This window comes from Pelophylax lessonae (assembly GCF_965119305.1).
Source record: "Pelophylax lessonae genome assembly, chromosome: 2".
Lineage (NCBI taxonomy): Eukaryota > Metazoa > Chordata > Amphibia > Anura > Ranidae > Pelophylax > Pelophylax lessonae.
This window is the reverse complement of record NC_138769.1, coordinates 358,998,085-359,142,263: the sequence shown is the minus strand read 5'-3', so window position 1 is coordinate 359,142,263 and position 144,179 is coordinate 358,998,085. Positions and strand designations below refer to the sequence as shown.

Sequence of the window (144,179 nt, the reverse complement as noted above, 5' to 3'; positions counted from 1 at the left end):
AAGCCTGCAACATCAGTCTCTTCTCTTGGGAAGGGGGTGGACGGGCAGTGAGAACAAGCAGGAGAAACTCAGCGCCGTTAGTGGCTTGTCACACCCTAGGCCACCACAAGAGGGGGCCAGTTCTGATAGACACGTCTCAATCAAGAAGGCCACAAAGCCGCAGCCTCAATAACTTGTCACACAGGGGACAAGACGCATCTTGCAGTGCAGCCCAGTCGCTAATTCTAGTTGCCAATGCGACCTGGCGCCTGTGGTTTGTCAAGCCCTGCTTTAGAAGTACTAAGGAGCAGAGACTAGATGGGTGCATGCAATGTTAACAGCAGCCACCAATATCCTGGATTATAAACAGGAATGCCCTTGTGTTCTGTATCTGAGTTTGCCACTTACAACAACCCCCCATATAAAATAAATACAGTACTGTCGAATAAGCTGTAGTGACAGTCACTTTAAAGCAGAACTAAACCCAAGTTGTAGAAAATTGCAAGCAGCCAGCCATTTTAGCAGGCCACAGGTTATGTCTTCTGCAGAAATTATGCACACCAAGCTGCACATACACAGCTCAGTATGCATTCCTGGCAATCTCAGTTGTGCCTGAATGGGATGGTTTCACCCCCCACCAGCCAATTATAAGGCTGACTACATCCAGCATGGATGCAACCCACCACATAGCCTGAAAGTTATGGTGAGGTTTGTTCCGATTTACTATATTCAGGACAAAAAACAGGTTTAAAAATAAAATATCATGACTCACCAAGAGCTCAGTACAACGCATTTTCAGTGGATTTAGGCAGGAACAAAAACCTACAAAGAAAAAAAAAAGTAAAGTAAAAACCAAAATCAGAAAACCCACACGCACTTCACAGCAAATAATAAAAATCACAGCACAAAAAAGTCAGAATGCTTAGGAAACCCTGCATCTTGCCCATTATGTAGGCACCAAGTGCAAACTTGTGTTGTCTGACTCCTCTTCATACAGTAGTGAGCACCCCCATCCCCACATACAAGTGGCTTTCTCCCCCATACCGCTGGTACCAGGCATGTAACTTATAAACACCACAATTTTACAAATTGAATGGGCTGCTCAATGCTGTAACACAGGAAAACACTACCAAAACTGCAACAGCTCTGCTTAGTAGCCAATCAGCTTCAGTCCCCCCCCCCCCCCCTCACACCAGAGCAAGCTTTTCATGCAATTTGACAGTTCCAAATAGCACAAATCACACCCCACTACACTCACTGCCAGCAATGGAACCATTTGTGTCAAAGCAATGAAACAGTTCCTGCACACTTTTTACCAGTTGCATGGTTACTTGCATAGATTTAAATGAAGCCAGCCATGCAACTCACTGATCTGTGGCTTTGAAGTCACGCTGTAGTGCTGCAATTGAAAAGCTGCACCAGAGCATCCAAACAAGCTTCAGCATTAAAGCTATAAGCCAACTAGTAGCCATGCACAGCTTTTCCAATCTTAGTTTTTTTTTATTCATTCTTCCAGGGAGAGAGTTATACCCCGTAAGGATACATTTAACCCTTTAATCACCCCTGGTGGTGTTAACCCTATTCCCTGCCAGTGTCATTACAGTAACAGAGCATATTTTATCACTGTAGTAAAGTTACAAGGGCCCCCAAAAGTATCAGGTGTCCAATCTGTCTGCCACAATCCCAAAAAAAAAAAAAAAAACTGATCGCTTCCATTAGTAGTAAAAAAAAAAAAAAAAATTTAGAGAAATCTTTCCCCTAGTTTGTAGACGCGATAACTTTTGCACAAACCAAACAATACACTTATTGGGATTTTTTTAGCCCCGGTTCACACTTGTGCGTGTGTGGGGTTCGCATGTAATGTCAGAGCGCACTGCTCCAACATTACATGCGATCGGCTGTGCGGTGCAAGTTTAGCCATACACTTTGTATGGCTAAATTCGCACCGCAGCATAGACGCACAGGACCCTTTTTGGCAGCCGCATCAGGATCGGATCGCACAGCGGTTCACACTTGTGCGATCCGATCCTGTACAAACTGCACGATCGCACTGGGGGTGTCGTTAACATTACATTGACACCCCCAGCGTATCGCATATGGCAGTGTGAACTGCCGGGGGTGCGTGTGCAATGCAGGAAGGCTGCGAATTCGCAGCCTTCCTGCATCACATAAATGTGAACCGAGGCTTAACCAAAAATATGCAAAATACAAATTGGCCTAAAATGTTGAAAGAAAAAAATTTTTTTTTATTTTATTGGGAATGTTAAATGGAAAGTGAAAAAAAAAAAAAAGTAGGTCATCAAATATCACCAAAATAAAGCTCTATTTGTGGTGGGGAAAAAAAAAAAAAACAATCAGGGTACAGCATAGCACGACCACGCAATTGTCAGTTAAAGTAAGGCAGTGCCATATCGCAAAAAATAGCCTGGTCATGGGTGGGTGGGAAAAAATCTTTTGGCATAGAGATGGTTAACCTAGCAGCAGGTCTGGAGTGAGGAAACCCACCCAGGCACAGCCCTGGGCACATCATGCATAGCCCCAGGCACATAGTGCTGTGGTTGGCATACAGACAAGCCTAGTGCTGCCCACTACTCTGTGCAGACATGCAATCTTAGCCCACATGTTACACAGTAGGTAGAATGTCGGTGGCTGGTTAGGCAGGTCCCTGTATTAGAACTCCCAGTCAGCCATTGCAGATGGACTATTATAAAACGTGTCTCTCCCCTTAATGTTGCTGATTCACCCGCACAGCACAGCAGGAGCAGCGACCGTCAGTAGAGAAGTATACTCTAGGCCTCTGTATGACCGCGCTAGTTACACAGCCACTAACTCGGCTTCGATCAGGGCCTCTTCTACAACACTCCACCACACACTTCCAATACATACCTGCTTAGGTCTATCGGGGGGCCGGGAAGGAATACAGAGCATAACCGGGCACACAGGGGCGCCCAGCCACGAGGATGGCTCCGGATTCGCTGTGCCCTCCATACTGACCATCATTGCAGCTCAGCCAGGAAGAGAACTAACATCAGCACGCTGCTGTGTTTATACTGGTAAACGCCCTCTTTTTTTCTTATCTGATTGGCTGACACTCAGTGGGCTGGACAACGCAATGCAGGGTGGGAGAACTGGGAGGTTACATGTGCCATGCTTTATATTAGAATGAATGAAATCAAGACTTCACGAATCTGTATGGGCTGACTGCACGGTACGGGGTGAGGGGAGGAGTCTACAGCGGGACATTCCTCACACGCGTGCTTGGATAAGGCTTCTTACACATGAGTGTGAGGCTGTAAAAGGGAGGGGCTGCCTTCCTTCTCCTATGCCTGCTGCTTCTCTCAGAAGCTCTCATTGGTGTGTCTGCTACCATGTGACAGGATAAAGGGATTCACTAGAGGTCAAACTGACACGTGCTTACATTGGAGCTGGTGGCGGCCATTTTAATGAGGAACCCAAACCACTCAAATCCGAAGGGAAAAGGCGGGTAGCTCCATATTTGTGCCGAAAATACCTTCCAGATTGAAATTTACTGACACAACACCCAACATATTCAGTTACAAAAGCTCTCCCAATCAACATTGAATATTTTTAATCCTCATGCTGCTAGCATTAGTCAATGGATAGGAAAACATATAATAAAGGAGTTGTAAAGTCAGAAGGTTTTCTTTATCTTAATGCATTAAGATAAAAAACCTTCTGTGTGCATCAGCCCCCCTAATACTTACCTGAGGTCTCTCTCAATGACCACGAGCCTTTCAGCCATCTGAGATTCTCCTTCCTGATTGGCTAAGACACAGCAGCAGCGCCATTTGGCTGCTATCAAAGTACTCATTTGCCCCTCATTTTGGTCTGATCTATATAGTTTTATATAAAATGCATGTTTTCTTTTTTTTAAAAAGAGTTTTCCAGTGCTAAACCTTTAATTAAATTTCCTAATTGCTGCATTTGTACTAGGGATCGACCGATTATCGGCAAAGCCGATATATCGGGGTTCGATCTGCACTTTCCCCAATATATTGGAATCGGCCACCAAGGTGACTGATATTGCTGATATTTCGGGAAAGTGCTTGTAGCGGAGTGATGCCTGCAGCTAGAGGCATCACCCCGGTACCGGCGTCCATTGACTGTCTTGTAATGACAACTGATGCGGCTGAGAAGCCGCTCGGCTGTCATTACAAGGAGCTGGAGGGGACTTCCCCCTCCCTCCTGCCGCCTTCCGCGGCTCGCCCAGGTCTCCCGTCCCACCGGGAGACCCGGGCAACCAGCTTGCACGGCCGCCGAAGGCCCAATCAAAGCCGCATTCGGCTCTAATCCGATCTCCATGTAAAAACCCGGAAGTGATGTCATGACATCACTTCTGAGTAATCTGCGCCAGATTAAAAAAAAATGACAGCATTTGAAACAGCCAAACTTGGCATTTTGAATGCTTTTAAGTGCAGAGGAGGGGTTTGGGGTATTTTAGAACCCCAGATCCCTCAACAAGAGTATCTATCAAGTGATAAAAAAAAAAAATTTAAATGTACAAAAATATCGGCCGATACTGATATTCAATGGGCAAAATATCGGTATTGGTATCGGCAACAAAAAAACGTTATCGGTTGATCACTAATTTGTACATTTCAAAACAGGGTATAAAGGAATAGTAGTGGTTAAAGAAAAGCACCTGTGGGTTTCGCTAATCTTTTTTTTTTTTGTATAATTTCCCTTTAAGAGGACGTGGCAGGGGGTGTGTCCTATGCCTACATACTTTTGGTAGTAGGTGTCCCTCATTCCCATCTCAAAAAGTTGGAAGATATGGAGAGGTGACTCGGCTTGGTTGCCCCCACATCAAGCTGCTTGCTGTGGGGGCACCCAACAGGAGGGAGAGGCCAGGCGAGCCGAAGAGGGACCCAAGAAGAGGAGGATCTGGGCTGCCCTGTGCAAAATCACTTCACAGAGGAGGTAAGTATAATATGTTGGTTATTTATATAGAAAAAAAATCTGAGACTTTACAATCACTTTAACTTGTTTTAGGTTTTTCTTTTTTTTTTTTTACATTTCTTCAGTTACTTCCTGGTTTCTTTCTTTGGCAAATTATGCCATACATCCCAGGAGTCTTCAGGAGGGGAGGAGAGAAAAAAGAGGAGAGGTTTTCTCAGCTAAGCACACTCCCCTACATGCATGCTTGAGCTAAGAGCAGATGGATTCCAGGAAGTAAATGCTACATGAATCATTTGCCCTTACTCAAGATAGCCATGGCTAGAAAAGCTAGGGTTGTTTTTTTTTTTTTTAATTCTTGGCTAGACCCTACTATCTAAAGGTCATCAGTATGCACCTTTGCAGTGTAAAAGCGGCACTGCTTAGTCAGATACACGCATATTTCAGTACTATCTTCGGCTTGCACATTGCCACCCACCTCACGGGAGTTACATAGTAGTTGAAGTTGAATAAAGACATCAGTCCATCCAGTTCAACCTGTACAGGTGTGTGTGTGTGTCAGTGTCCTGCTCATTTCTCATAACCCTGAATGTTGTGATCTGTGAGATGAATGTCCAAGAGTCTTTTAAAAGTAGCCATACTCCCCACAGCTACCACCAATTGTGGAAGAGAGTTTCCCATTATCACCATCCTTACAGTGAAGAACCCCTTCCGCAATTCAAGGTTAAACCGCCTCTCCTCTAATCTCGTGTGGCCACGTGTCTTCTTGCACTCCTTGGGGCTAAATAGTTTTCTACCTATGCTAGGATAGCCATTGAGTTATTTGTAAATCGCTATCATGTCCCCTCTCAGGAGAATAAATTAAGCACTTGTAATCGCTCCTCATAATTAAGGTCCTCCAATCCCCTTATTAGTTTAGTTGTTTTTCTTTGGACTCTTTCCAGTTCCAGCACATCCTTTCTGAGTATTAGTGACCAGAACTGGACAGAATACTCCAGGTGTGGCCGGACCAGGGTTTTATAAGGTGGCAGGATTATACAATCAGGTCCATAAATATTGGGACATCGACACAATTCTAATCTTTTTGACTCTATACACCCACCACAATGGATTTGAAATGAAACAAACAAGATGTACTTTAACAACAGACTTTCAGCTTTAATTTGAGGGTATTTACATCCAAATCAGGTGAAAGATGTAGGAATTACAACAGTTTGTATATGTGCCTCACACTTTTTAAGGGACCAAAAGTAATAGGACAGATTAACAGTCATAAATCAAACTTTCACTTTTTAATACTTGGTTGCAAATCCTTTGCAGTCAATTACAGCCTGAAGTCTGGAATGCATAGACATCACCAGACGCTGGGTTTCATCCCTGGTGATGCTCTGCCAGGCCTCTACTGCAACTGTCTTCAGTTCCTGCTTGTTCTTGGGGCATTTTCCCTTCAGTTTTGTCTTCAGCAAGTGAAATGCATGCTCAATCGGATTCAGGTCAGGTGATTGACTTGGCCATTGCATAACATTCCACTTCTTTCCCTTAAAAAACTCTTTGATTGCTTTCGCAGTATGAGGAGCGATTACAAGTGCTTAATTTATTCTCCTGAGAGGGGACATGATAGCGATTTACAAATAACTCAATGGCTATACTAGCATAGGTAGAAAACGATTTAGCCCCAAGGAGTGCATGAAGACACGTGGCCACACAATGAGATTAGAGGAGAGGCGGTTTAACCTTGAATTAGAATTGTGTCAATGTCCCAATATTTATGGACGTGACTGTAGATTTATCTCTGGAGTATATCCCCTTCCTTATGCATGCCAATATTCTGCCAGCTTTGACAGCTGCAGCTTGACATTGCATGCTATTACTTAGTCTATCTTCCACTAGAACCCCCAAATCCTTCTCCATTCTGGATTCCCCCAGAGCATAATTTGCGTTTATGTTTTTTGCCCTCAAGTGTAATACCTTACACTTCTCTACATTAAGTTTCATTTGCCACATAGTTGCCCACTCTGTTATTTTGTTCAGGTCATTCTGTAAGATTTCTATTTCTAGATGAGAAGTTATTTCCCTACATATCTTATCCGAGAAAACTGAGATTGAGCTGCTGATTCCATCCCCAAAATCATTCCATAATTCTATACACCAATTTCCCCTAATTTGTGGGACACATGGAAATTTATGACGGTGGATCCACACTTGCGGTGAACCAGCTTTGCTTTTAACTACCCTACAGGCTTACCAGATATGACAAGATAAACCATGTAAGTGTCGTTGTTTCTCAACTCAAACAGACAAATATGTAACAATATATGGATGTATATAATGTTATGCCTATATGCACTATATATGATGAATGCTCTTACTATATATAATAGGCATAATTATATTGTTGTTTCTGTTGTCAGAACATTTTCCAGTTTGAACCGTCCCTGAAGAAGGAAATCGTATTTTCCGAAATATATTGGGCATTGGTTCGTATCATCTCACGGTTATGGTTATACTCTTGTTAGACATGTATTGCCTGTAATCTTTTTATCGTTTACATTTTTATGTTTGTCACTTTAATAAATGATATCATTTTTTGCATAGATCCTTGAATCAGTCTATATGTGTGCCTAAAAAATCCCATACCTAGGGGAATTTTCTCTTGTAGGAGAGAAAAAAGAGGAGAGGTTTTCTCAGCTAAGCATACTCCCCTACATGCATGCTTGAGCTAAGAGCAGATGGATTCCAGGAAGTAAATGCTACATGAATCATTTGCCCTTACTCAAGATAGCCATGGCTAGAAAAGCTAGGGTTGTTTTTTTTTTTTTTTATAATTCTTGGCTAGACCCTACTATCTAAAGGTCATCAGTATGCACTTTGCAGTGTAAAAGCGGCACTGCTTCCACTGACAAATCAAACCCAGTCTACAGCTCTCAGCTTAGGGTCATATATGTAAGAGGGAAAAAAAAAAACAGTGCAGATCGCCCATACAATATATTTATTAAGAGTAAAAATACTACTCAACTCAGAAGTCAGATACACGCATATTTCAGTACTATCTTCGGCTTGCACATTGCCACCCACCTCACGGGAGTTACATAGTAGTTGAGGTTGAATAAAGACATCAGTCCATCCAGTTCAACCTGTACAGGTGTGTGTGTGTGTCAGTGTCCTGCTCATTTCCCATAACCCTGAATGTTGTGATCTGTGAGATGCATGTCCAAGAGTCTTTTAAAAGTAGCCATACTCCCCGCAGCTACCACCAATTGTGGAAGAGAGTTTCCCATTATCACCACCCTTACAGTGAAGAACCCCTTACGCAGTTCAAGGTTAAACCGCCTCTCCTCTAATCTCGTGTGGCCACGTGTCTTCTTGCACTCCTTGGGGCTAAATAGTTTTCTACCTATGCTAGGATAGCCATTGAGTTATTTGTAAATCGCTATCATGTCCCCTCTCAGGAGAATAAATTAAGCGCTTGTAATCGCTCCTCATAATTAAGGTCCTCCAATCCCCTTATTAGTTTAGTTGCCTTTCTTTGGACTCTTTCCAGTTCCAGCACATCCTTTCTGAGTATTAGCGACCAGAACTGGACAGAATACTCCAGGTGTGGCCAGACCAGGGTTTTATAAGGTGGCAGGATTATACAATCAGGTCCATAAATATTGGGACATCGACACAATTCTAATCTTTTTGACTCTATACACCCACCACAATGGATTTGAAATGAAACAAACAAGATGTACTTTAACAACAGACTTTCAGCTTTAATTTGAGGGTATTTACATCCAAATCAGGTGAAAGATGTAGGAATTACAACAGTTTGTATATGTGCCTCACACCTTTTAAGGGACCAAAAGTAATAGGACAGATTAACAGTCATAAATCAAACTTTCACTTTTTAATACTTGGTTGCAAATCCTTTGCAGTCAATTACAGCCTGAAGTCTGGAATGCATAGACATCACCAGACGCTGGGTTTCATCCCTGGTGATGCTCTGCCAGGCCTCTACTGCAACTGTCTTCAGTTCCTGCTTGTTCTTGGGGCATTTTCCCTTCAGTTTTGTCTTCAGCAAGTGAAATGCATGCTCAATCGGATTCAGGTCAGGTGATTGACTTGGCCATTGCATAACATTCCACTTCTTTCCCTTAAAAAACTCTTTGATTGCTTTCACAGTATGAGGAGCGATTACAAGTGCTTAATTTATTCTCCTGAGAGGGGACATGATAGCGATTTACAAATAACTCAATGGCTATACTAGCATAGGTAGAAAACGATTTAGCCCCAAGGAGTGCATGAAGACACGTGGCCACACAATGAGATTAGAGGAGAGGCGGTTTAACCTTGAATTAGAATTGTGTCAATGTCCCAATATTTATGGACGTGACTGTAGATTTATCTCTGGAGTATATCCCCTTCCTTATGCATGCCAATATTCTGCCAGCTTTGACAGCTGCAGCTTGACATTGCATGCTATTACTTAGTCTATCTTCCACTAGAACCCCCAAATCCTTCTCCATTCTGGATTCCCCAAGAGTATAATTTGCGTTTATGTTTTTTGCCCTCAAGTGTAATACCTTACACTTCTCTACATTAAGTTTCATTTGCCACATAGTTGCCCACTCTGTTATTTTGTTCAGGTCATTCTGTAAGATTTCTATTTCTAGATGAGAAGTTATTTCCCTACATATCTTATCCGAGAAAACTGAGATTGAGCTGCTGATTCCATCCCCTACGTTATTGATGAATAAATTTATCAAAATTGGTCCCAGGACTGAGCCCTGGGGGACCCCACTTACCACTTCAGACCAGTCTGAGTATGCGTAATTTATCACCATCCTTTGGACACGCCCATGTAACCAGTTTTCTATCCAAGAACAAACCTTGAGGTCGATGCCTGCAGACCTTAGCTTGTAGATTAAGTGTTTGTGGGGAACAATGGCGAATACCTTAGCGAAATCCAGATACACCACATCCACAGGTCTCCCCTATCTAGCTCACAGCTCACCTCCTCGTTAAATGTTAGCAGATTGGTTTGGTAAGAACCTCCTTTTGTGAACCCGTGCTGATTACTGCTGATGATTCTGTTGTCCTTAGCAAATTCTTGGATGTAGTCCCTTATCAACGCTTCCAATAATTTACATACAATTGATGTCAGGCTGACCGGTCTATAGTTTCCCGGAATATCCCTCCTCCCTTTTTTGAATATTGGTATCACATTAGCTTTCCTCCAGTTACCCGGTATAGTTCCTGTCAATATACTGTCTGTGATATACAGCTTGTAGAACAGTGTAAATCTGTCTTCTCAAAATAACATAACACAGCCATCAATGTCGAAGCTGCTGGTAACATAAGTGAGTACAACCCTAAGTCCAAATGTCCAAATTGGGCCCAACTAGCCATTTCCCCTCCCATGTGACTCGTTAGTGTTACAAGGTGTCAGATGTGAACGGGGAGCAAGTGTGTTAAATTTGGTGTTATCACTCTCTCATACTGGTCACTGATAGTTCAACATGGCACATCATGGCAAAGAACTCTCTGAGGATCTTAAAAAAAAAAAAAAAGAACTGTTGCTCTACATAAAGATGGCCTAGGCTATATGAAGATTGCCAAGACCCTGAAACTGAGCTGCAGCACAGTGGCCAAGACCATACAGCGGCTTAACAGGACAGGTTCCATTTAGAACAGGCCCCACCCTGGTCGACCAAAGAAGTGGAGTCCACGTGCTTAGCATCATATCCAGAGGTTGTCTTTGGGAAATAGACGTAAGAGTGCTGCCAGCATTGCTGCAGGGATTAAAGGGGGAGGTCAGCCTGTCAGCTCTCAGACCATACACCGCACACTGCATCAAATTGGTCTGCATGGCTGTCGTCCCAGCAGGAAGCCTCTTCTTAAGATGATGCACGAGAAAGCCCGCAAACAGTTTGCTGAAGACAAGCAGACTAAGGACATGGATTACTGAAACCATGTTCTGTGGTCTGATGAGACCAAGATAAACTTATTTGGTTCAGATGGTGTCAAGTGTGTGTGGCGGCAACGAGGTGAGGAGGAGTACAAAGACAAGTGTGTCTTGCCTACAGTCAAGCATGGTGGTGGGAGTGCCATGGTCTGGGGCTGCATGAGTGCTGACGGCAATGGGAAGCTACAGTTCATTGGGGGAACCATGAATGCCAACATGTACTGTGACATACTGAAGCAGAGCACGATCCCCTACCTTCAGAGACTGGGCAGCAGGGCAGTATTCCAACATGATAACAACCACTGCCTTGCTAAAGAAGCTGAGGGTAAAGGTGATGGACTGGCCAAGCATGTCTCCAGACCCTATTGATGCATGGGGCATCCTCAAATGGAAGGTGGAGGAGCGCAAGGTCTCTAACATCCACCAGCTCTGTGATGTCGTCATGGAGGAGTGGAAGAGGTAAACTGTGAAGCTATTGTGAACTCCATGCCCAAGAGGGTTAAGGCAGTGCTGGAAAATAATGCTGGACACACAAAATATTGACACTTTGGGCCCAATTTCAACTTTTTCACTTAGGGGTGTACTCACTTTTGTTGCCAGCGGTTTAGACATTAATGGGTGTGTGTGGAGTTATTTTTAGGGGACAGCAAATATACACTGTTATACAAGCTGTACACTCACTACTTTACATTGTAGCAAAGTGTAATTTCTCTTACGTCCTCCGACAGTCGCCGCCTCTTCATATTCGTCACAATGGGGTATTAGACTTTGCTCCGAAGGAGTAGCTAGGCAACAGAATATGTTAACATTAAAGCTTTTAACATATCCCACCCTCAAGGGGTGGTCCCCTCAGTCAATACCCTCCTACTTCCTGCAACCATATCTCAGTTTCAATGTCTAGCTTGTCAGGAGTAGCTGGTTCTCTCTGTGCTGGGGCTTTGTGCCCCAGCCTCTTTCTTCTTTTTTGATTTTTTGTTTGAGTTTTTTCTCTCTCTTTACTTAGCTGTTCTTTTTGTCAGCATTAGTTAGTTCTTCTGACGAAGAGGATCATGCGGGCTGGGTCTCGGGCTGATCCCCCTGGTCGCAGGTCGTGGATCGGTGGCTTCCCAGCCTGCCATCGAGCGTTCAGCCAGGTAACGCTCCTGGCACAGTGAACGACCCATCCCTGTTCGGTGCAGGGATGATTGGTGAGGTGGCTACCTCACTGGACGCTGTGCGGTTTTCTTAACCCCAATTTTGTGCGTCTTGTATGCGACTCTCCCTGCCTCATGTGCAGCAGCTTGTTCGCCTGTGCGGGTCCCCCACACCATTGAGAGGTAAGTGTATCTATGTGGGGACCTGTCTGTCGGGGGGGGTGTCAGTCTGGGACTGTGCAACCTGCCTCTGTTCTCACTGTTTGTCTCCCTATCACTCTGCTGCATGCTGCGGGCTGCAAGGGGGGGGGGGGGAGCTGTGTGACACTGTCTGTGTCAGCCTTGTTCAGTGTGAGAAGCTGTGTGCTGTGGGGCATGTTTTTGTGGCATGTTGGGGCACGATACAGCGATCGCTGCGGCGATCCGCCATGTTTTTTTATATGGATGGTGTTATATGCATAACTGTACTGTAGGAGCGGCGGTTTCGGCGCCAAACGGCGCCATTTTGCCTGCACTCGCTCCGGCCGCATGTTCTCCATGCAGGCGGCCATTTTCTTGTAGCCTCCCATAGGCTTTAATAGAGCGCCCTGGTTTCATCACTTCCTCTTCTCCTGGGTACACCGATCGAGGCAGCAGCAGCGGCAAGGGTCTCCTCAGGTTTTATCCTTCTGTTCTTGCTATATCCATTGCCTGTGTTCAGTTTATTGTTCCCTGTGGGGGTCTCATTGTGCTTGTGTGTGGTGCGGTGGGCTGCGCTCGCCGCGCTTGTTAAAGGGGCAGTTAACCCTTTATTCTCCGGCATATCATATTGGGGCAATGGATTCTCAGGAGGGCAAATTTCCTGCCACCTTGGTGGATAGCCAGGGGACCGCTGTTTCCCCCCCAGGGGGGGATTTGGCCACTATTGTGGCTGGCCTTGCTGCTCAGGTGCAGATGCTGGTGGCTGCTCAAGCTACTAAAAGACCCAGAGTTTCTATTTCCTCTGATTCTGAGGGTGAAGTAGATGGGGATGTTAGGGCGGGGGTCTCCTTATCAGGGTCTCGCTCCTCCCTGGATCTCGTGGGGTCCGAGGTGGAGGCTGAGGTTGAGGGGGTTGATAATTCTCCCCCTGGCTCGCCTGAAGAGCTTGCAATCATGGATGAATTGATTGCTTCCATAAAACAAACGCTGCGTTTGCAGGATGAAGTGTGTCCCCCCGCTGCCCTGGCGGCTTATGGGACGCAGAGAAAACACAGGACGCCGCAGGTTTTTCCCTGCAATGATGATTTTCAGCGCGCTGTTAAGGAACAATGGCGCAATTTACGCAAACCTTTTGCTGTGCCAAGTAGGTTCAAGCTGCGTTATCCTTTTTCGCCTTCCACTGATGAACGGTGGTGTGTGCCACCCCCGGTGGATCACGCAATTGCGGTTTTGAACAAATCCACTGCGGTTCCTGCAGAGGATTCCCCGGTGTTCCGTGATGCCACGGATAGAAGACTGGAGTCTCTTGCCCGTCATACTTATTCTGTTACGGGTTCGATGCTTAAAGCTCTGTTTGCCTCTCTTATGGCGGCCCAGGCTGTCGCAAGTTGGACGCAGATGCTTAGGCGCGTCCTAGTGGCCGATTTGGCCTCGCCGGCGACCCTGGATATGGTGGATCAAATCCACCAGGGTGTCATGTATCTGTGTGATGCGGACTTGGACTTAGTCCCGTTGGCTGCACGTGTACACAGCGTGGCGGTGTTGTCTCGCCGCCTGGTTTGGTTGAAGTGTTGGTCGGTGGACCAATCTTCGCGTAAGACCTTAGCCAATCTGCCTTATGATGGGTCTCGCCTTTTTGGGGAGTCCTTGGATGCGTTGATTAAGGGGATCACCGGAGGTAAGAGCACTCTCTTGCCCCATTTCCCCAAGGCTAAGGGGGCTTCTGGGAAGAAACATGCTAATTTTCGGGCCTCCTCAGGGGTCCTTTCGTGCCTTTCGGTCGCACTACAAGGGCAAACCGTTCAAGGGACAGGGCTCTCAAAAGAAGCCCTGGTCTGGTAAACAGAAGTCCGGTCAGTCCGGACCCGCTGCCCATAACAGTGCGGCCTGAAGGGGCGCCCTCAGCCAGTTTTGGGGTGGGGGGACGCTTGCTCGGTTTTCTTCAACCCTGGTTGGCCCGCGTGCGGGACCGGTGGGTTCAGGAGATCGTTCGATCTGGTTACAAGATTGAGTTTCTCTCTCGGCCGGAGAGCAGATTTTTTCCCTCAAATCTTCAACTGTCTCCAGAGCGTTTACGGGACCTGCACCTGGCGGTGCGAGACCTGAGGGCTCAGGGAGTGGTGGTTCTGGTGCCTCATCGGGACAGATTTCGGGGGTTTTATTCCAATCTGTTCACCGTGCCCAGGAAGGAGGGCAAGGTTCGTCCAATTCTGGACTTGAAGTCTCTAAACCTCTCTGTGCGGGTTCGCAAGTTCCGCATGGAATCCCTGCGGTCGGTGGTGGCTGCCCTGGTTCCGGGGAAATTCATGGCCTCCATCGATTTGAAGGATGCGTATCTTCACATCCCGATTTTCGAGGGTCACCAGAGGTACCTTCGATTCGCCATTGCGGAGGATCATTACCAGTTCGTGGTGTTACCTTTTGGTCTCGCCTCGGCTCCACGGGTTTTCACCAAGGTGATTGCACCGGTTCTGGCATTGCTGAGGGCCCAGGGCATCTCTGTCCTGGGGTATCTGGACGACATCCTGGTTCGGTCTGCGACCAGCCAGGGTCTGGAAAAGGACCTGTCTGTCACGATGCAAACTCTGCAGGAGTTTGGTTGGACGATAAATTTTCCAAAGTCGACGCCGAGTCCGTCGGTTCGTCTTCCCTACCTGGGAATGATCCTGGACTCGGTTCAGGCAAAGGTCTTCCTGCCGGAAGACAAACTCAGGACTCTTCAGGAGGAAGTCAGGTCCCTCAGGGACGTTCCGCACTCGTCTCTGCGGACGTGCATGAGATGTCTGGGATTGATGGTCTCGGCCTTCGAGGCGATTCCCTTCGCCCAGTTTCACACGCGGGGTCTCCAATCTGAGATCCTGTCCAGGTGGGACGGGCGACCTCAATCTCTGGATCTTCAAATCTCGTTGGGCCATCGCACCAGAAGGGACCTTCTGTGGTGGCTCCAGTCCCCGATGGTGTCGGGGGGCAAGTCTTTTCGTCCTATCTCGTGGATGGTGATCACCACGGATGCCAGCCTGTCGGGCTGGGGTGGTGTTCTGGGCGTTCTGTCCGCCCAGGGAACTTGGTCGGAGGGGGAGTCCTCCCTTCCGAACAACATTCTGGAATTGCGTGCGATAAATCTCTTCCTTCATCATTGGACGGACCGGCTCTGGGGCTGTCCGGTTTGGGTGCAGACGGACAATGCCACGGCGGTGGCCTACATCAACCACCAAGGGGGCACCAGGAGTGCCCGAGCGGCTCGAGAAGTGGCCGACATTCTGTCTTGGGCCGAGACTCATGTCCCGGCGATAACGGCGGTTCACATTCCAGGGGTGGAGAACTGGCAGGCGGACTATCTGAGTCGCCAGACCCTGGATCAGGGGGAATGGTCTCTCCACCGGCTGTCTTCCAGACGTTGTGCGCGAAGTGGGGTCTTCCAGATGTGGACCTGTTCGCGTCTCGTCTCAACAACAAGGTGAGAAGGTTCGTGGCAAGGACGCGCGACCCTCGGGCAGACGCGTTAGTGGCCCCGTGGCATCAGTACAAGCTGATGTATGCATTTCCACCGATTCAGTTGCTGTCCAGGTTCCTTCGCAGGTTACACTCGGAACGCAGCACGGTGATTCTTGTGGCGCCGGATTGGTCTCGCCGGTCCTGGTACGCAGACCTCGTGAATCTGGCGGTCGACGCCCCGTGGCGTCTGCCTCTTCGAGACGATCTCCTGTCTCAAGGGCCTATATACCATCCTGCTTTACAGTCGCTGGCTTTGACGGCCTGGCTGTTGAGACCGAGGTCCTGAAGGAGAGGGGTCTCTCCCCTGAGGTCGTTCATACCTTGATCAACGCGAGGAAGTCTTCCTCGGGGAAGGTTTACTACCGTACTTGGAAGGCCTATTTTGCCTTGTGTGAGTCCAGGGGGTTTTCACCCCGCACGTACTCGGTTTCTCGAGTATTGTCCTTCCTTCAATCAGGTGTCGATCAGCGTTTGGCGCTGGCTACGATAAAGGGTCAGGTGTCTGCGCTGGCCGTTCTTTTTCAACGTCCCGTGGCTTCCAACTCCTTGGTTGGCACTTTTGTTCAGGGTGTGCGGCATCTGGTTCCTCCTAGGAGGGAACCTCTGCCTCCTTGGGACTTGAATCTCGTTTTATCTGTGTTACAACGTGCTCCTTTTGAACAGATCAGGGAGATCTCGTTGTCTATGTTGTCCAAAAAGGTCGCCTTTTTGGTTGCGATCACTTCGGCTCGCAGAGTGTCGGAGCTGGCGGCTTTGTCCTGCAAGTCTCCGTATCTGGTTATTCACTTGGATAAGGTGGTCTTGCGACCTAATCCTTATTTGGATATTGTCTTGCCTTCGCTGTGCGCAAAGCCTAAACATCCGAAAGAGGTGAGACTGCATTCTTTGGATGTTGTTCGGGCGATTAAGGTTTACCTTAAATCGACTGAGTCTTTTCGAAAGACGGATTCTTTGTTTGTTCTTCCAGAGGGTCCTCGGAAGGGCATGGCGGCGTCGGCTTCTACCATCGCCAAATGGATCAGGCAGACCGTTGAACAGGCATATGTCTTGCAGGGGAAAGTTCCCCCTATGCCTGTGAAGGCGCACTCTACTAGATCTCTGAGTACGTCTTGGGCCTGTCGTCATGGGGCTTCTGTAGCCCAGGTGTGTAAGGCGGCGACCTGGTCGACCGTACACATTCACAAAATTCTACAAGGTGGATGTTCAGGCATCGGCGGATGCTTCCTTTGGCCACAAGGTTCTTAGTGCGGCTGTTCCCTAGGGTCACCTGTTGGGATCCCTGGCTGTTGGGATAAGTTTTTCTTTTATCCCCTGGTTATTTGTTTTTCCTGGGTTGTTGCTCCTGTTGAGCAAGTTTTTTTCCTATTGCCCAGCTGGTTTCCTTCCTTTGGTAAGGTTCCTTTCTTTGATGCGGAGACTGCGTTGCCTTGCGGCGCGGATGCGTTTCCCACCCCTCCTGTTTGCACTGCTTTGGAACGTCCCCATTGTGACGAATATGAAGAGGCGGCGACTGTCGGACGTAAGAGAAAACGGAATTTTTGTAAAATCTTACCTGTAAAATTCCTTTCTCTGAGTCCTCCGACAGTCGCCGCCCCCGCCCCTCTTTTGGGGTTTTGGTTATATACTCTACTGCTATTCCACTGAAACTGAGATATGGTTGCAGGAAGTAGGAGGGTATTGACTGAGGGGACCACCCCTTGAGGGTGGGATATGTTAAAAGCTTTAATGTTAACATATTCTTTTGCCTAGCTACTCCTTCGGAGCAAAGTCTAATACCCCATTGTGACGAATATGAAGAGGCGGCGACTGTCGGAGGACTCAGAGAAAGGAATTTTACAGGTAAGATTTTACAAAAATTCAGTTTTCTTCAGTGTTATCACATGAAAAGATATAATAAAATATTTACAAAAATGTGAGGGGTGTACTCACTTTTGTAAAATACTGCATGTAATGTGGGTCTTAAGGTGAGGGCAGTGGAAGTGTCCCTAAACATTATAGACCTATGTTATGTGGGTCTTGTTAAGGACACTTTCAATGCCCTCACCTTCTTAACAAGATCCACATTACATAAGTCTATAACATATTATAAACTTCCAATGTACTCCCAAGGCAATTCCAGTCCCTCTTCCCCTTATGGTTTCTCCACAGATCCAAGTGTATACCACTTTAAGGGGTGGGAGGGCTGCTGCATATACTCTATACCTCAGGCAAGAAAGGTACAACTCCATAGTGTAGTATTAAATATATTCAATAAGATTTATTTAAAAACATACTCACAAAAGACAAAAAAAAAAAAAAAACACAAGCTCATCTCTGTGACCGTGGATCAGGCTAAGGCAAAATGGTGGCACTCAACTTCCGGTCGCAGTGCATGATGACATTGCCCAGCTACGCGTTAGGTCACACTCACATGACGTCTTCAGGGGATGGGCAGGGAGATTATTGCTGGGTTTATCTATCACGCAGCTACATGTCCAATGCCATAGCAACTAATTGTGATCACGCCGATCACCACCGAAATACTGCCAGCCATGTTGTTGAAAGCCAGTCATACTCTATAGCAACTATTTTTGAAAAGTCCACCATAATGGAAAGTAATACATAGCTCAAAAAGCCATAATCTTGAGGCTTGTTTGTAGGACACAAGTCACCTCCACCACAAACTGCTAAAACCACATCAATACAAATAAATATTAATGAAAAACCACCGCAGAATAAACATGTTCACAATGTAGACAATAAATATTAAAACATTTATTCCATAAAAGCAAAGAACCTCAAATGGTAATGTGGCACTAGATCAGTTTTAGGAGTGTCAGGCTGAGCCTGTATACTTGCCCCGCAGCTCCCAGATCTCACAGAGCTGTGTGAGGCCGTGGAAGAAGAAACAGCACCTCAGCTGTAGTGATGGCCAAGCCGGCATGCTGGAACATTACAATGGCATGCATCAGCGTTGGGCTGGATGGAGTCGGTGGAGACGCAGGGGATGTCGTCAATCACCTGCGCACAAGGAACAGACTTGGGCAGACAACCCCTTCAGTGGACAGCGCGCCAAGAGAAGAAAGATCCCGTCACCATGACGACATGTTTCGCGCTCTGCGCTTTGTAAAAACTTTGACCTAGTGCTACATTACCATTTGATGTTCTTTGCTTTTATGGATTAAGCTGTTTAATTGACTTTTCCTATGCATATTGCTATTTTATACTCTGCATTTTTATTCAAACCATCCTTGCATGATAGCCTCTACTGAAGCACTTCTCCCTTTCCCCAGTTGCTACAGTGCTTTTACTCTGATCCCGGGAGTCTTCTAAGGAGCAGCTCTGAGGTACTAACACAAGCATCAGTATATATTGGACTACACTGGGCACCTTGCTACACCTTTTCTTGCTGTCTTCATAGAACATATTCCCTCCCCTTTTAAAATAACCACATTTTGTTGCTTTGTTTTAACCAGTTGTATTTACTCAGTGCAACTTATAACATCCATATGAAAAATAACACCAACATCACTGAGTTGGAAAAAAGGACCACCGCCTCCTAAAAATGATTTGTAAACTCAATCAGGTGTAGCCAATTACCTTCTTAATTGCACACAAAGCCATTTGACTTTCAACTGTTAGCAGCTGTGTTAATTTTGATTAGCTTAGCTTTAAAATTGCTTCCGGTACACTACCAGGGACTGAAATGCTCCAGGAAACTTAATCTACTATGGATGGCAAAGCACTGTCAAAAGATCTCTAGGATAAAGTTGAGGACAGGCACAAGTCAGGGGATACAAAAAAAAATTCAAAAGCTTTATCAATGCCTAGAAGCCCAGTAAAGTCTATTATTAGGAAGTGGAAGTTATTTGGTAAAACACAGACCCTCCCTGGATCAGGATGTTTCTCCAAACTGGAGGAAAGAGCCAGGAGGAAACTGGTCAGAGAAGGCTACCAAGAGGCCTACAGCAACTCTGAAGCGGTTGCCGGAATTTTTGAAAAAGAGTGGCAATTGTGTGCATGTGACAACAATATCACAAATTCTCTATAAATGTGGCATGTATGGCAGGGTTGCAAGAAAAAAAGCCACTCCTCAAAAAAGGCCACATGGAAAAGGGTGTTCTAGTCAGATGAGACTACAATTGAATTATTAGGCCTCAACACCAAACAACGTCTGGCAGAAACCCAATGCAGCTCACCATCCAAATAACACCATTCCTACAGTAAAGCATGGAGGTGGTAATATCTGGTTATGGGGGTATTTCTCTGCAGCAGGGGCTGGAGCACTTGTCAGGATAGAAGGGAAAAAATGGATGGGGCAAATTCTTGAGGAAAATCTGCTGGCCTTTGCCAGAAAGTTGTCAATGGGAAGGTGGTTTACCTTCCAACATTAAAAATGACTAAAAGCACACAGCAAAAATGACCACACAGTGGTTGCAGGAGAAAAAGGGAAATGTTCTTGCATGGCCTAGTCAGATCCCAGACTTAAACCACATTGAAAATCTGTGGAACGACTTGAAGACTGCAGCCCACCAACGGTCACTATAAAATTAAACTGAACTTGAGCAGTTCTGCAAAGAAGAGTGGGCATATATTGCAAAGTCTAGATGTGCAGTAAGTAGAGACATATCCCAACAAAGCTGTAATTAAAGCAAAAGGCGATACAACAAAAAACTGACAAGGGGGTGATCCTTTTTACCACTCAGTGATTCAGTTTTTGATATTTTTTTTTTTTCCTGAAGGGGTGATGTTATATTACACATGGATGTTATAAGTTGCACTAAGTAAATACAGATGTGTCTTTCTTCATTTCAGGCTGCAAGGCAACAAAAAGTGATTTTTGACTTACCGTAAAATCCATTTCATTGACTGACAACTCCCAATTCTTCTTAACTATTGGGTTATGCTGCCCCCTACAGGAGTAAGACACTTGGCAGGGGAAAAAAATAAGACTACGCCTATGGGGCAGTCCCAGGGGTACACTCCCACATCCTGCTATAGGTACCCAGTTTTGTTACAAGCAGTGTCAGAAGAAAAAAACCTAACTCCATATAAGGGTGGGTGCTGTGTCCGTCAATGAACATCAGAGAAAAGGATTTTACGGTAGGTCAAAAATCCAATTTTCTTGTTTATTGATGGACACAGCTCCTGATTCTTCTTCAGACATCGCAAAGTAGTGTTAAAACATGAGGGGTGGGAAACAGCAGAAAAAAAATTCCAAGGCTAACCATAGCCAACCAGGTAACATGGAGCTCAACCATAAACAATTGAGCTCACCTGAAAAAAACAATACACCTTCAAAGAGGGCCAGGTCTTCAAACAGCAGCCAGTAAAAACCTTGCGGCCAAAAGAAGCATCAACAGATGCCAACACCACCACTTTACAAAAACGTTGTAAAAGCATGCACTGATGACCAGGTGACTGACTTGCAAACCTGCGTCACTGATGCTTGATGATGGAGAGCCCAGGAGACACTAAGCGCCCTAGTAGAGTGCTCATAAACAGGGAAAGGAGGAATCTGACCCTTGATGCAATAGATCTGAACCACCATTTGATCCAACTGGAAATGGTCGTAGAAGAAGCAGACAACCCTTTGTGAGGTCCGTTCGTAAGCACAAATAGAGTCTGACTTCCTAAAAGACTCCGTAGCGGCCAGGTACACCCTAATTGCCCAGACCACATCCAAGCCATGCAAGGCAATTTCATTCGGATGTTTAGACCTGGGACACAGGGAAGGCAACACAATGTCTTCATTCAAAAGACAGTCCAAGTCCACCTTAGGAACAAATGACGGACAAAGGCAAAGCACCACCTTATCTTTGTGAATCACCATAAGGTGAACGACAGGATAACGTCATCAGATCCGACACCCTGCATGCAGAGGTGATAGCCACCAAGGAGGTCACCTTCTGGGGCAGCGTAAGCAGGGAAACCTCCCGAATATTTTTAAAGAGAAGCTTCAGTAGAGCTGAAAGCAACACATTAAGATTCCAGCGTGGCAACAGAGCCCCCACTGCAGGAACCAAATGTCGTACACCCTGAAGAAAAAAGGTACGCACCAGGGATTTCTGTTCAACCGCCTGTTGAAGGAAGGTTAAGATCCAATCCACCAAGGAGCAAGGATGAACCCCAGGAGACTCACACCACGCAATGTACGTCTTCCACGTATGATGGTAGAGGCAGATTTCCTAGCTTTTAACAGCTTAGGAATCACTGATTCAAACAAACCTCCATCCTTCAGCACCAGGCGTTCGACAGCCAAGCTGTTAAAGCCAGCGACTGTAAAGCAGGATGGAAGATTGGTCCTTTGGACAGCAGATCCTCCCAGAGTGGAAGTCCCCAAGGAGCATCAGCGACCAGCCGTACCAAATCGGCATACCAAGACCGGCGAGGCCAGTCTGGAGCCACTAGAATGACCAGAATCCCTTCTGCCTGAATCCTGCGCAGGAGTCATGGCAGAAGTTTGAGGGCTGGAACAAAATCAGTCAGCCCACCTTAGAATGCCGGCTACTTACCGATCCCCCAGGAAACGTATTGTGCCCCCTTGGTGATTGACAGACCACAGCCGTGGCATTGTCCAAATTAATTTGTACCGGACACCCCTGAAGACGCTTGTTCAATGAGCCAGACAAAGTCTGAGCGCTCAGAGTTCCAGTACACTAATCGGCAGTCTGGGCATTGCCAGAGTCCAAACCCCCTGAGCAAGTCTGTGCTGAGGACACCTCCCCTCCCAGACAGGCTGGTTTCCATGGAGACAACCATCCAGTACAGGGGAAGAAGGATTTTCCCTGTCGAAGAGCCAGGGAGCGAAGCTACCTCTAGAAAATGTGGATCCTGGATCCATTTCACCAGGAACTCTTCAGCAGAGATCTCGTGTGGAACTGTGCAAACAGACCGCCTCGAGGGTGGACACCATCAGGCCCAGCACGCGCATGCAAGCCCAGAGGGATGACCGCCTGCTGAACAGCTGAATTGCCTCCTGCAATGTCTGGAGTTTTTCCAAGGGAGAAACACTCTGGCTGAGGCCAAGTCCAGAGTCAGACCCAGATAGTCCAATTTTTATGGACAGAACCAAAGCAGACTCCTGAATATTCAGGATCCAACCAAACTCCCTCAGAGTTCACAGAGCAATCTCCAGTAATCCATCAGAGCAGTCGGAGACTCCGCTCGCAGAAGAGGATCGTCCAGATACCCCAGTACCGCAATCCCCCACTGACTCAAACAATGCCAGCACCAGGGCCAACACTCATGTGAAGACCCAAGGTGCGGAGGTGAGACCAAAGGTAAGAGCCACAAACTGATAATGCTCCTCGACCATGACAACATGGAGGAAGCGTTGGCGACCAGCACATATTAGAATGTGCAGGTAGTCGTCATTGATCGGATAAGGCCTTCTTAGAAGTCTAGTCCACAGACCAGCATTTCAGCCAGACAATACGCCGAGGGACCACTGATTACAGACAGCCTAGAAATCAAAGGAGTTGCATCCAAAGAAGCATCACAGATGAACTGAGCTGAGCTCTGCAAAGACAGGGGAAAGCTATTCTCCCTCCAGGTCCCGGCATAAAAGCTTAGCCCACTGGGTCAGAGTTTGCTACACCAGGGCAATAGTAATTACCAGCCTAATTGCCGAACCAGCCACAGTGCACATATGGAGGGCCAAAGCATCAGCCCACTTATTAGCTGGACCTGTAAAGGTCCGGAACTCCTCAACCGGGATGAAGGTAACTCAATTTCTCCTGGAAACTGGCGAGTCAACTACAGATGGGATCGTCCACCTTTAAAAACGCAATAAATCCTCATAAAGGACAAGGTAAGCAGAAAGAGGAACACCCTCACCGCTTTGGAGGACCTGTGGGTGCCAAAAGGAACCGGTGCCTCAGCCGCAACCTCCATTTTCAAAGTTTCACGCACTGACACAACCAGTGCATCCACCAGATCCAATTTAAGCGCGGCTAGAGGAGCAGAGGAATCATCCGCACTAGCTGAGCACTCAGGGTGTGTGGACGCAGACCCAGAAGGGTAGCTATATACTTAGCTCACCCCAAAAACGTAACAGGGGAGGCTGCCGACTGCGATCCTGCAAAGGGAACGCCGGGCCAAGGGTCCACAAATAGACCCTGCAAAAAACAAGGGGGTCACCCCCCAAAGCACCAATAGAGGACATAACCCCCTTCAAACAGGGCCGCCAACCGTGACGCGGACGCGCAGGTAGGGTACCCTCAGTAAAACAAGGCAGGTGCCCCACATGAGGGCAAGACTGTCATTAAAAATGAAGTACCCCCACAGCACCTCCTGGTTCAAGGGAGGTGCCAAGCTGACCATATGGCCCAGCAGGCCACAAGCCGCGGCCTAAATTGTTGTGCAATTGCAGGGATCCTCAGCCTGGCAGATGCCCAAAGGATGGGGGCTTCAGCTACACGCACTGGGGCCGCCCCCCAATGGAAGCCCGTCCACCAGCCCCAGCGAGCACCACCCAGGATCAGCGGCTGCCCTAACTGGAGGCAGTGGCTTCAGCCATGCTCACAGGGGCTGCTTCACGTAGATTCTGAGTAGTAGGTTGCAAAGCCGCAGCCTGAATTTCCGCGGGAGGCCTGCAAGAGCTTAACTATCTGCTCCCCCAGTCCAATAACTGCCACACGGAGCCCAGAGGACATCCCTGCAATAGTCACCAACCCCTAGGATGGCAGGGAACCCTGTTCAACCCCCCGCTGCACACCAGGGAAACTCGGTCAGCAGCAAATCCAACCTCACTCGGGGAGGGGGGCCGAAAGACCCAAAGTGACGCAAGTTTTAGAGGTACTGGGGGGGAAGGGAGGGGAACTCGGGGATCGGACCATCCCAGGGAGGGGCCCATGGCCACCCTAAAACCCTCCAGGGGTAGTGGCACAACTACTAGCCACACCAGGAACAGGGTGGTCACCGCTTCGGACAGGGCACCACTCCTTGGTACTGTGGGCCAGGAAGAACCCTGAAACTCAGGCCGAAGCCATTTCGTATGCGTCCTCACGAGAGGTTTAACTCGCAGGCCAGCCCCGTCCAGTGGGGCTATGTCACGACCAACCTAGTGCGGAGCTGCGGCCTGCACGTGCTCGCTGGCCGGACTGGGGGGACCCTAAGGATCTATTATCCAGTTGGTCGGCACTTGATTGTAATTCTCACAGGCACCAAAATAATAATAAGAGGAAAGAAAAAAAAATCCATTTCAAATGAAAAAAAAAAAATCCATTTCAAATGAAAAAAAAAAAAAAAAAATGCCAGGACCAGAGATCCCAGCAAGTAACTAGGTCCTTACTCCTGACTAGGCAGAAAAAAACCTTACCTATAGCAGGAAGTGGTGCCAAACTGAACTGAAAGGTGCCAAATGTGTCACCGGAGAAGGGGGAAGGAGACAGACAATAGGGAAGTTCAACTTTTGAGTGGAACTCCGCTTTAAGTTTTTTTCCTGCCTAGTGTCCTAATTTCTGTATGGGGCAGCATAACCCAATGGTTAAGAATCAGGAGCGGTGTCCATCAATGAAGGAAAGAGAAAAGGGGGTGATTATTTTCTATACCCATTGTAAATACTTCATATAATGGTGGCTAATCAAAAATGTGAAAACTCTCACACAAATATTAATGTATAACAATATAAAATTCTACATAGACCAGACCAGGAAAAAACTGAACCCATGTTCATCTAAAATAGCTCAGAGGAAGACCTCTACAAAAATAAAGGAGAAGATCCAGTTAAAAATAACCAATGAAACAATTAAGGTCAAATTCTACATTAAGGGCTCAAACATTCTTTTTACACAATGCAGAGGATTAACCCCTTAGGTTCCACAGTGCATATAACCAGCATGTTTTACTGCACATACTGACCCATTTTACTGTTGTGGGTTAAGTAACTTTCTCTATCAATGTTTCTTAAGTGAAAATCCATTTAGACTCCTGCTGACTCAAGACCCTAACTTTGTTACTCCCCCTCCAGTTGTTTTTATATGCCTCTACCCCCGCAAAAAAGTAATGAGTAGTTGTATAACTTGGTGCACGGGAGGAGTATTTTTTGTGTCATTATATGAAAGTTGCACTCCCTCGTCTCTATACTTGTTCCAGGTCAGTCACTGAAAAGATCTTAGCCAAAATCACCAGCATAACACATCAGGCAACTATTTTTAGAGGTCAAGAATGATAGCCCCTCTTTTATGATTTCCTTTACACAGTCTTCTGTTGCTTGACTTTTTTTTTTACATGGGTTTTGCAAGATTTAACAAAAAATAAACAATATCAGCATTTGTCAATTCAGTTACAGTCTTATGCAAGGGTTTAGAGACTCTGCCTTGAGGGGAAAAAATGCATGTATGAAGCATAGGTAACTTGAGATCTCTCAAACCCTCCTGTTGTAACTAAATGCCAGGCTTTCTAAAAGGCAAGACTCCTACACTTCCAGAGAGTTTCAGAGCTTACTGCTATGCCCTGTCACCACAAATTCCTAATGACCCATCACTAAAATCGGCTGTCTTACTGATCAATAGGAATGTGAAGAAGGTAGGTAAGGGTCAGGACGAACAGTGTTGGGGCTTTGGCAGGAGAATTTGAGATGCTGCTGCAGGTATAAGCAAGCATCTCCAGGTGACTTTTGGTTGTCATCATGGGAGAAATCTCTTAACAGGACACAGCACACAGACAGCCACCTACTCATGTTTTGTTAGACCACTACAGAGCACAAACAAGGGACTACTTTATGCATACCCAAAAACTCCATGCCATTGTCCAATCTACTGTAAGGACAACTAGTGAACACTTGCAGTACCTGTAATTCCATAATGTGCCAGTCCTCTACTTATAAACACTGCACAAACTAATGCAATATAAACCCTGTACAGTCATTTCATAGAGTTCTGATATTGTTTGTGACAAATTATAAACCCACTGAAATAGGATTGTTTCTGCATTTTTATTCCTTTTATTTATTTTATTTTTTATAAAGAGCTTTAATATAAAAATACTTAGACAGTTACTACACACATTTACTACAAAAAAAAAACAGACCCAAGACAAAGAAAAACAGTAATAATCAATGCCAGAATGTTTGTTTAAACATTAAGGGGCATAATTCTGGTTGCAAATGTAGCTACTAATGCCAGAAAATAGCAATCATGATCTGACAAAATTAACATCAGAATTTGATGTTAGTGTACAAAACAGTTTGAAGTAACAAATCCATTAATACTTTGATGATCAGCTTGGTTTGAAATACTTCAGCAGCCATAAATAGGTGTGTTCAAATGGAGAAATCCAGTCCAAAATCAAATCAATCCAATGTCCTTCTATAGTACTCTACATGGTTGGTGCAGGAACCACAGCGGTGGGTTGACGAGGTATATTGTACATGACACCAAGGAACTGATCAGCAATACGTCCTGCCTCTCTCAAACCACTTAGAAGAGCCCCATGAACAGTAGCTGGATAATTCCTTATGGTGTGCTCACCAGCAAAGAACAAGCGAGGGATAGGCTAGAAGGAAAACAAAATCACAATGTTATCAGGTATATGGTTGTAAAATTCATTATATATATATATATATATAGTGTGTGTGTGTGTGGGTTTCACCCGGCAAGACAATATAATGTGCTAGCATACACTGCATGCTAGCACATTATGAAAGACTTACCTTAAAACAAAGCCCTCCAGCCGCACACATTGCTGCAGAAGCTATTTTTTCACTCGGTCTTCCTTCTGGGTTTGCGGACTCAGCCGTGGCACACCGCTCTGAAGGAAAGGCACGGGTACCTTGTTCCTTCAAAGCACAAGCACCAATGACCTCACTGGCTGCTGCTTGCTAGAACATCTCCTAAACTCTGCACACTTTAGGAGATATTTTTTTCCCTACAAATAAGCTTAATTATAAAGCTTTCCTGTAGGTAAACATAAAAACACAGTTTACTACCACCATGGTTGGCAACATATAACGTTTAGGTCAGTACTCTTCCATATCTCTGTTCATCATACACCTAAGGCCCCTTTCGCACCTATGCGACCCGATTTTACCGCAATTTTGCCGCAACTTTGACGCGATTTTGAGCAATGGCTCAGGGCTATATACCTCAAAACGCATTAAAATCGTGCCAAAGTAGTGCAGAAACTACTTTGAAGTCGGTGCGACTTCAAAATGCACTGATATGAATGGGGCTCATTGAAAATAATGGAAAACGACTTGTCATGCGATTTTGCGGTCCAAAATCGCGGGACAAGTCGCACTAGTGTGAAAGGGGCCTTATAGTAAAGCCATTTCCTCTAATCCTCCCCCGTTTGATCATGCTAAAATTAAGTTGAGGTTAATAGATTAATATTAACCTAAATTGTTGTGACAAGAAATGCGGTACACGGCTTGGTTAAAATCTAGCCGTTCCCAATCTTTTAGACCAGCTTTTAGAAATGATCGATAATAAAGTATACTTCTAAAAATGTATCAACTGGCAGCAAACTATTGACACTGATGAAAAAGGACTTCTATTAACACTTTTTACTCCAATAATAATAAATAAAAAAAAATCACACTCCAGAACACTTGAAGCATCTAGCATCTGTCAACATGCTACAAGACAGATTAGTGACCAGAAGGGGTATGACACATACATCCATGAGCCTAATCACCCAGGTTTGCACTTTCAGGAGTTTTTCTATAAAGACGAATTTGAGAAGTGGCATATTAATTGTAAGACTTTTCTAGACACCATCACGGATAAAAAATGTAATGAATCACACATGCAATAAAAAGTATGGAATGTGCATGATTAAAACAAAACCAAGTAAAACAAAGTGCAGCTTTCATTGTGATATCCAACTCACCTGAGGTGCTCCAGGAATGGCAGGGCCTGGAGTAATTGGTTGAGCCATTAAATCATAATCATTGCCTGAAGAACCAGCTGCTACATAAGAGTAAGAACCACGGGCCCATGGATCAGCACGCCACCGGCTCACAACAGTTTCCTTTGGCTAGATGTAATTATATCAAATGGGTAAATTTTAATGTTCCATGTAAACATGACCAGTCTTTAATTTATAGCTCCCAGTTATTATTTATAAAAGAGTTGTGTTGTGCTGCATTAAGGGTCACATACATTTTTTCATTCATTGAGATGCGTTGGCAGCCCATTCATAATGAATGTGTGCCCTGCTGCACATACAATAACGCGCCACAACAGAATGCTTATGTGTGGACGGGCCTTAAGATTCCATAGCAGTTTTAACACCCCAAAGTCTCTCATGCTACACACAGTGGTTCTATCCTCTGAACCCTACGTTACTAAAAAGGACTCAGGTCAGAGGATGGAGCCACAGCATGTAGCAAGGGGACAAAGCCATTCAACACTTCTAGAAGCTTTTAATGCCAAACCACTTTATAAAGGCTGCAGCACTGCAACAGAGGGGAAATAGAAGACATAGGCTGTCAGAGACACGAGTAGATTACCTCTTCTATTAGAACAGGCTGACCGTGGCAATTTTTTGCCAACAGCAAAAAGCGATGTTTTAAATAATTTTAATTTAAAGCCTATTTTTATGTTTACTTTAATTTTGAATAGTAAAAACGACTTCCTTTACTAATACATGCACCCAGTCAGCGCTGTATACACATGTATTTAACATCAGCTACAAACAGCATGTAACAATGTGTCCCAGCAGTGGCATGGGGTGTTTCCATCTGCTGCAGGAACAGAGTCAGGCCTAAGCAGTGCTCAGCCATTCACAATTTGCATTTTTATCAATGAATACATTGCTTCCTCCAATTGGCTGTAGTGAATAATTGTGATGTCATCAGCCCATCTCTCAACCTCAGCCAATCAGCGGAAGGTGTGTATTCATTGATACAAGTACAAGGATTCCTGCAAATGGCTGAGCAGCACTGAGTCGTATGTGATTTTCTTCTGGCGGCAGACGGGAAGTCCCTGTATCCCTGCTGAAACAGCGTTGTATACTGATAGCCGATTCTACCTAAAATTTATAAAGCACTGACAATTACTGCTTCAATTAGTAAAGAAATAGGCTGTTTAGGCCAGCTTAGTCCAGACTATTTAAAATGAAAGAAAACAGCGACTTTGGCTTTAAACATAAAATACATTTCAGCCAATAATGATATTGCAATACTGTAACTGTACTGTTTTCATATTTGCAGGGCAACAGGTTTTTTTTCAAATATAAGTTTATTAAGAGTATTGATGGTCTTACAACAAAAAAAAAAAAACCTCCATAATAGTAGGTTACAATCGAATCAGGCTGTGCCTTCTGTTTTATATTGGAAAAGGAATGCGCAAAAGAAGAAAATGTATTGTGCATTCCCTTTACTAGCAGTGAAGCATGATAAATGTTAATTGGCTTACATATACAGAAAAAAAAAAAAAAACAGCAAGGAACTAATCTCCTGGGTTCACAGATGCTAAGGTGAAAGGGCTAGATATCCATTCTATGACATAATTTCTCAAAAAGATGGGGTAATTTTTGGAGTTCACAGGCAAGCTCTTGTACAGGAGTAAACTAGCACTGATTAATTGAAGCCAAGTGGTCAGGGTGGGTCATGAGGTTCCTTTCCAGGAAAGGAGGATAGTCTTTTTGGCAAAAAAGTACAGTATACGTAGCAGTCTTAATGAATGCAGGTACATATAGTTCACCAAAAATACCCAGCAGACATTTTTTAGGATGCAGTATATTAGGTAAGTCCAATACAGTAGATAAGAAGGAGTAAACTTCAGACCAAAAGGAGGAAACAATTGGGCATGACCAAAAGCAGTGCATGAAATCAACTGTGTTCTCATAGCCATAGCCCAATTTTACACATAGGAGAAGGGGTAAGGGGACTATGGTGAAATATGCAGGGCAACAGTTAAGATCAAAAGCTGCATTTTTGTTTTCATGGTTCCTACATAGCTTACATTTGGGAGCTTGGTAGTCAAGGTATGGCTTACACGATAGCCTGTATTAAATTTAAACTAAAAGTGAAACAATATTTTTCATTATGGATAGATTAAGGAAGAGTTATAACCGTTTTGGTTTGTTTTATTTGCCATTTGTATCCCATTGGGGAGATGTCTCTTCACTTCAGTTTATCGGGAAAAGAAAAAACAAACAAAAAAAAAAAAATAGGAAGGGAGGGGGAAATCCCTCCAAAAGTAAAAAGGAATCCCTGGTTGTCACCAGGGTCAAGAGAACTAGTGTTCCCATCGGAAGACTTCTCCTCTATTCTTGTTCTGGTAGAAACCCAATATTTGTGATTTCCTTTCATGCTTTAATAATGGCAAGCAAGACAAATCAAGACGGTGAATCCCCTAAGGGGGAGCACAGATAGCAATAAAATCTGACAGGAGTACTAATCCATCTCCACTCCATCCAAAGCTATTAAAAAAAAAAAAAAAAAAAAAAAAAAAAAAACAACACCAATAACATGCTTTGCTCTAGTTATATTTTAACATTTTCCATAAACACACACAAATCTACATATATTTTGCTGTGGAAGATGTACCTGTGGAACTGCACTACTTCCAAATATTCCTTTGAGAATGGCTAAACAACGTCCGACTATAACATCATCACTGATATTTTCCATGATCCCAGCTGCTTCTCCTGCTACTAAGGCTAGAAGTATTGGTGCTGTCAAACAAAACAATTTTATTAAGGATAAAGAAAAAAAAAGCTGCTTTTTCTTTGGATAGATTAATGAACACTTTTAAAAGCATGAGAAAAAGCAACATGACTTTATACTTCACCACAAAAATCATTTTCTTGTCCACTAAGGGACACAAAGAGTCTTGTGTTATTTCAGCTTCTACTGGAGGATTGGACACCAGCAAACAAAACAACTGTAGGACAATCAAGAATAACCCCTCATGGTACCAGGATGCCTCAGTTTTTAGCAAACCAGTATAGAGCATGATCAAAAACATAGATTGGTATCCATTAAAAGAGAAAAGTTTAGTTTTTTTTTTGTTTTGTTTTTTATTTGGGATATCATACCTAGGTGGATGCAGCATCTGTCTCCCGCTGGCTCTTAAGACTGAGAATTGAGTGATGAAACACTGCTGATCGCTCAGTTCTTAGTGTTCCGTGAGCAGAGAGCTGGTGACTGTTAGTCACCGGCTCTCTGCTCTGTCCCTCCAGTATTCATTGGGACACTGGGCTGTGGAAGGGGCGGAAGCGGCTGGCTTATTCTCACAGAGGCTCACTGAGAGGCTGGGCCAGGTGCCGATGCTTCAACCCGCTGTGGGCTGAAACCAGGTCACAGGATTGCAGAACAAACTGCACTCCTGTGATGCACAGGAGAAGTAAAGCCAAAATGAGCTTTGGCTGTACTTCTCCTTTAAGAAACCAGGTGCAGCCTTGCAAATCAGACAAACCATTGCTTGATGCCAAAAGGCCCTCACAGATCTAGTACAGTAACTCACCATGACAGGAAAGGGGAAAACCCAATCCTTTACAACACAACCTTGGGTGATGGCCTGCCTTATCTAAAGATGGTGAAATGAGAAGCTGATGCACATCTAGCTTTACAAAAAGCTAAATCAGACTGAACATATACAGGGGCAAGGGTAACACAAGTGGTTAGCACTTCCACCCAGCAGCAGGGTCATTGGTTTGAATCCTAAGCGTGGCACTATCTGCCTGGCGTTTGCATGGGTTTCCTCTGGGTACTTTGGTTTCCTCCCACAATCCAAAGAAAAAAAGAAAATAAGTAGGGGCCTAGACATAGAATCCCCTGCCTGAACCAAATCCATAACCTGCACTAGACAACAGAAGGTAATTTAATTTTGGTGAACTTGTGCCAGAAAAAAAAGGAAAGGGTAAAGAATTGTCCTGGATGAGATAAAAGGTAGAAAAGAACTTGGGCAAAAAGAAAGCCCTGAGCCTCAGTACCCTATTCTTTGCTGATGACACAAAATTGGGCAGAATGAAGCAGATATCCTACAGAATGACCTGGACAAAATAACGGAGTGGGCAACGACATGGCAAATGAGGTTTAATGTGGAGAAGTGAAAGGTTTTGCACTTGGGGACTAAAAACATAAAAGCACAATACACTTTAGGGGGGGAACCTTTGGGGGAATCAAAAATGGAGAAAGATCTGGGAGTCTTGGTAGATGATAGATTAGGCAATAGCATGCAATGTCAAGCGGCAGCTGCCAAAGCCAGCAGAATATTAGCATGCATAAAGAAAGGAATGTATTCCAGAGATAAAACTATAATCCTTCCACTTTATAAAACTCTGGTCCGACCGCATCTGGAGTATTCTGTCCAGTTCTGGTTGCCGGTCCTCAGGAGGGATGTGTTGGAGCTGGAGAGAGTCCAGAGAAGGGCAACTAAACTAATTAGGGGATTGGAGGACCTTAATTATGAAGAGCGTCTGCATTTATTCTCCCTGGAGAAGAGACGCCCGAGAGGGGACATGATAGCAATTTATAAATATCTCAATGGTGATCTCGGCATAGTAAAAAAGCTATTCAGTCGAAGGGATTGCATGAGGACTCAAGGGCATACAATGCGATTAGAGGAGAAGCGTTTTAACCTTAGGCAACGTGGGGGGTTCTTTACCGTTAGGGCTACAGGATTGTGGAATTCTCTACCACAAGAGGTGGTTTCTGCGGGAAGTATCGTGGCTTTCAAAAGATTCTTTAGGCCCGTACACACGTAGCGATTGTCGGCCGTAAATATTCGGCCACCGTCCGATCGGCCGATTGTCGGCTTGTTAGTATGAGCTTCAGACAACAGACTCCGACTTTTCGGCCGAACAGAATCTGGCATGCAGACTTTAAAACTTTTGTTGGCCGTCACCAGAATGGCCGATTGTTCGCCAGTCAGTACAGAATTCGGCCGACAATCAGCAGATTTGCAAGACTGGGCATGCTCAGAAAAGAAAAAAAAGACACAGAAAGTTAACCATCACATGACATCACTTCTGCAGTCGGCTGTTGTTGGCCGACAAAATTTGTGTGCAGTCTTTAGCACTTTTCATCCGACAGGACAGCACCGGACAAAAGACGGCCGATCGTTCGGCCGACAATCAGTATGTGTGTACGGGGCTTTAGACGTAAATCTCAAGGATCAGAGCATTCAGGGGTATGTGAGATGATTACAGCTACACACACCTACACAGGTTGAACTGGATTGACTATTGTCTTTATTCAACCTCACCTACTATGTAACTAAAACCAGACAAAGACTGTTAGTTCAGACACCTCTAAGAGAGGTAAAGACTTCCAGGGTGAAACCAGAGACAGAAATGTCTTTAATAGGTTCAAACGGTGGTTTCTTAAGCTCAGAGAGTGCAAGATCCAGATTCCACTGAATTACAAGAATAGGACAGTAGGAGCTAAATGGGCATCCCCCTGTACAAAAGTTTACCAAAGAGTGAAAAGCCAATGATCTCTGAAACAGTAGAAAGGGCAGAAGCCTGACGGTTGATAGAACCAAAGACCCATACATTGGTGCACACTCATCTGAGGGAGAGAGAGAATTCATCCCACGGAAAAACTGCTGGGGTGAAAGCCCCAAGACTCACACCAAGTGAAATACGTGTTTCACATCAGAGGATAAACCTGGTAAGAAGTAGACTTTCTTCAATTCCCATTCTGTTAAAGCCAGTGACTAAAGCATGATGGCAAGGAGAAGGCAGGGGTGTACTGATCCAATAGAATCACTGAAACATCCACAGATTTTGTTGGGAGGCCAGGAGATCCGACACAGGTCTGGGAACCCCTTAAGGTGTAAGGACCACTCCCCTGGGTGCAGGTGCTGTCAGCTGAGGAAGTCTGCCTGTCAATTGTCCATATCTGGAATGTACATGACTGACAAGGCTGGAAAAAAAAGCCTGCCTAGGACAGGCTCCAAATTTAGCTCACTTGCTGAGGGATCAACCGCAGCAGCAGTTAGATGTCTTAAGGGATTTTTAACAATTCAGACATGTTTGACAAAGTAAGTTTACAGCTAGAATGAGATGAAGAGCAGGACCAGCTAGTGAGAACAGAGTTCTAGAATGGGCTTACAATGGCTTATCAGCTGGGTCCTTAAAAAAGAGAGTAGCACATTCTACCTGAAAAGCGAGGGCCTTCTTAAAAGCTGAATTAACCACTTAAGCCCCGGAGGATTTGCCTGCTCAAAGACCAGGGCCTATTTTGCGATTCGGCACTGCGTGAATTTAACGGACAATTGCGCGGTCGTGCGACGCTGTACCCAAATAAAATTGATGTCCTTTTTTTCCCCACAAACACACACACCTGTGCAATTTTTACTTTTTGCGCTATAAACAAAAAAAGAGCGACAATTTTGAAAAAAATAACAATATTTTTCATTGTTTTTATATGAAATTCCCCAAAAAAAAAAAAAAAAATGTAAAAATCAAAATCTAACATTTTAGGGCAATTGGTTTTCTGCTATATATTTTTGATAAAAAAAAAAAAAATCGCAGTAAGCGTATTTTGATTGGTTTGCGCAAAAGTTATTGCATTTACTAACTACGGGAAAGATTTGTCATTTTTATTGTTTTTTTTTTTAACTAGTAATGGCGGCGATCTGCGATTTTTTTTGTGGGACTGTGACATTGCAGACAGATCGGACCCTTGACTGACATTTTTGACAATTTTGGGGGTACCAGTGACATTACTACAGTAATCAGTGCATAAATATGCACTGTTACTGTAAAAATGACACTGGCAGGGAAGGGGTTAACTTTATTGGCGATCAGTGGGTTAAATGTATCCCTAGGGGCGTGATTCTAACTGTGGGGGGGCATTGCTAGGGATGTAACCACAGAGACATACGATCCTACATAGCAGGATCGTATATTCTCTGCAGTTACATCACGGAGAATGACAGACAGCTGTGTTTACATCAGCCGTCTGCCTTTCTCCCTCTCCAGCGGGAGATTGCGAGTGGCCGGCAGACATCTGCCGTGGGCGGGTGTCTGCGGGTGTCGTGGGCGAGTGACGTACAGATACGTCACTTTGCCCAGGAGAGGCTGACCGCCGCAGTATATAGTCGTGCGGCGGTCGGCAAGGGGTTAAACCCACCAATGTAACTGTTGCACGAAAGTTATATTCAAGGCATACCTGGAGCCACCGTCCACATGTTGGCGTCCTGGATCAGCTAGATTCTGCCCACGATCCTGAATCACGGCAAACCGCAGGACGTCCGCACAATTCCCATCACTTCCAATGGCACCCCAAACGCGGTGCGGTTTTGCCACAATTGTCACTCGGCAAATCGCGATAAAATTGCACAAACACACCCGTCGCCTTCTTTTGGGCAATAAGCGCCCCCATGATTCTGTTTGTGTGATTTGTCGAGCGTCAAGTGCAGCAAAATCACGCTGCGTTTGGGGTGCCATTGGAAGTGGCGGGTATCACGCGATTTGCAGTGATTTGGGATGGCGGGCCGAATTGCGGCGAGCACAAAATGGGTTAAAATTGTGCTGCACCGAATCGCATGTGAATTGAACATGAATGCGGTGTGGTTCCTGTACGATTGCAGTTCAACAGTGTAAACTGAGCCTTATAGCTTGTATAAAATTAATCAGTTTTATCTTATCAGTTGTTCATCAAGAATAATAATTACACGTTCAGTATACAAGTATAGAACTAGAGGTAGAACTTACTAAGCTGTATATGAAATCCAATTTAGGAAAAATTTAACAGCAAGCATGTAAAACAATTGCATCAAGAATTACTTTCAGGCAAATATAACAAACACTGACTTCATGTAATGTGCTAGGTTCAGAAATAAATAAAAAATTATAAAAAAAAAAAATGTATGAGAAAGACCCTTAGCCTAAAATATCATATAAAAAAAAATGTATTACCTTTATAAAGATTCCAGAAAAGAAAAAGCTCCCCTCTGCTGGCAGTTGTACTGCCTACATGACCAAATAAATTCACAGTGGGGTCCCAAAATACTCTGTCAAAACAGAGTACCACCTGAAAAAAGAAAAAAAAAAAAATGATAACTTGCATTTTAGGACTGAACTTGTTCTACTTGATATGGTAGCTTTATTAGAACCAAGTGCTTATTGAATGCCTACCTTATTCAGATTTCCAAAACCCATTCTTTGAACAGCAGAGGTCTTCCATTCTGGAAGTGGAGGAACAAACTGAACGGCGGGAGGTTGTTGTTTCAATACACCAAGAGGCAGAGTGCAGAGGACAGCATCACACTTATAAATAAATGTTTGGCTAGTAGAGCGTGTGTTTACTGCTATTACTTCACATCCTAGAGTGAGCAAAGCAAGAAAAAATTATTACTGGCCATATAACCTGAAAACAAGTCTCAGTGCATAATGCATGAATTCAACCTCATGATTCAGAAACACTCTGCGGGAATGTAACTGTAACACAAAACACAAAGCAGAAGGTCTTCCTGATAAGATTGCCACCAGGATTTCTCCTAATGTGGACACCCATTACAACAGTCAAAAACTTGTTAGCACATTGATAAGATGAATTTACATACCATATATACATGCGCACACACAAACAGTCATGTGAAAAATTAAAGTGGTATTAAACCCAAAAGCAAACATTATATTGCAGCTTACCAGTTCTCAGATTTGATGGTTGTATTAGTTTTATTTAGGCTGTCTTTTTTTTTTTCACCTGGTTTTCCGGCCATTAAGTTTGCCGTTTTAAAAAAGAGCAAGTTCTCTAGCAGATGTATCAGAGGGATTAGACAAACCATTTACCACTGACTGGGGCTTTTACAAAGATCAGTGTTTATATAAATAAAACATTTAACCCAAAAGGAAAGAAAACGTTTTTGGAACTGCCTATAAAGTGTAAGCTGGAGTTTGGCTTCAGTTTCTTCAGTGAATCTAAATCTGCTAGTACATCAAACACTCCAAGATTAACAATGCAGCTGTTCAAAAGGTGTGCTCCTTCGTCCAGAGTGGGGGCACTTAATATAGGTGGTGTTACTGACCAGATCACCAGGAGAAAAACGAGACAAAAAAAAAAAAAAGATAAATTCAGCCACCACATCTAATGATTGGTAAGCTGCAATATATTCCATTTTTTTTTGTTTTGGGTTTACCACCACTTTACGTGCACCCTCTGGCTTTTGTTACCTTTTTCAACATTTTTAAACAGGCAAATATTAGATCTTTATTCAAATGGTGACTACAGATAAAGAGGCTATACCCAGATAGGAACAATTTACCTTTTCAATAAATTATTAACCAAAAATATAAATACAGTAGATGTAATGGTGTACCATGGAAAGAAAAAAAGTAGTACACCGCTGGCATCAAAAGCTGGTATTGCCCCCATTGATTTCCTGTAAGCATTTTGTACAACTGCTCACCAGTCTGACATCGACACTGAAATATTTAACCACTACTCCATGCAAAATTCCTTCAGATGCAAGGGGCTTGTGGGTTTCCTTGCATTAACTGTCAGTTTGAAAATCGCATATACAATTTCAGAGGGAATCAAATCAAGGCTTTGACTGGAGCATTCCATCTTTAAGACACTTCCCGTTCAACTTCAACTTTCGGACAAATGGCCTCACATTCTCATCAAGCACACACCGATATGTATAGCTGAACAGCTGTATTTATACTGAGATTAAATTATACACAGGTGGACTCAATTTACCAATTAGGTGACTTCTGAAGGCAATTGGTTCCACTAGATTTTATTTAGGGGTATCACAGTAAAGGGGGCTGAATACAAATGCATGCCACACTTTTCAGAGATTTGTAAAAAAAAAAGAAAAAAAAAAAATGAAAACCATTTATCATTTTCCTTCCACGTCACAATTATGTGACACTGTGTTGGTCCATCACATAAAATCCCAATAAAATACATTTATATTTTTGGTTGTAACATGACAAAAATGTGGAAAATTTCAAGGGGTATACATACTTTTTCAAGGCACTGTAAACCTCCTGTGACCAATGTACTGCCTCCTACAAGATGCAGGTCACAGCTGAATAACCAGTGACAGGCAAAGAGGTATAGCAGTTTTTTTTTAGTGCCAAACTTCCTAGCAGACTTTTACTGCATTGTTGTCCAGTGTGCCAAATGAACAACCCAACAAAAAGCAAAAGTCTCTTTAGGACACTGGTGATCAGTTCGAGAACTCACATAAGCTAAAGTCCAGACAATATAGAGAGTTTGTCTTTTTTTATTTTCATAAACCCCAAATTCTGAAATTAAAGTGATATTAACCAGATCTGGACCCAAAGGAAGGATTTGCCCCCTTAATGACCAGGCAATTTTTTGCGATTCGGCACGGCTTTACTTTAAACGGAAATTTGTGCGGTCGTGTGACACTGTACTGAAATAAAATTGATGTCCTTTTTATTTCACAGAAGTAAAGCTTTATTTTAGTGGTAGTTGATCAACACTGCAATATTTATTTTTTGTGCTATAAACAAAAAAAAAAAAAGAATCATTTTTTTTATCCTTTTAGGCCAATTTGTATTCTGATAATGATAGCCTTAATAGTAAGGCCAGCTACAGCGCTTGCTGAATATACCCCTAACGTGTAAACAATAGTGTAAACAATAGTGGTTCAAGTATATATCAAATTCTTAAAAATAACCAATATATAGATGCAGGGTTAGGGTGAGGGGGTTAGGGTTACCTATTGCCGGTACACACACAGGGGATGGTTTTGACACAGGAAATGGGTAATGGACCCACCCCAAAAGGTCAGGAGGTGTGGGCTCAGAGGTCAAAGGTCATAGCTCCACCTACTGCTGGACACAGGGAGCGGCGTGGGCTGGCGCTCCGCCCTAGTGTTGGACACCAGAAGCGGCTTAGGCTGGCGCTTTGCGCAGTCGGCCCTAGTGTCGGACACCGGAGGTGGCGTCTGAAGACCTCACAGGAAGTGACGAAACGCTTAGGATTGGAACGCATAGCGTAACGTCACTTCAGGTGGAACGCAATCCGGAACCTCCGCTCGCCACTCTGCAGAGAGGACAAGCTGACCGCCAGCCAGTCGTTTTTACCATTTGTTTTATACCACTTGCTTTTAACCCATTTGGGGGTAATAAAAAACTAACTACTACACCATCTGGAGCCTTTCCTTTTCCCACATATATTTCACTTACACCCTGGCGTGAGGCGGAGCCCTACACCAATCCATAGGAGATTTAAAGGGGAACCCATCCCGGCCCGGGGGGCCAACTAAGTGTGAGTGGTCCTAATGCCATATGGCAGATAGGACCCATTGAATCTGGTAAGTCATTTAATTTACCCACACGGTGAAAAAAAACGATGTCACAAGAATTTGTGGATATCCACTTTTGAGCACCTGCACCTTGAATCTACTGGATAAGCACATTTGCACAAGGACTTTTATTATTTGAACTGTTTTGCCACAACAGTCACATATTTGGACTCGATTGTTTTACATTGTATACTTATCACGTGCGCTTCCATTATTTTATCAATATTTACTGATTATTTTGTACTGCAATTTAATTTTTTAAATCAATTAGGGCACTTACTGCATCTATATATTGGTTATTTATAAGAATTTGATATATACTTGAACCACTATTGTTTACACGTTAGGGGTATATTCAGCAAGCGCTGTAGCTGGCCTTACTATTAAGGCTATCATTATCACCTACTTTTACATTCTATAGCTGCTGCTGCACCAATCACTTTCATATATTATCTATTTTTTTACATCCATTGTTAACACAAACTCCCTGGCCAGGGAATATACCTTGGTATATTTTCTCACATCACAATTTGTATTCTGCTACATATTTCTGGTAACAAAAAAAAAAAAAAAAAAAAAAAAAAAAAAAAAAATCGCAAAAAGAGTATTTTGATCGGTTTGCGCAAACGTTATCGCGTCTACAAACTAGGGGAAAGATTTGTTATTTATTTATTTTTTAACAGTAATGGTGGCAATCTGCGATTTTTAGCGGGACTGCGACATTGCGGCGGACAGATCGGACCCCTAACTGACCTTTTTGACACTTTTGGGGGGGAGAAGTGACATAAATACAGTAATCAGTGCTAAAAATATGCACTGTTATTGTAATAATGACGCTGGCAGGAAAGGGGTTAACCTAGTCGGTGATCAAAGGGTTAAGTGTAAGCCTAGGGGATTGTTTACTAACTGTGGGGGGAGGGGCTTGTGAAATGACCATAGAGACCTGTGATCCCTTATAGAAGGATTACAGACGCTCTGTCTTCATTTCAGAGAGAAGAATTGTCGGCTGTGTTTACAAAAGCTGACCGTCCTCCTCTCTACGCAGGGAGCGATCGCAGGTGCCCAGCAGCAATCGCGGCCGCCGACCCCGTGCATCGGCATCCCCGCTACATAGTGGGGGTGGGAGCGCACCGCCAGCAGCTCCTGCGCGACCGACGTAATACTACGTTGTTGCAAGCAGCCAAGCCAGCCAGCCGCAGTAAAACTGCGGCGGGCGGTCGGCAAGTGGTTAAAGGCTTGTTTTACCCCAAAAAAAAAAAAAAAAAAAAAGCCTCAATCCTCCCCTTCTCAGGTCCCCCACCAGTGTTCAGGGCTCTTCCCCCTTGCCAAGTGTCGCCACAGCAAGCCCTTATTATAGGGGCACCCGTGCATGCTTGCTCCCAAGCCATAAGGCTGGATACACACTATACAACTTTTGTTGTTAGATTTCCTTTAGATTTACCTTTACCATGTAGTACAAGGGTCTGCCTGATTGCATACAAATTTAAAGTGTTTAGGTTTGAGCTCATATTATATGGTTTTGGTAAATCTAAAGGAAAAAATCTAAAAGACAATTGTATAGTGTTTATCCAGCTTAAGGCACACAGAATGGGGCAGGGCCCCACCCTTGCTCCACCCTCACTGGCTGTAGTGGACTGCAGCAGGAGGCAATCGCTCCCACTGGTGTGTCTCAGCCAAAGAGCAGGAAGAGACCCCAGAGAGCAGCCGTTCTTGTGCACGTCACTGGATCGGGCTTAGGTAAGTATTAGAGGGGCTGCAGGGGGAGCTGCATACTTCAGGCTTTACAATCATTTTAAATATTAACAAGTAGGGGATATACCTCGCATTAAAAAAAAAGAAAAAAATTTACTGCAGAGTCCATAAAGGCTTCCAAACGGTACATACCAGAAGCCGTATATCGCACTTGTCGGACAGCCGTATTCAACTTAATATCCAGTCCTTCTGCCAATGCCACTGGAACACAGGAATAGCCGTTCCTTACAGTTAAATGACTGCCAGTAAATTCAAAGTCGTCATCCTAGTTTAAAAAACAAAAAAACACCCACACAACTGGTTGGGGTAGAGCTAAACGAAAGCAAGTGGTACAAAAATACAGACATCTTCAGGATGAGTTACCTGGTCCCAATGTTTTAGGGAAAGTGTAGACAAAGGGGTTGCATTAGCAAACTCTAAATTTGCAAAGTGCCAGTCAAGTATTTGTCTGTCCCTGGAGGACAAGTAAACATCGCTGGAAGAAAAAAAAAAAAAAACAAACACAATGAAAGTATTTACATGAAGCTGCTTACTAGGCTCTGCTTTATTCTAGAAAATGTATACACCAGGAAATACCTTGGAGGATTGGCTTCAAGTTCTTGCAGTTTCTCTTCAAGTTTTGCTTGTGCTTCTGCTAACTGGTCATAATCCTAGTTTCAAAAGAGAAAAAAAAAAAAAAAAAATTACATTGGACAATTCACTCCAAGGAAATAATGCAATAGACCTTTGAAAACATATAATAATACCTTGCAGAGGGCTGTCAGATCTCGGTGCTTGCTTTTCACTAAGAACTCGGCAGTGATGTCTCTGGGAGGCTTTACTTCGGAAGCCTCCTTATATTGCTGATGAAGCTCCTTTATTTTCTCCTTTAAATTCACCATCTGTTAAAATACAAAGTATAGTGTGTCATCCGTTTTCTATCTGGAATAATAAAAAACACTGAACCAACTACAATCTGAAAAGTGATACAGGTCCCATAATTACGTAGGTTTCTCTGAAGCTTTAATATTAGTTCTATTTTCTTTTTTTTTTTTTTTTTATTACACGAGGCAGAGGAAAGCCATTACTGGCACAGTTTCTCTTGAGAAGCTACAGGGATAGGGTCAGGAGAATGTTGGGTTACGAGAGACATGTCAAACAATTTGTGCACTTTCTTCCCATCTATCAAGGGAGCACCATATAAACTCCAGCCAACTGTTGCTCAACCTAACCTGCTAACATTGCCATAGAATAGAAACTCAGAAAAACTGGATTTTTGTCTTACTGTAAAATCCTTTTCTCTGATATTCATGGACAGACACAGCTCCTTATTGTCTTTGACCCTTGGGTTATGCTACTTTCCTTAGGAGTAGGGCACTAGGCGGAAAAGAGTTAAAAGTTTGACTACGCCCATAGCGCAGTCCCAGGGGGTATACTCCCACTTCCTGCTCTAGCGCTTCAGTTTTGTAACAAGCCGTGTCAAAAAACCATAAACCCCAACTCATTAGAGGGGCGGGTGCTGTGTTCCATCAATGAACATCAGAGAAAAGGATTTTACAGTAAGACAAAAATCCAGTTCTCTTTCGTTCATTGACGGACACAGCTCCATACCTTCTTTGACCCTTGGGATGTTCTAAAGCAGTGTCAATATGAGGGGGTGGGAACAAAGCAATAAACCTACTTCCCAAAGGATAAATGAAGCCAACCAGGTAAAACAGGAGCTCAACAAGGAAACCACTTGAGCTCACCTGGCAAAAATTTACACCCTCAAAGAGGACTTATCCTCTCCAACAGCCGCCTGTAAAACCTTCTGGCCAAAGGCGGCATCAACAGATGCCAACAAATCTACCCTATAAAATTTTGTCAAAGTGTGCATGGATGACCAGGTGGCCGCCTGCAAACCTGCACCACTGATGCCAGATGACGGAAGGACCAAGAGGCACTAAGCGCCCTCGTAGAATGCCTGCACCACAGTCTGCCTGATTCATCGGAAATGGTCACAGCAGATGTGGCCAGCCCCTTAAGGGAACCATCCGTAAGGACAAACATGGAATCCAATTTTTTGGGAATGACCGTCGCCGCCAGGTACACCCCGATTGCCCGAACCATACCACATCCAAAGAATGTAAGGCAATCTCTTTAGGATGCTTATGCCTCGTACTCACGCGTCGTTAGTTGGACGTGAATTTTCGGCCAACGTCCGATCGGCCGATTTTTGGCTTGTTAGTATGATGCTTCCGACAACCGACTCCGACTTTTCGGCCAAAAAAAATCTGGTGTGCAGACTATAAAATTTTTGTTGGCCATCACCACAACGACCGATTTTCCGTCAGTCAGTACAGATTTCGGCAGACAAAAATCTGATGAGCAAGACTGGGCATGCTCAGAGATGAAAAAACACACGGAAAGTAAACCATCACATGACATCACTTCTGAAGTAGATTGTTGGCCGAGAAAATTTGTGTACAGTCTAGAGCACATTTCAACCAACACAACAACACTGGACAAAAGGTCGGCCGATCGGTCGGCCAATAATCGTTGCGTGTGTACGAGGCTTTAGGCTTAGAACACAAGGAAAGCAACACAATGCTTTTATTATAAATGGAAACCAGAGACAACCTTAGGAAGGAAACTGGCTGAGCCGAAGCACTACTATCTCGGTGAACCACCAAGTAAGGTGAACAACAAGACAGCTGCCAGTTCCGACACCCTCGAAGAAAAAGCTTCTGGGACATTTTTTTCCCCAATGGCGGTGACCGAAACCAGACAGCACCAAGTTGAGATCCCACGAGGGCAACGGAGACCATATTGAGGGAGCCAAGTGGCGAACCCCCTGAATAAAAAGGTGCGAACCACAGAAAGCGTGGCCAAAGGATGAAGAAAGCAAACTGTCAAATGGAAGAAACTGTCCCTCAAAACCATGTTGGAGGAAACCAACTCCGAATCACCGAAAAGGAGCGGGAGTGAGCCCTAGGGGGATTCACATCCGCAAAGTATGCTCATCAAAGGCGAAGGTAAAACTACCTAATAGTAGATTTACTAGCTTGCAGCCGCGTGGGAATCCGATTCAGACAACCCTCTAGCCTTCAGCACCTGGTTTCGACAGCCAAGCCGTTAAAGCCAGCAACTATAAAGCAAGATGGAAGATTGGCCCTTGAGCCAACAGATCTCTAAGAGGAAGTTACCAAGGAACACTGACGACTAACCGCAACCGATCGGCGTACCAAGACAGGCAAAGCCAGTCTGGAGCCACTAGTATGGCTGTAATCCCTTCTACCTCAAGCCTACGCAGGAGTCTTGGCAGAAGTTCCAGAAGAGGAAAGCTGTATTTCAGATGACACCCGCCCCAAAAGAAGCCACCAGTGTGTCTGTGGCGACAGCCAGAGGATCCCAAGACTGTGCCACAAACCCAAACACCTTCGTGTGGAGACGAGAGGCCAACAGGACCAACTTGGGAGTTCCCCACCAGAGACACCAATAATGAAACACCTCTGAGGAGATGTCCAGTATATCGATCGGTAGTCTGGATTCTTCCAGAGGCCAGGCCCCCTGAACACAATCCGTGTCAATAAACACTAACCCACCCGAGCAGGCTGGTATCTATGGTGACCACCATCCAGTACAGGGGAAGGAAGGTTAACCCTGTCGAAGTGGCGGAGAGCGAAGCTACCGAAGCAGGATCACAAAATCTAGAGACTGTGGATTCTGGATTCTCGCTTCACATAAACAAGAAACTTTCTGCAGAGGTCTCATGTGAACAAATTTTGGAACTTGTCCCATGGGAGAAACACCTTGGCTGAGGCCAAGTCCAGAACAGACCCAGATAGTCCAAAATAGGTGGATGGAACAAAGGCCAATAAACAGAAATTAAAAACTTCCAACCAAACTCCTACAGAGTCCGCACAGTAATCTCCGGGTTGTCCATCAGAACAGTCGGAGACTCTGCTCGTCGAAGATCATCTAGGTACTCCAGTACCACAATCCCCAAATGACGCAACAATGTCAACACCGGGGCCAACACTTGTGAAAGCCCGAGGGGCTGAGGTGATACCTCTTGACAATGCTCCTTGCCCACGGCAAGCGGAGGAAGCGCGGATGACTGACATAACGGAATATGGCGGTAAGCCTTTTTAATATCGATAAAGCCAGAAGATCCCCCTGAAGTAGGGATGCCACTACCGCACGAATTGACTCCATTCGAAATATCTGTACCCGCACAAACCGGTTCAGAACTTGAGGTCAAAGATTGGACGTACCACACTTTTCTTCCTAGGACCTGCAAACATGTTTGAAATAAAAGCTATGAAACAAAGTTTCCGATTCTGAGAACAGAACAATCACCCCTTGTAGTAGCAAGTTTTGCACCGCCCCGCAGGCGGTCTGGGGAAAAACACGTTGGAAGGAGAGAAATGCACTACAGTAGAAGATCGAAAACTCAAGCTTGTAGTCAACTCATGGACCCACCTGTCTGATCAGGGAGGTCCGCCGGTCTGGAGGAAGCAAAGACGTCCTCCCCCACCCCAAACATTGGTGATGGCGACCCTTGAGGCAGGAGAGACCTTGTCTGCAGGTCTCGAAGGACCTGCTCTCGGCATACCAGACCGGGTCCACAAGGAGGTCCTTCCAGGGAGACTCCAAACAGACAATTCCCCCAAAGGGAAGATCACACAGGTCTTCTAGACAGCCTGGTCCGCAGACCAGTATATTAGCCATATCATGCGCCAAAGGTTTATTGCTGTCACAAACAGCCCAGAGACTAAAGGGAGCCGCATCCAGAGAGGCATTACAAATGAACTGCAACCCCTGGAGCAAAAAGCCCGCCAGCTCCACAAGGGCCGGTGTAGGCTGTTCCCCCTTCCAGATCCCAGCGCAAAAGCTGTGCACATTTGGGAAAGTCGGGGACACCAATGCTATGGTGAACACCGGCCCAAGGACCTAACTAGGCATAGGAAAAACGTGGCGGACCAAAGTCTCGGCTCTCCTGATAAAAGGATCTTTTTAAAAACCGGAGACTCCTCCACCGGAATTATGGTGGACTTATTCAGCCTGGAAACCTGAGAGTCCCCCACAGGTGGGACTGCCCACGTACTCAACAGAGACTCCTCAAGGGATACCGTTTATCGAAATACTCAGGCACTGCCATATTGCGTTTAGAACAAGTCCACTGATTCGCAACAATTTTGTCACAGTAGGTGGGAAAAGGGGAATACCTTCACCGCTTTTGAGGAACTGCAGGTTCCAAGGGGACTGGCGCCTCTGATGCAGCAGCGGCTGCATCCCAATGTTTAAATTACCTGCACCGATACAATCAGTGTATCCACCAGCGCCTTTGCATGCGCATTTGCAGGTCCAAAACATCAACCGTGACTATTTAGAGGAGCTGGGGGAATGAAAGGGAACCATCCCAGGGAGGGGCCCACGTCCACCCTGAGGAACCAAAAGGGAGAGGGGGGGATACTAAGCACCACACCTTGGAACTGGGCCGATCACCTCCCCATCTTAGAATGGGGGTGCTGCGGGCCAGAGGTACGCTGAGACTCAGTCCGCAACCAGGTTGTGTGCGTCCTCATGAGGTGTTACTCGTCGGGCAGCCCCCGTTCAGTGGGGCTATGTCACGGCCAACCTACCGCCAAGCTGCGTTCTGCACACACTCGCTGGCCAGACTAGGGAGACCGTAAAGATCTAGGCTATCCAGTGCGTCACCCAGTCTGGCAGTTGATTGTAGAAAGAAAACAAAAAGGAAAAGTTCAGTTTAAAAAGGAAAAAATGCTAGGACCAAAGATTCCAGCAGGGAGCTAGGTCCAAACTGAAGAGCTAGAGCAGGAAGCCTACCCCCTGGGAATGCCCTATGGGCATAGTCAAACTATTTTCCGCCTAGTGTTCTACTCCCAAGAAGAACAGCATAACCCAAGGGTCAAATTACTCAGAGCCCCCAGGCATTATAATATATATATATATACACACACACACACACATATATATATATACACACACATACATACGTGTGTGTGTGTATATATATATATATATATATATATATATATATATATATATATATATATATATATATATATATATATATATATATATATATACACACACACACACACACACACTGTACATTTTTAGCAGAGACTCTAGAGAATAAAAAGGCAGCCGTTGCAACTTTTTAATGTCACACGGCATTTGCGCAGCAATTTTTTAATTGCAGTTTTTTTTGGAAAAAACACTTTAATAAATTTTAATGCAAAAAAATAAATAAAAATAAAAACACAATATATAACCCAATTTTTTGGTGAAATATAAAAGATGTTAACCAAGTAACTAGATATCTAGCATGTCATGCTTTAAAAACTGCACACACATAGAAAGGCGCCAAAGTACGGTACTTAAAAACCTCCATCGACGGGTTACCAGTTTAGAGTTACAGAGGTCTAGCGCTAGAATTATTGCTCTCACCATAACGTTCGCGGTAAAACCTCACCATTTACATATGCGGGCACACCCTAAGGGTGCATTCCCTTCTGCGTGCGAGTGGGGCACATTACGGTTTATTTTTTTTACTAATTTTTTCTTAAACTGTCGCTTTAAATTCTTTTGATCACCAATTCCTATCACAAAGGATGGAAACTTCCCTTGTGACAGAAAAAAGGCATGACAAGTCCTCTTTATGGAGACATACTACTCTGGAAAAGCATTCGATTTAAAAAAAAAAAAAAAAAAACACAGGGAAAAGAAATGGCAGGGCCAGAAACGGTTTCCATCATGATGTCGCTTCCAGCCTCCCAGGATCAGAGAGATGGCCATGAACCATCTGGTCCATGGCCAGCTCTGTGGTAACCCAATGCCACCCTTGGTTTAGATCCGTTGCTCTCAGATCATACAAGACGTCCCCTCTTGCTGCCTGTAAAAACAATCCAGCGCCTAATCAGCCACTAGGATAGCTTTTACATTGTAGGGAATCATAGGCTAAAAAGAAATATATCTGGATGATGCCTGTAGCTGCAGGCATCATCATGATAGCTCTACTTCAAGTCCAGGACGTCAAACAGACAGGAAGTGGTTAAACTTGGATGGAGAAGAGCAGTGCCGTTTTTTTTTTAATTAGAAACAAACTTTTATTGAGTATAGTGCAAAGAAAGACATTGGTAATACAGAGAGACAAATCAGTAAAATAGTTCTGATTACAGGTATACAATGAATACAGGAAGAACAGGCGATAAGCAGATTAAGATCAAGTAAACATTAACAACATGTGTAACTGAAGATTGGTTAGGAGAGTTCAAAGGGCCAGAAACAAACAATCCCGGTAGCCACACACCATAACTAAAATGTGCATGTCACGGAGGACTGGAGCCATCTGTCCCATATTTTATTGTACCTTTTCAGACAACCCATGTTAAGATAGATTCTTTTTTTGTAAGGTAAGGTGCTGTTTATATCTGCAATCCAGGCTGCGACGGTGGGAGGGGACGACTGAATCCAAGTGCAAGCTACGAGTTTCCTGGCACTAAATAAAGTTTCATGTAAAAACCTGGCTGTGTGTTTGTCTATGTCCACATCTGGGAAAAATACAAGGCAGATCTTGGGATCCACTGACACCGGAGATCCCATCTGGTCATGAAGAAACTGGATCACTTGCGCCCAGAAACCACGAATACAGGGACAGTGCCAGATAAGATGTCCAAAGGTGCCAGCGGATAGTAGACATCTGGGACAAGTAGGATCTCAAGAGGGGGGCCAAACCTAGCCATTCTAACAGGAGAGAGGTATGCTCTGTAAGTGATATACACTTGTGTGAGTCTGTCTGATAGTTTTGGTGATACCAATTTACAAGTTTCCAATGCATCACTCCACTCATCATCGTCCAACTCTCCAGTTTCCTCCATCCATGAGGAGCAGGGCTGTCTTTAATATGGATTGGACCCTGAAAAAAAACATTTTCTTGGGGCCCCCTTCCCTGCAATCACAGTACCCCTTATCACATCAAAGCGCCCTGTTACATTAGTCATTTTCACATCATAGTGCCCTTTACAAATCACAGTGCCCCTTTTGACATCATGGTGCCCTTCAAAACAGTGCCCAATTACACATCAAACTGCTCCTTTAGGCCCCATTGGCATCTAGGCGCCCCGGGTGGAATCGCCACGATTCTGCCCGCAATACTGAAATCTTTGCAAATCGTGGGAGGCCCTTGCGATCCCCATCACTTCCAATGGCACCCCGATTGCAGCGCTTGTCGCCCGACAAATAACGGTACAATCACACAAACAGAATTGCAGTATGCCTGTCGCCCAAAAGAACTTATGTTGGGCGAAAGGCATACCACGATTGTTAGCATTATTTTACTGTGATGCGTCCGGCGACAATCATGATGCAATCATGGTGCCATTAACCACTTAAGCCCCGGAGGATTTTCCTGCTCAAAGACCAGGGCCTATTTTGCGATTCGGCACTGCGTGAATTTAACGGACAATTGCGCAGTCGTGCGACGTTGTACCCAAATGAAATTGATGTTATTTTTTCCCCACAAACAGAGCTTTCTTTTGGTGGTATTTGATCACCTGTGCGATTTTTATTTTTTGCGCTATAAACAAAAAAAAGAGCGTAAATTTTGAAAAAAAATAATATTTTTCACATTTTTTTTATATGAAATCCCCCCCCCCAAAAAATGTAAAAATCAAAATTTAACATTTTAGGCCAATTTGTTTTCTGCTACAGTATATATACTGTGGGCGGTCGGCAAGTGGTTAAAAGTGACGGGGATCACAAGGGCGATTTACGACCATTTGGGAATGCAGGTAGAATGGCGGCGATTTGGGATGCCTAGATATGGACGGAGCCTTACACATTACAGTACCCCTTATCAAAATGCCCCATTGCTCATTACAGTGCCCCTTGCAGTCATTCTCCCCCCCCCACATCACTGTCCTCCTTGGTCTTACCCAGGGCCCTTATCAGCCTGGCTGTGCAGGGGAGTGGACAACTGCTAAGTGGCACAACCACGGTTCAGACAGGATTGTCACTCAGTCCGTCATTTAGTGATCCCCGATATATACCATATAGTTTGTGGACTCTTAACTTTCCTATAGACTAAATATACATGTGGGTTATTTTTTCAAAAGAAATGTAGGAGAATACATTTTGGCATATATTTATGAAGAAAGATTATTTGAAAAATTTTATAACAAATAAAAGGCTTTTTCTTTTTCAAAGTTTTCAGTCTTTTTGGTTTATTTAGCATGACATAAAAAAAAAAAATAAAAAAAATAGGCAGTGATTTAATATCACTGAAAGAAAGCTCTATTTATGTGACCAAAATGATAAAAATTGTTATTTAAAAAAAGTGTGACAGCGCTGAAAATTGGCCTGGGCAGGAAGAGGGTAAAAGTGTCTGGTACTGAAGTGGTTATAATAGTAGAGACCCTAGTGGTCTCTTCTGTTATAAATGGCCCCCCTGCCTGCCAGCGATAATGTGATTTGAGTCACGCATGCGCAGCTCACAAAGCATTTAGAGAATTATTCTGTGTGCTGTGGCTATGTCACCCCTGTGCACATGCGCAGGAGTGATGTTACTGCAGTCTTTCCACTCAAGCAGTCAAAAGGTTGAGAACCCAGAAATAAGGAATGTGCCAAGGACCAACAGGTGCTGTAAAGGGCTCAATTTGCAGGCAAGTCTGTCATAATGTGCTAGCATGCACTGCATACCAGGCCAGTGCTTATAAAATAAGCCTATCAAGCAGTGAAGCAGCACTGTCTGTGTGGAAGATATCTGCTCTCTAATACAGCCACAGCCAGGTCAGGGTTTTGAAACTCGCTACATAATATGGGGAGCCAAGGAAGGAGAAAGACCTACCTGGTCCTAGCCAGTTGAGCTCTGATCACCATCCGCGGGCTCCTGGGCTCACACCTATGCTGTTGGCTGCCATTAGCACTCTGACACTACACGGTCCTACCCGAGGCCTGATGTACAGTCAGGCAGCATGCATGGTAAGGGGCGGGGTCAGAGTTTCAGTGGAGCTCATGGCCCCGCCTGCGGCTCCTTGCTCGATAATTTTGCATAACTGTAGCGTGCCAATGCCGGCTGTTCCTGAGTGCACTGTCACTAGACCAGTGGATTTGCAGCGCCGATAGGGCTCCCGATTTGCAGGTAGCATGGGCTTATGGGGCAGCTGCTTTGGGCCCCAAAACAATGACAGGGCCCTGGGCAGCTGCCCCTTTTGCCCTGCATTAACGATGGCAGTGGAGAAGAGGGGAGTTAGAACCTGCCAAAATTACTAAGAAAAAAAGGGGGTACACACGCATGATCAAATAAAGAACAACAAGGTACATGAGAGATGCCGCAAACACCAGATTTGACAAATTCCCAAGTCAGACAATGTAAAAGAGAAGAAAGGTGCTGCGCTATTCTAACATAGACACATAAATAAATAATTGTGCTGAAGCTATGTGCAAAGTATAAATAAAAATAAAATTAAGTCATGTGACAGTGACGACACGTGTAGGGCAGTTGATGGCAACGGAATCGTTGCCAGAGGACAAGCCGGCTTGTTTATGCTCTGTATGCCACTCTCGGCTTCCCGAATTGTGAGTTGTTAGCACAATTTTTTTACTAAATAAAGTCAAACAGTATCACCCTATTTGGAGCCTTCTTTCTCCCACATTTATTTGTGAGTCCATCCACCCTGATGATCCACCTACGCCAGGACCGGAAAAAGGACGGACCAGCTCCAGAGACTGTCCCTACGCTTTTAGAGGTACAAGCAAGCAAGAAGAGCCCACATGCAGATCCATAGCAAGTTTGTATTATAGGCTGTTAGCTTACAGCTGTGAGGTAAGAAGATAGTACAGCCATACCAACTTGGGATTTTGTTTCCTTCCCCGCAGTCATTCATTACTGCCGATACGAGTGGTGCCTTATTTGAAACATGAAATATAAATAAATAAATACATAAATAATATCTATCGGACAGTGGATAGCTAGTGATAAATACCAAAAAATCTATATACGTGAAAACAAAAATAAGGACATGTAAAATTGCATATAAATATAAAAGTGCAAAGTGATATAATGTGCGAAATGCAAAAAGGTCCAATAATAATAATAGTCCCCGTGAATCTTGGTGATAAAACAATCCAATAAAAGTGATCAGGCCACCTTAAAGTGGCTAGTGCTTCCCAATGGTGAGTGACCAGAGTGTCACAGCTAAATGGCAACCGTGCACCCCCTTGTGAGTGGGTGCTCACCTTAACATATATACGATAAGGCGTAGAGGAGTGGAGTGTTTGCAGCAATCTAGTAATTTACTGTAGGAAGGTTGCTCGTGGGATCCTTTTTTGTTTTTTCTTATTTGAAACATACTGCGGAGGAGCACTTTGCCTTTATTTGCTTGCACTTTCCCCTATGGACAGTGTGTTTACTAGGTTCTGGATAATTTGACTTTCTATTTTAACGTGAGGAGCCCGTGGCTTACACTGTTCATTTGTATTTCATTTCTGACATTTATGGGTTCCTATATTGCACTGTCACCCATTATTGCCTTTATATGATTTTTATGACCACCCTGAATTAGCTATCTGCTATATTCCTGACCAATTTATTGATATCAGAAGATTTGCATTTCTTTGGTGTTCTGGTATCTGAAATTTTTGTTTTTTTTATTTATCTTTCTCTGAGACCCAACATATTTATATTCACACATATATTTGCGCACCCTTGGCATTTTTTATATTGGCTTATTTTATTAATTCATTGTCTAGTATTCGGGATCATTTTTTTATTTTTTATTTATACTTAGCACATAGCTTCAGCACAATTATATGTGTCTATGTTAGAATAGCGCAGCACTTTATCTTCTGCCAAAATTACTGCTCAATGCTGGGGAGATCCCCGGGGAGATAAACCCCCCCCCATGCCTGTGATCTAATCGGTGTCAATTGGACAGAAGTAGAAAATATCCAAAGGAAGGAAACATACTTTTTAGAAGGGTAGGGGAAGCTAGTACTCCAGCTTAGTATTGAGGTCTGTATCTCTATTTATCACTAAACAGAAAAATAAATAATAAAAAAAAAAAAAAAAAAAAAACACCAATCTCCCAAACAAGGCCTTAGAACAGGGGTGGCGAACACGCGGCTCTCGAGCCGCATGCGGCTCCCGGCCAAACTGAATGCGGCTCTTTGGTTATCATTATTATTTGGTATACTGTGGCTCTAGTAGTCTTTGCCAAGTTTGGATGCTGCGGGACCCGTGTGTCTCCCTCCCGCCTCAGCTGCCTGTCACGTGTCTGAGTGACTGACGAGAGCTCAGCTCAGTCGAGACAGCCGCCCGCTGACATCTTCCCCTGCGCATATCAACAGCAGCAGGTGAGGAGGGGGGGTCTCTGATGGGGGACATTTATGTGTGTGGGGGTCTCTGATGGGGGACATTTATGTGTGTGGGGGTCTCTGATAAGGACATTATTGTGCAGGGGTCTCTGATGGGGGACATTTATGTGTGTGGGGGTCTCTGATGGGGGACATTTATGTGTGTGGGGGTCTCTGATGGGGGACATTTATGTGTGTGGGGGTCTCTGATGGGGGACATGTGTGTGGGGGTCTCTGATAAGGACATTATTGTGCAGGGGTCTCTGATGGGGGACATTTATGTGTGTGGGGGTCTCTGTTGGGGGACATTTATGTGTGTGGGGGTCTCTGATGGGGGACATTTATGTGTGTTTGTCTGTTTTGGCAGGTCACTGCGTGGTGTGGCTCTCTGACTCTCACAGTTTAAAATTTTGGCTCCTTTTGTCGAACTTGTTCGCCACCCCTGCCTTAGAACATCAATTAACCCTGAAAGCCCAAAATCAACCAAAATTAAGTTTGGGTTGGAGGTACACTTTTAACAATTACAAACCTTATTTAACAATTCTTTTAATTCTTCCTGAGTTTTTACAATTTTTTTCCAATGCTCGATCTGTTCATCTTTCACATGTTTTTCTTGAAGTCTAAAATAGGAAAAATTTACTATGAAACAAAGAAAGAAAGCTGGTAAACAACATCCCACGTTTACAATATACCCCCTCATCACATATGAAATCTGGTCCATAATTTGTACTTAAAAAGGCAGCTCCATAACACTTGTCTAAAGAACATCTTTACGCCCCGACTTACTGTATGACCACCTCCAATGCCTGACCTAGCGAGACAGGTTTGTTATTAAGAACATTGAAGTCTAGCTGATGGCTGAGGTAGGAAGTTGCCTCCAACAAACGGTTAAACTCTTGCTCCACCATCTCATCTTTTTCTTTTGGTACCTGAAAACAAAGATGACCACAAATTAAATGGGTTGTAAAAGGCAGGAGGTTTTTTTTTTTTTTTTTTTTTTATCATAATGCATTCTATGTATGAAGATAGAAAAAAAACTTCCGTATGCAGCAGCCCCCCTAATACCTACCTGAGCCTGTCTTGATCCAGCGATGTTGCAGGAGAGTGTTGGCTGCCCGGGACTCTCCCCCCTGATTTGCTGAGACAGCAGTGTTGTGCCATTGGCTGCTGTTAAAGTCAGTGAGCCAATGAGGAGAGAAAGAGGGGGCTGGGCTGAACCACGGCTCTGTGTCTGAATGGAAACAGAGCAGCGGCTCGGCTTGGGTGACCCCATAGCAAGCTGCTTGCTGTGGGGCCAGTCAACAGCAGGGAGGGGCCAGGACCGCCAGCGAGGGACCCAAGAAGAAGAGGAGAGATCTGGGCTTCTCCAAGTATAACATGATTGTCATTTTTAAAGAAGAAGAAAAAAAAAAACACAACAGACTTTAGAATCACTTTAATACACAAATATTGCTGAAGAAGTATACCTCAATACTCAATGTTGGCCTTATGCTGGCTTTACACTATACGAAAAATCTGCCAAAATTTGGTCATTTGGACAGTTCTTTCGCTTTTCGGCCAGTTAATGGGCACGAATCGGTAATTGGTTGTGACGTTTTTGAGACGAAAAAACGAAGGACAGGTTTAGAAAAAATTTCCTGTCGAACGAACGATAGATTGAAAGGTTTTTGTCGTCCAAACTGTTTGCGCTAGGTATATGTGAAAAAACGAACAAAAAAGAGATGTCCATTGAACGATTTATTGGTCATTACCTGATGGCACGATTGTTTGCTCTCATGACAGAGTGTTTGTTTTTAGAAATTATTTTTCGTACAGTGTATGGCCAGCATAAGAGCCTAGAAGACATGGTGGATAGGTGATTTACTGCGAAGTATGATATGCTTTAAATATCTACCCGAGTGTCCAGAAATCAGAAAACACAGAACCTTCTCCTGTACATGACTAGATGTTCAAAAGACAACTTCATCTCATGTAACCAGCCCAGAAATATGAATCAGAGTAAAACAATGATCACATATGCTTTAAACCGAGCCCTTTATAGCAATAGAACTTACAGCTTGCCCATTCGCTTCATAAAGGGGACACTTTTGCTTTATTTTTGCCAGCTCCATGTTTACTTGCTTACTGATCACAGCCATTGGATTACCTCCTAAACCAAAATGCACAGGAGACAAAAAGGTAAGAAAGTATCACTTTGGAAGACATGGTGGATACAAAACATCTCTCTGTGAAATGGAACAATTAGAAAAAGCCACTTGTCACAGCAGCCTATAATTTTAACTGCTTCCGCTGCACAATGAATTCAGCAATAACTTAAGCTGGATACACACTATACAACTTTTGTTGGTAGATTTCCCTTCAATTATGTAGTACAAGGGTCTGCCTGATTGCATACAAATTGAAAGTGTTTAGGTCGGACCTCCTATTATATGGTTTTGGTAAGTCTAAAGGAAAAAATCTAAAGACAATTGTATAGTGTGTATCCAGCTTTTGTGACTACTTAAAATAAAAGTAGGAGGCTCAGAGCTGCTCTGTGCAATACCATTGCACAGAGTGGATAAGTATAAACCCGTTTTTACTAGAATGCTTTAATTCAGTGGATTATCGCTTATGAACAGTGCAGCTGGCTGAGCCAACAATGCATTCAGTTTATGAGATCTGCTGAGCAAAGTAGAAATTTCCATTTGTACCCATGATATGAATCCCTGTACCATCACACATAAGCATAACGTATCTCACAAAAGTGAGTACACCCCTCACATTTTGTAAATATTTTATTATATCTTTTCATGTGACAACACTGAAGAAATGAGACTTTACTATAATGTAAAGTAGTGAGTGTACAGCTTGTATAACAGTGTAAATTTGCTATCCCCTCAAAATAAATCAGCACAGCCATTAATGTCTAAACTGTTGGCAACAAAAGTGAGTACACCCCTAAGTGACAATGTCCAAATTGTGCCCAAAGTGTCAATATTTTGTGTGGCCACCATTATTTTCCAGTACTGCCTTAACCCTCCTGGGCATGGAGTTCACCAGAGCTTCACAGGTTGCCACTGGAGTCCTCTTCCACTCCTCCATGATGACATCACAGGGCTAGTGGATGTTAGAGACCTTGCAATCCTCCACCTTCCATTTGAGGATGCCCCACAGATGCTCAATAGGGTTTGGGTCTGGAGACATGTTTGGCCAGTCCATCACTTTTACCCTCAGCTGCTTTAGCAAGGCAGTGGTTGTCTTGGAGATGTGCTTGGGGTCGTTATGATGCAAATCATGCTCTGCTTCAGTATGTCACATTACATGTTGGCATTCATGGTTCCCTTTATGAACTGTAAACTCCCCAGTGCCGGCAGCACTCATGCAGCCCCAGACCATGACACTCCCACCACCATGCTTGACTGTAGGCAAGACACACTTGTCTTTGTACTCCTCACCTGGTTGCTGCCACACACGCTTGACACCATCTGAACCAACTAAGTATATCTTGGTCTCATCAGACAAAAGGACCTAGTTCCAGTAATCCATGTCCTAAGTCTGCTTGTCTTCAGTAAACTGTTTGCGGGCTTTCTCGTGCATCATCTTTAGAAGAGGCTTCCTTCTGAGACGACAGACATTCAGATCAATTTGATGCAGTGTGTGGCGTATGGACCGAGCACTGACAGCCTGACCTCCCACACCTTCAACCTCTGCAGCAATACTGGCAGCACTCATACATCTATTTCCCAAAGACAACCTCTGGATAGGATGCTGAGCACATGCACTCAACTGCTTTGGACGACCATGGCGAGGCCTGTTCTGAGTGAATCCCTTTCCTGTTAAACCGCTGTATGGTCTTGGCCACCATGCTGCTGCTCAGTTTCAGGGTCTTGACAATCTTCTTATAACCTAGGGCCATCTTTATGTAGAGCAACAATTATTTTTTTCAGATCCTCAGAGTTCTTTGCCATGATGTGCCATGTTGAACTTCCAGTGACCAGTATGAGTGAGAGCGATAACACCAAATTTAACACAACAGCTCCCTATTCACACCTGAGACCTTGTAACATTAACGAGTCACATGACACCGGCTGTGTGTTGAGTTATTTTAGAGGGGACAGTAAATTTATATTGTTACAATGTACACTCACTACTTTACATTGTAGCAAAGTGTAATTTCTTCAGTGTTGTCACATGAAAAGATATAATAACATATTTACAAAAATGTGAGGGGTGTACTCACTTTGTGAGATACTGTATCTGCTCAAAGGACCTGATGGATTTCATTTTTTTTATACACAGGAATAAAAAAGTAATCTTAGTAGTAGTACCAGAGTATGAAGTTGTATAACGTGTTTTAGATAAACTAAATTGTTTCATGCAATTTGTTTAAACCCAAGTCATTGAACACAGTTTGCATATGGGTAGGTTTACAATTAAACCCTTATGGCATTATGTAAAACTGCCATGTGACACCACAGCAGAATTGTGATGAGTTCTGTAGGAGTGTAGTGACTCAAGGTGTCATTACAACTTCAATAAAGAGCTACAACCATTCTAATAGAATTTGACTGTTAACTTACATCACATTGAATTATTATTTAAAAAAAGTTTTTTACAATACAGGAAAACCTTGGATTGCGAGTATATTTTGTTCCAGAAACATGCTTGAAATCCAAAGCACTCGTATATTAAAGCAAATTTCTCCATAAAAAAATAATGGAAACTCAGATGATTCGTTCCACAACCATTTTTTTCAGAAATCCCTCAGTTTATAGTCCAACTAAAAAGATTATAGCAATGTGATAGGTTGTGTAACCATAAAATGTCCATCCACAAATGGCAGCCACCACAAGGGGATTAGAAGCAAAATCCAGCAGGAGCTACAGAGTATACAAGAGAAGAGAGGCGCATCTAAGTGTAGTAATATGGGTACATTTAATGAAGGTACAACATTTAGCAACTCACATGGTTGATGAATTAAAGAGGCACATCCAAGTATGCAGGCACCTGGGGTAAAGCTGTCCACATAGATCATCCTCCGCACCGCCAGCTCTCACCGCTGTCAGTCTGCAATCGTGACTGGGAAGACTACTCTGCAGTAGAGCGATCTGAAAGTGAGGCTTGAAGCACTCGTAGAGCGCAGTGTGGAAGGGACGACGTCGATGGCGGTGCGGAGGTTGATCTATGTGGACAGCTTCACCCCGGATGCCTGCATACTTAGATGTGCATTGTTTTATTCATCAACCATGTGAGTTGCTAAATGTTGTACCTACATAAATGTAACCATATTGCTACACTTAGAGGCACCTCTCTTCTCTTTTATACTCTGTTGTGATGTGATGCTATTTGTATATCAAGACATCGCTAGTTTATCAAGTCATAATTTATAAAAAATACATTTTGCTGGTCTTGAAAAGACAAACACTCTCAGAGCCGGTTCACACTGGGGCGACCTGTCAGGCGACCTGATCGCCTGACAGGTCGCCTGCCATAGAGAAGCTGTGGACCCGTTCTAATAGGTGCGACACAAGTCGCTCCGACTAAGAAAAAGGGTCTGGAGCTTCTTTGGGGCGAGACGGAGCGACCTGCATTGACTTCAATGATATGAAGTCTGTGTCGGCCGCTCCGAGGTCGCGGTGCGAGCAGCGCACCGCGACTTGTGAGGTCGCCCCGGCAAGTCGGATCGCTCTAATGTGAACCGGCTCTCAATCCAAGGTTTCACTGTACTTAGCTACTTTTACAATGGCACTTAAAAACATGCAATATTTAAAATTGCCTAATAGTTTATCAGAGAAAAACCTTCGGTAGAATGTCAGAAATTGTTATAAGAAAAAAAAAAAAAAAAGGCCATCCTGATTAACCACTTGAAGACCAGGCATTTTCTGGCACTTTTTGTTCACATGTAACAATCAGTATTTTTTACTAGACAATTCCTTAGAACCCATGGTTGCAGGAAACATTTTTTTGCAGTCTATGACTTGTATCTATGTTGTATGGCAAAGATGTGTAACATCTTTGCCATACAGCATAACTATATCTGGCCAGGAAGAAGATCAGATTTTTCTCTGCTGCAGTTCAACAGCACTTACAGGTCTTGTGCTTTCCTCTCCCTGTGACTGGACAGCAAAAAGATAAGCAGCAGGCTGATGAGCTTTGTCTGTGACTCAGGCCTTTCCTCCCATCAGAATGCTCCTTGCACTGAAGCACAACTGACTGGCTTTGTGCTGCTGCTTACTCCTTCAGTCTGGAGTCTGCTACACAGTACCGTAAAGGGCTGATATCAATTGGAAATTAAGTACTTAAAACTGCTTTCATTTAAAAAAAATTGATTTTAAGGATGCATTCATGAAAACAGAGTAGTTAGTTTATGCTTTTTTTCCAATTCTTTATTTACAAAAAGAATATCATTGCAGTACAAACCAAGAGAATACCTGATGCTCAGCTATCAGTTTATGCTTTTTATATCTGAAGTTCATCCTAAAAAAGTTGTTTATTACTATACTCTTACCTTTAAAAAATAAATAAATAGGGATGTCCTAGCCAGATTAGGCTATGCTTTTACTGTTCATATGAAACTCCCAACTGCTGAGATTCTGTCAGTGGGCTAAGTTGTATACAGTATGCATAAATGACAGGTAAAAACTTACCAAGTCCTGTGACCACCATTGCACCTAAATCCGCAACGTAATTCCCCTTACGGAATGTAGCAACTCTCCCTCCAACACGGTCCTATGTAACAGAAAGTTACAATGTGATCACTTGCAAAAAATTATGTGTAGCACTGACCTGCCAAAGGTCACACCAACCCTTATCACAACTCTAACCTAAACCTTAGAACTCCTCCTGTCAACTTGGCTGAGTTGTCAATGTAGGGTGACCACACAAATAGTCTAGGAAGAATGTGTGTCAACCTACATCATGATATTGCAAGTCTATGATAGAACCCCCCCCACACTCTGCCAGGACCCACCCCGATAGCTTTAAAAGTCTGCGTCCACACCGATCTTATTTTAAACATGCATGTGATTATTTTGCTTTGTGCGTTTTTTTTTTTTTTTTTTGCACGATGCGCATAGGGCACCACATTGATTTCATGGGCCGCCTTACACATTGGCAAAGTAGCTCATTGAGTTTTTTTGCCATGCTCCAGTATTCACTTTGTCTTTTTACTGCGTTTTTGCGTATAGCAAAACGAGTGTGCTTGCCGCATTTAGGGTGTCATTAACAATGAATGGCACTGTAAACCTAATATGTGGTTTTAGCGCATTTAAAAACGCACAAATTTGCGCATATTTACAAAATGTGCAGGTGTGAATGGATATGTAATCACCGCCAATCCTGTCTCTTTAGGCTTGGTTCACATGTCCGCCGTAGTTTCAGTGTGATTTTTAAAAAGGAGTCCGGTGCGGTTTCTTTCACCTGTTTAGGTGTGATTCAGGTGCAAATTTTTACTTGAAATCACACCTGAACTGGACTGAAAAATGTACAGAACTCTTTTTAAAAAATAGACTGCGGTCGGCCCAGACATATGTGAATTGGTTCCATAGAACAGTGGTTCTCAAATCCGGTCCTCGGGACCCACTAACAGGCCAGATTTTAAGTATTACCTTGGGGGATGCAGACTAGAGTACTGCAATCACTGAGAAGCAAATGAGATCACCTGTGATGTAATTTAGTTATCTTGCAAACCTGGCCTGTTGGTGGGTCCCGAGGACCGGATTTGAGAACCACTGCCATAGAAAGCCAGTACAGTTCACATGTCATACGAATCGGATGTGGTTCAAAGACGCATCCAGTTCACATATATGTAAACTGTGCCTTAAGGTTCCGGAACGAATCTAAAAGTCCACTAATGTATGAACTTCAGATTAAAAAAAAAAAAAAAGTGATACAATAACCGGATTAAAATTCACTGCATTTAGATTTGTAACATGTACATTTCCTACAGAGCTGAACATAGCTGTATGTTAACCACTTTAGCCCCGCTCACATGGAGGCTACTGCGGCAAAGTGCCGCCATCCCGTCCAGCGACGTACACCTACGTCGCTGGACTCCTCCCCCTGTAGGCGCGCTCCCGCTGTTTTCATTCACAGCGGGAGTCGGGCCAGGGGAGGAGCAGCGGCGATCGCCGCTGCTCTTACCCGATCGTCGGGGATCTCCATAGTGACAGGGAGTGACAGATCGGAGTGTTCAGCATAGCTGGACATCCGATCTGTCCCTGTCTCACAAAGTCACCTCCCCCCCCACACGTCAGTAAGCACCAGGCATACATTAACCCCTCCCTCTCCAATAAAATTAACCCCTTCCCTGCCAGTGTCATTTTTACAGTAACAGTGCATATATATAGCACTGATTACTGCAGTAATGTCACTGGTACCCCCAAAAGTGTCAAAAATGTCAGTCAAGGGTCCGATCTGTCCGCCGCAATGTCGCAGTCCCGCAAAAAAAAAAAAAAAAAAAAAAAAATCAAAGATCGCCGCCATTACACGTTAAAAAAAAAAAACACCAAAAATGACAGAAATCTTTCCCTTAGTTAGTAAACGCATTAACTTTTGCGCAAACCAATCAAAATACGCTTATCGTGATTTTTTTTACCAAACATAGGTAGCAGAAAACAAATTGGCCAAAAATGTAAAAAAAAATTTTATTTTTACATTTTTTTGGGGGGGAATTTCATATAAAAAAAATGTGAAAAATATTGTTATTTTTTCAAAATAAACGCTCTTTTTTTGTTTATAGCGCAAAAAGTAAAAATCGCACAGGTGATCAAATACCACCAAAAGAAAGCTCTGTTTGTGGGAAAAAAAGGACGTAAATTTCGTTTGGGTACGGCGTCGCACGACCGCGCAATTGTCAGTTAAATTCGCACAGCGCCGAATCGCAAAAAGTGGCCTGGACGGAAGACAGCAAAATCCTCCGGTGGTAAAGTGGTTAAACAATGGGCCTATGCCCACAGCTTCGTAACCTGGAGCGGTGTTCAGCTGTGTTAAAAAAATTCATGTCCACAGTCTGCATATTGACCCTATGTAATATACGATTGTAAACATTTGTGCCAACATTTACGTGCGCACAGCAATTATGGACTGCCTGCTTCCTGACAACAGAGCACCCGATGCAGCAGGTGCCTCATGCGTCTTGGCAATAGCGGACACAAGACGACAGGAGCTGCTATTTCTGTACAGTTGTGTAGGGATAAGATTCTATATAATCATATGGCTGTCTGCAAGAGCCCTAAAGCTGTACAGTGCTTTGCAAAAAGTATTGACACCCCCCCCCCCCCCCCCTTAGCACAACCTGGAAATAACATGGATTGTTTGAGGATTTGCATCATTTAATTTAGAGAACATGCCCACAACTTTAAAGATGTTTTTTTTCCCCTCTCATTGTGAAGCAAACAAATAGGACAAAATAACAGAAAATGTCAATGTGCATAACTATTCACCCCCCCTAAAGTCAGTACTTTGTAGAGCCACCTTTTGCGGCAATTACAGCTCCAAGTAGCTTTGGATAAGTCTTTATGAGCTTGCCACATCTTACCATTCCTCCTTGCAAAACTGCTCCAGCTCCTTCAAGTTGGATGGTTTGTGCTTGTGAACAGCAATCTTTCAGTCTGACCACAGATTTTCTATTGGATTGAGGTCTGGGCTTTGACTAGGCCATTCCAACACATTTACATGTTTCCCCTTAAACCACTCAAGTGTTGCTTTAGCAGTGTGTTTGGGGTCATTGTCCTGCTGGAAGGTGAACCGCCGCCCTAGCCTAAAATCACACACAAAGTGGTACAGGTTTTGCTCAAGAATATCCCTGTATTTAGCACCATCCATCTTTCCCTCAACTCTGACCAGTTTCCTAGTCCTGGCTGCTGAAAAACATCCCCAAAGCACGATGCTGCCACCACCATGTTTCACTGTGGGGATGGTGTTCTTTGGGTGATGTGATGTGTTGGGTTTTCGACAGACATAGCGCTTTCTCTGATGGCCGAAAAGTTAAATTTTAGTCTTTAGTCTCATCAGACCAGAACACCTTCCTCCATACATTTTGGGAGTCTCCAACATGCCTTTTCGTAAACTCAAAAACGTGACATTTTGTTTTTTGCTGAAAGTAATGGCTTTCTTCTGGCCACTCTGCCATAAAGCCCAACTCTATGGAGTGAACAAATTATTGTCCTCCTATGTACAGATACTCCAGTCTCTGCTGTGGAACTCTGCAGCTCCTCCAGGGTTACCTTAGGTCTCTGTGCTGTCTCTCTAAATAATGCCCTCCTTGCCCAATCCGTGAGTTTTGGTGGGCGGCCGTCTCTTGGCATGGCAGGTGCCATGTTCTTTCCATTTAGTTATGATAGATTTGATGGTGCTCCTGGGGATCATCGAAGATTTGGATTCTTTTTTTTTTTTTTTTTTTTTTTTTATAGCCTAACCCCGACTTGTACTTCTCAACAACATTGTCCCTAACTTGTTTGGAGAGTTCCTTGGACTTTCTGGCAGTGTTTGGTTAGTAGTGCTTAGGTGTTGCAGCCTCTGGGGCCTGTCAAAAAAAAGGTGTGTGTATATGGAATGACAGATCATGTGACACTTAGATTGCACACAGGTGCACATGATTTCACTAATTATGTAACTTGAAGGCAATTGGTTGCACCAGAGCTTTTTATGGGCTTAATAACAAAGGGGGTGAATACATACGCACATGCCAATTTTCTGTTTTCGATTTCCAAAAAATAGTTATATATATATATATATATATATATATATTTCTCATTTCACTTCAACTTAGACTATTGTGTTCTGATCACATAAAATTCAGATTAACTAAACATTGAACTTAAGGCTGTAATGTAACAAAATAGGTAAAATGTTAGGGGGGGGGGGGGAATACTTTTGCAAGGCACTGTAAATTCACCATGCTGGACCAAATACAATTATTTGAATACAACAGTGCAACACTATACATGACCAAACATCTGTCAGCCCACAAAGAAAGGGGAACAGGAGTCCCGCTGTAGCTTCTGGGGGCCACGCTTTACGCTTGCCTAGTAAAACAGAAATCCCTATTAAAAGATCCAAGGCAGAGGTGAACTTCTATTGTATAAAGCATAAACAAGATTAAAAATATGTTTCAGACCTTATGTCCATTGTAAAGAATTATACTTCACATGCAAAAAATATTTACTACTTACCCTTGCTTCTAAAACAGTAACATCCATGCCAAAACTTTGCAACTGTCGAGCCGCAGCCAATCCAGACACTCCGGAGCCAATGATTATTACTTTCCCTGTTTTCTTGGCTAATGGTTATAAGAAAACAGCAATCAAACATAGGTGACATTATAGGAAGCAATGCCTCATTATCAAGAACTTTTAAGAAGAACTTGGCTCTGAGACTGGATTCACACTGTTCCATGTGCAGTGCAGCGGGTGTGCAAACACACAGATAGGTGTAAATGGGCCTGTATAGTTGCCCTGTCACAATAAACTGCTGCACATACTGTAGATGTCAACCAGACCCTTGGGAAAGAATGGGATTTCTACTCTCTACATGCATTTTAATACAGCAAAATGCAAGGGTTTTCTAGTAATAAAACAGACCAGTGTGAAATGAGTTTGACAAGGAGCAACTGAGAGCTCAAATGCTTATTAACACTTGGCTACTTGCACCGGCATTGAGAAATTGGGTATTAAAACCCTGAAAAAAAGTACCTGTACCCATCAGTTTTAAAACATCACATTGGCAACATGGCGTAAACAGACTAATTTCTTCTTGCACCAAGGCAAACCTGTGCTGAGAAACCCGGAGGCTGCTATCCTGGCAAACCATACTTGAGGCATGAATGCATGTTCCAGTGCGAGAATACAAAATTAAAGGTTTCCACCCAATATTGGTCAAGCTTTGAATGCATTCGTGGGTTGATTTTACATCAATTTAGTAACTTTGTCATCAGGGATCTATACAAAGCTAGAAACATTTTCGATGGGGTTCGAATTTAAAGTCAGCACAGAAAAGCAGCTTCATCGATTGAATGGTTTCTGCAAATAACTTGTAGAAAATATTGCCTTACATAGTAATTAGGCAGTTTTACAGCCACCTGAATCACTTCTATTACATAGCTAGCAGCGCGGAGTAAATTTGTGTACATGCCAACACTGCCACAATAGTAAAGTCGTAGACCTATTATTTGAAAAGTAAAAAAAATAAATAAATGGATTTGATTAAAGTGATTGTAAAGTCTTTTTTTTTTTTAATAACATTATACTTCCCACCTCTGTACAGTTAGTTTTGCACAGACCAGCCCAGATGCGCCTTTTTTCTGGTCCCTTTTCGGCTCTCCTGGCCCCTCCTGTGAGTGGAGAGCCCCCACAACAAGCAGCTTGCTATAGGGGCTCCTGAGCCAAATTACAGCTCCTTGTGTCCATTCAGACATGAGCCGCAAACTGCCCCCCCTCTAGATTGGCTGAATGGTTTTGATTTAATCTGCCCCCTCTCCCCCTGCCTGCTTCTGCTACGTGCCTGTCAGTATCGGCTTGTTCTCCATGCTTAGCCTAAGTTTCCATCCACTTTACCCTTGATGTGCACCAGTTAAACTTTTTCCACAGCAATTACCACTATATGCAATTCAAGCGCTTGTGTGTGTGGACTGAATATATTTGGTGTTAGGCCTCCCGGCTGATTGCGGACTTGGTTTCACTCATCCATCAATCTAGTTACATTACCTTCATTCTGAAAGTTGATACATCATTTTGCTTTTTTTCCCCTCTGTGTGAATGGATGGATGCCTGTGAGCCCGGGCTGCTTTTAACCCTTATTTCCTGACAATGTTGTCACAAATATTTTTTTTTATGGTTTGGTGAAGGTTTTGTATTGTATTTGATTTGCTAATAACATATTGTATCTTCCATAATCCACTGCGTTTTCTATACAGAGCCTCTGCTTTGACACTAGGTGTGCCTAAGTTGCAACTGGGTCATTTTTTTTCTGCATTACATGCTTGGATCTGGAAACCCCACTTACATTTATGGTAAGTCGGCTAGAATTTATAATTATTGTTTAAGTGATGTAATTCCCTTTTTATTTTTATAACTATACAGTACTTAGGCAAGTATTTGGGGGGGGGGGGGGGGAGAGAGTGTAATTGGTCTTTACTACTACTACACTGTAGCATAAATTAGATTTTAAGCATACCATGGTGATTGCTGTGTTCTCAAAAAAAAAAAAAAAAAAAAAAAGAAGAAGAAGAGCTCATTAACATTTTTCTATTGCCAATAAAGAGAGACATAAGAGATGGAGAGACAGGATGAGAGGAAGTCTTACAACTGATCATTTTTACTACTTACTGGGCAAAGGTTTCAGTCTTTTGTAAATACCAAAGTTGATTAATCCATGCCTTTCCAGATAGCAGTGTATTCTGTGAACCAGCACAGAGTCACCTAAACAACACAACCCTGTTAGTCTATTGCAAACATGTGCACTATTTTCAAAATGGGTAAACTGCAACTTACTATTATAAGGAGCTTCCAGCTGCTGAAGGGTCGCCTCAAACGTCAGCTGAACTTTTGGATTGTCTAACCACAATTGCAACTTTAAAGAAAGAGAAGACAAATGGAATGGAAGTGAGAAATACATTCACTTGTGCATCTAATACAATAAAAAAATAAATAAAACACGCCAAGGAAGGCATGTACAGATGAGAACTTTTGTTCCACTTACTGTGCGATTCCGGATATAAAGGAAGACCTTCTGGGTTGGTTGTGGGCCGCTGATGATATCTGGGAAGCATGCTGCCTCTTGAGATGTCATTCTGTCATGTGGAAGTCTGCTCTGAAAAGCTGCGCCCTCTACACCTGAATATACTAAAAGGAGTATAACATGGAGAAAATCAAGCAACAACCCAGGGAAAGCATGTTTACAAGTACACACACACATTTAGCCCCAGTTCACATTGGAGCAACAGGTCAAATCACATGAAAAGCAGCAGCCCATTGCCAGCAATCACTCTGTTCAAATTGGTGCGATGTTGACTTTGCAGGACCGCACCGATTTGAAAAAGTATTTCCTGCACTACTTTTGGCGATTTCAGGTGTGACTTGCATAGATATCTGTGCATGAAGCCGCACAGATGTCTTCTAAGTCAAACTCGAAGTCGCACTGACATGCAGCTTTGAAATCGTGCAATTTCAGATGAAGACACACGATTTCAAAGCAGCAGTCAATGTGAACGGGGGCTCAGGCCTGGTTTACACCTATGCAGTTTGCTTCTGATCCATTTCTGCAGTGCGTTGTGTGTTTTTCACTTTTTTTTTTTTAATGCATTTTGCTTTTTCAGCTTTTTCTGGCCAATTTGTTTTTGGGCAGATTAAAAAAAAAAAAGGCAAAAAAACGCAAATCACTACAAGATTGCAGCAAAAATGCAATACATGCTTTTCTACAACTTCTCCATTAAAAATCTACTAAACCAAAAGCCCACTGTTTTGTGATTAAAAAGTCCCTGACCCTTTCCAAAAATGCAGCGGTTGAAAAAAAGCACAGATGTAAACGTATCCCATAGGAAACCATGTTAAATGGCCAGTAGTGTATTTCTGCAAAAAGTATTAAAAAAAAAAAAAAATAAAATGTATAGATGTGAACCAGGCCTCAGTTGTTATTCAGTATTATATAAAGATGGAGTAAAAAGTCCCTTTTGTTAAATCAGCCAATAGAAGGAAAACTGGAAATGTATTTCACTTTGAATACCCAATCACGTGTGGATGAAATAAACAGGAAGCGTTTTTTTTAAATACTGGATAATTGATGTGAATATTTTCCCAATTTATTCAGTGAAGATTCGCAACTCCTTTAGAACTCTTTCACACTGGCGGCTGTGCTGGTTTTTACGCCAACCAACCTCCCATCTGCCCACACAAATGCAAACATTACATTCCGACAGGACTCTACGTATGCCAGGGGCCACGATGCTTTGCCTTGTAGTGGAGCTATAAACCGGAGCACTGCCTGTCAAACAAGCATTTCCCAGTTCAATGGAAGCACACCCCAATCATATTCCCGAAATCCTCCTTTGAATTTAAAAAACAAAAATGAATTATATATATAGTTGGCAGTCATTCAAGAGGCAAACCTGTCATCTCCTGAATGATATATATTATATATATATATATAAATAAAAAACATTCAGGAGATGACAGGTTTGCCTCTTGAATGCCTGCCAACTGCTGCTATACCGCCCTCCGAAAAAATTTGATAATCGCTTTTTAGGAGGGCAGTAAGCATTGCCGCCCGTCTGGAAGAAGCCTTAGTAAATCCAGGAGACTACATTCACTTTAACCTCTTCGTGCCAACTGCCTCCTGGCCCTTAAAGGGTTCTAAAAGCTGGGAGGCGGAGGCGGGAATTCAGACCATGTGACTGCTGTGATTGGCTGTCACAGCCGCCATATGATCAGAAAGCTCCCGATCGCACCGCCTACCATGCTGGGAGTGTGCAGGGAGCACAGTAAAGCCCCGTACACACGTACTGATCGTCGGCCGAACGATCGGCCGTCTTTTGTCCAGGGCTGTCTTGTCTGTTGAAAACTGCAAAAGACTGCACACGAATTTTGTCGGCCAACAACAGCCGACTGCAGAAGTGATGTCATGTGATGGTTAACTTTCCTTGTCTTTTTTCTGAGCATGCCCAGTCTTGCTAATCGGCTGTTAGTCGGCCGAAATCTGTACTGACTGGCGAACAATCGGCCGTTCTGGTGTTGGCCAACAAAATTTTAATGCCTGCACGACAGATTCTGTTCGGCCGAAAATGCGCTGTCGGCTGTCGGAAGCATCATACTAAAAAGCCTACAATCGGCCGATCGGTCGTCGGCCGAATATTTACGGCCGACAATCGGTACCTGTGTACGGGGCTTTAGTTGTTTTAACAGGGCCGCATGTAAGCGGCCACTCAGGGTTAAGACCCACCCCTGCGGAGCTGCCACATATATGCGTGCAGCCGGCGTCAAGGGGTTAAACAACGTCCTGTCAGAAATCTTACATTTCTTCCAACTTTAAAAGAATGGACTGTGAAGGTTACGAATTTTCTAATTTGGCCTAGATGGGAAAAGAGAGATGCTGATTCCATTAAGGAAAATGTAGTTAGGTCTTCAGGAAGATAAACCACTTGACCTCTGGAAAATTTACCCTTCATGACTAGGCCATTTTTTGCAATATGGCACTGCGTTATTTTAACTGACAATTGCTCTGTCGTGCGACGCTGTACCCAAATAAAATTGATGGCCTTTTTTTCCCCCCACAAATAAAGCTTTCTTTTGGTGGAATTTGATTACCTGTGCAGTTTTATTTTTTGCGCTTTAAACAAAAAGACAGACAATTTAATTCCTTTTTTTTTTTTTTTTAAACTTTCTGCTATAAAACATATAAAAAAAAAAAACATAACTGAATTTCTTCATCAGTTTAGGCCAATATGCACTCCTGTACGTTTTTGGTAAAAAAAATTCCCATTAGGTGTATATTGATTGGTTTGCGCAAAAGTTATAGCGTCTACAAACTATCGGATATATACTGGAATTTTATTTTATTACTAATAATGGCGGCGACTTATAGCGGGACTACGATATGGAGGTGGACATTCTGACACTGACAGACACTTTTTGGGGACCAGTAACACCAATACAGAGATTAGTGCTAAAAAAAAAAAAAAATATGCACTGTCACTGTACTGACACTGGCATGGAAGGGGGTTAAACATCTAGGGCAAGCAAAGGGTTAACTGTGTGCCCAGTCAGTGTTTTGATGTACCGTATTAGGTGCTTTTTACTAGGGAAAGTACTACATTTTATTCCCTGATTTGCGGTGAAAGAAAATATATATTACTTCCCCGCTGACAAGACAGGGCTCTGCCTTTTTTACATTAGAGGTCAATGCAAGTGGCAGATTAAATCGCCAAAAATAGTGCAGGAACCTTTTTCAAATTGGTGCAAGTCGGAGACGCACCGGTTTGAATGGTTCCATAGGTACAAATAGGGTGCAACTTGTCATGCGATTTGGAACGGTCAAATTGCATGATAAGTCACACCGGAGTTAGCCTGGGCTTATTTTTATGTTTTACATAGCTATACCTGCAAAAGGGGCTAGCCTAAAGGGATCTAAAGAACTTAATTTTCTGACCAAAGTTCCATTTTATCCGCTTGCTGACCGCCCTATAGCAGTTTTACTATACTGCGATTCTACACAGCGAGAGCTGATCAGCAGGTCCCATGGACTCTATGTCCGCCGGCACTCGCTCATCGTTCTATACACAGGCAGAACATCCATCTGCCTATGTAAACAAGGCAGATTGCCGTTCTGTCAGTACAGAAGGCATCGATCCGGTTTTCCTGTAAAGCAGAAACACAGATCCAGGTCTTCCACTAGTAAAAGCACCTCCCCCACAACACTGAATCACCAGCAAGGCACACGGTTAACCCTTTGATCGCTGAGGAAGGAGGCGTGACTAGCCTTTGAAACGCATTCCGACTGGTCAGTTCCACTCAGAGTTTTGACAGCTGTCATCCGGCTACCTGCAGCTTGAGGCTTTAGCGTCCTCTAACCTGTCTCTACAGGGCTGCTGCTGTGGCAAGGCCCACCCCACGATCCTGTTCAGGATCCCTCACACAGCCCACCCTGGCACTGACAGTCTTCCATGTTAACTCTGAGTTGAACACGTTATTTTGTTCTTTAGGTTTACTCATTAAACGGTTTTACACTATTGGTCGCATTGTGCCTTTCTCTCCTTACCCTTTGATCGTACCTGATGTTAACCCCTTCCCTGCCAGTGTCATTAATACAGTGACAGGTTATATTTTCTAGCACTGATCACTGTATTAGTGTCACTGGTTTCCAAAACAAGTGTCAAAAAAGTGTCCGTGTCCAATTTGTCTGCTGCAATATTGCAATCCCGCTACAAGTCGCTAATCGCTGCCATTACTAGTGAAAAAATAAAATAAAAATTCCATAAAAATATCCCATAGTTTGTAGATGCTGGAACTTTTGCGCAAACCAATCAATATACGCTTATTGGGATTTTTTTTTTCCACCAAGAATATTTAGAACACATATTGGCCTAAATTGATGAATAAATTTGATTTTTGACTTTACTGATAGTGTTTTACAGCAAAAAGTAAAAAATATTTTTCAAAATTGTCGGTGTTTTTTTTTTTTTTTAACGCTACTGCATTACTTTTATTGCAGTGGCGTATCGCAAAAAATGGCCTGGTCAGGATGAGGGGAAAAAAATCTTTCGAAGCTGAAGTGGTAAAAGTCAACATTTTCCCCCAAATCATCTTAACACACAGGCAATTTGAATTTTCTCTTGAGTTCCTTATGGAATTGTCCCCTACCCATTCTGCTATATTCTCTCTGTGCCCCCAGCAGAGCTCTGTACTACGGCTCACCATTAGCCACTCAGAGTGCCACACACACAGCCAACACAAGAGGGACGCAGAGCCACTGCCAATCGCTGCTGTAGAGGAGTAGAAGAGGCTTTTGTTCTATGTCCCTCTTGTGCTGACTGTGTGTGCGGCACTGGGAAAATCCGCACATAGAGTTGCAGTGCAAAGCAGGAGTGCACACATTGCTGGGCCTCTCACACACAACTCCAACGGTCTCAGAAGCACCGAAAGAGCAGAACATAGCAGCAGAATCAGAGGACGATTGAAAAACGAAAACACAGATGGGAAAAATAAAAAAAAAATAAAAAATTCACGTGTTATTTTTTTCTGATTTAGGAAATAAAGATTACTTTTATACCACTTTCAGGTGTCAAACTGGCGGCCGGCCAGCTGTTATGAAACAAGTCCCATAAGGGATTGCAAGGCTGACAGCTACAAGCCTGACTCCCTCAGGCAGAGGCATGATGGGACTTGTAGTTCCACAACAGCTGGAGGGCCGCCACTCCCGTTATATACTTAAACTTTCTGATGAACAGTAAGCAATAAAATGCAGTTAAAGATTACCTGAGGGCTCTTCAGGTTCACTTTCAATCTCTTCCTCTGGAGGAGCTTGGGGAGGAGGTGGGGGGACCTTTTTCTCCCTCTCAGCCTTTGCATTCCTCTCCTCTTCTGAATAATACTCATCTTCTGAAAGATTGGCAAGACTCTCGTCCATCTCTCTGTACTCGACCTGCAAAAATGATGCATTAAACTGTAATACTGCCGTTTAATGAAATGCCATTCCTTTTTCTCTGTGACTAGTTCCAGTTATCAGCAGCCAGACGCCAGGACTGGGAGCTAAATGGATCCAAGCTCTCAAAATGTACCATGAGGGAAATATCAGAAAACCACTATAAAAACAAAAGGAAAAACACATACCAATGGAACCTTTGTAAAACTGCCATACAAACCATTTTGACGTTTAATGTGGATATAAAACCACCCTTCTGTCCAATCTGCAATTGCAAAATTGTCAAATGTCATTTCTGGTGGCATTCTTCACACCAACATCCCCATAAATCTAAACTACTGCGTTTGTGTTTGGCTCATGGCTTTTTCACAAAAGTCAAGTTTTAGGTACAACCTACATTAAGGTTCACATACAGTACATCGAAGGCCCCTTTCACACATGCGGACCATTCCTTTCATCAGTTCAGTCACGTTTTTTCAATGAAAAAAAAAACAAAAAAAAGTTTACATCAGTTGTCATCAATTTTTTAAATCCTCCAGCTAAAGTCCTTAACCACTCCACTCCATTTTTTTCAATGCAAAAAACGGGCCGTTTGTCCATTTACATCCATTAACAAAAAGAGAAATAGGGCTTTGATCCGTTTAAAAAAGAAACCGATGTTGACAGAAGCAGATGTAAATGAATGGTCATCCATTTACATCCGTTTTTCCATAGAAATGCACTGATGTCCGTTCTTCATCCACCATTGGATGGATGCAAAACGGACAAATAGTATGCATGGGTGAAAGGGGCCAAGGACTTCATGTTAGAGCTGCACGATTCTGGATAAAATGAGAATCACAATTTTTTTGCTTAAAATAAAGATCACGATTCTCGGTGTAACATCTTTTACATTATACAAAAAAAATTGGGCTAACTTTACTGTTTAGTTAAATTCATTAAAGTGTATTTTTTCCCAAAAAACTGCATTTGAAAGAATCCTGCGCAAATACAATGTGGCATAAAAGATTGCAACGATCGGCATTTTATTCTCTAGGGTCTCTGCTTAAAAAAAAAAATACTGATTTTTAACTAAGCAACAAGTGTCAGAAAAAGGCTTAGTTTCTTTAAGAGGTTAAATTGCCCTCACTTAGGGCCGGTTCACACTATTGCAAGTGCGGTGATCGCATGTAATTCGGAGCGCACTGCTCCTTCATTACATGCAATCATCTCCTGTGCGGATGCAAATTCAGCCATACAGTTTGTATGGCTGAAATTCGCACTGCACCCGCACAAAAGACGCACAGGACCCTTTTTTTTTTATCAGATCGGATCGCACAGTGGTTCACACTTGTGCGATCCAATCCTGTGCGAACTGTCAGATCGCACTGCGATATGCGATCAAACTGGGGTGTCGTTAACATTTAATTGACACCCCCAGCGTATCGCATATGGAAGTGAACTGCCAGAGGTGCGTTTGCGATGCGGGAACAGGCTGCGAATTCGCAGCCTTCCCGCATCGCACAAGTGTGAACCGGTGTTCCGTGAAAAAACCATATCCGTGAGAAAACCATACCCTCGTCACTTCCGGTGCACCTACGGAGGGAATGGATTTCTCACGGTACTTAAACTTGCGGCGGTTACATTAAAACAGCTCCTCTGCTTCATGGCTCATGTCTGCTCCTTCCCCTCTCACTTCCCTGATCTCGGGTAATAAATATAAAAGCGGATCACGGAGCCGCGATCGCCGTCATTTACATCTCATACACCCGCCACCGCTTTTATATTTATTAGGCGAGATCAGGGAAGTGACAGGGACAGGAGAGGAGATGATTGATGTTGCAGCCGAAGTGTTTTTATATTTAACCACCGCAAGCATAAAATTACACACAGTGCCGTGAGAAATTCATTCCCTCCGAGCATGCGCACTTCTCAAATTCTTTGCTCTTAAATGATGTTTCCAGGGCTCTGAGCATGCGTACTGATGCGCTGCTCAGCTGTTTCAGACAGGAAGTGACGACGGTATGGAATTCTAACGTTACATCGGGATTTACAGAAGGAAGTTCATTCCTTTGACCTAAAAGGAAAAGATACAATGTAAAACATTGTGTTTATAGTTATCTAGCAGCCTTAACAATATTGATAAACATTTGTCAGTGCTTTTTTTTTTTTTTACAGCAGTGAGTGAGCAGAGAAAAGCTCTGCAAGAATCGAGGACATGCGGTTTTAGGATCGTGAGGGGGGGGAAAATCGAGATTTTTTTAACGATTAATCGTGCAGCTCTACTTCATGTACACTTGCAGCTCCTAAACTTGCGTTTAGGAGCTTTTGGTGATTTTTTTGCCAAAGCTCCTAAACTCAACTCCATAAAGTTAGAGTTTAGGAGCTGCTGCTATTAGATGGAGCTCAACCTCCCTTTCCTGAACGCAGAGAAAATCTCATTCAGGAGCGAAACAATTTTGCAGCTTCCCGTGTCCAAGTGTACATGAAGCCTAAAGGGATGCCGATATTGCAGCGTTTTACATTACAACACTCGCTGTGCTAAGGTGGTTATCTTTTATTATACTATGTATTATGATTATGCATTTCTCTTTAGGACTCTCCCATTCAGAATCCATGGGAGAAAGGACACATTGTTTCAAAATGTTGGATGTGCAGAAGGTTTTCATACTCCAAGCAATGGATACTTAAAGCATGACAGGTCCTCTTTATGGAGAGATAATCTCTCATCTCAGTTCACATTTCTGCGATGCGGGAACGCTGCGAATATACTGCGTGTTCCCGCATCGCATCCACACCCCTGGCAGTTCACACTGCCATATGCGATACGCTGGGGGATCAATTAGAAGTTGACACCCCCAGATCAGATCGCATATCACAGTGCGATCTGAAAGTTCGCACAGATTCGGATCGCACTAGTGTGAACCACCATGCTATCCGATTCTGCTGCAGGCCAAAAAAAAGGGTCCTGTGCGTGTTAGGTGTGATTGCGGTGCGAATTCAGCCATGCAAACTGTATGGCTGAATTTGCACCGCACAGAGATCACATGTAATTTTAGAAGCAGTGCGCTCCGAATTACATGCAATCTTTGTGATCGCACAAATGTGAACCGGCACTTAAAGCAAAAGGCCAATAAGAAAAAAAAAAAGAAAAAAAAAACTAATTTTTATGGCTCAAGAACCAGGAGTGACGTTAATGTCACTCCAGTCCTCCAAGGGCATAGAGATGAGCGGTGGCCATCTAGCCATCACTCATCTCTATACTAAAACACAGCAGACGCCAGATGGTTCCCGGGTTTGCAGATTAGTAACGTTCGCCCAGGAACCACCGGGAGAGGTCACCTCTCCCACTGCTTATAAAAGCGATCCCGTGGCAAATCAGCCGCTTGGATCACTTTTATCAGAAAGCCGACCGCCTGAGGAAAAATAAATAAAATAAATAAATAGCGGGGTTATGGCATGTAGCTGCAGCCATAACCCTGGTATTTAACGCTAAAAGTAATGATGAACATTTACAGTTAGGTGGTCGGGAAGTGGTTAAGGCAGTTGACCTGAGACTATTTGAAATATTCCCCTGACTTTGATTTGGCTCATGAATGAACTTGGTCCATGAAGTAGAAAAAAAAGTTAAGATATACACTGCTATGAACTATTATTCTCAGGACACCAGCAATAGCAGCCCATATTTCTCCAATAAGTCTTTTGCCTTCATTTTATTGGTGGTCACATGACTAGTATATATAGCTCCAAGGGGAAATTGTTGAGATTCATAATAAAAATTTGCTATCACAATTCCCTGCCCAGGAGTCCCCAGGAGTCACTGCCAATCAGTCTCCCCCTACCCGTGATCTCACAGGCCAAATACAGGCACTGCCTGCATCAGTACCACATAATGTAGACCCAACGGGACACAAACTGACCCCACTAAGACAAATCTGCCAGTCAGTGTGATTGGAAACAATGCATGGAGGGTGAGACTGGTCAGAGCACCGGGTACTTAGTGTGGGTTTTCAGATTATGCATAAATAAAAGGCTATGCCATATCAGCTGCGGGGTGCAGAGGCTAAGGTTTTTACATTTTAGCTTTACCCATTTAAAAAAAATAAAAGTACCGTAAAAACTCCCTGATGCCTCATTTGCACTCTGTCGGTGACCAATGGCTGACTTCTTCCCCACTAGAGGTCGATTTAGGATTTCCCTTTAAATTTTGTAAGTACTCATGTTCTAACATTAGCACAAGAAAGGCTACATACTACAGTATGACTGGAAAAGGAAATCCTTAGCACAGGATATTTCAAACAGTAAACAAGGTAGCATAGAAAGAAGTTATAGTTACATCCTTTAAAGTTTCTTGTGGAACTAAACCCAGCGACTTAATGGTTTCAAATAACAGTTACAGTCCTGGCATGTTGGGAATGCCAAGTGTCACGCTTGCTTCTGCTCTCAATCCAACTGTCAAGCTATGAAATGCCTGGTGTCATAACTGATCACATGCAGAGCCATGGCAGTTGCAAATCAAACCGAGGCCAAGATGAGAGCTTCCTTGGCTGAAAAGGATAGGAGGTTATAGTTCTACTTTAGATTGGAACTAAACCCTATCCTTTTCAGCCAAGGAAGCTCTCATCTTGGCCTCTGTTTGATTTGCAACTGCCATGGCTCTGCATGTGATCAGTTATGACACCAGGCATTTCATAGCTTGACAATCGATTTGACAGAACAAACAAACTAGAACAAATATTCAAGGCATGCCTTGAGCAGAATTGTTTTGGGAAACCATTAAATCACTGGGCTGAGTTCTGCTTAACAGTATCTTTTTTCACTTTAACCACTGGCCCTCCACCCACAGCAGTTTTAGTGTGGACAGGTGGCACAGCCAAGCTGGGCAATGTACAAGCTGTCATGATTGAAAGTCATTCATGACATCTAAAACTACTATTGCTTACAACACTGATCATCACTGTTAGAAAAAAAAAAAAAAAAAGACACAAGGGGTGGTGTCTCTGGGTGGCCACACCCCAAGGCTATATGAGAAGCTGCAAAGTGGCATAATCACAAAATAAAACATTGTTGGAGGAGGACCAGGTTGGCAGCAGAGAAGACCGGAGGATTATTTTTAATAAAGGACTTCTCAAAACCATCTCGTCTTTATTTACACCACACTGCCTCTTTTTGGGGTGAATGGTTAGTGGTACCCCATAGTCATTCACATGGGGGGGGGAGGGCGAGATTTGGGGGGCCTCCAGATTCCGATAAGCCCCCTGCTGGTATGGTCCAGGAGGGGGTGGGGCCACTTGCTCGCTCCCTCCCCTTTTCTGAGCTGCATGCTTGGACAAGAGTCTGGTATGGATTATGAGGGGATTTCTAGATTTCTTTCCTACAGATTTAAGATGGGTATGTATGGTTTGCTCGCTTTTTTTCAGCTGGTAAACTGAATGAAAAAAAAATGAATTGATTACTCCATCCACACAAGTGAGGTAGCTGGAGGAATCCTCCCCACTGTGACATTGCATTCTGACAGTTGAACGCCTCCTGTCGGAATTCACTCATCAGCAGCTGAAGCCATTGGGCAATGAAAGTTTTCAAATGTGGCCGTTCTACAGAACGTGGCTATTTGACTTCTGTTAAACAGGGAAGCCACACAGATCAAAATTTGGCTGCTCCCCATTGAACCAGGCTAATTTCAAACTGTGCCCACCCATAAAAAAGTTGTAAAGTCAGAAGGTTTTTTATCCTAATGCATTCTATGCATTAAGATAAAGAAAAAAAACCTTTTGGGTGTAGCAGCCTCCCCAGCACCCCCTAAAACCTACCCGAGCCCCCTCTCTGTCCAGCGATGTCCACGAGTTCCTTGGCCATCTGGGACTCTCTCTCCTGATTGGCTGAGACACAGCAGCAGCACCATTGGCTCCCGCGATTGTCAAAGTCAGTTAGCCAATAAGGAGAGGGGGCGGGGCCAAACTGCAACTCTGTGTCTGAATGGCCACATCGAGCTGCAGCTTGGGTGCCCCCATAGAAAGCTGCTTTCTGTTGAGGCACTGGACAGGAGGGAGGGGCCAGGAGCAGCAATAAGGGACCTGAGAAGAAGAGGATCCGGGCTGCTTTATGCAAAACCAACTGCACAGAGGAGGTAAGTATAACATGTTTGTTATTTAGAAAAAGAAAAAAAGACTTTACAAATGACTTTAACACAGCCATACATGGTTTAAAATGTGGCCAGTTCAGCAGGGACCGGCTGAATTCTGATCCACCTATAGTAGCTGTGGTTGAACAGAAGTCGATCTAGTGATTGATGTTTGTTCAACTGTACTGCTTCAGAGCTGGTCTCCATACTGCAACCCTTTGGGTATTATTCCTCCTGCCATCAGCAACAATGGGACACTGACAATGGGGTCCTATTCCTCCCACTGACACCAATGAAGAGGCACTATTACCCCCCCCTCCACTAATGCCAAGGAAAGGGCGCCATTCCCCCCACCGACGCCAAAAGGTGGGGTGCCATTCCTCCCACCGACGCCAAAAGGTGGGGGCGCCATTCCTCCCACTGACGCCAAAAGGTGGGGGCGCCATTCCTCCCACCGACGCCAAAGGTTGGGCGCCATTCCCCCCACCGACGCCAAAGGTTGGGCGCCATTACCCCCACCGACGCCAAAAGGTGGGGGCGCCATTCCTCCCACTGACGCCAAAAGGTGGGGGCGCCATTCCTCCCACTGACGCCAAAAGGTGGGGGCGCCATTCCTCCCACTGACGCCAAAAGGTGGGGGCGCCATTCCTCCCACTGACGCCAAAAGGTGGGGGCGCCATTTCTCCCACTGACGCCAAAAGGTGGGGGCGCCATTCCTCCCACTGATGACAAAGGTGGGGCGCCATTCTTCCCACTGACAGCAGGACATTTTCCTTCTCCCACTGGCCACCCCAAAGTTTGAAGGACAATAAATTGGCCCTTTGTATATAAAGTTTAGAGACCCCTGCTATAGCCTGCAGTGCTGATCAGTGTATTCTGATGGTGGGGAAGTCTCCCTGCTATCACAATACAAAGACACAGCCAGGTGGATTCTCCCATCCACCTCGAATGTGTGGATGGGGGAATTGGGTTTGGTTTTTTTCATTCAACCCAATGGATGAACAGAAAAACGGATTTATCTATGGCCAGCTGTAGTGATCTATATTCTACGATTGGAAGGCTCCACAGCTGGTTTCCTTATTGTCACACCCAGCACAGCATCATAGTCCTCTGCCACAATGACCAGTGGGGGGCGCTCAAGCAGCATTAGACGTGAGCACAGAATTTGGTGGGGGGTGTAATGACCAATCCAGTCCTGGTGCCTGCTGCCATGGAAAATCCTCCAGTCACTATAGGATGTGTAGGGCCCCCTCAGTGGGAATAATGGGCTCCCTTAGAGAAGAGACATGCTATAGATTGGAAGAAAAGATGTCAGCTGTATGCAGGCCTGGGCCTTTGTTAGAGCGCCTCTCCTTCTAATGGGCCCATTGTTCCCTGCAGCAGATGGTGTACAAAACCAGGAAGTGAGCAGCACCACGGCTACTGCAGTGCTATCACATCGCCCATCTGCAGTACAATACAAGGACACATGACTGGCCACTGCTCCAATTACAAGGCGGTTACCCATAGCAACCACACCCCCACCTCCTATGGACTCACCAGGGAACACATACTAACCTCTTCCCTGGAAGCTGCCCATACACCATACAATCCCAGACACACAACCATTTTATATATGTCAGTTTACTGTCCAATACTAAAATACGATTGTTAGATCAAAATCATCATATCCACCGATCCATCCTACCAGCAGATTTTACATCTAGGACAAGATCATAACCAATCCATTGTATGGTGTGTGCTGGTCAGTAATTCTAATGCTGGCCATACACTATATGAAAAATTGTTCAAACTTGTTCTCGAAAAACGAACACTTGGCTGTGAGAGCAGACGATCGTACCATCATGTAATGACTGAATTATGATCGATAAATCGTTCCATGGACATAAATGAATCCGTTTTCCTTCAGTTTGTCACATATGCCTAGTGCAAAGAACACATTAACCATTCAATTTATCCTTCATTCCGCAGAATTTTACAAACTGTTCCTTTGATTTTTCAGCTCTGAAAAGTTAAAACCGATTTTCTACTTGTGCCCATTAACTGGATGAAAAACGGCCCGAATGACAGATTTTCAAACGATTTTTCGGCTAGTGTATAGCCAGAATTAGACTCCAAAAGAATCGTTCAATCAGATCAATACATGTATGACCCATAGGGGACATCACAACTTCACAAAGACAAAGATTATCCAATCAGACAGGCCCTTGTACTACATTGATGATGGCAGATCTAAAAGAGATTGTATAGTGTATGGCCACACATGCTTCAATTTCATTATCTGACCAATCCATCACAACAATCAAATCTGCAGACAAATAGCCATCCCAATGAATTTACATTGACTCAATTGGCCAAGTAGGAACATTAACGCTCATTTTCTATCGATCGGTAGACCCAAGATACTTTGCTCATGAATACGATTGTATTGCAGATTGGGAGAGGACATGCTGGAAACCGACACCATCGATAACTTATTGTGAGAAATTACAATGGGATCAAATTTCACTTCCCTGTGTGTGATATCCATCCAATGGGGGGGCAGCTAGAGATCCATTATTACTATCACACCAGATCCACCAGGAGAGGAATCCATCATTTATCAATTTCTGTGAGACCATCAGAGGATTGTACAGTGTGTGATCAGCATACAACTCCTATACAATTACATTGTATCCTCTATGACTATCAGAGGATTGTACAGTGTAGGATCAGCATAATATTCCTATACAATCACATTGTATCATGTATGACCATCATACAGGGATTGTACAATGTATGATCAGCATACAACTCCTATACAATCACATTGTATCCTGTATGACTATCAGAGGATTGTACAGTGTAGGATCAGCATAATATTCCTATACAATCACATTGTATCCTGTATGACCATCATACAGGGATTGTACAGTGTAGGATCAGCATACAACTAGTATACAATCACATTGTACAATCCTCTGTATGATTGTCATACACTATACAATGTGATTGTATACTATGACTATCATACAGAGGATTGTACAGTGTGTGATCAGCACATAAAACTCCTATACAATCACATTGTATCGTGTATGACCATCAGAAAAGAGGCTGTGAAATCTGATCCTACTCTGTACGATTGTCATACACGATACAATGTGTGATCAGCAATAAACTAGTACACAATCACATTGTATCGTGTATGACAATCATACAGAGGATTGTACAATGTGTGATCAGCATAAAACTAGTACACAATCACATTGTATCGTGTATGACAATCATACAGAGGATTGTACAATGTGTGATCAGCATAAAACTAGTATACAATCACATTGTATCGTGTATGACCATCAGAAAAGAGGCTGTGCAATCCTTTGTATGATTGTCATACACGATACAATGTGATTGTATACTAGTTTTATGCTGATCACACACTGTACAATCGGACTCCAAACACATGCTGGTAGGTTATTTGTCCCTACTATGTATGTATGAATGTGAGTTAGGGACCTTAGATTGTAAGCTCCTTGAGGGCAGGGACTGATGTGAATGTACAATGTATATGTAAAACGCTGCGTAAATTGACAGCACTATACAAAGTACCTGAAATAAATAATAAATTGTACCATCTCCTTTACACCAGCCACACACTATACAATCTGATTGGACAGAGTGCGATCAGCATAAAAATATTACACAATCCAATAGTAGCGTTTGTGGCCATTATAAAGGAGATGGTACAATCAGATTGTATAGTGTATGACTATTGGGAAAAAGGCCGTGCAATCCGATCATAGAATCCTTTTAGTCCGATCATACTCCATACAATCAATTGGACAAACACCTTTTTAATGGCCACACACTGTAAAATCTTATTGGACAATCTCCTTTATATTGGCCACACACTGTACAATCTGATTGGACAGAGTATGATCAGCCTAAACATATTATACAATCCAATAGTAGTGTGTGTGGCCATTGCAAAGGAGACGGTACAATCAGATTGTTTAGTGTATGATCAGCATAAAAAAAAAGCCATGATCAGCCTGCACAGCCTGTTTTATGGTAGCCACACACTATACTATCGGATTGTATAATATTTTTATACTGATCATACTCTGTACAATCTGATTATATATTGGACACATGCTGTACAGTGTGTGGCCAATACAAAGGGGAATTGTCCAGTGTATGATGAATATAAAAGGGGTCATCCAATCAGATTGTACAGCGTGTGGCCACTAAAAGGGTGTCTGTCCAATCGATTGTATTGTGTATGATCCAAAAAAAAAGGATTCTATGATCAGGTTGAACAGCCTCTTATGATGGCCACAGACTATACAACCTGATTGTACCATCTTTTTTTTTTTATCTAAGTGTATGTTTTTATGCTCCTCATACTCTGTCCAATTTGATTGTATAATATATGTTGAATACAAAGGGGATTGTCCACTTTGAGGACAACATGAAGAGGATCGCCCAATCGGATTGTGCGGTGATTACAAAGGGGATCGTCCAATCAGATTGTGCGGTGATTACAAAGGGGATCGCCCAATCAGATTGTATGGTTATTACAAAGGGGATCGCCCAATCAGATTGTATGGTGAATAGAAAGGTGATCGCCCAATCAGATTGTATGGTGAATAGAAAGGTGATCGCCCAATCAGATTGTATGGTGAATAGAAAGGTGATCGTCCAATCAGATTGTATGGTTAATAAAAAGGTTATCGTCCAATCAGATTGTATGGTTAATAAAAAGGTTATCGTCCAATCAGATTGTATGGTGAATAGAAAGGGGATCGCCCAATCAGATTGTGTGGTGAATAGAAAGGTGATCGCCCAATCAGATTGTGTGGTGAATAGAAAGGTGATAGCCCAATCAGATTGTGTGGTGAATAGAAAGGTGATCGCCCAATCAGATTGTATGGTGAATAAAAAGGTGATCGTCCAATCAGATTGTATGGTTAATAAAAAGGTGATCGTCCAATCAGATTGTATGGTTAATAAAAAGGGGATCATCCAATCAGATTCTATGGTGAATAGAAAGGTGATCGTCCAATCAGATTGTATGGTGAATAGAAAGGGGATCATCCAATCAGATTCTATGGTGAATAGAAAGGGGATCGTCCAATCAGATTGTATGGTAAATAGAAAGGGGATCGTCCAATCAGATTGTATGGTAAATAGAAAGGGGATCGTCCAATCAGATTGTATGGTGAATAGAAAGGGGATCGTCCAATCAGATTGTATGGTGAATAGAAAGGGGATCGTCCAATCAGATTGTATGGTGAATAGAAAGGGGATCGTCCAATCTGATCATGTAGTGAATAGAAAGGGGATCGTCCAATTAGATTGTACGGAGTGTGGTGAATAGAAAGGGGATCATCCAATCAGATTGTGTAGCCAATACAAAGGGGATCGTCCTGTGTGATGAAGATAAAGACGATCATCTAATTCGATTGTACGATGCGTGGTGAAGAGAAATGGGATTGTCCAATCAGATGGTGTGGTGAATAGAAAGCTGATCGTCCAATCAGATTGTGGACTGTGTGGCCAATACAAAGGGGATCGTCCCATCAGATCGTCCAGTGTGTGTGGTGAATATAAAGGGATCGTCCAATGTGTGTGGTGTATATAAAGGGATCGTCCAATCAGATCGTCCAGTGTGTGTGGTGATCTCACCTTGGCCCTCTTCCTCCGGCTGGTCCTTCGTCCCTCAGGGGTCTCCGGTTGCCCCCCATCTCCTCCTCCTCCTCTTTCACCACCCCCTCCCCCTCCCGCCATGATCCCGGGTACGGTGGGCGGCCCATGCTCGGCCCCGGGGGAGGCTCTCTCTTTCTTCCTAGGGGTCCTCTCTAGTGAGGGCCCGGTGTCCGGGGAGGCCATAATCCCGGAGGAGGAGGAAGACGAGGATGAAGATGATGAGGAGGAGGAGACGGATATAGGGACACTCGGCTGACACTCAGCGCCGTTCTCTCCTCCGCCTCCCCCGCTGGTCTCTGGCTTCTTTGCAGCTAACATTGGGAATAGATGGCGGCTCCGGAGTAGGAGGGGAGGGCCCGGGGGGAGCAGGGGGTGGGCTCTGGGTGCGGATAATGGGTGGAGTAGTACACACTACGCTCTATACACCGGCGGACGGAGCTTTGTGTGTGCGGGGACGACGGGCAGCACGGCTGACTGGAGCGGGAGCGCGCCGCCTGCTCTGCTCTCACACCCCGCCCACCGCACGCTCCGCCCATTCGCGCTCCCTGCGCCTGTTCCTCACCTGCAGTCTCCGCCGCGGTCGCCCCTCCCCTCGGGGGTATCAGTGGCTCTATACCACGTGACTATGTGTAAAAGCTGCAGTACTCTCAGTCACCTGTAGGCGGCCAGGGTGCTGTGTGATCCGGGATGTAGAGTGGCGGATTGGGCTCCTTGTGGGACTCACTATAGTCCTATGTATGCCACAGCAGACAGGCATAGGGGAAGGAGTGCTTAACCCCCTGGCAGGTGTTTATTCGGGGAGATTTGTAATTACTTCCTGTCCTGGAAACACAAGAAGTCACAGGGAAATCCCTCCTTAGATGTCTTAGGAAGCTGGGCTCCCCATTGGATGATTTCCTGTGCCCATCACCACCTTCACCAGGACAATCCTTCCCTGCTCTATGAGTGTAGCTTTACATGGTAACCAATCACCTTTTGACTTCAGCATGTTCAATTAGGCTTTGCCAATAAAACCTGCAAGCTGATTGGCTACCATGTACAGCTGCACCACATTTTTAGCAAATCAGCCCCACTGAGAGGTAGTTGTTTGAGCTTTGGACAGAGCTGTAGGGTTGGGAAGGGTTAAAAGCACCTCTATTCCTGTCCCGGTGACAACGGTACAAGGTGGAATTTCCTGCCACTTCCTGGAGAACAGACATCAGGACAGTGAGGGAGGTGCAGGCATACTTCTGTCCTGTAGGTGGCACTGTGCCGATGCTACAGGGGAAGGGGAGTCTGTTAAAGGGTAACTCCACTTTCATGGGAAAAAAAAGAAGCAATTTATAATCTAGCATATACAATTGCAACACGAGTAAGGGCCAGTTCACATCATAGACACCATTCGGATGCGTTTCAGATGCTTTTCTGTGCATTTTTTTTATCTTCTTTATTCTTCACCTTGAGGGCCAGTTCACACCATACAAATGCAGTCCGGATGCTTTTCTGCATGTGCGTTTTTAGTGTGTTTTTGATGCGGTCCAGTGCATTTTTTCTCCCTCTTTTTTCTTAACCTTAGGGGCCAGTTCACACCAAAGAAACGCAGTTCGCATACATTCCGAAAGCTTTTCTGCATGTGCGTTTTTTAATGCTTTCCAGTGCATTTTCACTGAGTTTTGGAAGCAGTCCAGTGCATTTTTTTCCCTCTTTTTTCATACCTTTAAATAAGGACACCTGTGTTCCAGTGCTTTTCAATGTGGTTTTGGTGCGTTTTGGATGCAGTCTAGTGCATTTTTCCCCCTGTTTTTTCTTACCTTTAAATAAGGACACCTGTGTTCCAGTGCGTTTTCAATGTGGTTTTGCTGCGTTTTGGATGCAGTCCAGTGCATTTTCCCCCTCTTTTTTTCTTACCTTTAAATAAGGACACCTGTGTTCCAGTGCGTTTTCAATGCGGTTTTGGTGCGTTTTGGATGCAGTCCAGTGCATTTTTCCCCTCTTTTTTCTTACCTTTAAATAAGGACACCTGTGTTCCAGTGCGTTTTCAATGCGGTTTTGGTGCTTTTTGGATGCAGTCCAGTGCATTTTTCCCCCTCTTTTTTCATACCTTTAAATAAGGACACCTGTGTTCCAGTGCGTTTTCAATGCGGTTTTGGTGCTTTTTGGATGCAGTCCAGTGCATTTTTCCCCCTCTTTTTTCATACCTTTAAATAAGGACACCTGTGTTCCAGTGCGTTTTCAATGTGGTTTTGGTGCGTTTTGGATGCAGTCCAGTGCATTTTCCCCCTATTTTTTTCTTACCTTTAAATAAGGACACCTGTGTTCCAGTGCGTTTTCAATGCGGTTTTGGTGCGTTTTGGATGCAGTCCAGTGCATTTTTCCCCTCTTTTTTCTTACCTTTAAATAAGGACACCTGTGTTCCAGTGTGTTTTCAATGCGGTTTTGGTGCTTTTTGGATGCAGTCCAGTGCATTTTTCCCCCTCTTTTTTCATACCTTTAAATAAGGACACCTGTGTTCCAGTGCTTTTCAATGCGGTTTTGGTGCGTTTTGGATGCAGTCCAGTGCATTTTTCCCCCTGTTTTTTCTTACCTTTAAATAAGGACACCTGTGTTCCAGTGCGTTTTCAATGCAGTTTTGGATGCAGTCCAGTGCATTTTCCCCCTCATTTTTCTTACCTTTAAAAAAGGACACCTGTGTTCCAGTGTGTTTTCAATGCGGTTTTGGTGCGTTTTGGATGCAGTCCAGTGCATTTTCCCCCTCTTTCTTCCTACCTTTAAATAAGGACACCTGTGTTCCAGTGCGTTTTCAATGCGGTTTTGGATGCAGTCCAATGCATTTTCCCCCTCTTTCTTCCTACCTTTAAATAAGGACACCCATGTTCCAGTGCGTTTTTAGTGTCTTCCAGTGCATTTTTGATGCATTTTACGGCATACAGTCCCATGCAGAAAAAAATGTAGCGCATTTTCCCCCCTGTTTTTTTCTCACCCTTGAATGACACGTGGGTTCCAGTGCGTTTTTGATGAGGGCCAGTGCTATTTTTCTCCCTCTTTCCTCTTAACCTTAAGGGCCGGTTCACACCATAGAAACCCTTGAATAAAGACACCTGTGTTCCAGTGCATTTTACCACATACAGTCCAGTGCAGAAAAAATGCAGCATGTTCTACTTTTTTTTTTTTCTGGAACCAGAACCCACTGCTGTGAACTATGCCATTGAAAACCATATAACCTACCATCCATGCGTTTTTGATGCAGAAAAAAAATGCATTGGAATGCATGTGGTGTGAACTGGTCCTAAATAAGGATGTGCGTTTCAGGGTCAGTTCACACCCTAGAAACGCAGTCTGGATGCGTTCCAGGTGCTTTCCTGCATTTGCGTTTTGATGCTCTCCAGTGAATTGTTCCCCTTCTTTTTTATTAACCTTAAAAAGGACATGTGTGCTCCAGTGCGTTTTTGGTGCTTTCCGCCGCCTACTGGAAAACACTGGAACTGACCACGCTGGTGTGAACTTTGCCATTGAAAAGCATATAACCTACTATCCATGCGTTTTTGATGTAGAAAATAAAATGCACTGGACTGCATGTGTTGTGAACCTGCCCTGAATAGGGACATGTCTGTTCCAGTGCATTGTTAGTGCGTTTAGGTTGGTTCTGATGCATTTTTAGTGCGTTTAGGTGGGTTCTGATGCATTTTTAGTGCGTTTAGGTGGGTTCTGATGCATTTTTCATGCATTGTACCAAATTCCAGTACAGTCCAGTGCTGGAAAAATGCAGCATGTTCTACTTATTTTTCTGGAACCGGAATAAACTGGAACTGACCACACTGGTGTGAACTATGCCATTGGAAAACATATAACCTACTATCCATGCATTTGTGATGAAAAAATGCACTGGTCTGCATGTGGTGTGAACCAGCCCTGAATGTTATTAAAAATTCCCTTTCCTTTTCAATCTGCAGCTGTTGTCATTTTCTGTACATGCAATGCAATATGGCTGCCTGGAGCTGTTCTGTACACAGAATGTATACTGCTCACACCCCAATAACATCATTTCCTGCTTGTGTGATTGGCTCACTGATTTTCCCACCAGTCTAAACTAAGGCTGGCCATACACTATACAATTTTCTTACTTAATTTCCTTTAGATTTACATTTTCTATGTAGTGCAAGGGCCTGCCTGATTGCATACAAATTGAAAGTGTTTAGGTCTGACCTCATATTATATGGTTTTGGTAAATCTAAAGGAAAATTGTACAAGACAATTGTATAATGCATGGCCAGCCTAAGATACAAGTCAGGTTTTTGGCATCCCCTGCAACAAAAATATTATTTTTGATGAGATACTCCCAATAGGAAATCATGTCTAAAGGGATGGAGACCCTGCAACTTTTTTATTAGAGCCCTGCAGTTGCCAAAGCTGATTGATAATTATAAAACCACTCCCATTAGACTCACTTATGCACATGGCCACAGACAAACACAGGGATTTCTTCAGAATAACAAAAGATAGGAATCTGCAACAAAGTTTTTTTATAATCCTTGTAATGCACAGAGATCACCCAAAGGGGAATGCTTTTTTCACAACAAAAGTTGAGTTAGACCCCTTTCACATGGGATTTCCAATCAGGTCCCTGTCAGTTTTTCAGGCGGATGTGATCGGAAGCTCCATGCATCCCTATGGAGCAGTGGATGACAGCGGAGACATCTCCTCGGACACCCGCTGCTATCCGATCCGATCCTGTCCATAAAATCCGGACAGATGTAAACCCTATTTTCCATCCATCTGGTGGATCGGATCAAATTGAAACAGACTGTCTATTTTCATCCGATCTCCCATGGAGGAGAGCGGGGATCTGACAGCTCCGTCTCTACAAAGTAAGCGGAGAAGGATCTGTCATCCACCTGCTAGGTGGGGATCAGCGGATCAATCCCTGCTGAGCAAAATGAACTCCGTCGGGCAGAAAGCCCATGTGAAAGAACTCTTAAACCTCTGACCAGAGTTAAAACAAACTCTAAGCCTAGGTTAACACCAATGCATCTTGCACTGCACTTGCAGACACGCAGTACAGTCCATTTAACATGATTTCCTATGGGTCACGTTCACATCTGTGTGTTTTTTGGATCAGGCCAGGGACTTTTTTTTGCCCGCAGCAGGTTGCATTTTTGGTTCCTTAGACCTCAATAAAAAAAAAAAAAAAAATGCATGTACATGCAATTTTGGTGAGTTTTTCAGCATAACAACAGACACTTTTAATGAAAGCGACATTAACACATCACAAAAAGCGCAAAACACATTAAAAACGCATTAAAAGCATGTGAGAAAAGAACGCACCAGAAAAACTCAATCGCAGCTTGCATAGGTGCAAATTCTAGCCTAACTCCCAAGCCTGATTTTGCAACCTTGACACGTGCTAGTGTAACTGTACATAGGTCCGAGGAAGGGAGCGTGCCACCCGAAACATGTCAGAGGTCCTACTACAGGGACATGTCCTTTTCCACATTATGGTGGACTCATTCTATGCGATTTTTGCTCTTCATGTTTGAGTATGTTTTTGGCATTTTAACCACTTAAGCCCCGGAGGATTTGGCTGCTAAAAGACCAGGGGGTATTTTGCGATTCGGCACTGCGTGACTTTAACGGACAATTGCGCGGTCGTGCGACGCTGTACCTAAACTAATTTGACGTCCTTTTTTTCCCACAAACAGAGCTTTCTTTTGGTGGTATTTGATCACCTGTGCGATTTTTTGATCACGCGCTATAAACAAAAAAAGAGCGTCAATTTTGCAAAAATAACAATATTTTTCACATTTTTTTATATGAAATTCCCCAAAAAAAAAAGTAAATATCAAAATTTTTTAACATTTTCGGCCAATTTGTTTTATGCTACATATGTTTGGTAAAAAAAATCGCAAAAAGCGTATTTTGATTGGTTTGCGCAAAAGTTATCGCGTTTACTAACAAAGGGAAAGATTTTTGTCACTTTTGTTGTTTTTTTTTAACGCGTAATGGTGGCGATCTGCGATTTTTTTTGCGGTACTGCGACATTGGGGCGGACAGATCGGACCCTTGACTGACATTTTTGACGCTTTTGGGGTTACCAGTGACATTTCTACAGTAATCAGTGCTATATATATGCACTGTTACTGTAAAATTACACTGGCAGTGAAGGGGTTAACTTTATTTGAGAGGGAGGGGCTGTGTGTGTCCCTAGGGGCGTGATTCTAACTGTGATTGGCTGTGGCTTGAGGTGTAGGAACAATGATCAACGGTCCTACATAGTAGAACCGTATGATCATTGTTTCTACACAGGGGAGAATGACAGGCAGCTTGTTTACATCAGCTACCTGCCTTTCTCCCTCTCCACCGACGATCGCAGAGTGAGCGGCGGACATCGGGTCCGCCGGCCACACGCGCGGGGGAGTCCGTGAGCCTCAGAGCCGATACGTCACTCTGCCTGTGAGGGGCTGACTGCCGCAGTATATCTACTTGCGGCGGTCGGCAAGCGGTTAATAAACATTTTAAAGGTGTCCGAGGGTAATGCATTAGGTGCTTGTGCCTCCTTTCTTTTCTATATTTATAGTAACTGTACATATCATCACACTGCTTTGTGCATCCAGGTGAATTATACCTTGTTTTTTTCAGGACAGATTGGACTTTCATTTGGTGAGAAATGTTAATGGATGTTTTCTAAAATATTTTATTAGCAAAAGAAAACTGGCCCAAGATAGTAAAAAAAAAAAAAAAAATATTATTTTAAACATTGGCCTTATATTTTTTATGCCATTGCCATGACCCACCACCAAACTGCAAAATAAATTCTCCTTCTCCTGACAATGCCACATACTGCATGTGTGCGTAAATTGTTCTTTATATATAGTAAGGCTGAGAAAATATAGTACATATTTTTTGTTTTTTTGTCTTACCTAAACACACTGATACTAAATATAAAACACACATTGGCACTGACACTAACTGCCACTAGCAGTAACTGCCACAACTGGGCTCCATTCACTAAAGCAGATCGCACTCTGCTCTCTCATCATTGGCTCACTGGCTGGGAATGACAGCAGTGGGAGCCAATGTCTCACCCAATAAAGAGAGAGAGACCCTGGACAGCCGAGGCTCCCGTCCACATCACTGGATCGAGAGGGGGTTACGGTGAGTATTAAGAGGGGCGTAGCACACGAAAGGTTGCATGAAGGTAAAGAACCTTAAGCCTTTACCACTTTCGAGTATAATTAAAGGCAAAAGTTTTTTGTTTTAGATGGAGCGGAGATGGATTAGAGTGGAGATGAATTAGAATCCCTATAAAATATTTATTTCTATCTGTGGCCCTGTTAGGGAGATTCATCCTCTCTGTTTGTCCTGTTTACCATTGTCATGGAAAGTGAAAGTAAAACCCAAATTTTGTGTTGTCCCCAGAAACGTAATAGAGGGGAAATCATCCAATGGGGACGCTAGTTCTGGTGACCTGGGGGTCCTAAGGTATTCCTTTCATTTGTAGGGATTTCCTCTAACGTCCTGTCTTGGCTATGCAACAGGATATAAAGAGAAATCTCCCCATTGGGACACAGATGGCAAAAAAAAAAAAACTGACAGGAGTTATAACCCTCCCTTAAAAAAATTGTGCCTATAGTTCTACTTTAAGTGCCGGTTCACATTATTGTGGCTTGCGAGATCGCATGTAATTCGGAGCGCACTGCTCCTTCATTAAATGCGATCTCATGTGCGGATGCGAATTCAGCCATACACTTTGTATGGCTGAATTCGCACTGCCTCCGCACCAAAGACGCACATGAGGCATTTTTTGAGCCGCCTCAGAATCGGATCGCACAGTGGTTCACACTTGTGCGATCCGATCCTGTGGGAACTGTCCGATCGCACTGCGATATGCGATCAAACTAGGGGTGTCGTTAACATTTAATTGACACCCCCCAGCGTATCGCATATGGCAGTGTGAACTGCCAGAGGTGCGGATGCGATGCGGGAACAGGCTGCATATTCGCAGCGTTCCTGCATCGCACAAGTGTGAACCGGCACTAAGGCACATAGGCTGTGCAAATTACAAGTTGCTCCAGAGTTTAGTAGATTAGGTAAAGCTTCACTTTACATATGATACCCAACAACACAATCAAAATAAAGAAAAAAAACAGCATTTTTGCTTGCACATGTTTGAATAACAGAACTCAGCTGTAGAGATCGACCGATTATCGGCAAAGCCGATATATCGAGGGCCGATCTGCACTTTCCCCGATATATCGGAATCGGCCACCAAGGTTACAGATATTGCCAATATTTTGGGAAAGTGCTTGTACCGGAGTGATGCCTGCAGCCAGAGGCATCACCCCGGTACCGGCATCCATAGCCGACGGTCGGCTGTCTTGTAATGACAACCGATGCGGCTGAGAAGCCGCTCAGCTGTCATTACAAGGAGCGGGAGGGGACGTCCCCCCCCCTCCCGCTGCCTTCCGTGGCTCGCCCGGGTCTCCCGTCCCACCGGGAGCCCCGGACAACCAGCCTGCATGGCCACCGAAAACCCAATCAAAGCCGCATTTGGCTCTGATCGGGTCTCCATGTAAAAACTCAGAAGTGATGTCATGACATCATGTCCGGGTACTATCTGGCGCCAGATTGAGAAAAAAAAGGACAGCATTCAAAACAGCCAAACTTGGCTACCTGTCAAATAAAAAAAATAAAAAATTTTTTTGTGCAAAAATATCGGCCGATAACGATATGCATTGACCAAAATGTTGATATCGGCAACGAAAAACCGATATCGGTCGATCACTACTCAGCAGACCTTTCCCTCATTTACTAAGCTCTAAAGCAACTGCACTCGTAAAGTGCTCAGTCTATGTGCCTTTAGTAAATCTACCTCATTATATGTAGTGATATTTATTATACGGTCATTTAGCCAAATTTTTAGAGACTTTTTATATGTATATACAAGCATATCCATCATTTGCTGCAAACCTCCCAATAACTCCAAACATATCACAATGGTCCCTTGTTAGAACATATGTCATATGTAGTGCCGGGGATACTTTAATTTTTTTTATTATTATTATTGTTATTATTATTATTAAATTATACTTTTTAAAATATTTTTTAGAGAGATATCTTTGGCTCAATGAAAAATACTTAGTTCCACTTTAAACTACAAATTGTGGTATCTATCCCAAAGTCAAACATATAGAAATCAACCCCAATCGAGATTGGCAAACGGGGAAAGGGAAATTGCGATACCAGGGAGGTGTGATGAAAAATGTAGATGCAAAAGGTGTATAAAACAATTATCTTTTATTTCAATTCAAGTAAAAAGACTCAGTATGCTATACAGTGCATTGCGAAAGTATTCGGCCCCCTTGAACTTTTCGAACCTTTTGCCACATTTCAGGCTTCAAACATAAAGATATAAAACTGTAATTTTTTGTGAAGAATCAACAACAAGTGGGACACAATCATGAAGTGGAACGAAATTATTGGATATTTCAAACTTTTTTAACAAATAAAAAACTGAAAAATTTGGCGTGCAAAATTATTCAGCCCCCTTAAGTTAATACTTTGTAGCGCCACCTTTTGCTGCGATTACAGCTGTAAGTCGCTTGGGGTATGTCTCTATCAGTTTTGCACATCGAGAGACTGAAATTTTTGCCCATTCCTCCTCGCAAAACAGCTCGAGCTCAGTAAGGTTGGATGGAAAGCATTTGTGAACAGCAGTTTTCAGTTCTTTCCACAGATTCTCGATTGGATTCAGGTCTGGACTTTGACTTGGCCATTCTAACACCTGGATATGTTTATTTGTGAACCATTCCATTGTAGATTTTGCTTTATGTTTTGGATCATTGTCTTGTTGGAAGACAAATCTCCGTCCCAGTCTCAGGTCTTTTGCAGACTCCATCAGGTTTTCTTCCAGAATGGTCCTGTACTTGGCTCCATCCATCTTCCCATCAATTTGAACCATCTTCCCTGTCCCTGCTGAAGAAAAGCAGGCCCAAACCATGATGCTGCCGCCACCATGTTTGACAGTGGGGATGGTGTGTTCAGGGTGATGAGCTGTGTTGCTTTTACACCAAACATAACGTTTTGCATTGTTGCCAAAAAGTTTGATTTTGATTTCATCTGACCAGATCACCTTCTTCCACATGTTTGGTGTGTCTCCCAGGTGGTTTGTGGCAAACTTTAAATGACACTTTTTATGGATATCTTTAACCACTTAAGCCCCGGAGGATTTGGCTGCTAAACGACCAGAGGGCATTTTGCGATTCGGCACTGCGTGACTTTAACGGACAATTGCGCGGTCGTGCGACGCTGTACTGAAACGAATTTGGCGTCCTTTTTTTCCCACAAACAGAGCTTTCTTTTGGTGGTATTTGATCACCTGTGCGATTTTTTGATCACGCGCTATAAACAAAAAAAGAGCGTAAATTTTGCAAAAATAGCAATATTTTTCCCTTTTTTTTATATGAAATTCCCCCAAAAAAAATGTAAAAATCAAAATTTTTTAATATTTTCGGCCAATTTGTTTTATGCTACCTATGTTTGGTAAAAAAAAATCGCAAAAAGCGTATTTTGATTGGTTTGCGCAAAAGTTATTGCGTTTACTAACAAAGGGAAAGATTTTTGTCATTTTTGTTGTTTTTTTTTTTAACGCGTAATGGCGGCGATCTGCGATTTTTTTTGCGGTACTGCGACATTGCGGCGGACAGATCGGACCCTTGACTGACATTTTTGACACTTTTGGGGTTACCAGTGACATTTCTACAGTAATCAGTGCTATACATATGCACTGTTACTGTAAAAATGCACTGGTAGTGAAGGGGTTAACTTTATTTGAGAGGGAGGGGCTGTGTGTGTCCCTAGGGGCGTGATTCTAACTGTGATTGGCTGTGGCTTCAACTGTATGCAGAGTGATCAATGGATCTACATAGTAGATCCATGTGATCAGCTCTCATACAGAGAGGAGAATGACAGGCAGCTTGTTTACACAAGCTGCCTGACTATCTCCCTCTCCCCCGCCGATCGCAGAGTGGCCGGCGGCGATCGGGTCCGCCGGTCACGCGCGCGGGGGGGTCCGTGACCACGCGGGAGCGGGAGCGCGCCTCCGGCGGCGCGCGCTCGCTCCCTAAACCCTCACAGGCGAGCGACGTAGACCTACGTCACTTTGCCTGTGAGGGGCTGACCGCCCACGTAGATAGTCGTGCGGCGGTCGGCAAGTGGTTAAGAAATGGCTTTCTTCTTGCCACTCTTCCATAAAGGCCAGATTTGTGCAGTATACGACTTATTGTTGTCCTATGGACAGAGTCTCCCACCTCAGCTGTAGATTTCTGCAGTTCATCCAGAGTGATCATGTGCTGCTTGGCTGCATCTCTGATCAGTCTTCTCCTTGTATGAGCTGAAAGTTTAGAGGGACGGCCAGGTCTTCGTAGATTTGCAGTGGTCTGATACTCCTTCCATTTCAATATTATCGCTTGCACAGTGCTCCTTGGGATGTTTAAAGCTTGGGAAATCTTTTTGTATCCAAATCCGACTTTAAACTTCTCCACAACAGTATCTCGGACCTGCCTGATGTTTTCCTTGTTCTTCATGATGCTCTCTGGGCTTTAAACGGACCTCTGAGACTATCACAGTGCAGGTGCATTTATACGGAGACTTGATTACACACAGGTGGATTCTATTTATCATCATTAGTCATTTAGGTCAACATTGGATCATTCAGAGATCCTCACTGAACTTCTGGAGAGAGTTTGCTGCACTGAAAGTAAAGGGTCTGAATAATTTCGCACGCCCAATTTTTCAGTTTTTTATTTGTTAACAAAGTTTGAAATATCCAATACATTTCGTTCCACTTCATGATTGTGTCCCACTTGTTGTTGATTCTTCACACGAAATTACAGTTTGATATCTTTATGTTTGAAGCCTGAAATGTGGCAAAAGGTCGCAAAGTTCATGGGGGCCGAATACTTTTGCAATGCACTGTAAATAGCATCACAAGATCAAAAATACAAAACATAATTGTTGCAACAAAACATTAAAAGTGCACAGAACTCAAAGAAGAAAAATATAAACGCACAGAATCACTCAAAAACATCGGTACATGTGGACTCCAAACCCCTACGCGTTTCAATCGAAGGTCTTCTTCTGGGGGTACATTTGTCCAAAGTTTTGAACCGTATCTAAATACAGTAATGACGCATCACATCACCTCTCTGCATCACTGAGGATCACCAACTGCCAGGAGAAGATCTGCAGAGGAAGAGGACCCTGCTTGTCATAGGACCAGGCTGAAGACTTCTAATAAAGTACAGTAAGGACAGAAATAAATGTAACATAAAATACATTTGAGGGAGGGTCTCCTGGAAAGATAAAGAGAAGCCCTGCTCTGGGAGTCTGAAGACAGGCTGTCAACTAATATTGCATTTTACTACTGTATGCAGCACACAATATTGTATGTTTCACACATTCATTTGATATATATATATTTTTTTTTTCATTTTATGGTCTGTTTATTTGAAAAACATCAGAACAATCAGTTAGGAAAAATCTTTTTTGGCCCCTTTCACACTATCGGACCGATCGGGTCCGCCTGTCCGTTTTTCAGACGGATCAATCTGCACCATGCATTGACCTCTATGGGGAGGCGGATGTCAGCGGACATGTATTAGCTGACACCCGCTTGGCATCGGATCAGACGTATGGTGATAAGTTCACCATTCCTCCAGCCGGGTGGATCAGATGGGATAAGATGAAAAGGAACCGGCTGTCCATTTTCATCTGATCTCTCTATAGAGGAGAGCAGGACTCTGACAGGTCCATCTCTGCACAGTGAGTGGACATGGGGGTGAAGCCTCACTATTTTGCCTCTAAAGCAGCCAACCTGTGTCCGGCGAAACTGGTCAGGTGCATACACCATCCACCCCTCCTGCCAGCCCCTTCTTGGTGATGGACAGGGCCGGCCCTACCATGGGTCCCACAGGGTCCATTGGACCCAGGCAGCACTTGAAGAGGGGCAGCAAATTGACTGCCAAGATTTTTTTCCATAAGTTTTGTGTGTCAGCAGTTTGCGGCGCGTTTAGGGGTGGCATTTCCCCATCTCATACTGCCATCTGTAGTGCAAACTGATGAGTATGAGAAAGCCAAGTGTCTCCATTGGGGAACGTCCCTCACATGATCGTGGTGTGTGCAATGACGTCAGACATCAGTGCACTCCATCTCACACAGGGAAGGCTGGATCTTCTAGGGCGATGGGAGCGGCAGACACAGGAGTGACAGGGGGACTGAGGACAGACAGTGGGTGTTTGGTGGACCAGCGGTAAGTTATGGAAGAAGATAACAGTATATATAATATTTTCATAAATATTATATAAAATAATGGACATTGGGTTCTTTTGTTGGGGGTGATTTTTTTTTGGGGGGGGGGGATCAGCATTTCATTTTTGGACCAAGACAGCACAATGTCTTGGGCCAGCCCTGGTGATGGAATTATGGACTATGGACACTTGGGAGATGTATTAATCTGAAATGATGGCTTCAACGTCTTTATGAACTTCACCGGATGGATGGATATACTCCTATTTTTCTATCACACAATTGAGCCACCCAACTGTGTGACCTGAGGGTCCTTTCGTTGATTGTTTGGATGATACCTAATGGATTAATATACCTGCATGTACGAAGGAGGCTTCCTGGTCACACAGCTTACTTCGAAATGACATATCAGATGCTCTGGTCTAATTGGTGACATTGCTCTTTGGTGAACAATATACCTCCTCTGGACCACATGCAGATCTTTCCTTCACAACAGATGTGATATATTCACCAATTATGAACTAACCAAGGTCATATCCTCATCTTTCTATAACAAAAGGCTATCAGTACTAAGGAGACTTTCCATCACGTTTACTGAACAGCAAATCAGTTTGTTTTCCATCAACATCAAGGTCCTCCCTTTATCCTAGGTCATTTTCCCTATATGGGCATATCATCCCCAATCCATTCAATTTTTGCATATTTTTGTTCACATTTTTTTCCTTGTTTACTTTACATACCTTATGAATATGGGCCCATATGGATATAAGGAGTGTCAGGGGTGGTTGAGTGTATGTTTTAGGTGTGTGTGATTGGTACCTTGTGTCTTGGTACCATTTTACTGTTTGCACTTTTGCATAGACTCTGTCTTGTGATTTTTTTGAATTTATTTACCACTTGCCGACCGCCCCACACAGATTTACTGCGGCAGGATGGCCCAGCTGCGCATAAACACGTAGATCTACGTGATTATGTGCACGCGGTCTCGGCGGCGCGCACGCACCGCCAGAGCCACGCTCCTGCTGTGATTAGACACAGCCGGAGCCAGATCGTCGCCGGCCTCCCGCGATCTTCAGAGAAACTGACAGGAGAGCCGCCTGCTTATGTAAACAAAGCAGGCGAGTCTTTTGTCACACAGACAGAGAGAGATCGTGAGTCTCAGCTAAGCTGAAACCCCAATCTCTCTGTGCCTGTCACAGAGCCCACTTACAGTTAGTAAGCACATTTAGGCTTACATTTAACTATTAATCTCTTCCTTGCTAGTGTCATTTATACAGTAACAGTGCATATTATTTAGCACTGATTACTGTATTAATGTCACTGGTCCCCAAAAAGTGTCACTTATTGTCAGATTTTGTCTCCCGCAATGTTGCAGTCCTGCTAAAAATTGCTGATCGCCATCATTACTAATAAAAACAAAATAAAAAGTCCAAAAAATCTATCCCATAGTTTGTAAACGCTATAATTTTTGCACAAACCAATTAAAATACGCTTTTTGGGTATTTTTTTTTTTTTACCAAAAATATGTAGCAGAATACAAATTGGCCTAAACTGATAAAATAATTCGATTTTTAAATGTTTTTCATGGGAATGTTTTTATAGCAGAAAGTAAAAAAAATTGCGTTTTTCTTCAAAATTGACGCTCTTTTTTTTGTTTATAGCGCAAAATCTTAAAACCGCAGAGGTGATCAAATACCCCCAAAATAAAGTTCTATTTGTGGGGAAAAAAGGACAATTATGTTTGGGTACAGCATTGCACGACCACGCAATTGTTAGCTAAAATAACGCAGTGTTGAATCGCAAAAAATGGCCTGGTTATTAAGGGGGTAAAACCTTCCGGAGCTGAAGTGGTTTAAGATCAATTTTCTGTCACCCAGTGAATATAGTTTTTATATATATATATATATATATATATATATATATAAATTAAGTGCCGATTCACACATATGCGATGCGGGAACCCTGCGCATCCACTGCGGGTTCCCACATCGCACTCAAATCACAGGCGGCTCATACTGCCATATGCGAATTGCTGGGGGTGTCAATACAAAGTTAATGAAACCCCCAGATCAGTTCACATATCGCAGTGCGAACTGTCAGTTTGGAATGAAACGTATTGCATTGGTGTGAACCCCCATGCGATCCAATTCTGCTGCGGACCCAAAAAAGGGTCCTTTGCGAGTTGTGTCCGACTTCAACGAGAATTCAGCCATACAATCTGTATGGCTGAAATCGCATCGCACAGACATCGCATGTGATTTTTCAGAGCAGTGCGCCACGAATCACATGCGATGTCTGTCATCGCTATAGTGTGAACTGGGACTAATGCAGTACTTTGCTGTGTTAGGTGGTTGAGTATAAATCCGGTTTTTATTTCAGTGTTTCTAGTAGTTACTTTACCGATATACTCCCACCTTTTTTAAGCTATTTTTCTCACTAATGTATGTGAGATTAGGGGTATATCTTAGAGAGCCTATCTTCAGTTTTTTTTTAGACGGACCTGTCAGCGAGTGACCTCCGGGATCCCCGGGAGCGATCCCCGCTGAGCAAGCGGAGTCCAATCAAAACGGATCCGCCCCATGTGAAAGGGGCCTTAGGGTAAAGCCACGTTAGAACTTGCATAATAAAAGGAACTTTGATACACAAGGTTATTCAACAGAAACCCCAATGATCAAGTAACATATTTTGTAACTTTGTATTTGTGTATTAATACTTCACATACTACATTGTTTATTTATTTAGTTATAGAGCTGTATGGTGGGAGATTGTGAGATTTCCTGTCCTCGCATATTGACACATTGTTTAGGGGTAATATAGTATAGCTGCTGGGGAATGGATTTATTTCATGATTTTGTTTTAAGCACGGAAGGGGTTTGTATTTAAAAAAAGATATAACCTTAATCAGAAAAATCCACCATACATACAGTATTACATAGAGCTTCGTATTGTTGGCTGTCACTAGGGCATAATATGTACCAGTCGGCATAACCTTTCTAAACAGAATAAATGACTTCTACATGTCCATAAGCAGTAGTTAAATGTGCCCGGCCTGCCAGCTGTAGTAAACACTTCCCGGCCTGCCAACTGCTAGAATTGTGTTCCATTCTCTGGAGCTCCCGCTTCTCTTTTCCAGCCCAGTGCATGTGTCAAAAGTCACGTTAACCACTTCTGGACCAGAAGGTTTTTCCCCCCTTAATGACCAGGCCATTTTTTGCGATACGGCACTACGTTACTTTAACAGAATTGCACAGTGGTGCGACGCTGTACCTATGTCCTTTTTTTTCCCCCACAAATAGCGCCTTCTTTTGGCATTATTTGATCACCTCTGCAGTTTTTATTTTTTTTTTTTGTGCTATAAACAAAAAATAAGCGACAATTCTGGGGAAAAAAAAACAATATTTTTTACTTTCTGCTATATAACATTCCCAATAAAAAAAATGTAAAAATCAAATTTTTTCATAATTTTAGGCCAATATGTATTTTGCTACATATTTTTGGTAAAAAAAAAAATCCCAATAAGTGTATATTGATTGGTTTACACAATAGTTATTGTGTCTTCAAACTAGGGGATATATTTATGGCATTTATATTTATTTATTTATTTTTTTTACTAGTAATGGCAGAGATCAGCGACATTGCGGTGGGCAGGTCGGACACCTAACTGACACTTTTGACACTTTTGAAGGGACCAGTGACATTACTACAGTAATCAGTGCTAAAAAATATGCACTGTTACTGTACTAACAGTGGACACAGGCAGAGAAGGGGTTAACACCAGGGGCGATCAAAGGGTTAAGTGTGCTCCTAGGGAGTGCTTTCTAACTGTGTTGGGGATGGACTCACTAGATGAACACAGAGATATGTGTTCCTGAATTGCAGGAACACAGGATCCCTGTCTTCATCTGTGACAGACAGGCGGTCTGCCTTGTTTACATAGGCAGACTGTCGTTCTGTCTCTCTGGGGAGCATATATTTGTGGCTTTAGTGATTGAACCCATATGGTTTAGACAAAGCACCAGTAGCGGTTTTAGGCATGGGCGAACGCATTTTTTCATGACACGTAGGGGGCGGCATGACAGTGTTCCCCAACCCCCGGGCCGCGGACCGTTACCGGGCCGCGGACCGGTACCGGTCCGTGGATCAAATGGTACCGGGCCGCCCGAGGAAATTTGAATAATTTCACTGTGGCAGCCGAGCCGAGGCGCAGAGCATTGCTCCCCCCCCCCCCCCCCCGAGCCTGCCCATTGTGTGACAATAGCGAATGAAAATTTGCTAAAGTCACACTGATCCTCCTCCTGGCCAATCAGGGAGCGGGTCCTCCCGTTTCCTGATTGGCCGAAAGGCAAACCCCACGCCATTGGCCGAGGAGGAGGCGCCGCGGGAGGACTGAGGAGACGCGGGGAATCCGGGTACTGAACTGAAAGTGAGGTAAGTGCACGGACGGGTCTCGTGGGGGGAACGCTGGCGCTCTGCATTGAAAGGTGGCACGCTGGCATCTCTACATTGTAAGGGGGCAATGCTGTGGAACTCTGCATTTATTGGGGGCATTGCTGTGGCACTCTGCATTTATTGGGGGCAATGCTGTGGCACTCTGCATTTATTGGGGGCATTGCTGTGGCACTCTGCATTTATTGGGGGCATTGCTGTGGCACTCTGCATTTATTGGGGGCATTGCTGTGGCACTCTGCATTTATTGGGGGCATTGCTGTGGCACTCTGCATTTATTGGGGGCAATGCTGTGGCACTCTGCATTTATTGGGGGCAATGCTGTGGCACTCTGCATTTATTGGGGGCAATGCTGTGGCACTCTGCATTTATTGGGGGCAATGCTGTGGCACTCTGCATTTATTGGGGGCAATGCTGTGGCACTCTGCATTTATTGGGGGCAATGCTGTGGCCAGGGCCGATCCTAGGGTCACAGGCGCCTGGGTGCAGAAATTTTTCTGGCACCCCCACGTGGGCGTAGTCATCTTACTAACTCCTCCCCTTTACAAATGTTTCTATGGCAATGGCTCAAACACAGAGATGCTCCCCTAAGACGTCTTCCTTACCGCGGGACACTCCCACGATCTCTTAACAATAAACAAATTACAGTAAGAGAAGCAGAGTACTCTAATGGGAACTGGAGGGGGGTCTATCTAATGGACACAGAGAGGGCATCTGTTAGAGAGTCTGTTAGACAGAGCCCCCAAACAGGAGATGGTCAGAGACTGCAGACTTGATACAAGAGATCAATGCATCAATGCAGACTGATCAGTGCCCACCAAATGCAGCCTCATCAGTGCCCACCAAATGCAGCCTACCAGTGCCCACCAAATGCAGCCTACCAGTGCCCACCAAATGCAGCCTACCAGTGCCCACCAAATGCAGCCTTATCAGTGCCCACCAAATGGCCATGGTACAGGGGGAGATGGTTAGAGGCTGTGGACATGGTACAGGGGTGAGATGGTTAGAGGCTGTGGACATGGTACAGGGGTGAGATGGTTAGAGGCTGTGGACATGGTACAGGGGTGAGATGGTTAGAGGCTGTGGACATGGTACAGGGGGAGATGGTTAGAGGCTGTGGACATGGTACAGGGGGGAGATTGTTAGAGGCTGTGGACATGGTACAGGGGGGAGATGGTTAGAGGCTGCAGACATGGTACAGGGGGGGGGGGGGGGGGAGATGTCTGAGGCTGCGGACATGGTACAGGGGGGGGGAGATGTCTGAGGCTGCGGACATGGTACAGTGGGGGAGATGTCTGAGGCTGCGGGCATGGTACAGGGGGGAGATGTCTGAGGCTGCAGACATGGTACAGGGGTGAGATGTCTGAGGCTGCAGGCATGGTACAGTGGGGGAGATGTCTGAGGCTGCGGACATGGTACAGGGGGAGATGTCTGAGGCTGCGGGCATGGTACAGCGGGAGATGGTTAGAGGCTGTGGACATGGTACAGGGGGAGATGGTTAGAGGCTGTGGACATGGTACAGGGGGAGATGGTTAGAGGCTGTGGACATGGTACAGGGGGGAGATTGTTAGAGGCTGTGGACATGGTACAGGGGGAGATGGTTAGAGGCTGCGGACATGGTACAGGGGGGGGGAGATGTCTGAGGCTGGGGACATGGTACAGGGGGGGGGAGATGTCTGAGGCTGCGGACATGGTACAGTGGGGGAGATGTCTGAGGCTGTGGGCATGGTAAAGGGGGGGAGATGTCTGAGGCTGCAGACATGGTACAGGGGGGGAGATGTCTGAGGCTGCAGACATGGTACAGGGGGGGGAGATGTCTGAGGCTGCGGACATGGTACAGGGGGGGGAGATGTCTGAGGCTGCGGACATGGTACAGGGGGGAGATGTCTGAGGCTGCGGGCATGGTACAGGGGGGAGATGTCTGAGGCTGTGGACATGGAACAGGGGGGAGATATCTGAGGCTGCGGACATGGTACAGGGGGGGGGGGGGAGATGTCTGAGGCTGCGGACATGGTACAGTGGGGGAGATGTCTGAGGCTGCGGGCATGGTACAGTGGGGGAGATGTCTGAGGCTGCGGACATGGTACAGGGGGGAGATGTCTGAGGCTGCGGACATGGTACAGGGGGGAGATGTCTGAGGCTGCAGACATGGTACAGGGGGGAGATGTCTGAGGCTGCGGACATGGTACAGGGGGGAGATGTCTGAGGCTGCGGGCATTTTACAGGGGGGAGATGTCTGAGGCTGCGGGCATGGTACAGGGGGGAGATGTCTGAAGCTGTGGACATGGAACAGGGGGGAGATATCTGAGGCTGCGGACATGGTACGGGGGGGGGGGGGAGATGTCTGAGGCTGCGGACATGGTACAGTGGGGGAGATGTCTGAGGCTGCGGGCATGGTACAGGGGGGAGATGTCTGAGGCTGCGGGCATGGTACAGTGGGGGAGATGTCTGAGGCTGCGGGCATGGTACAGGGGGGAGATGTCTGAGGCTGCGGACATGGTACAGGGGGGAGATGTCTGAGGCTGCAGACATGGTACAGGGGGAGATGTCTGAGGCTGCGGACATGGTACAGGGGGGAGATGTCTGAGGCTGCGGGCATTTTACAGGGGGGAGATGTCTGAGGCTGCGGGCATGGTACAGGGGGGAGATGTCTGAGGCTGTGGACATGGAACAGGGGGGAGATGTCTGAGGCTGCGGACATGGTACAGTGGGGGAGATGTCTGAGGCTGCGGGCATGGTACAGGGGGGAGATGTCTGAGGCTGCGGACATGGTACAGGGGGGAGATGTCTGAGGCTGCAGACATGGTACAGGGGGAGATGTCTGAGGCTGCAGACATGGTACAGGGGGAGATGTCTGATGCTGCGGACATGGTACAGGGGGGAGATATCTGAGGCTGCGGGCATTTTACAGGGGGGAGATGTCTGAGGCTGCGGGCATGGTACAGGGGGGAGATGTCTGAGGCTGTGGACATGGAACAGGGGGCAGATATCTGAGGCTGCGGACATGGTACAGGGGGGGGGGGGAGATGTCTGAGGCTGCGGACATGGTACAGTGGGGGAGATGTCTGAGGCTGCGGGCATGGTACAGGGGGGAGATGTCTGAGGCTGCGGGCATGGTACAGGGGGGGAGATGTCTGAGGCTGCAGACATGGTACAGGGGGGAGATGTCTGAGGCTGCAGACATGGTACAGGGGGGAGATGTCTGAGGCTGCGGACATGGTACAGGGGGGAGATGTCTGAGGCTGTGGACATGGTACAGGGGGGAGATGTCTGAGGCTGTGGACATGGAACAGGGGGGAGATGTCTGAGGCTGCAGACATGGTACAGGGGGAGACGTCTGAGGATGCGGGCATGGTACAGGGGGAGATGTCTGAGACTGCGGGCATGGTACAGGGGGAGACGTCTGAGGCTGCGGGCATGGTACAGGGGGAGACGTCTGAGGCTGCGGACATGGTACAGGGGGAGATGTCTGAAGCTGCGGGCATGGTACAGGGGGAGACGTCTGAGGCTGCGGGCATGGTACAGGGGGAGACGTCTGAGGCTGCGGACATGGTACAGGGGGAGACGTCTGAGGCTGCGGGCATGGTACAGGGAGAGATGTCTGAAGCTGCGGGCATGGTACAGGGGGAGACGTCTGAGGCTGCGGGCATGGTACAGGGGGAGACGTCTGAGGCTGCGGACATGGTACAGGGGGAGACGTCTGAGGCTGCGGGCATGGTACAGGGGGAGACGTCTGAGGCTGCGGACATGGTACAGGGGGAGACGTCTGAGGCTGCGGGCATGCTACAGGGGGAGACGTCTGAGGCTGCGGGCATGCTACAGGGGGAGGTGGTCAGAAGCTGTGGAGGGGTCTTACCTGGCCGTGATGAGAGGCACGCGCCACTGCTGGGCCACTGCAGTTTACTTTAGATTTAAAAATGCGCCCCGCCGGCGCCATTACATCACTGCTGACAGAGAGGACAGGAGGCGGGACTGCTGATTACTTAGCTGAGAGGAGACAGGATGGAGAGGAGGCGGGGCGGAGGCGGGACGAAGTTCTTAGCTGGGAGGAGGCGGGATGCAGAGAAGACATCCTCAGGTCTGAGAGGAGGCGGGGCGGAGGCGGGACGAAGTGCTTAGCTGGGAGGAGGCAGGATGGAGAGAAGACATCCTCGGTCTGAGAGGAGGCGGGGCAGAGGAGGGACGAACTGCTTAGCTGGGAGGAGGCGGGACGGAGGTTGAGCATAATTGTAATAATGCAGAGCTTGCTGATTACATTTTTTCTCTACCTCCGTCCCGTCTCCTCCCAGCTAAGCAATCCGTCCCGCCTCCTCTCAGACCCGAGAATGTCTTCTCTCCATCCCGCCTCCTCCCAGCTAAGCAACCAGTCCTGCTGCCTCCTCTCTGTCAGCTGTGTATTACATTTTAGAACACCGGCACTGTCACTGGAGCTTCGGCGCCCCTCCTCCGCCTCAGCTCGCGGCGCCTGGGTGCGATGCACCCCGTGCACCCGCTTCGGACCGGCCCTGGCTGTGGCACTCTGCATTTATTGTTATGTTGTCATGTTATTTTTTTTTGGGGGGAGGGGGGCGCCGGGAGGGAGTCTTGCCCGGGGAGCAATTTAATGTAGAACCGCCACTGCAAAGCACGCATAGCCGTGTAAAAAGTGTCATCCTTCTGTCCCTTGCATATAACTGTAACATCCGTGCTTGATTTTATTTTCTATCAATAAATTATTATTGCATTCTTATGGGAAGTGCGGCCATTCCTTATTCATTGGTTTCATACTTTCTGCAGCAGTGGCAGGGCGTGCACCCCGATCCAGGAGCCTGTTCTTTTCCAGCCCAGTAGGTCCACCTGGAGCAGCAATATGTGGTTTAACCTTCTCAGCATGTTTGTAGCCGGAGCACAAAATATCCCCTCATGCTGGATTGTAATAAGGCATTACAAATCTGACATTCCCCTTCAAATTGTTACCTCCAACTTCAGTTTACTAGTCATACAGTCATCCACTTTGATGTTAAAGGGAAATGCCACAATGATCATATGGGTGGAGTGAGCACAGGTGAGTAAAGTGTAGAGGGGGAAAAAATGCCTCCATTCTGATATAGTGTGTATTCAGGAAAAAAATATGCACATGGCAGAGACAGCCAGGCAAAGTGTATTCTTAGGAGCACAGCAATTGCAGTAACTCTTTTAATGCAGGCTGCTCTATGACAAGCGGAGCGGTGGGGGAAAACGCATGTGATTTGGACAGAAATCGTGCCGCATTCCTGTTCAAATCACATGCAGTTCTTTGCAGTGGGATTTGAGCCCTTTCATTTTGTATGGGCTCAAATCGCACCGAAAAAGTATCGGTTTTAGGTATCGGAGCATTTGCACGAGTAAGAGTACTAGTGCAAATGCTTAGTATCAGCACCAATACCATTATCAGCGTAGCCCTAGTATTTACTTATTACAGCACATTTATTATTGGCTGCCTGCATAGTTGCAGGATTTACACTTCTTCTGGGCACTGAATTGCTCATAAAAAATGCCAGCACAGACCTTAAGTGTGAGTTACAGATGTGAAATTTCCTATTAAGTTTTCACCTCTCACTAGGCAGCCAATCACACAGTTTGATGTTAAAGGAAAACTCCACAAAGCTGAAATTAGTTGTGCTTATGAATGGTTATGGTGCATAACTAAGTGCACTCCTGTGACCCAAACAGGGCTTGAGTCCTGCAGGAATGCATGAGAACAGGGTTCCTGTACTTTTTCTACTGCAGGAACGCAGTACAGTACCTGTTAGCAGCCACGTCCTGGAGGTCTGACTGTCACTGGCCTTTATATGCTAGCTGTCTGTGACATATGTATGTGAGAAGAACAGAACCGCTCAGCCTGCACTAGAGGAAAGCAGAGCCGATGCTTCCTGTATAGCACCGACTCCTGTCACAGGTGGAGTTATACCAAATGTACTCGGCCTCCGCCTGTGACAGTTGTAAAAATAGGAAGCATCGGCTCTGCTCTCTACTGCAGCCGCATGCTGAATGTTGTCTGAAAGGTTAAGGTAATGCATGAGCAGCTGCTGATTATCCTCCCCCTTGATTAGACAACGTTGTCTGTTTTTAATTGTCTGGGCTGCAATCACAGCTTCTGGTGGTTAGTTTGTTTTTTATTATTGATACAATAAAGCTACGTTTCATATTCTCTGTGTGTCCACATTCAACCCCATTTTTGGTGACTCGGCACCTTGCAGATTTCATCTTCTCCTCTTTTTTTGAAGATTGAGGTCAGTTAAGTTGCAGGTAAACTGCAGTGCATCCATGTGAAAGCAGCTTTTGGCCCCTTTCACATGATCAGTCCAATCGGATCAGCCTGTCTGTTTTTTAGGTGGACCCAATTGGACCATCAAATTACCTCTATAGAGTGTCAGATGTAAAACGGACTTGTGTCCATTTAGATCCGCCTATCTTCAATCTGATCCACTTAAAAAAAACAGAAGGGAACCTATCCCCATCTGTCATAATGCATTGGATCGGAGGGCCCATAGAGTAGAGCGGGCTGTGTCCGTGTCTGCTCTGTATATGCTGAGTGAACACGGACCTGTCATCTGTCCGCTCTGCTCATTGTGGCCTGCGACCGGTTACCAAGTCGCTAAAGTGGCACTCTCTCTTCAAAAGATTATATTTAATGTAAATGCCATAAACTAAATTGAGAGATTCACTAAAAAAAAAAAAAAAAAATGATAGCAAAAAGTGGTGTTCAAGATGCATGCAGAACGCAAAACCTACATATGAGTAATGGAAAAAATACTACATTTTTAAGACATTATTTGATTACCATTTTGAATTCAAAGGTTTTTGCCATCTTTTAGATTTACTGCAGAACCCAATGTGTGTTCCACCCTTTCCACCCTTTCTTTCAGTAAATTAGCTGTAGTTGACTTAGTTACTGAAGATATAGCTGCTGATGTTAATGAGAGAATTCTTCTACCAGAATGTTGGGACCAGAATCAGTGGCTAGAATAAAAAAAAAAAAGTACCCTTGGCTGTTTGTAGAAAATGGCCTTTTAGGATGTGTGCAATGTGTGAGGTTAAACACCTTGGAGTGTCTGTTTCACAGGGTCTATTTCAAAAGAATGGAGCACTGGTATGATTACTCCATATGGCAAAACAAAAAAATATGTGGACCTCAGTGTGTAAAAAAAAATCCATATACATAAGATTTCAGACGCACATGTAAAGGCAGGAGATATTCAAGCTGTATCTAGAAGGGAGATTTTGCAATCCAACATTGCAGAACAGCAGAAGCATAAGTTTGCACCCACCACTAAAGTATTTTGCACTGCCTACTTTTGTGCAAAACAAAATCACCCTTTCACAGATTTCCGAGATATCAGCTTGCAAGTTGAAAATGGTGCAGACTTAGGATGTATTGGCCATAGTGAGTATACAGCTGCACAAATAATAGATTGCATGGCCAGTGAAATGAGAAAAAAATCTTTGCAAGGCAATTGTTGAACAGGCTGCAAACATTTCTGTTTATATTGATAAATCTACTACAGTTTCTTCACATTCAGTGGTAATTGTTTATATTCATGCCTCTGTTAACCAAAAAGACCCAGTCACTTTCTTTCTCGATTTACTTGATTTGCCTAAAACAGATGCACAGTCTATTATAGTCACTCTTCTAGCTTGTCCTACTACACATGGGTTCAGCAATGACTTTCTTGCTAACAACTTGATTGGGGTTTGTAGTAATGGTGCAAATGTAATACTGGTGTAGCACCCTACAGGTAGGTGCTAGGTAAATGTATAGTGGGCCTTGTCTGCCTAATAGCAGGGCCATGATTTCTTTTTGGTAGGGTGTCATGGCTTGCAGGTGTGTCTGCTGAAGGGGGAGTCTCCCGACCTGGCTCTGTGGGAGGCTTCTCATAGGGCAGTGGAGGAAACCCAATCAGGGATACATTCAGGCTTGTAACTACCCCAGAAGGCAGATTCTGCCGCAAAGGATTCTGGGAGTGGGTTCAAGTTTGAGGGAGGGCATGACTCGTGGTCTTTGGCGGGAGGCAGTGTTCCAGGAGGGAGAGGACGACTGTCTCCCCTCATGTCAGAGGAAGATGGATGTCTCGGGTGCTGCCTGAGAATCCAGAGAGAGCTGAGTTGAGATGAGGGGGATTCGGTGTGCTGAGAACCAGCAGAGAGCGAGAGGGGTCCAGTCCCAGGAAAGCCTACACAGGTCGTGAGTACTGAGGATTGCCCCTGGGGGTCTGCCTAGAGTCAGTGGGGACCACTCCGGAGAAGGTTCTGGGATCCAAGTGTCAGCTAGCTGTAAAGGGGGTACCCAGTCAGAGGACCCTGTAGTGATAAAGGAGGTACCTAGTCAGAGGACCCTGAAGTTATAAAGGGGGCGCCTGCAGTTTGGGCCCTGAAGAGTTAATGCACAGTGTGAGTACATCAGTTGAGAGTGGCAGCAGTACAGGAATACACAGCAAGCTACCTCAAGCCAGGGCGAGGCTGGAGAGAGTAGTCAGTGACTTTGCAGTGCAAGCAGTGTCAGATTTTCAACTTTCCACAGTCCTGGATCTTCTGGACTTAAGTCAGAGTTCCAGCACAGCTTTCAGAGATACAGGGTGTTCAAAGCGTCAGTTAGCGTTGGCTAGCGTCGGCTGGCGTCAAGACAGCGCTAACGGGCATTTTTGCTATAAAAGTCCGAGAATTGTACATAGTCTAACCAAAGGAGTATCCCACTTATTCCCTTCTCCCATCCCCTAAAACTACAATAAAACAACCAAACAAAGATGCCGGAGTTATCAATGTCTCACACCCAGGGCCGCAGCTCACATGGGCTGGAGAGGTAACCGGTAACAATGTCAGAACCCACATCAGGCCACAGGCCTGGAAACATTGTTACACTTGGAAGAAAGTCAGGTGTTCTGGAATGACTTAGTGAAAAATATCCATAGCTTGTGAAATGGCATTGCTTGTGTCATAGGCTTGAATTGTGCATTTCAGATACAATTGATTCTATTCCTGGTCTTCATCATGTAACATCATTTTTTTGAGAAGTTGTATGCTGTGTAACATCAGTCACCTAAAAACCTGTCAGAGCTCTCTGAATGTGCAAAATAATTAGAAGTACAAATTCTTAAAATTGGAAAAGTTTTTTTCAGTTAGGTGGGTTGCTTCAAGCCAGAGAGCCATAGCAGCAGTTTGGGAATCTTATCCTGCACTGCACAGTCATTTCATGAAAGCAAGCCTAAATTCAGCTCATAACAGTAAGCAGAAATCTCTATTAGTGGCCTTAACAAGGTCCTGACGTCAGAAAATGATTTGTTAAACCTTGCTGAGGTTGAAGATGCTGTTCAGCATAGGTGTGCGCACAGGGTGTGCCAGGTGTGCCTGGGCACACCCTAATCACCCCTTCTGGAGCGGATTCCCCCTGTTTAGACCCCTGATATTTCACCAAAGCTCCCTAACTAGGCTAACAACAAAAAAAGTTGTAAAAAAGAATAAAAAATAACAATAAAACTACAGACACCGATCTCTACCCTACTGGCACCATCAGTATATACACACAGATATGTGTTTGGGCTTTGGGGTGCACACCCTAATGCAATAGGCTTTTCAGGAAATTAGATTGTTATCTGAAGCCCTTCAAAGAGATGACATCACACTTCCACGAGCCTACCAGCTGATTTATCGATCAGTTTGTGCAATTGAAAAAATGAAAGACATGCCTGGCAAACATCTGAAAGAAGTAATGGAATCACGGGATAAAGGGAATTTCAAAGATGTGACCATGAATCCAGAGAGTACAAAAGCCTAAGTGAAGATAAATCTACCTCAATGTTATCAATGTTTGGTGGATAATTTACGCTCTAGGCTTTATGCTTTAACTGTGGGCAACAGACCTGTAGCTTCATCACACTCAGGTGAATTTGAAACTCTTGTCTCTGAAATTGACATCCTGAGTTCCCAACACTGGCCAATCGATGTGTACAGTCCTTAATTTGAAGGTGAGATGAAGCTGGAGCAGCTGTGCAAGAGATTTCGTCTCAACAATGCATCCATGATCTGTGAAGGTTTCAGAGATGTCATTGATAATGATGGTGCAGAGGATCCTGAAAATCTGAAACCAGTTGCTACAGCAGTTAACAGTCTTCCAGTGACATCCGGTGATTGTGAGAGAGGCTTCAGTACAATGAATTTGGTGATGTCACCCATTAGGATTGGGCTTGGCATTCAATGCCTGTTTTCTCTTTTGTTTGTCAGTCTCATTGGCTCTCCTGTGCATTTATGGGATCCATTACAATGTGTCTCAAAATGGCTGAACACACATCGCAGTGCAGATAATACTAAATCTCGAAAAGTTGATAACTTTGAACAGCAAGGGAAACGTTATTCCTGTTTGTGGGATATTTTCTAATGAACTGTGTTATGTTTTTTTTATTCACTGTTTGTTTTAGAAATTCCATGCGAGGGAACCATTATCACACATTGTGATGGTTTTACAGGTTGAATTATTTTGCTGTTACATCTGTTCTATATTTATTTGTTTAATGCATGTGAATTTTGGAGGTGTCCTTGTAAACTGGAACAATAAATGTTACACTTTGGTGTCCTTTTATGAAACTGAGATGAGCAGTGATCCTGCTGATCACAGCTCATTTACGATCTTTATTGGTTTATGAAACAGAGGTGATCGGGGGAGAACATGTTCTCCGCTGATCATCTCTACACACGGAGAATCTGTCATTGACAGACACAGAAACGGCCAGGTTATGAAGCTGCGATCTCCGCACTTCACTGGTGATCTTTGTCAGAATTCACACTCCCGGATTCACCAGCCTGGAGGTGGTGAATCGGGGAGAGAAGACAGAATCGGGGAGATCTGAGGGGGAAAAAGGAAGATTATCGACTTCCTTCTTCCTCGTTCAGACCCCCCAACACAGTAATCATGTCCCCCTGCCATATTTATGTATATATATATATATATATATATATATATTTCATGTGTGTGTATATATATATAAAATGTATGTGTGTGTGTGTGTGTGTGTGTGTGTATGCAGTATATATGTATATTTATGTAGGGGGACTAATTATTTTATTAACATTAGTGGGGATCGAGCCCACGTGTACTCAGCAGTGATAATCTATCACTGCTTTTTAAACGTTTTCTCGTACTATAATCTCGATTTGTCTCACGATATTACAGGCGGCCCATTCACTTCTATACAGATCTCGGCCATTCACCGAGGAAAAACTTCTCCTCTGATCACCCTGTGAGAACTGAAGTTCACCGCTTCATAAAAAGGGTGCCAGAGGTGATAATTTTCCCCCGGAGAACTGCCGAGAAGTGAACGGTGAAGAAAATTCACAGTTTCATAAATGGACACCTTTATTTGTTAAAAAAAGAGTATGTATCATATATATATATATATATATATATATATATATATATATACACACATGTAGCACTACTCCCATGGAAGCTGCTGGCCACGGGTTCCCCTGGGTTACCTATTGCAACAAGTTGACCATTTAGCATATTCTAAGTGCTTGGCTCAGTCAGAAAACAGTCCAGGGGTTTTGGGTTTTTTGTTGTTTTATTTGAGAACTGGGATAGGAGAAGGGATGAGTGGGATACTCCAACTAAACAAACTATGCACAATTACTGGGACTCCTGATTATAGATGGATGAGGCAAGGCCGCTGCTTCACCATGCCACTAAAGTGAAGTAGAATTAAGAGAACTACACTGTACTGTGAATCATTCTTCAGGGTCCTACTTGGCACCCCCTTTTCCCTACTCTTCAGGGTTTTACACGGCACCCCCTTTACTCTGACACACTGTGTGAGCTGATCCTTTATCCTCTGACTTCACTGGAGTGGTCCCCTTCCTGGGCAGACCCTTTGGCAAGTCCCCTGGTACTCACGGACACTGCTTTGTGCACCTTCACAACTCAGATCACCCCTAATTCCTGCACCTACATACCTCAGATCATCCCAATTCATCCACCTTCACACCTCAGATCACCCCAATTTTTGCACCTTAACAACTTAGCACACCTCAATTCCTGTATCTTCACATCTCAGATCATCCCAATTCCTATATCTTCACACCTCAGATTATCCTAATTCCTGCACCTTTATACCTCAAATCACCCCTAATTCTCGAACCTTCACACCTCAGATCACCCCAATTCATCCACCTTTACACCTCAGATCACCCCACTTTGTGTATCTTTACACCTGTGATTAGCCAAATTCCTCCACCACCACATCTCAGATCAGGTTTATTTCACGCACCTTCACACCTTAAATTATCCCCATTCCTGCATGTTCGCATCTCAGAACACCACAATTCCTGCACTTTCACACCACAGATCATCCCAATTTATCCACCTTCACACCTCAGATCATCCAAATTCCTGCACCTTCACACCTCAGAACACCCCAATTCCTATATCTTCACACCTCAGATCACCCCTAATTTCTGCACCTTCACACCTCAGATCACCCCTAATTCATGCACCTTCACACCTCAGATCACCCCAATTCATCCACCTTCACGCCTCAGATAATTCAATTTCTGCACATTCACACCCACAAGTCCTCATTTTAAAGGCTTAAATGCAAGTTATTGCCCAACTAAAGTGTATAGGGGGTCTGGGTACTGACCTGGGGAAGATGTAGCAATGCAAAACTTTTTTTTTTAAAACAATCATTTTTAAAGGAGCAGTGATTTACTGATTTTAATGATGCTTAAAGTGAAACAATAAAAATGAAAAATTCCTTCAAATATCGTGCCTGGTGGGTCCCCTGAATGTGCCTGTAAAGTAGTGCATCTGTACGATGTATGTAGCCTGCTGCAGTAATACTGAAATTTGTAAAGAAAAAAATGTCATATACAAATATACATACAAAATTTCAAATCACATGTACTTGTCATACAGGTGCAGAAAAATTGGGCCTTTGGTGTTGATGGTGCCTGAACACCGCAACCCCTCTCAGTTACTCTTGCTAAGCGCAGGAACGGGCCCTTCTGGTAAAAATTCCATACGAATTTGAAATCGCATGAACTTGTCATACAGGTGCAGAAAAATTGGGCTTTTGGTGTTGGTGGTGCCTGAACACCGTAACCCCTCACAGTTACTCTTGCTTGGCGCAGGAAAGGGCCCTGCTGGTAAAAATTCCACACAAATTTGAAATTGGATGTACAGGTGTCATACAGTTGCAGAAAAATTGGGCCTTGGTTGTTGGTGGTGCCTGAACACTGCAACCCCTCGCAGTTACTCTTGCTGGGCACAGGAACGGGACCTGCTGTTAAGAATTCCATACAAATTTGAAATCGCATGTACTTGTCATAGAGGTGCAGAAAAATTAGGCCTTGATTGTTGGTGGTACCTTAACAACGTAACCCCTCACAGTTACTCTTGCTTGGCACAGGGACAGGCCCTGCCATTAGAAATTAAATACAAAATCTAAATCGCATGAACTTGTCATACAGCTGCAGAAAAATTGGGCCTTGGTTGTTGGTGGTGCCTGAACACCGCAACCCCTCACAGTTACTCTTGCTGAGCGCAGGGACAGGCCCTGCCATTAGAAATTAGATACGAAATTGAAATCGCATGAACTTGTAATACAGGTGCAGAAAAATTGGGCCTTGGTTGTTAGTGGTGCCTGAACCCCGCAACCCCTCACAGTTACTCTTGCTGGGCGCAGGAACGGGCCCTGCTGGTAAAAATTAAAATCAAATTTGAAATCGCATGTACAGGTGCAGAACAATTGGGTCTTTGGTGTTAGTGGTGCCTCAACACCGTAACCCCTCACAGTTACTCTTGTTGGGCGCAGGGCACAGGGCACAGGGACAGGGCCTGCTGTTAAAAATTACATACAAAATTTAAAGTGTATGCACCTGTCATACAAGTGCAGAAAAATTAGGCCTTGGGTGTTGGTGGTGACCTAAACCAAAAACAATGTTGGAAGCTAGCAGAATCAAGATTGAGGAATAGGATAGGCAGCATATGCAGTCTTCAAGGGATGGCAGACCCCTAGCAAATTCAATCAGTTATATCAGCATCAGGGGCTTGATAGCTGCTGTTGATCCAGGACTGATTAATTTTGATAAAAGTTAGTTGGTCAACAGAGTCTGTGGACAGCCGCACTCTTTTGTCCATCACAAAACCTCCAGCAGCACTGAATGTCGTTTCAGAAAGCACGCTGGAAGCAGGAGAGGACAGTAGCTCCATTGCATATTGAGCAAGTTCTGTCCAGTGGTCCACCCAGTAACCCAGTGGATGCTCAGTTGGAAAGGTCTCCAAGTCTGCTATTGCCCCTAGATAATCATGCACCATATGATGGAGACACTGCTGATGGTTGCTTAAACCTAACAGCCCTGGGTGCTGAGGACTAAAGAACTGTTTAAAGGCATCGGTCAGCGGGCTGCCTTCTCCACCACTCCTCCTTTGGCTGAACGATGCCTCAGAAACACGTCCAGGGAATGTTAACCTCCCAGTGTCTGAAAAGGTGTTACACAAATTTTTCTTCAAGGAATCCTCCAGATGTTTCATTCTCTGCTCCCTCTGCGAAGGCAGGATGAGCTCTGCAACTTTACCCTTGTAACGTGGATCAAGAAGGGTTGCCAACCAGTAATTGTCCCTCTCCTTGATAGCACGAATCCTTGGGTCCTTTCGCAGGCTTTGCAGAATCAGGGAGCTCCTGCAACGTAAGTTTGAGGAGGCATGAGCTTCTGAGTCCTATCTGTCACTAAGGATGACATTGTCAGAAGCAACCTCTCCCCAACCATATACAACTCCTGGGGTTTCTGGGGAATGAAAACCATCCCTTGAAGACTGCTGTATGCTTTCCTCTACATCCATGCTGTCACAATCCTCCTCCTCCTCTTCCTCTTCCTCCTGTGTGTTTTGTGTCCCTGCAGGAATGATATCTGCATAAAGGGTGCCTTGTGAGGAAAGGGAGTCCTCCTCTTCCTCCCGCTGTTCTGCCTCAAGTGCCCTGTCCATGATTCCACGAAGCGTGTGCTCCAGCAGGTAGACTAGAGGGATAGTGTCACTGATGCATGCATCGTCCTGGCTCACCATCCTTGTGGCCTCCTCAAATGGTGACAGGATGGTTCATGCATCCTTTATCAAAAGCCACTGGCGTGGTGAAAAAAAGCCAAGCTCCCCTGAGCCTGTCCTTGTGCCATACTCACACAGGTACTCATTGATGGCCCTCTGCTGTGTGTGCAGCTGCTGCAGCATTGCCAATGTTGAGTTCCACCTGGTGGGCATGACACAAATGAGGCGGTTGTTGGGCAGGTTGAATTCCCATCGAATGTCAGATAGCCGAGCACTGGCATTGTATGAACGCCGGAAATGACCACAGACTTTTCTGGCCTGCCTCAGGACATCTTGTAAGCATGGGTATCTGTTCAAGAAATGCTGCACCACCAAATTCAGGACATGTGCCACGCATGGAACATGTGTCAAGTGTCCCTGTCGGAGGGCGGAGAGAAGGTTGGTCGCATACAACCATTCCTGGCTCAAGCTGTTGTGGCGTCAACCATCTCTGAGCCTGCCCTTGCAGAGCTGACAGAATCTCTGCCCCATTGTGACTCCTATCCACTAGACAGGCCAACTGAAGCACTGCATTGCATCTTTTAGCCTGACTGCTTGTGTAGCCCCTTGAATGCTTAGAGAGAACTGCTGCTTCAGAGGACAATTCATCAGAAGAGGACATAAAGGAAGAAGAAGAGGAGGAGGTGGAGTAGCCAGATGTGGCAGAACCAGCACCAGCTTTTTGTAGGCGTGGCGGCAAAAAAGTTCCATCACTGAACCCTGTCCTGCATCCTTCCCAGCTGCCAGCAGAGTTACCCAGTGCACCGTGAAAGAAATGTAATGTCCCTATCCATGCCTACTGGACCAAGAGTCAGCAGTAATGTGAACCTACCTGCTGACTGCTCTGTCCATCGAGGCCAAAACAATACCTTCCACATGATGGTAGAGAGCCGGAATGGCCTTACTCGAAAATAAATGTATTTTTGGAACCTGCCACTGTGGTACAGCACATTCCACAAATTAAGGAAAGGGAGCAGAGTCTACTAGATGAAAAGGCAGCAATTGTAGTGCTAGCAATTTGGACAAGCTATCGTTAGGACGCTGAGCATGTGGATGGCTGGGACAGTATTTTTTTCTTCGGTTCAGCAACTGGGGTAGTGAAATTTGCCTGCTGGTGAAATCAAGCGGTGGTCTACTGCTAGCAGATTGGGTACAAGTACCTGTGGCACTCATTGCTATACCATGATCCCTCTCAATGCAGGTTTTTGAGAAGACATGAGGTATAGTAGGGTTAGAGATCCCAGATGAGGAGCAAGGTAAAGTATACTTGTTTTTATCTTGTGGCTCTTTCAGGTGCCCAAGCGGCTGGTGTTCTGGCCACGCTTTATCCACTTCAGACAGATATTGCAAACAGCAACGCTGCGGTCTACTGCACATGTGTTGAAAAAAGCCCACACTAATGAACCTTTGAAAGTCCACGGGGAGTTTGCAGCACCTTGCTCCTGTGGAGCTCTGTGGTGTGATGCAATAGGTTGGCTACTCCTCTGGCGGCCCCTGGAGCACATCCTGCCTTGTTGGAGTTGTGCTAACTCCTCCTCCTCCCCCCCCCCCACTTTCCTCCTCTATTCTCTCAGGCACCCAAGTACAGTCAGTGACCTCATCATCCTCTCCCTTCTTGTCACTGGAGCAAATTTGGCAGTATGTTGCAGCTGTGGCAACATGACTGCTAGTTTCTTGTCCGTCATTGTCACCCCCTCTCTCTAGGCTCACATTATTCCCCTCATCAACCTAGGAACCAACATCACAGCATTCAAATTGCTGCGCATCCTCCAGCAGCATGTCACTGACACTATGATCGAATAGTTCAGGTGACTCCTCCGTGCATGATGGTGGGCGACAAAAGGAGTACCTGTGGAGAAGGAGCCTGTGGAACGGGCCGCTTTGGTAGCTGCGGTGGAAGGCAAACTAGTATGAGCTTGGGTGACAGAGGACGAGGAGGATAAGGACAGCTTACTCTTCTGCATGTTGCATTGCAGTGCATTATGGATGCGGCGCTCAAATTTCCTGCGAAGAAGCACATTTGTTTGTCATTCAACGAACGGGCAAACAGCCAATGTTCAAGGCAAATACGAAGCTCATCCCTAGTGACTAGCAATAATCACTGCATTCTCCTGGTGCGGATAGCTTCCCCCTCTTCCTCCCCTCTTCTCCACTGGGGGGAAGCTTCCGGGAACCAGTAGTGCAGCTGGGAAGAAGCCTGCGAGAGCCTACTTAAAGTGTTACTAAACCCAGGACCCTGCACTATTTCCGGTCTCCCACAGGCAGCACACAGAAGATGGAAACAGTGCCGGAACAAGGATGCCAAACTGCGCCCCCCCTTCCCTTAGGGTTAGGGTCAAGGCACCCCCCATTCCTGCAATAAACCATTGAGCCCAGGGCAACCGTCCCTCCTGCCCACCCCTTGTCCCGGCCCTGCATGGAGATCCAATTATTTTAGTAAATATAATCTACTAAATAAGCAGTTAGAGCAGTCTTGTGACTTCTATCAGTGTCCAGCCAAGCTCTGGATAGTGCTCATTGGCCCTGTGCTGATCACACGCATCCTCCCAAGAAAAAAACTCTGTGTTTTTTTAAAGAAATTATTAGGGGACAGTGGAAGGAGGGAAGGATCAGAGAAGACTGGATCAAACAGCCTTTTTACACAATGCAGGAGATTCATTTTACTGAGGAGCTCCTCTGCAAGGTTCATTTTTTTTCTCTCTCAGAGTTTCACTTTTTTTTTTTTTTAACACTCTTTATTTTAAGAATTTTACATACAGATAAGAATGCTGAGAGAGCGTATACATATTTTAACATAAGCCATCACAAAGGCAATAGGATAAAATAAACTTCACAGTGAATAATTGCTAGTCAGGATCAAAGCCCATATGGCAAACTAAAGCACGTATGCCTCTCATCTGTTTTTTCATCAAAAGCAAAAAATCGAGTACATACAGCAAACTTTCAACATAGCATCAAACAGATAGGACCAGAAATACAAAGGGAAGGAGGAATAAAAATAAAATAAAAAGGGAGGTGAGGATAAAGGGAAGGGGGATTATAAAATAGAAAAAGGTGGGGAAATTTCACTCTCCTAAGCGCATGACCTAAGCTTATTCCCCTGAGCAGGTAAAAAGAGTCCAATAGAACCACTTACGATTGAATTTTTCCTCTTTACCCCGAAGCGAGGCAGTGACATTGTTCATGGAATGAATTTCTGTAATTTTAGTAAACCACATGGAGAGCGATGGGGAGGTAGCCTGTTTCCAGAATAGCGGCAGGGCCCGGACAAGGCCATCTGGTGCCCCCCCCTTCCCTTAGGGTTAGGGTCAGGGTGCCCACATCCCTGCAATAAACCATTACGCCCAGGGCAGCTTTTCCTCTTGCCCACCCTTTGTCCCGGCCATGAGTAGTGGTATGCATGCCCAGGTAGCATTCACCAGGTGAATGAACAGAGAATTTATATAGCGTTTCCAAGATAGGTCAGAGTACTGAGAGTTCGACTTTTTAACCTATAGGTCATACATAGTTGTCCTCAACAAATGCAAGTCCCCCCTTTCTGTCTGAAATGTTGTGGGCAGTATTTGCCTTATGCATTGCCTGTTCGCCTTCATTTTACATATCCCATATGTCACCCTCTACCTCTGCTCTGATGGTGCTGATTTCTGCTCCATTAATTCAAACATATTTAGGCCGCTCAAAGATGTCAGTTTTTTCTCTTCAGCCCCACTGAGCTATGGTATCATGACAGTGGGGAGACTTCCCTATCATTAGAATACAGTGATCAGCTTTACAGGCTTAAAGCCTGCAGCACTGATTGGGCGGGGAAAATCTGACAGGGCGATTATACAGAATTTGATTGGTAGATCGACATCCGTATAACCTCACTGCCCATACATAGATTAAAATGTTGCCTGTCCCTGCTGAACTGGTCATATTTTGATCCATGTATGGTGCGGGTAAAATAATTTGTCAACCCAGAATTTCTAATTTGTGATACATGCCTGCTGTACCATGTGATTGCATGAAAAAGTATCATGTTCTCTTTGTATTGCTTCCTTTGTGTAAAATCCCTGGTGTTACTGCCAGTCCCCCTGCTTTCCTTTTAAAATCTGACCACACTAGGCATGAGAGCATAGTGCGGTCAGTTTTCTGGCTGTGCTGAGAACTCAGCCTGCTCTACTCCAATGATCAGACTTGTGCTGACACCCCCCCCCCCTTCTGCTGCACAGTCATTCACTTGGAAGACCAGTGTACTGCTCCTTCTCCTCCCCTAGCTCTCTGAGAACAGAGGGAAGATCTATACACAAATGTTTGCTTTTCGTTTCTATTTTAAACTGAATGAGTTGTTTTATCAAGTGAGGGTTTACATATACTAAAAAAAAATCCCTATTTACCCGTCTAATGAAAACCATTGCTCAAAGATTCCACAACAGTCAGTAATGAGCAAACACCTAGGCACTTAGGCAGCCCATAGGCGATTCACCTTTTTTCGTTCATCTAGCTAGTGGGTTGAACGAAAAAAACAGAGCTAATTCCCAAATCCATACACTCGATGTGGATGGGGAAATACCACCCGCTGAGTGATTGTGTTAAGACAGCGGAGAGACCTACCTGGCATTACATTCAGACAGCGGAGAGACCTACCTGGCATCACAATACACTGATCAGTTATAGTTGTTTAGTGGGTTGACTTCTGTACAACCAGTGCCCATATATTGATGGAAATTCAGCCGACCCCTGCTAATCTGGTAGAATTTTGATCTATGTATGGCCGGCTTTAGTCAATTGATCTTTGGCAAAGAGAAGGATCGGACTGTCTGTCTTCCAGTAAAGATCAGCATTTTCAGACTGGTAAATGTTTCATGGATTCATGGAGCAGTAACATGGCATAATGTAAAAAAATCTAAAAATTGCTGCTAACTTTTTAAGTGTTGTTTACTTCTTTAAAAATCATACTCAAGCTCTCCCTGCTTTGTAGTGCTAATATAATTAACCCTATCTGTACTGTGCTGGCAGTTCATCAGTTGTAAACTAGATTTGGCACCTAATTGTAAACTAGAAGGTGGCGCTTTTGGCGGCAGTGCATTACCTTATACAACCCATCAGCAGGTGCCCTTTTTTTATGTGTGGGGCTAATGAGGCATGTCCATGTGATGGATGTAGTACATATTAGAGGGAATTGTACAGTGTACCCTGTGGTGGTTGCATTTGGGACATCTATTACTGTTGGGGCCCGTATATGGATTGGATGAGAAGAAAAGAATGTCGTCTGCGAAGAGTGGCAAGCGTAGATTTTGTTGGCCTATGTTGACTCCGTGCAAGGATGGATGAGAAAGGATGTGTCGGAAGAGAGGTTCTAGTGCCAGATGAAATAGAAGGGGGGAAAGGGGGCAAGCTTGTCTAGTACCTTTGTGTAGTTTGATCGGTTTGGAAATGAGAACAGCAGCTACAACGTTAGCTGTGTGGTTTACATACATTGTAGAGATTAGATGAAGAAAGGGGCCCGAAAAGTGAGGGTTAGTCTTTGAGTGTTCTAGGACTGTGAGTACTTTCTTGATGTTAGAGGAAGCAGAGCATCCTTGGGTGAAGCCTGCTTGGGCTGGGTGTATTAGGGTAGGCATAATTTTAGCTAATCTGTTGGCCAAGATTTTTGAGAGGATTTTGGAATCCAGGTTCAAAAGGGAGATAGGTCTATAGGAGCCCAGTTCCGTAGGATCTTTCCCCTTCTTGGCTATCAATTTTATATGAGCTTGGTAACCCAACGGCAAGTATTTGCCCCCCTTCTAGAATTTCTCTATATACCAGTGCTAGTGAGGGGACTACAGTGTATGCCATCAATTTGTAAAATTCGAGGGTGTACCCTTCTGGACCCGGGGCCTTCCCACCTGCCTGTGTAGATTTCGTCTTGTGGGATCTCTTGCTTGGATATCGGTGAGTTGAGATTGGAGAGGAATGTGAGGTCGATTTGAGGTAGGGGGGCCTAGGCTAAGAATTCTTGGGCTGAAGAAATATCAATCTGGTCTGGACTGTATACTTTGGCATAGAATTGCTAGAAAAAAAAGGCTGATGTCGGTTGCGGAAGAGGAGGTGTTTCCCTGGGAGTCTTATAGGGCTGAAATATGTGTAGGGGTGTGGGTACCCCTGCACAATTTCACCAACAATTTCCCTGGCTTATTGCCAAACTTGTGGTAATGTAAGTCCGAATGTGCCTGATAGATTCGCTCCTGGGCCTCAGCCCATAGATCAAACTACATCCTGGCTTCTCGCCAGGATTTGCGGCGTTCGGGGGAGTTGTTCTGCGATAGCAGTGATTGAGAGAGTCGTATTCGGTCGCTGGCTTCTTGATAGCGTGTAAGAACTTTCCTTTTGTACGATGCCTCAAAGGCAATAATTCTGCCACCCAGCATGGCTTTACCAGTATCCCAGTAAAGATTGGGGCATGTGTGACGGACTGCGTTTGTCGACTCATATTCCAACCAGGCCTCTTGCAGTGTTCTTTGGAGGTCATGGTTGTGGGCCAGATATTGGGGGAAGAGACAACTTTTTGCCAGAGGAGAGGAGCCATAGTCTCGTATTTGAACTGATATGGGGGCATGGTCTGAGTTAGCTATCTCATGGATGAGTGCGTCCGAAGTATAGGGTAATAGAGTGGAATTGCAGAATAATATATCTTAATCAGCGCAATACTGTGTCCCAAGTGCAAACAAAATATACTGTGAAAAAAATGACATTAAAATAAAATATCCTGTGAAAATATAAAGTATAAAAACCAGTGCAAAACTGATTGCTGCCGTATTCAATAAGTGTTTTCACTAAATAGATATGAATATAATATAAATACAGCGCAATCTCATCTGTGTATATCCAAAAATTGTTACACATGTGTAAATATTTCTAAAGTGTGAATCAATATTGATACATAGTGACTAAATCACATACACAAACTCAGAGTGAAATAAAATGACGTGTCAGTTTGAAACGTGACTATAAACAAAACAAAGCAAATGAAAGGAATCAGAGTCCCCCAGTGATATTCAATCAGTTCAAAAACTGAACGAGTAGGCCCCTTTCACACATACAGTCCGTTCAGTTCATCAGTTCAGTCACGTCAAATGTATCAGTTTTTGATCCGTTTTTCATCAGTTTTTCGTCAGTTGTCATCAGTTTTTCATCCGTTTTTCGTCAGTTGTTATCCGTTTTTCATCCGTTTTTCATCAGTTGTTATCCGTTTTTCATCCGTTTTTCATCCGTTGTCATCAGTTGACATCCGTTTTTCATCCGTTGTCATCCGTTTTTACATAGAGATGCATTGATGTCCGTTTTTCATCCGTCAACGGATGGATGAAAAACGGACAAACGGACAGCATGTGTGAAAGGGGCCTAATCCTGCCACCTCTGAGTAAAGTGATTAACTCAAGAACAGGTGCTCAAAACAAATCCACCACCAGTGACTCCTCGCAGCTCACCTCCAACTTTGACTTCTGTTTCACCAGAGAGTCAAAGTACGCAGTTCCCCGTTAGGCCCCTTTCACACATACAGTCCGTTCAGTTCATCAGTTCAGTCACGTCAAATGTATCAGTTTTTCGTCCGTTTTTCATCAGTTTTTCATCCGTTTTTCGTCAGTTGTCATCAGTTTTTCATCCGTTTTTCGTCAGTTGTTATCCGTTTTTCATCCGTTTTTCGTCAGTTGTTATCCGTTTTTCATCCGTTTTTCGTCAGTTGTTATCCGTTTTTCATCCGTTTTTCATCCGTTGTCATCAGTTGACATCAGTTTTTCATCCGTTGTCATCAGTTGACATCAGTTTTTCATCCGTTGTCATCCGTTTTTCGTCCGATCCGTTTTTTTGACGGATGAAAAATAGGGCATTCATCCGTTCAAAAAAACGGACATTGACGGAAGTGGATGAAAACGGATGTTAACTGATGATCATCAGTTGTCATCCGTTTTTACATAGAGATGCATTGATGTCCGTTTTTCATCCGTCAACGGATGGATGAAAAACGGACAAACGGACAGCATGTGTGAAAGGGGCCTTAGGGATAAAAAAAGGGGGCTGTGAGGTTGGCACTTCTCTGGTGTGTGTTCAATCCATTATTAAACCAAAGTCAAGAATAAATGCAATAACAATAAATACTAATGAATAAATAAATATTCATCAATGGTATAAAGGTGCCATAGTGCTGGATAAAAAATACACCAAGTGCTGAGAAAGTGATGCCCTTCCTTAGCCACTAGAGGGAGTGGCGTGCACAAAATAATATGCAAGATGCAAATGGAAATAAATAAATAGATGATTTTGTAAAGTGCTATTAAATGGAGTACCTCTATGATCAATTATCCCACGGGCATAATAAAAGGTGCTTATATACATAAAAATAAATAAATAAAACCAATGCAATACATTTGAGGTGACACCAATCAAATAAATAGTGCTGGTTTGTGATAGTGTTTTTTACAGTCCACAGTCCATACAATGGTAATCCTGTATAAATTGCAGCTATTTCTAAATAGCTGAAAAAGTGCTTGTGCTTCTTTAATCCTTATATGAGTGTTCAAAATCAATGGGGAGCTTTCCCCATGATCCTGTGCTGTGAAATATATCCAAACTTATGGTGATTGTGCTTTTTTCCTCCTAAGTGCATCAAGGCTCGTGCAGATGCTTATCCCCTATGGTAATGCACTCACCACAGATCCTTACCCCTGCAGGGGTATGTAGCCTTTATTGCAGTAAGGATGTATCCCTGGACTTCCCAGCTTTCCTACCAACTTCCTATGTTGCCATCGCTCACATATGGAGAAAATATAGCGATACGCCCATAGTGTGGTATGTTAAAATAATTTATTTATTACAAGAAAAATGTCCACTGAAAGTTAGGGAGTAAAAGATGCGGTTTCAGCAGACATCCGGGTCAGTGCGTTCCATGGCCCTCAATATCCTCTAGCGGAAGTGACACAATTGGGTAGAAGATCCCGCTCTACGTACGTTTCGTTTGAACAACATCTTCAGGAGCTGCAGGGGTAAGGATCTGTGGTGAGTGCATTACCATAGGGGTTAAGCACCTGCACGAGCCTTGATGCACTAGGAGGAAGAAAGCACAATCACTATAAGGGCTCTTTCACACTATCCGTCCATCGGACAGACTCCGTTTATCTCAGCGGGGGATCGATCCGCCGATCCCCTGCTTAGCAGGAGGATGACAGCTGTTCTCCGCGCTGTGTGCCGAGACACAGCTGTCAGTTCCCCATACATCTCTATGGGGGAATCGGTCCGTTCTCATCCAATCCCAACTGATTCGCTGGACGGATGGAAAATAGGGTTTCCATCTGTCCAGATTTGACGGATCGGATCGGATGTCAGCGGACATGTCTCCGCTGACATCCGATGCCCCATAGGGATGCATGGGGGGACCGTTCAGATCCGCCAATAAAACAGACAGGCGAATCTGAATGGTCCGCCTGTGTGACAGGGGCCTAAGTTTGGATATATTTCACAGCACAGGATCACGGGGAAGGCCTTCAAAAGTACCGGTACGTCACTCGCCTGCGAGCCAATAGGGGGCGAGCGCCAGCCCCCGCTCATTCACAGGGATCCCCGCGCGAGTGACCGGCGGCTCCGATGTCCGCCGGCCACTCGCAATCTCCTGCTGGAGAGTGAGAAAGGCAGGCGGCTGATGAAAACAAAGCCGCCTGTCATACATTTTTTACAGTAACAGTGCATATGTATAGCACTGATTACTGTAGTAATGCCACTGGTACCCCCAAAAGTGTCAAAAATGTTAGTCACGGGTCCAATCTGTCCGCCGCAATGTCGCAGTCCCGCAAAATAAATCGCAGATCGCCGCCATTACTAGTTTAAAAAAAATTCAATAAAAATGACATAAATCTTTCCCTTAGTTAGTAAACGCAATAACTTTTGCGCAAACCAAAATACGCTTATTGCGATTTTTTTTACCAAAAATATGTAGCGGAAAACAAATTGGCCTAAAATGTTAAAAACATTTTGATTTTTACATTTTTTTGGGGAACTTCATATAAAAAAATGTGAACAATATTGTTATTTTTTCAAAAGTGACGCTCTTTTTTTTGTTTATAGCGCAAAAAGTAAAAATCGCACATGTGATCAAATACCACCAAAAGAAAGCTCTATTTGTGGGGAAAAAAAATTTCATTTAGGTACAGCGTCGCACGACCGTGCAATTGTCCGTTAAAGTCACGCAGTGCCGAATCGCAAAATAGGCCCTGGTCTTTGAGCAGCCAAATCCTCCGGGGCTGAAGTGGTTAATAGCACATTGGCACTTTACAAAATCACCTATTTATTTATTTCACATTTGCATCTTGCATATTTATTTGTGCACGCCACTCCCTCTAGTGGCTAAGGAAGGGCATCACTTTTTCAGCACTTGGTGTATTTTTCATCCAGCACTATGGCACCTTTATACCATTGATGAATATTTATTTATTTATTAGTATTATTGTTATTGCATTTATTCTTGACTTTGGTTTAATATTGGATTGAATACACACTAGAGAAGCGCCAACCTCACACCCCCCTTTTTTTTATTAATTTCTATATTTCCACTTGGAAATATAGAGGTGGCAGCACATTCCAACACATTGGTTACCACACACACCTCGACAATTTCCAGAGCGCGGGATAGTTCCAGACTTTTTCTTACCCCCGTTAGGGATAATCCGGCTCAGAATAGATGAATGGATGTCTCTAGATATGTCAAGATCCCAATGTATCCTCATACTAGTAGTGGGGGAGAGTAGAGCGGCCACTGCCTGGGCAATTTACCCACAACAGTCGTATTTTGTGCTCTGAAGCCTACTGGGATATGAACATCACATATCTGAGGATGCGTCAAGCTCTATTTATGTGGCTGGACGTGGGCAAACCGGTGGTGTGCCATCAGGGGTCCAGGTTGCATGGACCCGGAAGAAGCACCTAGCACCCAAAGACATTGAAACCAAAGCATGGGACCTGGGCATGGCAGCAGTGAAGTGGATCACAGCAGGACAACACTGGATCCAATGGCTAGGTATGTGAACTGAGCACAATGCTGCATGATAAGTAAAGGGGCAGACGGTAGCCCCTTTTTAAGCTGACTGCAAGACTTCCTGACACAGAGTAGGAGGAGCCTGAGAGAAACATCTCCGGGCAACTGAGTTCTGTAAGTTTTAGCGATTGGGGCAAAGTTGTACTGGGGGGAACACAATGATCTGGGGGAAGAGAATGGGATGTAATAAAGATGTGTGTTGAGGTAAGAGGATCTGTGTTGGCATTGGGGATCTGGGAGGGGATTTCGAATACAGGGCAATTTGGGGTGTTGGGGGAAGATGGTTTGAGCTGGGAAGGAGGATTTGTGCTAGAAAGACCAGATCATTTTTTGGGGAGGGAAGAGGATTTGTACTAGATGGTAGATTGGGGAAGAGGATTTGTGCAGCAAGGGGGGGGGGATATATGCTAGTAGAGGGGAGAGGATTTATGCTGAGAGTGGGGATTGGGAGAGGATTTGTGCTGGGACAGTTGATTTGGTGGGGGAGAAGGGTTTGTGCTGGGGAGTATGGAGGGGGAAGACTTGTGCTAGCTGGGAGGAGGGACTAAAAAGAGATGATTTGTGTTGAAGGATTTGAGGGGAAAAGAATTTGTGCTGGGAGGGGGGGATTTGCACTACATTAGAGATGATTTATGCTAGTGGTGGGGGATATGAGTGGGGGAAAGGGTTTTTATCAGAAGGGGGATTTGGGAGGAGAGGATCTGTGCTGGTAGGGGGATTGGGGGGTTTATACTACAAGGGGGCAGATGATTCATGCTGGGTGGGGGGAATTGGGCAGGGAAGTAGATTTGTCATGTAAGGGGGGATTTGGGAAAAGAAGATTTGTGCTTGGGGGAAATTTGTGGGAGGAAAGAGGATTTGTGCTAGGACAGTTGATTTGGGAAGGTTGATGTGCTAGGAGGGAAGTATTGTACATTACATGCTTCTCACCAAAGTGTTTATTGTCTCAACAGTTGCTCCTTGCTAAGCAGTCTCTGAGCATTTTAATTTTTAATATTTGAATAAACTGTTTCTAAACTCACAACAGTAAAATCAGTCTGTATATGCAGTAAAGCATGCTTGTTATACTCACTGTGGAACCTAATCGGTTAATTCTTCGCATTGTGTAAAAAGGCTATTTATTATTTTTACAATACAGGATTTATATAGCGCCGACAGTTTACACAGCAAACTCTGCACATGCTCAGTTTAGTGTGTATTGCTAGAGAGTTTTTTTTTTTTTTTGGAGGGTGCATGTGATCAGCAGAGGGCCAATCATCACTGTTCAGACAGAGGGCCAGGGGTCATGCGGCCTCATAGGACAATCAGAGAAGAATGAAAACTCCTCTTACAAGCTTAAACCAGTGCTAAGCTGGATGCTGACAAAAGTCATAAGATTGCTATATACTGTTGATAAACAGTTTATATTTACTAAATTAATTGTGTAGAACATTCTAGTGTGCTAGATTGGGTAGAGATAGGGTTTTTTGTTAGTGTAGGTAAAATGTTTGGCTTGGCTAGCAGCCATGCCTGTGTTTTGTATCTGGTTTAGGAAAGTGATTCAGGGAGGCTGGAATAACTCATTAGGCAGCATCTCTGATACCTCCCCTTACTTGCTGGAACTTTACAGAAACTTCCAGAGGAATGGGAGGGAGGTTAGGAGGAGCTGCTTGGAGAATTCATGAGGGCCCTGACCAATAGACTAACCCCAACAGATGGGTTGTCAGGAGACAGGCCACCTCATAAATACTCAGTCAGCCCAGAAGGGACAAGAGAGTACAGGTGGAGCTGGAGATGGAGTGCTAAGGAGGCTGCAACACTAGTCTCAGGTCTGGAGCTGGGGTGCAGGAGGGACCCTCTACAACACACTGAGGAATCATTCCTAGATGCATGTGACAGTGAGCATGTCCAAGAGATCTCCAGAGAGAAGACAGCAGGGTGGCTTGTGAGTCTGGGATGACTGTGGGAATATTAGCCAGGAGGGCTAGTGAAAGCGGGAGGCTCCCGCTGCTATCAAGCTTCCCAATGAGGAGGGAGACAGCGGCAGGAGCCACTGCTGTCATGCATATCGCTACATCGGACCGGGCTCAGGTAAAGAAAAGGGGGGGGGGGTCTGGGGAGGGGGGGGGCGGGGGGAGCTGCAGCACAGAAGGTTTTTCATCTGACTGCATAGAATGCATTAAGGTGAAGAACATTAGGCTTTAGAAACACTTTAACGGAAGAATCTGAAGATAGAAGCTGATTGGTTACAGCTGCTCCAGCTGTTCCTATTGCCCAAACCATTATGTATTTGAAGAGAAATACAAAAAAATAGTTACCAGTCTATGACCAATGCTCCCCTTTTGCATGTTATAATAGAAAAGGTGTGAAAAACCATGCTCCCGTGATGCAATCAGCATTTATTTGCTCCATTTACATCATTGTGACAAGGGCAAGGAGCAAAACAAAAATTGCAGTAACTTTGGCAACCATCCGATTCAATTTTCTTGTAGCGGCCTGACTTTAGCAAAATGAATTAGGCTTTACTGCTATCAGAACTGCACTTAACTTGTATTCTTGAGCTGCTTATTGAGTATGCAAAATACTATGTGTCAATGAGGACGGTGTAGTAGCAGAGATTTTACGAGTTGCAGGGCAAGGGGCTCGCTGTTAGTCTTTACCACTCCTAGCTAAAAGGAATATGTTTTACATTGGGCAATTACCACAGTACTTTATAATACTCTGCTAATGAAATACATAGGCTGCTATTAAAAAGGAACTTCGCCCTTCAAATAAAAAAATTACAACACAGGCATCTTTAGGAATGTTTAGTAATGGTAATCTACCAACAGATAATTATAGGATTTCTAATCTTTGCATACCTATTTTTTCTTTTCCTCCCCATTCCTCTGAAGGTGGCCCTTTTTTACTAATAGCGGATAAATACATCTCCCTTTGGTTCCTGGAATGAAACTCTGGGTCCTGAAGCATGCACATCCCAGAATGCACCTGTGAGCCCAGGGTAACATCACCAGTGCCTCACTTAACCAGGTAGTGGAAAACAGCAGTTGTAAATAAAGGCACAAAATGTTTGTAGAACTAATGAATTTCATATTCCATATTATGATTTTATATATGGGAGGATTTCATAGTAACATGCTGATTTTTCTAAAAGGGGGGAAAAGGTCCACCTTTTCAAAATGCTATCAGTCAGATCCAATACTGATACTTTGAGTCACTGCCCTGGAACAAGCATGCATATTAACAATTCTGATGTCACTGACTGCATTCTTGTTTCAGTTCATCGACAAACACTCAGAAATAACAGTACAGTGGGTACGGAAAGTATTCAGACCCCCTTAAATTTTTCACTCTTTGTTATATTGCAGCCATTTGCTAAAATCATTTAAGTTCATTCTTCTTCCTCATGAATGTACACATAGCACCCCATACTGACAGAAAAACACAGAATTGTTGACATTGTTGCAGATTTATTAAAAAAGAAAAACTGAAATATCACATGGTCCTAAGTATTCAGACCCTTTGCTCAGTATTTAGTAGAAGCCCCCTTTTGATCTAATACAGCCAGGAGTCTTTTTGGGAAAGATGCAACAAGTCTTTCACACCTGGATTTGGGGATCCTCTGCCATTCCTCCTTGCAGATCCTCTCCAGTTCTGTCAGGTTGGATGGTAAACGTTGGTGGACAGCCATTTTTAGGTCTCTCCAGAGATGCTCAATTGGGTTTAAGTCAGGGCTCTTGCTGGGCCATTCAAGAACAGTCACGGAGTTGTTGTGAAGCCACTCCTTCGTTATTTTAGCTGTGTGCTTAGGGTCATTGTCTTGTTGGAAGGTAAACCTTCAGCCCAGTCTGAGGTCCAGAGCACTCTGGAGAAGGTTTTTGTCCAGGATATCCCTGTACTTGGCCGCATTCATCTTTCCCTCGATTGCAACCATTCGTCCTGTCCCTGCAGCTGAAAAACACCCCCACAGCATGATGCTGCCACCACCATGCTTCACTGTTGGGACTGTATTGGACAGGTGATGAGCAGTGCCTGGTTTTCTCCACACATACCGCTTAGAATTAAGGCCAAAAAGTTCTATTTTGGTCTCATCAGACCAGAGAATCTTATTTCTCACCATCTTGGAGTCCTTCAGGTGTTTTTTTAGCAAACTCCATGCGGGCATTCATGTGTCTTACACTGAGGAGAGGCTTCCGTCGGGCCACTCTGCCATAAAGCCCCGACTGGTGGAGGGCTGCAGTGATGGTTGACTTTCTACAACTTTCTCCCATCTCCTGACTGCATCTCTGGAGCTCAGCCACAGTGATCTTTGGGTTCTTCTTTACCTCTCTCACCAAGGCTCTTCTCCCCCAATAGCTCAGTTTGGCCGGACGGCCAGCTCTAGGAAGGGTTCTGGTCGTCCCAAACGTCTTCCATTTGAGGATTATGGAGGCCACTGTGCTCTTAGGAACCTTAAGTGCAGCAGAAATCTTTTTGTAACCTTGGCCAGATCTGTGCCTTGCCACAATTCTGTCTCTGAGCTCTTCAGGCAGTTCCTTTGACCTCATGATTCTCATTTGCTCTGACATGCATTGTGATCTGGAAGGTCTTATATAGACAGGTGTGTGGCTTTCCTAATCAAGTCCAATCAGTATAGTCAAACACAGCTGGACTCAAATGAAGGTGTAGAACCATCTCAAGGATGATCAGAAGAAATGGAAAGCACCTGAGTTAAATATATGAGTGTCACAGCAAAGGGTCTGAATACTTAGGACCATGTGATATTTCAGTTTTTCTTTTTTAATAAATCTGCAACAATGTCAACAATTCTGTGTTTTTCTGTCAGTATGGGGTGCTATGTGTACATTCATGAGGAAGAAGAATGAACTTAAATGCTTTTAGCAAATGGCTGCAATATAACAAAGAGTGAAAAATTTAAGGGGGTCTGAATACTTTCCGTACCCACTGTATACTGTACACTGAGTGACCTGTCTCAGACAACAATATAAAACAGAAAGAACTGCTGCCCTTAAGAAAAGCATTACATACCCAAGATAATATATAAATGGGGCTTCCCAACAAAGCTTCTGATCTCTGGAAAAGGTAGGAATTTTCTTCAGCTGGATATTCTGTACACATATCAAAATACAGCCGGTTCAGTGTCAACTGCCCAGATTTCGATCCATGTGTACCCCTCTCTGTTCAACAGAAGTTGATCGTTAGATTGGCTTATGTCAAATGGTCCTGCTGGAAAATCAGCATTCATTCAAAAAACCTAGTGGCGGCCGGTGCTCCATCGGTCAGGGGGCGGCACACAGACCTAACCATGGCCCCCCCCGTCGCTCCAGTGTGCACCACGCATCATACCCATCCCCCCCCCTCAGTCGCTGGCTCATTAACCCTGTGATACCCCTGGACTGACATGTGGAGGCGGCAGGGGCTTCCCCCCTCAGTCTCCTCCGTGTCCCCCCTCTGTCAGTCGGACTTCCCCTGCGATTCCTAGGCACCATGGCTGCCGTCTCCTCCCTCCTCCTTCGCCAATAGGATGGCTTCTCCTTTCTGCCAATCGGGAAACAGGTATCAGGACCAGCTTTCTGATTGGCCAGGAGGAGAATCAGTGTAACAATAGCGAATATTCATTTGCTATTGTCATACAACTAGGTGGGCGCAGTGCTCTGTGCCCCAAGCCCACCCTTTTTTTGAAGCCTATTAAAGCCTCTGGCTCTAATCACGTGCTTCAAAAAAAAAAACCCTCATTGGAATTCTTGCATCCGGTGCCCTATATATTGATTAGGTGGCCGGATGCATGGATAGGGAGCGGTGCCCGTGCACCCCTAATGGACAAGCCGCCACTGAAGTAACCCGATCAGTGTATTCTGATGGGATGGGAGGCTTTGCTGTCAGAATACAATAGCACAGGGGAATATCCCTGCATCCACATCACTTGTGTTGTTGCAGGAATAACCTTTTGGTTGAACGAAAAAAAAAAAAAAACTCAACGTGTATACCCAGCTTTATAGCACCCCAGAAATCAGAGCTTCTGAAAGAGTGGCAAATACTCCCAGAAGAGGCACTTATACAAGACAAGAAACCTCCCCCCAAAATGATATCTGACTTAAAATGCGCCAGCATACATTACTTTAAGTATGTAAACTCTAATATTAATTTTATTATTTGCTCCCTTGTGGTCTGCTAAAAATATATTTGAAAGTATTTTTGTTATATCTGTTCAACAATTGTTAAAAAAAAAAAAAAAATTGCTGTTTATCCAGCCAGAAATCTTGAAAGCTGATAACTTCTTGGGCTCAAAGCATCTGCAATCAATTATCAGTTAGCATTATTCCCAGCTATTACAATACACCTCCTCCTGTTATGGAAAGGTTGGGGTAATATAAAGCCCTAAAACATTCCCTTCCTAGAAGGGCACCGCTGCTCCTCCTAGATACAATATGGTTGTCACCCTAGGACACCTGGCATGATCACTTGGTTGAAAAAAAAAAGAAAACAAAAGTGTGAAAATTGAAAAATGCATCAAAGGAAAGGTAAGCTGCAATACATCCAGTTTTTGTTCTTGGGTTTGGATATGCCGTGCTACTCTACATAACCATTCAGACACACTAGATGGCGCCAAACCTGTTTATTTATCTTTGATGGTGCTATTGCCTATCTCATGCCAACCCCAGAATGTCAGCAGAAGTTGCTGACCATTGTTCCTAAGGTTATATACTCTGGCTGTTTTTTATTTGTTACAGTTGAAACTTGTTTTTATGCCAACCTTCTCTGTCATGTTACAACACATCTTCAACTACCAACCTCCACCTACAGCTTACTAAACACTGTATCCCTATCCTCACCGGTGGCTTCTTAGGATGGACTACATACTTCAGAACCGGAGCTAACTCAATTCCATACACAAAATTCCATCAGGCCCGACATCCCTTTGACAAAGACAAGACTATTTTCTTGGTATCTATAAATGTCAGAGAACTAAAAAGCCCTCATAATTATGTGATCCACATTATGGAGAGAAGCAGTCACCTTTAACCACTTTACCACTAAGTCTATTTTTGACACTTTTTGTTTACAAGTTTAAATCAGTATTTTTTGCTAGAAAACTACTTAAAACCCCCAAACATTATATATATATATATATATATATATATATATATATATATATATATTTTTAGCAAAGACTCTGGAGAATAAAATGTCGGTCATTGCTAAATTTTTTGTCACGCGGTATTTGCGCAGCGGTCTTTAAAACGCCATTTTTTTGGAAAAAATTTGAAAAATCACATTTCGCTGCATTTAAAAAATACTAAACAGTAAAGTTAGCCCATTTTTTTGTATATTGTGAAAGATGATGTCACGCCGAGTAAATAGATACCCAACATGTTACGGTTTAAAATTGCTCCCCCCCGTGGGATGGTGACAAACTACGGTCAATAGAGATCTCAATCTGCGACGCTTTAAATTTATTTAACGGTTACCAGTTTAGAGTTAGAGTGTAGCTCTTTTTTTTATTATTATTTATTGCCCACGCTCTGGAGATCGCGGCGATATCTCACATGTGTGGTTTGAACAGCGATTTCATTCGCGGCCCGACTTGCGTATACGTTTTTTTTTGTGCGCGAGCTAACGGTGACGGGCGGCTAAATTTTTTATTTATTTTTTTCCTATTTATTTTTTATTTTTTTTTAACTTTATTACAGGTTTTTTAAGAAAAAATAAAAATTTGATCACTTTTATTGCTGTCACAAGCAATGTAAACATCCCTTGTGACACCAATATGTAGTGACAGGTACACTTTATGGAGGGATCGAGGGTCTAAAAGAAAACGGCAAAACGAAAACGGCATTTTTGCATACAGCCGTTTTTCAAATCTGCTGCCTTTTGCAGCACAGTAACCCGGAAGTGACGTCATGGATGCCACCTCCGGGTTCACTCATCGGAGACCCGATCAATGCCGTTTCCGGCATTCATCGGGACTCCATCCAGCCGGCGGATGGCGGCGGGAGGGGGGGGACGTCCCCTCCCGCCCCCCCGGGTAACGATCGAGCGGCTCCCGAGCCGCATCGGTCATTACCGACGGAAAGCCGACCGTCGGCTTCAAACAACGGTACCGGGATGATGCCTCTAGCTAGAGGCATCACCCCGGTATAACCATGCAAAGTCAGCCGACGTAGGTCTACGTGGCTAGACGTTAAGTGGTTAAGACAGACATTATTTTTGTCTAGGAGACTCAATTTTCTAAATCCAAGCCTTTAGCCCTACACTGCAAATTCGCCCATATTTTCACAGCAAACATTGGGTGCTTATTGCTCTGCTTAGTTCCCCTTTCCTTTAACCTTCTCCAGAATGAACTCAGATACTTAATTATGATCCATGAAATTACACTATTTTTACTTTATTGAAAGGATAAGATCACTTTTTGTATAAAAGCACATGGTTTGTGCAGTTAGGGCTAGTTCACGCCACAAAAACGTCCTCCAGATCCGTTCCGGATGCGTTTTGGCATGTTCATTTTTGATGCGTTTTTTAGGCGCTTTTGGGTGCATTCCAAATGCTTTTTTTCTGTCTTTTCTCCTGTTTTTATTTTTTTTTTCACTGTACTCGGGTCCGGTGCTTTTTTGAAGCGTGTAGGTGCGTCTTTGATGTGTTTTACCGCCTTCCAGTACAGTTCTGTGAAAGAAAAATGCAGCATGTTCTACTTTTTATTCTGGATTTATTCTGGAACCGGACCCACTGGTACTGCAAGCACTGGTGTCAACTATACAATTGAAAACAATGTAACCTAATTTCTATGCGTTTTGAATGCAAAAAAAAAAAAAAATTACTGTAAGGCATGTGGTGGGACCTAGCCCTCAATATATTTTTTTTTTTTACACTGTAGCTGGTAAAGCATTGCATCGGTGCTATTTTACAATTCTGGAAGTGGGTGCGGGCAGAGGATCCCCTGCCCAACGTCACGGTGGGGGATGGGGGGGGGGTGTGGGGGATACCTATTTTTTAATGTCTACACATCTAATTGAAATCAGACCCACTTTCCATTAAAATGAACAAAATCAATAGATGCAAACAGGGCCTCCCTCTGATTGGAGACCTTAACCACTTGCCGACCGCCGCAAGTACATTTACTGCGGGAGTCAGCCCCGTACAGGCAAAGTGACGTAGTACTACATCGCTCACCTGTGAGCCTCTAGGGGGCGAGCGCGCACCGCCGGAGGCACGCTCCCGCCCCCCTCGTTCACAGGGATCCCCTCGCGAGTGACCGGCGGAACTCGCGATCTCCCGGTGGAGAGGGAGAAAGGCAGACGGCTAATGTAAACAAAGCCGCCTGTCATTCTCCCTGATCTAACTGCAAAAATCATACGATCCTGCTATGTAGGATCGTATGTCTCTGTGGTTACATCACAAGCCACACCCCTTTACAGTAAGAAGCACGCCCCTAGGGACACACTAAACCCCTTGATCACTAATAAAGTTAACCCCTTCCCTGCCAGTGTAATTTTTACAGTAACAGTGCATATGTATAGCACTGATTACCGTAGCAATGTCACTGGTAACCCCAAAAGTGTCAAAAATGTCAGTCAAGGGTCCGATCTGTCCGCCGCAATGTCGCAGTCCCGCAAAAAAAAAAAATTGCAGATCGCCGCCATTACTCGTTAAAAAAAAAAACAATAAAAATGACAAAAATCTTTCCCTTTGTTAGTAAACGCAATAACTTTTTCCCAAACCAATCAAAATACACTTATTGCAATTTTTTTTTACCAAACATATGTAGCAGAAAACAAATTGGCCTAAAATGTTAAAAAATTTAGATTTTTACATTTTTTTTTGGGAATTTCATATAAAAAAAATTTGAAAAATATTGTTATTTTTTCAAAATTGTCGCTATTTTTTGTTTATAGCGCAAAAAGTAAACATCGCACAGGTGATCAAATACCACCAAAAGAAAGCTCTGTTTGTGGGAAAAAAAGGACGTCAATTTCATTTGGGTACAGCGTCGCACGACCGCGCAATTGTCCGTTAAAGTCACGCAGTGCCGAATCGCAAAATAGGGCCTGGTCAGGAAGGGGGTAAAATCTTCCGGGGCTGAAGTGGTTAATGTAGTTGGAGACCCAAATCTGGACTCTACAGCAGAACATGGTCACTCCACAGGCATCCTAAATTAAATCTTCCTTGAGCAGGATCTGTTTAAGATATGTTGTATTGATCAGGGATCAGCAAGAGACTTACTTTTCAGGGTTGTACCTCTCCTGTTGCTGAATTATTATAATTACATATAAACGATTTTTACAGAAGATAGTTAAAAGAGAAGTATGGACTTTTAAAAAACTAAAATTTATACTCCTCTGGATCCGATGCTGCATCTGTACCCTGCTGCTTCTGCAGTGAGAACTGAGCGATCAAACACTGCTGATTGCTCAGTTCCAGCCTCCGCTCAGAGCAGAGAGCCATGACTGCCAGTCTCCAGCTCTCTGCTGTGCCCCTTCAGCGCTGGGCTGTGGAGAGGTCAGGAGCGGCTGGCTCAGGATCTCAGTGGCTTGCTGAGAGGCTGAGCCAGCTGCCAGTCCAGGCTTCTGGGCAGATCCTGAACATATGGTCTGGATCTTTTCAGAGCCTGGACCAGTTTAGTGAAGTCAGCTGGCAACTGGAATAAACTGCACTCTTGTGATCCATAGGAGAACTCTGATATAGATATTTCATGTTCTGACCACACTCCCAAGGTGATTGACGTAGATACACATAACTCCCATACACTCCAATTATTTGTGGAGGCTTAACGTCTTCCTTATGGCACAACTAAGTATGCAAAACAAATTTTAGAAGGCCAGCAGCTATATTTTGAAATCAATGATGCGCTGGGCGTTGACTGACACTTTTTTATGCACACAATGCCTTTATGCAATGTTTTAAAAAAAAAAAAAAAAATAGAAATACAGATGGTAATGGGGATGATAGAATCAAAAGAATACCTAAATAAGGAGCATCTCTCACACAATCTAACATCGTAACTCTTTAAGAAAAGACAAATACTTTGATCCCTTCTTCTCTATAAATTAAAAAAATAAATAAATAAAACCTGAAAAGTCTTAAAACCAACCATTATGTACTAAATAATAAAGCAGAGGTTTATCTCTTTGTCCTCAGTATCATAACTCGAAAATGGCCTACCTAATTGACCGTACAATCTAATAGAAAATTACCAAACCTGTTGCCATAGTGAATGTTTGTAGTGCCTACTATATTACCCTGTATGACCTAAAAAATAACCGAAACACAACTCAGACTTCCATATTCAAAACCAATGACTTCTTTAAATACATAAAACTTCCCACAGTATCCCACAATCAGATTTCAGACTTATCAAACGCGTTATCCCTGGCAGAAATTAGAAACGTCATAGACTCTCTCCATTCACACAAGACACTTGGAATCAATCGTTTTCCCAATTATCTTTACTAAACTCTGAAATTAAGATCCACACAAAAGTGATTACGTCTAGACTCCTTAATGTTCTTCCAACCTTAATCACACCAGACAAGGTCAGGTTTATTAAAGGCATACACGTTTCTAATGATAAATAGGCAACGCAAAATGTATACACTGATAATGGTAAATCGATCCCGACTAATCCTTCTACTTTCCTCTCTGCTAAACAAGATGTCCTACACTGACCTTCTATAAAGTTCATGAAACAACATTTTAATTCTTACCTCTATTCAACCTCTCTGGACTGGAAAATTCCCTCAAATCTAGATGTCCACATACATGGACCACTACCTCAAAAATACATTGGGATACAACTCATATCCCTAACATCCCATCTCCTTGAATTGAACGGTAAAAAATGATTTGCAAATTTACTACTGGCACAAGTTCACACTATGGTGGTACTGGTACGCATTGGAGCCAGATGTGCCAGTGGCCTGGAGTCTCAGATAATTTGGAGTGCACACAAAAATCTAGTGAGCACAGTAAAAGTGATTGGGTGGTCCTACACCCACCCAGATCTCTTTTAGAGAAGAGTCCTGAGTTGGCTGCACAACGCAGGAAAACAAGCTCACACCTGCTACCTCCAAAATGCTGTACTGGTTAAACATTGCCTGCAGATAATGGTGATATATTTTTTTAAAAGCACAAAAAGAAGTTTAAATTATTTAACAAAATCAACAATACATGTAATATTGGTTTATTGTGAAAAATTTAAGTATTTACTTTACCTCAGAACCTGGTATTTACTTGTGGGCCCTTTGCATAACTGCCAACCAGTCTCTAACATTGAAACGGTGAACTTTACCATGCCTTCATGCAAATATTCTTTAGGTGTTTGTGGGTTTCCTTGTTTCAACTGCCATTTTAAAGTCCCCCTGCATTATCTTAATGTGATATAATTTAGGGTTTTCATACTACCAGACCATAGCCCCTCCCCCTGTTTCTTCTTTTTGAGCCATTCATTTGTGGATTTGTTAGCGTGGATCATTATCACATAGAAAGATCCATTTCTTGTTCATCATTTGGACAAATGGCTGCATATGCTCATCAAGCACACATTGAAACAGTGTATTATTCACAGTTTAATTAATAACTGCAAGCTGACATAACATTTCCACCACCTTGCTTCACAGTTGGTTTGAGGTTCTTCTCCTGAAATACTGTCTTTGATTTGTGCCAAACATATCTACTATTACTGTCACAAAACAACTCTCTTTGATTCATCAGTTTACAGCACATTTTTTTCAGAAGGCCTGGTCTTTGCCTTTCTGTTTAACCACTTGCCGACCGCCACAAGTACATATACTGCGGCGGTCAGCCCCCCCTGGGCAAAGTGACGTGTCGGTACGTCACTCGCCTGCGAGCCAATAGGGGGCGAGCGCACGCCGCCGGAGGCGCGCTCCCACCCCCCGCTTGTTCACTGCCATCCCTGCGCGAGTGACCGGTGGCTCCGATGTCCGCCGGCCATTTGCGATCTCCCGCTGGAGAGGGAGAAAGGCAGGCGGCTAATGTAAACAAAGCCGCCTGTCATTCTCCCTGGTGTAACGGCAGAGATCATACGATCCTGCTATGTAGGATCGTATGTCTCTGTGGTTACATCAAAAGCCACGCCCCTTGACAGTTAGAAGCACGCCCCTAGGGACACACCTAACCCCTGGATCTCTAATAAAGTTAACCCCTTCCCTGCCAGTGTCATTTTTAAAGTAACAGTGCATATATATATATATAGCACTGATTACTATAGTAATGTCACTGGTACCCCCAAAAGTGTCAAAAATGTCAGTCAAGGGTCTGATCTGTCCGCCGCAAAGTCGCAGTCCCGCAAAAAAATTGCAGATCGCCGCCATTACTAGTTAAAAAAAACAAACAAAATTGATTTTTACATTTTTTTGGGGGGAATTTCATATAAAAAAATTATATTTTTTCAAAATTGTCGCTCATTTTTTGTTTATAGCGCAAAAAGTAAAAATCGCACAGGTTATCAAATACCACCAAAAGAAAGCTCTGTTTGTGGGAAAAAAAGACGTCAATTTAATTTGGGTACAGCATCGCACGACCGCGCAATTGTCCGTTGTCCACACAGTGCCGAATCGCAAAATAGGCCCTGGTCTTTGAGCAGCCAAATCCTCCGGGGCTTAAGTGGTCAATGGCAAACTGTACTCCCATTCTAATATTCTTTTTGGACAGCAAAAGCTTTTTCCTGGCAAACCTCTGATCCACCAGGTTAAATCGGTGCAGTCTTTCTGGTTATAGATGCATGCACTGTGACACCAACTGTAGAAGAAATTTTAGGGTTCTTGGAGACATTCTTGGAGCATCTATTGGTCAGCTCCTGGATTGAATTTGGTGGCCAGTTTTGAAAAAACTAACAGTTGTTTGAAATCAATGCCATAAACAGATTATTTCCCTCATAGTTAAAAAATACATTTTAAATAATCTGCCAATGTTTTTTAAATCCATTGCCAAACTCATATGCATCCACATCTTTTTTTCTATGGACTTTAGAGAACTCTTTTGATCTTGGCATGACACCACACATGTCAACAGCAAAGGGACACTGGATGTCTAAGGTTTTAATAAGACCTCCATCTGCATACTCCTCAAAAAGATTCAAATTACTGATATCTAATCTGGAAGACCAGATTCTAAATCCATGGATTTGAAGGGGTGGTAAATATGGGGCTGTACTTTTTTCTTTTTTTTTTTTTTTTTTTCCAAAAAATACTTTTTTCATGTGACAAATCTGCATTTGGTTAATGAAAATGAACAAACCCAGACCCTGTTCGTTTTATGTGTTATTTGTTGAAGTATGACATTTTTATCAGCAGGTATTTTTTCCAAGCAGGATCTAGTGTTTGTTCACTCAAATATGGTGCAAAAGTAAACAATTTTTATGTATTTGCCATCTTTCTCATGCTTTAGGTACAGTATATTGCAACCTTCTAACAAAAAAAAAAAAAAAAAAAGGTTTCCACCACATGTTCTCCCCAATGAATAAAGTACTATCTCCTAGGAAGAACCCACAGGGGGAAATTTACTAAAACTGGTGCACCCAAAATATGGTGAAGCTGTACATTGTAACCAATCAGCTTCTAACTTCAGCTTGTTCAATTAAGCTTTGACAATAAGACTCCGTTCACACTATGTCGGATCCGACTTTCGGGGCGACCTGTGAAGTCGCGTGTAGCGCGACTTTGGCGCGACTTGCACGGACTTCATAAAATTAATGTCTATGCAAGTCGCTCCCAGGTCGCCCCGAAGTAGTACAGGACCCTTTGGACTTGTGTCGCTCCTATTAGAACCGTTCCTGTACTACACTATGGGACGCGACGGACCGCGACTTGTCAGGCTGACCAAGCCGCGGTCCAAGTCGGATCAGTGTGAATGGGCTGTAAAGCTAGAAGCTGATTGGTTACTGTGAACAGATGCACCAAATTCTGTGTGCACAGGTTTTAGTAAATCACCCGCACAGTGTCTACCCCCTACAAGATCCAACCCACAGCTGAATAACCATTGACTGAGGAAGAGGTGTAGCAGATTCTTTTTTTAGTGCCTAACTTCCTAACAGGCAGTCAGAATTATATCACATCTGCGTCCAGTGTTCCAACTGAACAATCAGAGACGAAGCCTTTACGTCTCTTTATCACACTGGTGATCAGTTAGCAAACCCACATAAACTCACAGGCTAAAATCCAGGAAATATTCACTTCACTAAAAAAGTCATAAAGAAAAATTAAAACTAAAATTGACCACTAGAGGGAGCTCTGTTCATTGAAATCTGTTTGTGTACTGGTTGAGCATTGATGTGGCTCCTCTGGGCTTAGGCAGGATAGGATAAGGCCAAATTAAAATACCCTGATGTGAATGGTATGGTAAACATATTCATCCAACATATAGGAATAGTAATAGTAAAATGATGGATAAGATTTATATTGTACATTAATATACAGTACAGTATCAAGTACACACTCATCGGCCACTTTATTAGGTACACCTTGCTAGTAATGGGTAGGACCCCCTTTTGCCTTCAGAACTGCCTTCATTCTTCATGGC

General features: G+C 44.1%; 1 protein-coding gene across 2 annotated transcripts; it reads right to left on the bottom strand.

The window, feature by feature from the left end:
* Nucleotides 1-26,638: 26,638 nt before the first annotated feature.
* Nucleotides 26,639-85,326, bottom strand: KDM1A (lysine demethylase 1A). 2 transcript variants are annotated; one of them, XM_082247770.1, is made up of 19 exons: nucleotides 84,793-85,326; nucleotides 72,860-73,025; nucleotides 67,593-67,726; nucleotides 67,385-67,463; nucleotides 67,220-67,312; nucleotides 65,069-65,175; nucleotides 60,542-60,623; nucleotides 55,970-56,064; nucleotides 54,702-54,844; nucleotides 54,445-54,535; nucleotides 42,320-42,454; nucleotides 42,150-42,223; nucleotides 41,937-42,048; nucleotides 41,706-41,838; nucleotides 36,673-36,860; nucleotides 36,454-36,568; nucleotides 31,130-31,257; nucleotides 28,465-28,611; nucleotides 26,639-27,129 (listed from the first exon to the last, which is right to left on the bottom strand). In XM_082247770.1, exons 1-19 carry the CDS (start codon nucleotides 85,129-85,131, stop codon nucleotides 26,953-26,955), a joined length of 2,538 nt encoding a protein of 845 aa, XP_082103896.1. In that variant the 5' UTR covers nucleotides 85,132-85,326; the 3' UTR covers nucleotides 26,639-26,952. The 2 variants fall into 2 exon arrangements, with proteins under 2 accessions (XP_082103896.1, XP_082103895.1); XM_082247769.1 differs by having other exon boundaries at nucleotides 26,640-27,129; nucleotides 67,593-67,735.
* Between the last annotated feature and the right edge of the window lie 58,853 nt (nucleotides 85,327-144,179).

Excerpts from the sequence above, each read along its gene's own strand:
- KDM1A (XM_082247769.1), bottom strand. The coding sequence starts at position 85,131 with ATGTTAGCTGCAAAGAAGCCAGAGACCAGCGGGGGAGGCGGAGGAGAG. Across the intron at positions 67,736-72,859 it reads TGAACCTGAAGAGCCCTCAG|TATATTCAGGTGTAGAGGGC; the intron begins GTAATCTTTAAC and ends TACTCCTTTTAG. Across the intron at positions 67,464-67,592 it reads TTTATATCCGGAATCGCACA|TTGCAATTGTGGTTAGACAA; the intron begins GTAAGTGGAACA and ends CTTTCTTTAAAG.